The sequence below is a fragment of the Macrobrachium nipponense genome, chromosome 3 (assembly GCF_015104395.2).
Source record: "Macrobrachium nipponense isolate FS-2020 chromosome 3, ASM1510439v2, whole genome shotgun sequence".
Lineage (NCBI taxonomy): Eukaryota > Metazoa > Arthropoda > Malacostraca > Decapoda > Palaemonidae > Macrobrachium > Macrobrachium nipponense.
This window is the reverse complement of record NC_087202.1, coordinates 9,730,479-9,868,873: the sequence shown is the minus strand read 5'-3', so window position 1 is coordinate 9,868,873 and position 138,395 is coordinate 9,730,479. Positions and strand designations below refer to the sequence as shown.

The window sequence follows — 138,395 nt, the reverse complement described above, 5'->3', positions numbered from 1 at the left end:
ACGAAATTATTATCAACTAAAAAATTCCACTTAGGTTCAAATATATGAAAATATATTAAATCCGAGGGTAGAGCGAGTGCAATATTAAAGGACCATTGTAGCTTAATGGCGCGTATATGAATCACGGTGATGTAAAAATTCATATATATATAATATATATATATATATATATATATAAATATATATATTTATATATATAGATGTCGTTGAATTCAATGACTTTTTTGTTACTGATTACGGGGAAAGGAAGAAAGGTAACGGGGCCGGGGTTGGGGGGGCAGTGAGAAAGAGCGTGATTTACAAGACGCTTCCGCCATTGTTAGGGTTATCTCCATTCTGTAACCACGGGCTCCTTTGTTCTTTTTTTGGGGGGGGCCGGTTTGCTTGTTGCCATAGTAACCAGAGACGCCGTTTTATGTTTTTAAATCACGTTTTTATTGTTACATTTTACACCTAGATAGCAGTTAAAATAGTTTTATTGCATTTAATCTTAACGTCATGAACTTTATTCCAGTTATTTTAGAATAAGCTGGCCTTATGCCAGCACGGGCTCTTGCTCATAGAGCAGCCCGTATTATTGTTCTTCTAATATTTGATGATGGACGCTACGTATCCGTCCACAGCATTGCAAGCGATGCTATGCATTACCAGCATAATAATATTTTTCCTTGCATTTTAATACATTTTAATCTACTGAGTAATTTATTCATTTATTTTTTCTTATTTGATAAGTGGTATCTTTCTTTCTGTATTTCCATTTACCTCCTCTTACTACTTCCTAATGAACACCTTCATATCCTCACCATATTCTTTGGAAGCTTAAATTTCAAGTCAGTGGCCCCTTTGGTGGGTTTGTTCCATATGAATAGGGTTCGTCTTCTGAATAATAATAATATAATAAAAGAACAGGACGCCTATGTCCGGTTATTACACCTCGCAAAGGCCACAAAGAATGATGGATCAGCTGTGGTATTGTTTTTCCCAGTTAATGGAATATACAAAGAGTTAATCTTCGTGTCTTTATCCATAACTAAATATGTATATATATATATATATATATATATATATATATATATATATATATATATATATATATGTGTGTGTGTGTGTGTGTGTGTGTGTGTGTGTGTGTATTAATTTCAGCCCTGATGAAAATTTATATTTTGTTATGAAGTGATTGAATTCTATACATAATTTCTTTTTGCGAAACATATTTCAAATCATTAGTGTTCAGAGCCATTTACACTTATCATTCTCTCTCTCTCTCTCTCTCTCTCTCTCTCTCTCTCTCTCTCTCTCTCTCTCTCTCTCTCTCTCTCTCTCAGTCAATTTTGTAGGCAGAGTGAGGGAGAGCTTGTGACTCACAGTATACTGTTGTTGCTATTTCACGGGTTTCGTAAATTCACCCGACCCTGAGATAAACTATTGTTCCCGAATCTCTCTCTGGTTTCTCTAATCCTTCTGATCCTTTAAGCTTTTTATTTCCTCATCTCCCATTCTGGGACGCTCATCGCGTATTCCAGGAATTCGAGGAGACGTTAGGAATGTCTGTTGTTGGGAATGGGAGAAGTTTCCCCAATGCATCTCAGATCAGCCATGAAAACTGACTGGACGTTTTTCTTTTTTTTTCAATTCTGTTTCAAGATGAAACCCAAATCTGAGGTAACGTATTCGAATAAAGAATTAGATTCAGGGCAATTGAAAAAGAAACCCACAAAATTACTGTGTATAACGTGTTTACTTATAAGTATTTACATTTTATTTTACTTAACACTCGAGTACTTTCAGGCCCTATCTGACAACCTACACATCTCTTGAAAAAGGGGCCACAGATAGGGCCTGAAACTACTCGAGTGTTGAGTAAAATAAAATGTAAATACTTATAAATAAAACGTTATACATAGTAATTTTGTGGGTTTCTTTTTCAATCTTCAGAAGAAAACTGAAAGAAATTTTTGTTTGGTTCATTCAGGACAATATTCAAGTCGATCCTATTCGCATTACAAGCTTCATTACTAAAGAGGTTCATCTCTATCAGAAAATCCGCTGGCAAATAGGATTTAGCCATCGCAGGTGTCACATTCACTCTATATACTGTCATTTTTTTCTAAATCGTGCTCAAAACTAAGCAGCCATCTTGCTCTCTCATATCTGTTTAGTTTTGAAGTCAGGGGAGACATTTATTTTGTCACAAAAAATGTTTAGCTAAAAATGCGTGATGTCGTGAAATCACCTCTAGACGCAGTCATGATGGTTAATGGATTTATTGGCTTTTATTGAATATAGTCTCCTCTTTTATGACTTATTCGGTATCTCTGTAAATCCTGATAAGAACAGAGAGATATTTTCTCCTCATAAACAGTCGTCCATTTGTAGATAGAAGAATGATTTGCAAGAAATGGTCATTGATGGTTGCAGTGGATATTCAGTTTTACTTTTCGTTCGTTGAATACGTAAACTTCAGTGAAGATCAGTAAATATCTTGAAGGGAAAAGGACTGCTAAAGAGACGCTTTTAATTCGAGTATGCAGTCAATATAATAAATAATAAATGAAAAAATTGTAATGTTAATAAAGTCCTAACTTGACGTCAGCTATATTTAGCAGTTTTGAACTCTGGAGAGATTGAAAATGATAATGTCTTCTGAGCTGATCAAAAATGAAATTTCTAGTAACTGAATTATAGCGTGAAGAGTCGCAATTCAACTAACGTTTAGGATTTTGTGAAAGTTCGTGCCTCTTTCAGTTAGTACAGAGGCGGAAAAAACGTAAACAAAAAAAATCCCCGAAAAGGAATTCTTTAATTTTTTTTTTTTACTTAATATAAACATTAATTAAAATTTTACTTTTTCCCTCATTCTTTCCCCCATCATAATTGAAGCATTCGTCTTATTTTTCTTTTGTCTTCATAATTTTTTTTTTTTTTTTTTTTTTTTTGGTTTTTTTTTTTTTTTTTTTTTTTTTTTTGCTTATTTCACAAATGCTTTTTGCAACTCATTTACGTTTGTTATTATATTTTCCTCCCGAAAAAAGGAATTCTTTACATAATTATAAACATTAATTAAAATGTGCTTTTTCCTCATTCTTTTCCCCGTCATAATTGAAGCATTCGTCTTATTTTTCTTTTGTCTTCATAACTGGTAGTTTTTTTTCACTTATTTCACAAATGCTTTTTGCAACTCATTTAATGTGATTATTATTCTGTGTGTGTGTGTATGTGTGTGTGTGTGTGTGTGTGTGTTTTCCTTTCCGTTCGTCGCGTGTGTTTGAGAGTTGTAAGGGTTGCTCTTTTAGTCGGCCTCTTGCGAGTAATATCCGGCATTTCGTGTCCCCGTTCTCTGCTGTTTTGAGCTTTTATTAATTCATATTTTAAACTTTCAAGTCTTTGTACCTAAAATTTACTTTTTTATTTAATTCCTCGTCTTGTTACATTTTCAAAAATATCTCAAGAAATGTGCTACTTGGTTTGAATAAGATTATAGAAATGTATACCTCTTGTCTGACCTCTGACTAAAAAGGATTAGATATTTTGAGATTAACACCTCTCCTAGGGCTGGCCCGGAGGATTAGATATCTTGAGATTAACAGCTCTCCTACTAGGGCTGGCCAGAAGAATTAGATATTTTCTACGTGGCTAGGAACCAATAGGTGACTTGGCAACGGGACCTACAGTTTATTGTGGGATCCGAACCACATTATATCGAGAAGTGAATTTCTAACCACCAGAAATAAATTCCTCTGATTCCGCGTTGGCAGAGCGGGAAGTTGAACTATCGGACTACCCAATCGGTAGGCGAGCACGTAACCCACTCACTCGTCCGACGAGAAACTTGAATTCTGACTAAACCTATCCGCTTATTGCATGGTTGGTTGTTATTCGTATTTGAGTGCTTAATTGGCGATACATTTCTATAATTGTTGAAGAGGAGTACAGGGTCTTCTTTTGTTTGTTTGTTTGTTTGTAAGGTGTTTTTCCGTTGCATGGAACCAGTATGGTTATTCAGCAACGGGACCAATGGCTTTTTACGTGACTTCCGAACCACGTCGAGAGCGAACCTCTATCACCAGAAATGCGCATCTCTAACACCTCAATGACATGCCCTAGAATCGAACTCGCGCCCACCGAGGTGGCAGGTCAAGACCATACCGATCACGCCACTGAGGCACTTCACAGGGTCTTCTTGTACCTGACATCTCTACAAATGTTAATCAAAGCCCAGTGAACGCAGTGACGGCAACTCCAAAAAAACATATTTGTTTCTGTTTACATATTTGATGCGTCCTGTACCGGCTTCGATTCAACTTACGTCAAACTCCCCAGGAAGCGATATGGGGCTGCTGGCGTTCTGCTGAATTAATCGTGCAAGTGTTGATGCATAAAGCTATCAACGGACGACGGAATTCCAGAATTCCAGAATTCTTGGCGTTAGAATTTCCCCTGGAAGGAACAAGGGCTGGAAGGTCATTTATACTGGACAAGCGGTGGAGAAAATAAGATTATTTTTGAATGAGAGGTGGGTGTTTTATATATATATATATAATATATATATCTATATATATATATACATATATAATACATATATATATAAAGGCAAAAGCCACGAAGGAAAGTGTAACAATGGAAGAGTGCAGCTGCAAGGCCCTTCGACTTTTTTACCTTTTCTAAGCTTAGTAAAGGACGAGAAGTCGAAAGGCCTTGCAGCAGTACTCCTCCATTGTTTCACTTTCCTTCGTTGTATATGCTATGTATACAATGTATTATATACATGTATATATATATGTTATTGCTTATTAATTAATTCATTTATATATAAATCTCTAAGTTTCACAACTGCAATTCGCTTCACTCCAGTAGCAAGAGGGCCAGGGTTCGATTCCTGGAAAAGGTGAAAGAAACTGGACGCGTCTGGTAAATCCCTTCCAGCCCCTATTAATCTAGGGATTTAATCAAAGTACCTGGTCCTTATTCGACTGTCTAGAATCACAGCCGGGGGCCAAAAACTGTAAATAAACGTCTTCCCAAATTTTTCTAATAAAATTTGTTGATGTTTCACCCAAAAAGAAACATTACTTTTTTTTCCGTTCAAGTTCTGAATTTAATTCCCAAGTATTTTTATCTATTTTTATGTAAAATGCTTCAGATTTTCCTTTTATTTATCAAAAATGTATTTTGGTTGTGAGTCCCAAAATAGCGTCACACTACGATGGGGGCAATATTTAGCGAAACCAATATTGTTGCCACTGACTTCTGTAGGTACCGAGATTTATATTTAATGTTGGGGCAGTTTCATATATTTACGGCATTTGTTTTGTTTTACCTGCTGGGGAGTTGTTTGTGTGGACCTTTACAGTGGATTACACTGGCTCTCTCTCTCTCTCTCTCTCTCTCTCTCTCTCTCTCTCTCTCTCTCTCTCTCTCTCTCTCTTTGAGTTCTCCATTGACAAGTTATAAATAATTCAACGATTCCCAAACTTTATACCTTCAAGGAACTCCTGAGAACAGCTTTTCAAATCCCAGGGATTCCTTGTATCTACAGGCTCTCTCTCTCTCTCTCTCTCTCTCTCTCTCTCTTCTCTCTCTCTCTCTGTATATATATATATGATAAATATATATATAATATATATATTATATATATATATAATATATACAATGTACCTAATATAAATCACGTAATATCTACCACTGCTATTCGAGCTGCGGAAATTCAGATCAGCGTCATTTGCAGCACATATTTATTTCAAGACTTCTTCCGAAACCCCTGATAATTGGAATGAGGAACTCCAAGGGTTCCGCGGAACCCTGATTGAGAATCGCACTGTTATATATACTTTACAAGGCACGGAACCTCTCTCATTTTGTATCGAGAAATGAGAGGGTCTCCTCCTCTCATTTTGTATTGGGTAACGAGAGGGCCTTCTCATCTCTCTCTCTCTCTCTCTCTCTCTCTCTCTCTCTCTCTGCATCTTTTCCCTACTTCTGTGTGAGGTCGATGTTTCTTGACAGCCTCCCTCCTCAGAGCTTTCACTACATCCATCCACCTTTCTCTTATTCGGTCTTCCTCTCTTTCTCTCTCCCACCAGACACAATCGAAATACTGAAAAACACAACAAAAGTAGACAGTAACCTATTTACGTTAAACGAAAACCAGACGAGAAATAATGGATGGGAACTAGAGCTGAAGAGATACAACACATCACATTGTGGGAACTTCTTTGCATATAATGTATGTGACACGTGGAACAAAATCAATGTGGGGTGATCTTTGTTCCATTCTTTTGTGAGCCATCCTTGTTGGGGAAAATAGTTCGATATTAACCAGAAAAAATAAATAAGAGTTGGACAAGGGTTCATTATCAGTACACAGAAATGATGGGATGAGCACTGAATGTACCTGGCAGGAATTCTGCTTTGTCAATGGCCACAGATTATGCCTGCAAGTGAAGGTAAAACCTAACATGAAACATGCACAGACATGTTTGTATATATATATATATATATATATAATATATATATATATATATATATATATAATATATGTGTGTGTGTGTGTGTGTGTCTGTGTGTGTATAACTGAATCACGGAAGTTTGGAACGTGATATATGCATGAATAAAGATATAAGCACGAAGGAAAGTGAAACACTGGAGTAGCCGTGCAAGATCTGTCGACTCAACGTCCTTTACTTAGCAGACGTTGAGTCGAAAGATCTTGGAGCTACTCCAGTGTTTCACTTTCCTTTGTGGCCTATACCTCTATATATATATATATATATATATATATATATATATATATATATATATATATATTATGTGTGTTATGTGTTCAACTGCTCCTTTGCCTTATCCAGCTTCCAAGCAGTCGGACTTAATCTTTTTAAGCTTCTTAAATTATTACTCCTGTTTTGGTGTGTCAATTCATTCTTCAGATCTAATGGATTCCAGGTACACATTTTCCTTTATAATCCCATCTGACATTTATACGAGCTTTCTTTGTAAACTTTCTTTCATATTTATATCAGTCTGCTTTGTAGTAAAGGACGAGAAGTCGAAAGGCCTCGTAGCAGTAGTCCATTGTTTCACTTTCCTTCGTGGATTTTGCCTTTATTCAAATATTCGTCACGTTCCAAATTTTCGTGATTCAGTTATACATTTGCATTTACATATACACACATATATGTATGTATTAACAATACATTGTAACGTATATATGTGTTTGTGTTTCTACACACACGCTCACACACACATTATAATATATATATATATATATATATATATATATATATATATATATATATAATATAATATATATTAAATATATATATATATATATATATATATATGAATATATGAGAGAGAGAGAGAGAGAGAGAGAGAGAGAGAGAGAGAGAGAGAGAGATCAGCACTTTGGTTTCAAAACAAGACTTTTTACCTCGACTCCTTCCTCCAAAGTAGCGCTTGCATATTCCCCCGAGGGTGCAATGAATAATAAGTGTAGGCAGCAGCAGCAAGCATGCACACACACACACACACACAGAGACCGTTTTTTATCAAAACTATTAACCATAACGAGGAAGCTTCTCTGTGTAGCCTGCTTTTTTTTTTTTTGTCACCACCACGGGATGAGATAGTTTTTTTTTCTTTTTTTTACATTGTTTTTCAAGCCGGGCGGCTGCTTCGTATAGAAAAAAAATATGAAAAAAAAAAAATACCCCAGTTTGATAATTCAGTCAAAATTTCTGTTGTTCGTAATAAATTCCATTAAAGCATCAATGTTGAGAGACAGAGAATTGTCGTTAAGGTAAACAATATATTTTTATATAATTTATAGTTTAATTGTATTTATGATGAATATGATAAGATTCCAAGCTAAGCAAATTATGCCTGTTAGTTTTACAAGTATTATGTGGAAATACACGGACGGGAAAACGAATAATTCTGACCGTAATGACAATACATAAAGAACATAAAATAGGAAAGACATACTGTAATGAATATATGCTGTAATTCATATGCATATTTAAAACTTTATCCATAATGAATAAAATTAGTAAACATAAATAAAATAATAATGAATAGGCTTTGCAAGATAAGACGAGAAGCATTAAAATTAACACTACGCAAGATAGAGTGAAATCAAGAAGACAAAGTATTTCTCAAATGTGCGTTAATTGACAATATATTATCGCCAGGAAGGATGTTGAATTGATCCCGAGAAGCGCCTCAGTGGCGTGATCGGTATGGTCTTGGCCTGCCCCCTCGGTGGCCGCGAGTTCGATTCCCGGCCATTCCACTGAGGGGTTAGAGATGTGTATGTCTGGTGATAGAGGTTCACTCTCGACGCGGTTCGGAAGTCACGTAAAAAGCCGTTGGTCCCGTTGCTGAATAACCACTGGATCCTTGCAACGTAAAAACCCTATACAAACAAACAAACAAGCAATTGGTTCAGAAGCTTTATATTGAAAGCCTGTGGTGACTGGTAGTTTATGACTATGTTAACTTATCAGAATCTGGATAATGACACAAGGTGCGCCATCTCACGATTTCGGGAATATTCTAACGTCTCTGATATATTTATAACCTCAAATATTGATTGAGAGGACAAGCTCACATTCTGTAATTTTTATCTATTAGTTTATTCATTGTTTTGCTATTCGTTCGTATTCCAAAATTAAGGTACATTATGAATTCACCGAGTGCTTCCAAAACCAGGTGGTGACAAGTTCGTGTATCCTTCGAAAATACGTTAAAATTTCTTCCCGCCAATCTCTAGTAGGTTCATATTTCCGATCATATGTTGCAAAGCAAAATTCTTTGGTCTCACGATGAAGTATTTCCACTGTAATTAGTCTTCTGGATGTCTATGTTGAAACAATAAAATGCATACACATATATATACCTGAATTATGTTTTCACATATTCTTTTCATATATTCTCAATAAGGAGAGTATTACTCTCTCTCTCGTACCAGACGTCACTTCAGCTCGTAAGCCTTCGCACCTGACCGTTACGGTATGTTGAAAGCCTCTGTTTTACAATCTCTCCTGCCGCGTGTCTTCCTGAGGCCCCTAGCTACAACCACTTTCGTTCCTTTTTACTGTGCCTCCTTTCATATTCTCTTTCTTCATCTTACTTTCCTCAACCCTCTCCTAACACTTGATTCTTAGTGATAGAAGTTCACTGCTTTGAGGTTTTCCTAGCATAATATTATGTGCATAGTTGGACTGCCTACTCGCTGTTTCCTATTTCCCTCAATTATACTAATGTCAGATACTCCAAACCTTGGTGTAACATTCACTGTTCCCCATTTCCCTCAATTACACTAATGTCAGATTCAACTGTAAACAAAAATGAACAGCTAAACGTCACTCACTCTCTCTCTCTCTCTCTCTCTCTCTCTCTGTGGCAGCCTGATCATCAGGGATATTGGTGGAGCTCTCGAAAAGCCATCCCAGTGGGCAATAATATGCTCTTGCATCATCAAACTATCACTCGCTACGACTGCGGCAGCGCTGTGGCACCGACAGAGGAAAAAATGCTCCGCCACTTAATGTAAACGCAGAGGGATTTGGGATAATCGGAGGACGTCTGCGTGATGTGTTATTTCAATTTGGTGCTCTCCAAGCCTCGATGGAGGTGCATTATCGACACGATCATGGGTTTTGCGATATGCAGCAGCAGCCGTTTGTACTTGGATTTAACTACGTATTTCCATGCTATTGTACGATTTTGGTGGTCTTATATTATTATCAATAATTAAAAATCTTTATATATGTAGTTCTAATAAAAGGAGCCCATAAAAACGCCAAAATATAGGAAGCAGATAGTACTATATTTCAGAGAGAGACAGCAGTCTCTGAAATATAGTACTGCTTTCTTTCTATATTTTGGTGTTTTTGTGTATTATTAATAAGTAGAAATGCTATATATATATATATATATTATATATATATATATATATATATATATATATATATATATATATGTGTGTGTGTGTGTGTGTGTGTGTGTGTGTGTGTGTGTGTATGTATGTATGTATGTATGAATTGCTAATAAAAGGATCCCATATTAAAACGCCAAAATATAAAAAAAGTAAGTAGTACTATATTTCAGAGGATAGACAGCAGTCTCAGAAATATAGTACTACTTACTTTCTGTATATTGGCGTTTTTATAGGCTACTTTTATTAGATGGAATTCTGCTGTAACAGAACAATTGTACCCGGTCATTATATATATATATATATATATATATATATATATATATATATATATATATATATATATATACTTACATACATGCATACATACATGTGTGTGTATGTGTCATAGTATAGGCATATTAAGGAGAGAGAGAGAGAGAGAGAGAGAGAGAGAGAGAGAGAGAGAGAGAGAGAGAGAGATTGTTTGAGTATCTATCAAGAAGAAAAAGTCAAGAGTTAACCTGAACCACTGGCTTCTGAGACAGAAGGGCAATTCTTAATCCACTCAGCTACAGAAAACATGAAAATAGAGATCCCGGATATGAAACATCACATGCAAAGGAATCTTGGCTGAACTCCTGCACCCAAAAATAGGGTGTCACCCTCTCCCCAGCCAGGGTTGCCGTTTTGAGGAATTTCGTCGAATAGTGTGACTTTCTGGTGACATCTGGCAAACCTCCGTGGCTTTTCCGACCACAGGCCACGTCGCTGTGGAATAAAATTCCACGGCACTGAAGAAAAAAATTCTTCACCGCCTTTTTATGTTTTATTATGAAAATAAAGCTATAAAACACTATATTTCTGCATGTGACAGGTCTAAAATGAATGAGAAAACTTATAATTTACTGTATATCGATTTACAATATCATTGACCTCCTAAGTATGTGAAAAAACGTTTGTTGAACGTTTGTGAAGCACTCGCCTAAAAACTGCCTTCATGAGCTGAGAGGACAGCGGAATTGACGACTACGATTTCTTTGAAAATCAGAACTGCGTATGGTAACACTGCTAAAAGCCACTGTTGTGAAGAAAAAACGGCAACGCTGCGAGCCCCACTCGGCCAGAATTGAGTGGACACCTTTAATGAAAAGGGGGTTGTAACTGATGACAGTTTTGAAGTAGGAGCGACTTCCTCCATTTTTATGCTATTTGTAGCTGCAGGTCATTGCACAATACTTATTTTTTTAGCCGTTCAGATCCTCTAGGTTAGGTTTATTCTTGCCATATATTTGTGGTCTGGTTTTTTCCTGTTTTTGATGAACATAGACCTATTCAAAATTTGTTGGTGAGGATTGAATGCATCAACTTCACTGAGGTTTGGGCAGAGAAGAGAGAGAGAGGGGGAGGGATCATTATTATGATTGCATTTATAGGCAGTTACATAAACCTTCCATAGCTAAATGGATTAAGCCTTGTTCTATTGTTTCAGTGGTCACCAGGTTAGTTCCTTACAGCTATAATTAACATCTGTTTCCAGGCGAAATAACAGTGGAGGAAAAATCAAAATACCTATCATAATTATGCAATTTAGTTTTCTGAAGAAAAAAAAAAACTATTTTGCGGCTTTGTCTGTCCATCCCCCCTCAGATCTTAAAAATACCGAGGCTAGAGGGCTGCAAATTGGTATGTTGATCATCCACATCCAATCATCAGACATACCAAATTGCAACCCTCTAGCCTCCTCAGTAGTTTTAATTTGATTTTACGTTCAAGATCGTGCTTCTGGCAACGATATGGGATAGGCCACCACCGGGCGTTGGTAAAAATATCAAGGGCCGCGGCTCATACGACATTATACCTACACCACCGAAAGATAGGTCCTTTTTCGGTGGCCTTGATTATACTAAGCTTTAGCAACTGTACAGAAAACTCTATTGCATATTTTTACTTGTTAGTTTAGCACCTTATTTCGTAGGCCCACTGTACGATAAAGCACAGCATTCCGAGAAGCCTCAGTGGCGTGATCGGTATGGTCTTGATCTGCCAACTCGGTGACCGCGAGTTCGATTCTCGGACATTCCATTGAGGTGTGAGAGATGTGTATTTCTGGTGATAGAAGTTCACTCTCGACGTAAAGCCGTTGGTCCCGTTGCTGAATAACCATTGGTTCCATGCAACGTAAAAACACTATACAAACAAACACAGCATTCCGTTTCCTGAAACGAAAGTCTGAAGTTTTGCAAAAGTTTTGCTGTATAAAGAACGAATAATATCCAAACCAATTAAAAAAGATAAACTCTCTGCTGTTTCCCAGAGCCTTTAAGGATTCTTGCTCGGTTCTTTCTAAGCCAATGTTAAGTTACGGTGTAACATGGAACGCGGTAAAGAACCTGATTCTCTAGAAATTTAAAGTGGAATTATATATCCATTCGGGCTCCACTTGATCCCGCGTTTTCGATATATTCTCTTCGACGAGGCGATGGTTGATTGTAGTAGTAGACTGGAGGGAGAGAGAGAGAGAGAGAGAGAGAGAGAGAGAGAGAGAGAGAGTGTCGAGAGAGAGAGAGAGAATTGTATGTTCGCAATTACACATGGATTTTCAAACACACACACACGCACACACACACACACACACACACACACACACACATATATATATATATATATATATATATATATATATATATATTTATAGATAAACAATTATTAAGGACTGCAAAGAGACTCGTTAAAGACACAGACAACAGTCACAGACAACAGACAGGTAGATAAAAAGACATACAGACATACACACGGACAGACCGAGATAGAGATATTTTTCAAAGACTTCCTAACGGATTATCGTGGAAGCCACGTATTGCCAACAGCGACCTATTTAATATATGCCTTTCCTCCTATAATCGTCGGTATAATGGGAAGTGACTACTATGCCGTTTAGTAGCGCTATGGGATATATATAATTAACTTAATGGCGCTTGAGGAAGACTGCTATAACCAACGCCATCTTTGTTTGTGTGTGTGTGTGTTTGTGAGAGTGTCCAATTACGTACTTTATTAACTTGTAAAAAATATATCCACATCTCGTAATAATCACAGACGTGTTTTCCTTTTAAAATTTTCTATTTTAATTTTATAGGTCGGAATATTTTCCGATAATCTTATGGTAGATTGAAAATTGTTGAAATACCTGACGGAATGGTAACACATATGAGATATTTCACGTTTAATGTAAGTGTCTCCTGGAGTAAATGAGTTAAGTTCATGAGAAATGTATTATCAGAGATTTCTCTCTCTCTCTCTCTCTCTCTCTCTCTCTCTTAGCTAAGTGAATCAGTTGTAACGAAAAAATAATTACATAGAAGATACTTTAAAAAAATAATCACGTACAAGTTACTTTTTAAAAATATAGCCTCATATAACTATATATTATAGATATTGTTTTTCCTAGGTTTGGGAAATATTAGCTGAAATCAACACTGCAGATCATTCTTGGGAGAAACCTCCTACGGGCTGCCCTATGAGCAAGAGCCCGTCCTGGCATAAGACCAGCTTAATAAAAAAAAAAAAAAAAACAATAAACACCATCTAGTTGAAAGTAGGTAGAACTAATGGAATTACAAATATTTTCAAAAGATTCCTTCTCTATAACTGCTTTTACACTTAAAGAGTGCGAAGGAAATGCAAGCAAAAAAATATTTTTTAAATCTGAAATTAAACTTTGTAAATACTCCCAGAGTCCCAGTTATTACGGAAAAGGTGTTTTACTACTTGATTTCATTACGTTTAAATTAGACTCAAGTTTAGAATGCAAACGGCTCACTTATTCAGAATTATTTTGCCAGAAGTTTTTTCCGTGCACCATCACTTACTTCAGATCATTCAAATCCAATTACGTGGAACTGCAATTATTTTTTTTTTAACGAAATGAATGTCATTTACAGGCGTGGAAAGAAAACGATGTTGGAAAATGGTGTTGATAAATAATTTTTTTCATGAACAGCAACAGGGAAGCGTTAGAAAAATAGTGTAAGGTTTCCCTTGAATTGTATTTTGACGAACGTAGTTTTAATTCAACTTGGAATTCAGTTTTCCTGGCGTATTCAAAGCCCATTTCATTGTCCGCTGATTCGTAATGAATTAAATCAAATGCATAAGGGATGTTATTTGGTTTGACGGTGAATTATGCGAAGCTAAGAAAAAGAAATTAAACATGGAAGATCTATGGAAAAGATCGAAAAAAATCAGTAGAAAATGAAAATTGGCCACTGTATAAAGCAGCCAGAAACCAGCGCAACGATCTAATTATGAAAGAAAAGAAAGTGTATGACAATAAAATATTTAGTGAAGAGAAAAATCCTTAAAGAAATCCATGATCATTTAGCTGGAATATTACGACTCAAGAAAGAAAAAGTTCTACTTGATGTAAGTGACCACAAGAATCTGGCTGATAACGTTATTAATTCCGAAGTGGTTTCGCTTAATGGCCAAAGACAATACACGAAAGATGGGAAACTGACTATTAATACCATTAAAAAAAACATCATCCAACCCGTCATAATGCGCGCCATCTATTGATCATGCCCTCAACTAAAACTCGGCTGTGGCGTAGCGCGGCTTTTTTAAATGTTAAAATTTATTCTTATGCTGTAAACTTCTCTTTATAAATTATTGAATACTAAATCGATTAATATTGCTTGTTAACATGATTATAGGGCTCTGTCATAGCTTATGACTTATATATTAGGCATTTCTGAATCATTAAATAAAATCCTTCAGTTATTGTAACATTAATTGCTAAGTATCTTTATCTAAAATTGAGAGGGCAGTTAGAATGACACAAACTTATTCTCATAGTATCTTATTATTTCACCAGTATAGTATACAGTAATTATTTTCCTTTTTTTGGTCTTGTGCTTATGATTGTATACTGTACATACCTAAGCGACTGTACACAAATGTTCTTGGAAAGAACATAAACAAAGTAAAATAAATGGTACATGCTTCATTTGCATGCAATAGTCATACAAGACATGCAAACAAAACATGCATATATCAGAATTTAAATAGCAAACAAAGCATGGGATAATCAAAACCAATAATATGAAATCAAAATGAAAAAGCAGACTTAACTTGCATGCTGATTAGGCAAAAGTTAAGCAATATTTGTTAATAAAACTAAGAAAAGTACAAAAACAAAGTAGTAAAAGTAAGGTACCCTTTTATAACAAATGCAATGCTGTATTTTACAGAATACTGTATAGGCAAAAATCTAGGTTTAACTTAATTTTCATAAAAAGCAAATAAAAATTGAAATCACAAATCAAATAGGAAACAAACCTATTTATAACAATTTATTAAAATCTCATAGCCCAATTGTGGGAGTTCTCAAAAATGCATATTCAATTGGCACCCTGTTATGAAGATAATGTAACCAACACTTCTGCCCGGTATTTTCTAGTAAAATGCCATTTCTGCAAGAAGCATGCACATTCCTAAAAAAAATTGAAACAATTATCCTAATTGACTTGAACCATGTTTCTTTTTGCATCATGAACAGTACAAGCAAATATCATAGGTTTTCACAACTTGTTTTACCAATTTATCACTACTGTATTACTGCGTACATTTGCTGCCAAATGGTAAATTTACTTTGGAATACTATGTGGGGTGTTGGTACCAATTACAAGATTTCATTTTAGAAATTGAACAATTATGAGCATATAATGTGGGAGCAGATATGCTGGTTTGCATGTAATTTTTTTTATTTTGAATGCTTTTATCCATACATATAGGAAAATTCAATCATAGATTAAAAGGTTAGTGAACTTGAAATTAAAGTAAAACACTCTAACTTAACTAACCTACTTATGCTCTCCCATATGAATGCTCCCACAAGATCCATCCTTCCTGATGAAAAAACTTTGGTTTGCTAAATAGTTGCTTATTAATGAAAAATTAAGGTAAACATTTATAACTACAACCCAAGGGTAAGCTGCTGAGAATATAACATAAGTACAGTATATATACAGTATATCAAAGTTGCTGTGAGTAGCCTATCTGGAAAAGGCATGGAGACCCAATGTTCACGAATTGTATGACAGTGATAGGAATTGGTATGTTTATTTCATATTTCTAGAGATTTTCAAGATATGCAAATATAACTTTAAAGTATTTATTTGAAATACAATTGACGCCTGTAAATGACAAGAAAATATAGTTTTTCTAGTTGATTTTGATATGTTTTGCAAGATAGCTTCATTTCCCTTGCAAATTACTGTTGACATGGTTAGGTAACTGTTGGCATGGTTATGGTACTGCTGATATGGTTAGGTTTACTGTTGACATGATTAGGCTACTGATGTACACTACCAGGAAGGTTAGGTTGGTTGTTGGGGTTTCAAATGGCAAATATTTTTTTTCTAGTCGAAAATCACATATACATATATTTTCTTTCCGCTTGGAGGCGTCCACCGTATTGTAAATATTTTCCAATATTTATTTCGGAATAACACTGCACCGACATTCAATATTGCTTTGGTCTATTTTATTTCTTCATTTTCTCTAAAAGTCATCATGTACTTTGTAACAGATGTAATGATTTTATTACCTTTCTTTATTCTGACGAAAAGCATGAAAAATCAGATGGGGAAAATCATTTTTCGTCCTATTGCAAACCACACACGGGTGATGATGGCTACGCCCACTCATGATTGAAATTGAATGCCCCGCTTTGTGAAAAAGTAAACAAACAGACGATGTAGGCAGGTGCAATGTTACCGCCATCTTCATTTCATGCCAGGTACTAAATTGTATGCGGCCGATGCAGCTGTGGCTTGAGCTTCCCATCTTTCGTATGTTGTCTTTGCTTAATGGCAACTGTCAAGATACGAAATTCGTTTCCAGTCCTGTGTAAGTCTTTAAAAAAACAAATCTACATTTGCTTAATTTCCTATTTTTATAGAATTACATTTTACTGTTAAAATTTAGCAGTAAACATATTTGCAGATAAAATTTGTGTTGATTTTGATTAACGTTATACGATGGTTTTGACGTAGAAAGTTGAAGAGATCAAATGTCTACTCTTGTTCAACGTCCTTTCTTCCTTCCTTCCTTTCTTTCTATTCTTTCTTTGTTGTCGGGAAAGGAGGCCTCTTGTTTTTTTGGGTGGGGGGAAGCCTTTCTTGAAGGCCTTTTGGCTGTTGGAACTTTCCTAATTGTTGGTGTTGATTGACAGCTAGCCTAGTACTAGAGGGAAGACACGTGGTGAGTTGAATTATTATTATTATTCTTGGTTACTCTTCAATAGATGAAGGCTGGCAAATGGCCGTGTAGGCTTAAAGACAGGGTGAGAGCGATCCTTTAGGAATGCAGAGTGAATCTTATGGGTACTACCTACTACTACCAGAGTGACCTTCAGTAAATTTGGTCATGTGCCAAGGGGGCCGTGTCTCTTGCGTACCTACCTAGGTATAAAACCAATTCAGAATTGCCTGTGAGTATGTTGTCGTTGGCTATACCCTTTAGCCTATTTTCCTTGAGTTGTCATTACAAAACTTGGTGCCTAGATTAATGTAGCCTTGGCCAGCAGCAGTCTTTCTGAAATTCTTAGGTTAGGTAACACATTAGGCACTTGGTACACTTGTATTTCTATAGAATAGGTAGTTCCGCATGGACTGCAAGGAACGTAACCGCAGATACGACATCCACTAGGGATTGGGGTATCCAATGTATTTCGCTGTGTCTAGTACTGGCCCCTGGTAGTTAATTACAGTCGTCCAAATGATATCACGGTAGATCTAGGGTACTTATCCGCGGTGGTCTTGACTATGGCAGTTGCGGTTTTTCTATGCAGTTTTACGTACTGAACAAGAATTTTAAGTAATATTTATTCGGACGACTGTTATTAATCCCCCAGAGGCCAGTACTAAACACAGCGAAATACATTGGACGCCCCAATCCCTAGTGGATGTCGTATCTGCTGTTACGTTCCTTGCAGTCTGTGCGGACTGCTTCTGTAGAAATACAAATATCACTTGAAATTCTTGTTCAGGAGGTAAAACTACATAGAAAAACCGCAACTGCCATAGTCCAGTCCGCCACGGAATAGTATCCTAGATCTACCGGTACGCTTATTTTGGTTCCGGCGCTTGATCCTCAGGACCTAAATTTAATAATCAAGCAATTAATCAACTTACATTTACATTTATTCATTTTGGTGGTTGAATTATAAGTGGTTATACTGTATGGTTGGTATTTTTCTTTTTAATTTTAATACCATCTCATTTAGGTAGTTGGAAATTTTTGCATCATTCGCAAGTTTTTTATATACCCAATACAGGAAGCATGCTAAAATTGATTGTTACCAGCTCTGGCTTTTCTTAGTTTGCCCAATAATGTTTCGGTGATCGTGCTCCCTTTTGGATTTTATTGCCCTTAGTGCATTGTGAGTAAGGATGGCTTAACATATTTTGAACATTGTTACTTAATGAATGTGGGTATGTGGTCAAAGTTAAAGCCTGATGGGTTCTTTTGCTTGATTCTCACCATTCAGTTGGGAATTTGGATTTCTGGCCATCTTGAAAAAACTTGGTTCATTCCTCGTACTGTCGAGGTGTAAGTCTTGTTTCCCATATTTCACCTGCATTACAAAATTTCACTCGAAGTATTTGTGTCGATTGATAATATTAGTACAAAATTAGTAAGTACTTCAGTTTTTGGGACATACAGGGATGTATCTTCTTAACATCCCCATGTTAATTCTGATGAAAGTGAGGTAATGTATTCAGTGTTACACCCTGATGAGGATATAATAGGTTGGGAGGTTCAGGGATGCAAAACGCACTCCCCTGGTCCACCAGGTTTTGACTCTGCATATAAGGTTAGGTTTGGTTGCAACCCTGTTGTTTGTGTAGTATGCTGTGCTAAAATAAGGTTAAATGAGGTGCATGCATCTCTAGTGGTGATGGAATTGAAAAATATATTTTTAAATCAATCTTTGCTCTCTATTATGATACTTGTAATTACATCATTGAGTGGGAGGGTGCTAATGAGTGTAGTTATGATTGTGATCATTAATGATTACATCATATTCTGTTTTGTGTGGTTTGGATTATCTTGGTTATTGTCATTAAGTTGTCATCCAAAAAGGATGAAATAGAGTGGTTTCAAGTCTGTAAGGAGAGAGGATCTGTACTTGGTGTTACTTTTCACTTTATATGGTCATGACGTAATGCTGTGGTAAATGTAGGTACAAGAGTTTTTATAACAACTGTGATCAATATATTGTTTTGTTACATGAAGTAAATGTTTATTTAAAGTGTAAGCAGATGAGAAACATGTAAAAAAATAGGAAAGACAGAAAAGATTCTTCTAATGCTAGTACAAGAAGTGAGGTTATGAGTAAGTCTCTCATCTCTTTAGCTCTCCTGCTCTCCCTGCTTTGCTAGCAATGCTTCATAGATTATTTCATCTCCACTGTAAGTAGTCTTGAGGCTACTTTTGGAAGCATATAGAGGTAATATTCTCACACTTCCTACTTTACCAACCCAGTAGTATAGTCCTTCACTGTCTTTGCTGTGCTGACCTAGGCACAATTGTCCCACTTTCATCAAGGTGTGAGTGATATCTCTTGCAAGGAGCCCCTAGCATCTTTCAGGGGTCTTTGCAGCATAATGAATTAGTCATCTGGCAAAAGTTCCACCAGTTGGATTCTAATCATTGGGTAATAAACATCTTATTCCTGGTGGAATTTTGTTGTTGCCATGTGGGTTATGATTATTTTTTCACACCTTGTACCCACCACCTTTTCAATGTGCAAATCAGCTATCATATGAGATGTAAGATTCTTTAAAAAAAAGAAATAGAAATTTTTATAATTATTTTTTTAATACCTCTCTATTACGTATCCCCTCCAACATTCCCACTCATGTGGACAGGAAATGATTGGCAAACATTTGACACTTGAATCACCTGAAAGAAATTGGTTAATAGAAAGTTAAAACTAAACGATCCTGTTAATTTTAAAGTGTTCACACTATAGTCCTTTTGCCTGTGTTTCATAATAGAGAGGTATTTGAAAAATAAAATTTATAAAAAATTTTATTTTGGTCTTTTACAAAAGATCTACAGTATGAACAATTCTCAAGACCCTGACACTACAATTCCCAGAAAGAACTGCTTTAGCATAGCTGATTTTTCCCACGTTCATATTGGTCACTTGGAACCATGCTGATATTAGCTAATATGTATTAGTCATGTTTCCATCAATTGCTATGAAGTTTTAATCCCAAGATTAATGGAACAGGGAACTCAGGCCCATAACTACGAAATTGACAATACTTTTGTAATAGGATTAATGGTTGAGAACCATCAACCCTATTAATGTTTTTTCCTTATTTTTGGTCATTTCATACTTTGCTGTATTCTTTTGGAATTAGGACATGAGTAGCCTGTTAGATTGCAATGGAGATCTGGTTATGTGAAGAATACCCTTGCATTTTTTTTTATTGTAGTTATTAGGGTAAACATGACATGGCAGTTACTAGGTTGGACTTTGGTTTTGTAATGTGTAAATGAATTGTGAACTATTTGTGCAAGGTTCACTGCTAGTTATTGTATTTGAACTCTTTACAGCTAAATGCAAAATGGTCAAAGACCCAAGTGCAATATCCCTCTAGTGGCCCTAAAGATTTGGCAGCCCATGAAATCCAGTCACCCAACCCATTATCCAGTCTCACTTGAATTTTTGAGTTCCACTTTGGCTCTGCCACAGAGCTTATGCCAACTGTGTCTGCTTCCATTCACAGTGGTTGCCCATTCAGATGCTGACACCTGGCCCAATGTTGCTTGAATGTGCTAGTTGAGAAACCGTCTTTGTAGGGAACATGTTCCATATCATTCACTGGTGGTTCCTCATTCAAGTATTGACAAAACCCAACTTTGTTAATTTAATGGATCAGCATAGCAGTTAGTGAACTTACAACTGCCATCACATGTGGTCTTGTCCCTTTGTTGGTCACACTAAAAATTTTTGTTTTGTGTAGCTTTTATGTTTCATTTTTGTGCTAGGCTTGGTAATGTTTTCTATATTGGTATTTATGTATTTTCAATGGTAGCATTTAGTTTCCTCATGGTTGCCCTTACTCATTTGGCTTTATGCATCAGGTTGCTGAAGTTCTGTAGCAAATGAGTAAATTATAGAATTTACTATTGTTTGGTGTTAATCTAAGGCTGTTATGACATGCTTTCATTCTTCACTCTTTGTATTTGATGATTGTTTGTGTTTTATGTATATAACTGCCGATAATTTAATTTTTTTTATTTACTTTGTATTCTTCTTCTTCCAGACTGATGTTAAACGGATGCCAAGAGAAGAGATGATATCCTAAATAATCAATACAACTAGTAGTAGAGGGACTTCAGCTACATCCTCACTTGCAAAGGAAATGTAGGTAAGCAATGTTTGGTCAGTCACCCACCAAGACCATATATGGATTATAAAGTGAGATTATAGATCTGAATGTATGTAACCTGAAAAAAATTTTGGGTTATGTATAATGGTAATTATATGTAGCAGCTCCTATCTCCCTCACTTCTTGGATTCCTCTTAAATATCCTTTTGTTCATGAAACTTACCTGTCAGATATATATATATAGCTGTATTTTTCCGAATCCGACAGAAATTTAAACACTTACGACACACGCAGTGGGAGTCAGGTGGTTAGTACCCATTCCCGCCGCTGGGAGGCGGGTATCAGGAACCATTCCCATTTTCTATTCATAATTTTTCTGTCGCCGGTGCTGGAAACACCTGTTTTATTGTAGTGTCTTACCGAACAATTATAGAGCCGTGATTTCCACGAGCGGCAGGATACTAAATTCAAATTTAGCGCGTCGGCGTCGCCAACACTGGTGGTGATGACGTCATCTCCCTCCACTCGCGGGAGAACCAGGTACAACTGCCCAGGTGAATCCAATTCTTTTCCTGCCGGCGTCCGGTGAACATCGGTGGTCGGTGCGGTTGGATGACTTTGCTTCGCTTTTTTTTCTTGTGGATTTGATCTTCGGAATTGGTGAAGTACTCTTTTTTGGCGTTGTTGTTATTTTGCTTTTTATTTAGGCGTTGCCATGTCGGATTCTAGTCCGTCGGGAGTTAGGTTTTGCATCTCAGGATGTAAAACTAGATTATCCAAGTTAGAGTATGATTCTCACACTAAATGTGTTAAGTGTAGGGGACAGGTTTGTTCAGCAGATCGAACATGTAACGAGTGTAGTGATTGGACTGATTCTCAATGGAAGTTTTTTAGTTCATACTCGGAGAAATTAGCTAAAGACAGAATTAGAAAAGCAACGCTTAGGGAAAGTAGACTTAGCTCTGCTTCGTCTTGCGATGCATCTGTTCCTTCTGTTTCTCCTCAAATTGTTATGTCTCCTTTAACTACACCTCCTATTCCTCCTACTAATCCCACTTCTCCGGCTTCCCGTGTAGTTTCTTCCGACACCATTGCCAGTCTGGAATCGAGGTTAGATCAGAAATTTTCGGTACTAGCGAATACGGTTTTGCAACTTGGTAATTCAGTTAAGACGTTTTTGGTTAGAAAGCGGCTTTAGGTAAGGGAGTGTAGTTTAGGGTGCGTCTGTCTGTCCTGACACGTCTCCTAGACAAAGGTCACGTCCAGTCCCCCGCCACCGGGGAGAAGACATACCGGAAGTCCAAGGGAGTCGATCGGGATTTGCCCACAGACAGGCGCCTCTCTTGTTGAGCCTGTTGCGCCTCAACAGGGCTCGGTTAAGCGTTGGAAAGGTGTTGCAGTCAGACGCCTTTCGAATGATTCAAGCGATTCGTCTCCGGTCGCGCGGCGCTCTTGGCGAGATTCGCCTGTTTCGCCGTCCCTTAAAGAGGCGTTCAGGCGCCGATTCTTCGCCTCCTCCAGTCAAGCGGTATAAGGAGCCTGAGAGTAGGGTTGCGCCGCGGCCGTTAGCGGCTCGTTCGTCGCCTCAATCTGTGCCTTTTTCGGCTCCATCTACTAGTAAAGATTGTGGTTTTAGTGCTGTAGCTAGCAGTTCTAAGGGTGTTTCTTTAGGCGCTTTTTCTTTTTCGTCTGTTACGCCTGATGCGCCTGTTTCGCCTCGAATTTCGGCGGCTCCGAGCGAGCGCCAAGTAGTTTTTCCGCCTCCTGCTGAACATTTAGCTCTTCCAAGCCTACGTTAACTGTTTTTGATTCGTCTCTGCGCCTTTGCGCAAGCAGTTAGAGATGTTAACCAACTGGATGAATGAGTTCCAAGGGTGGTTCGAAACCTTCAGATCCGGTTGTAGTTCCGTCTACTTCTTCGCGGTATCGGAGAATGAAGAAGAAGTAGAGGAGGAGGATTCACATCACCTCTCGTGTTATTCACGTCTCCTTAGATTTCTTCTGGTATCTTATCCAATTATTTTGAGAAAGCGGCTCCGCGCGTCCCCAACTTCGACTTTTTTGATGAGGAGGAAAACTTCAGGACCTCTCCTCCCAAAAACTTGTTCTATCTAAAGCGGTTAGACATTTGTTGAAAGAGACTGAGAAATGGATGTCTATGAAAAGAGACTTAGGGAAGGCTCTTTTCTGGGCTCAGCTCGTGTCGGCCTATGAAAGTAATCCTTAATATCATCTTTCTAGGTAAAATATCCTAAAATTACCAGAGAAAAAACAAATTAAGAAAAAGGTCAGTAAGACTGACTCGCTCACTCTTAAAAAGAAGTGTCGGTATGAAATAGGGGCGAGTGTGGAACACTACCACGAGACAAACACCAATTAGAACTTCCTATCAGAATCCCCCTAAGAGAGAGCTGATACCAACGGGCGATGCAGCCTCTACTACTACTACTAGAGGACGCCACGGGCAGCAGCGCCCCTAGCGGTCATCCTTAATTTTTAGCGCCAGCATCTTGACGCTGTTTTCCCTTGTGCTTTTACTATTCTGGATTTATCTCGTCTTCTAAGATGGAACGTTCAGCAATTGCCACGGCTAAGTTAAGTAGCTCATAAGTAATATTTTATCATAGTTTTATCTTCCGGGTACCAGTATTTTCCTTTTTATAGGTCATATACGGTTCCCCGGTTTGTCCTCGTGGCGGCCATGCTGCCTCGTAAGATTCCCGGTCCTCCATACTGGGACTTCTTATACTTATGGGTTATTATTTTTTCACGTTCATTGTTTTACATCGAGTTTTAGTTAGTTTAGCCCTCTTACCATTCTCTTAGCTTGGTATTTAGGGCTATCATTATACTATTCTGGCCCAGCATCCCGGCTCTTGCTCTACATCGGCTATCGCTGGCTCCGAGTAGGCTACTGTTTTCTTGGAATAGTTGCCTCCTCCTGGCTTCTTTCTCTTTTCCTAAAAGTGTCTCTTCCACCTTTCGATGTATTTTATTATTATTATTATTATTATTTAGGGTGTTAGGCTTAGCCTAGGTGCTTGTTCCATGTATTGGTACAGCTTGGTTCACGTGGCCCTACCACGGTTTGTGGTGATCGCGGCCTAGGCCACTAGTGGTCACGTGTTTTCCATAGCACCTCACCCTGCCCCACCTTCCCCCCTCCCTCTCTGATGAGGTAGGGAGGAGCTGGGGGACCCCTTGGTTGTCATAACAACCTCATAGCCTTCTCTCACATTCCGGAGGTGCCGGGGGGGTTCCGCCAGCAGGGGGTATAGGGCGACCACTATGAGGTACCGGGTCTCCATACGGGTAGTTGGTGAGGCGGGGAGGAGTAGGCCATCCCTTTTTTTTTTTTTTTTCCCCCTTTCCTCGCTCCCCGCCGTGTTTCACCGGGACCTCCTTCCCCCCCATATACCCATTACTCAGCCACCTCCCTTACGATACGAAAGGAGCCTTCCGTCGCAGCCGGGGCCCCTTTGGTTGGTTTATAGGTTATTGGCTCCACTAGCGGGTTAGGGTGGGTACTATGGATGGTCGTTTGCTTGCCTACTATATCCTTATATCTCTCCCCTGCTACCGGAAGGGAGCTTTAACCCTTACCTACGCACTCTTCTAGTAGACGGGTGGAGAGAAGTTGGTTTGATGTTGTTATGTACTATGTTAAGGATATATACCCTAATTTAAGATGTTTTACAATGAATTGTGTTTTATATTATTATTATGGTTATCAAACCATCCCCGCCATTTTACGTTGTGGTTTCCTTTACCACCACTCCTAGTTGGTTGATTCTTGTGCCTCCGCCACTGGCGGAGCCATAGACTTTCTTCCAACATGGTTACCACACGTATTTTAGCAGGGCTCTGGTTTCATCTAACTTTATCGCTCCGGCACCAGCGGAGCATATGTTAGACTGTAAGTGTTACTCTGTACTCATGTACGTTTTCTACTTACAGGCTACCAACTGTCAGGTCCTCGCTTGCAATGCGACGCTGCATGACCCCTGCGGACACGATGAGTGCAGGTCTCACGCCCCGTGTGCCACCCTGTTCAACGAGTTCATCGTTTGGCATCCCGATGCCTGCACCATTTGCTACGAAAGTTTTCTTTACAGCGCCTGAGTTGGACCACGTTGTAAAGAATCAATTTAAACTTTTGGAAGTCTTTAGCTTCCTTGATTGGACTATTGGCGCTTTAGCGGCCAAGATCGTAAGACTGTCCCCCTTCTCTCTCAGGAGTTAGCGGAGGATTGGATTGGTGTTCTGTCCTGTGCGGACAAATCCATTAGGGATGGATGTGATGAGTTAGCTTCGCTCATCGCCTTTGGTACCCTTAAGAAAAGGCAACTTTGGTGCTCCTTTGCTTCTAAAAGGGTTACTTCCCAACAGAAGTCTGCTCTCTTGTTTTGCTCCTTTTGTGAAAGATAACCTCTTTCCAGACGATGTAGTGTTGTCAATTTCGTCTGTCGCGAGATAAGAAATTCTACTTCGGATTTACTGCACAGTCTACTAAGAGACCTAAAGCTCCTGTGGAGACTGTTCCTTCGGTTTCTCCTCTGGCCCAAGTGCCTTTTCGAGGGAGAAAAACCCAAGCGCTTCTTTCGGCCGAAGTCGAATTTTGCGACCTCAGTCTAAGGCCTCGGCCAAGGTTAACAAACCTTCCAAATGAAAGCTCGGTTCTTCATGCACCAGTGGGAGCCAGGCTGGCTCTGTTTTGGGAGGAATGGGAAAACAGAGGAGCAGAAGCCTGGTAGTGCAAGTACTCAAGTTCGGCTATCGTATTCCTCTCGTTTCACCTCCCTCGCTCTCACCTGCCAATTCCCATTCCAGGCATACTCTCCGGGCTCAGACAAATTTCTGGCGCTAGCCGCAGAAGTGGAAGCGCTTGTTCTCAAAGAAGCGATAGAACAGATAGAAGGGGATTTTCCTCCAGGCTTTTACAATCGCCGTTTGTAGTTCCCAAGTCATCGGGAGGGGGCTGGAGGCCGGTTTTGGATGTGAGCGCCCTGAACTTGCATGTCCAGAAAAAACAAAATTTCATATGGAGACCACTCGGTCGGTTCTGGAGTCCATCAGACAGGGGGATTGGATGGTCTCTCTGGACATGCAAGACGCTTATTTTCACATTCCGATACATCGCGAATCTCGGAAGTACCTGAGTTCATGTTCGAAGGCAAGGTGTTTCAGTTTCGGGCGCTTTTGCTTCGGACTAGCGACCGATCCTCAAGTTTTCACCAGGGTTCTATCCCCGATAGGAAGCCTGGCTGCACAATATTTAGGAGTAAGAATCTCCCTCTATCTGGACGATTGGCTTTCTCCGGTCGGAATCAGAGAGTCGGTGCATGAAGGACCTTGGAACAACTCTGATCTTGCCAGAAAGTTAGGAATTCTGGTCAACAAACAGAAGTCCCAGTTTGGTTCCATCTCAGAGCATCCTTTATTTGGGGATGATTCTGAATGCTCAAGTTTTCGGGCTTTTCTGTCCCCGAAGAGGGTTCAAGGCTGTCTGGAGACAGTTCAGGAGTTCTTGGACAAAAAGGTAAGTTCTGCCAATCAGTGGATGAGGCTCCTGGGCAAATTGACGTCAGTGGAGAAATTTGTGACGTTGGGAAAGACTGCACATGAGACCTCTGCAGTTTTTCCTGAGAGCCTCTTGGTGCAGGAAGACACAACCAGAAACTCGATTACCTTCCTGTCACAGATCAAATAAAAGAGACCTAAGGTGGTGGCTCTCTCGAGCAAGGTTGGAAGAAGGGTTAGATTTACGACCCATCCTCCCGAACCTACAGTTCTTTTCCGACGCATCGGACACAGGTTGGGGAGCCCTACTGGGAAATCAACGGACTTCAGGAGCTTGGTCGGAGAAGGAGAAGAAGTTCCACATAAATGTAAAGGAACTGTTAGCAATTTTCTTGGGGCTCAGACAGTTTCGGAGCTTAGTAGAAGGTCGAGTAGTGGCAGTGCATTCCGACAACTCCACGGCTCTCTCGTACGTGCGAAACAGGGGGGGACTCAGTCTTTCTCTCTGTACGAAGAAGTAGCCAAGGATCTCCTCCTGTGGTCAAACGAAGCGAAGGTTCAGCTAGTCCCGAGATTTGTTCCGGGAAAGATGAACGTCCTGGCGGACGAGTTAAGTCGTCAACAGCAAGTGTTACCTCTGGAGTGGACTTTGGACAACAAGATTGTCAGAAACTTTGGCGCCTTTGGGGACGACCGTCAATAGACCTGTTCGCGACATCAAGGAACAACCGTCTTCCTCTCTTTTGTTCTCCAGTCCCAGATCCTCTAGCTTGGTCGGTGGACGCAATGCTGTTGGATTGGTCGGGTCTGGAAGCTTATGCATTCCCTCCGTTCGGTCTAATAAGAGAGGTGCTGAACAAGTTCATGTCGCACAGCAATGTAACACTAACGTTTAATCGCTCCCTTTGGCCCAGGAAAGAGTGGTTCCCGGACCTTCTCCAGTTTGTTAGTAGACTTCCCCAGACTTCCTCCTCCAGAGAAGTGGCTTCTCAAACAACCTCACTTTAAGAGGTTCCACCAAAACTTCTGTCCGCTCTAGCTCTGACAGGGTTCAGACTGTCCGGAATCTTGTCAGAGCGAAAGGATTTTCAAGAAGAGCTGCAGAAGCTATCGCTCGTTGTAGGAGAGTCTTCTAACAAACTCTATCAAGGGAAGTGGAGAATCTTCCAGAGAGTGGTGTAGAAGTGCTAAAGTCTCTACTTCTGCGACCTCTTTAACAGAAATAGCAGATTTTCTTCTATTTCTTAGGAACTCTAAGAAACTGGCTCCTTCGACGATCAGAGGATATAGAGCCATGCTCTCTTCGGTTTTTCGACATCGAGGTTTGGATATTTCCTCCAATTCAGATCTGTTGGACCTCATTAGGTCCTTTCAAAACCACTAAGCTCCCGCAAGATACAGTGGCTTGGAACTTAGATGTGGTGCTTAAGTTCCTCATGGGGCCACCGTTTGAGCCTTTGAAGTCGGCTTCACTCAGGAACTTGACTAAGAAGGCACTTTTTCTTATTGCACTAGCTTCTGCTAAGCGTGTCAGCGAATTGCACGCTATAGACAAAAGAGTCGGTTTCTCTCAAGGCAATGCTGTATTTTCGGGTATCTTTGACCTTTCTAGCCAAAAATGAGAATCCTTCTAATCCTTGGCCGAGGAGTTTTGTGGTAAGGAACTTATCTGATTTGGTTGACATGAGAGGAAGAAAGGCTCTTATGTCCAGTCAGGGCTAGGGCTATGAAGCAGTATCTGTTTGCCACTAAAGGTATTAGAGGACAATCCTCTAGCTCTGGACCTCGGTTCAAAATCCCTCTCGTCCTCTTTCTAAGAATGCTATCTCGTTCTTTATTAGAGAGCTTATCAGGGAAGCTCACTCGCAGTCCGAGAACGACAATCTTTCCGTTCTGAGAGTTAAAGCTCACGAGGTTAGAGCAGTGGCAACTTCTTTAGCATTCAGAAAGAATTTATCTTTAGCTTCGATTCTTCAGAGCACGTTCTGGAGATCGAATTCGGTTTTTGCGAGTCATTATCTCAAGAGATAGAAAACGGTTTTCGAGAATTGTAAAACGTTAGGTCCGGTGGCGGTTTCTGGCATGGTGTTGGGAGAAACGGCACAGGGGTCGTCACCTCTATGCTAACTTTTCACCTTGATAGGTTGTCGAGTTCAAGGGAAGCTGGGGGGTACTGAGTACCTGGGATACTCACCAGTCTGTTAGGTCAGATTATACAATGGTTGGGTATATATGTTTTTAAATCTGGTGTTGGTGACAAATGTTTTGTATGATTGAATTTCTGGTCTTAGCCCAGGGCAAGGGCAATCTTTGTTGTTACTATCCTCCGTCAGTCAGCCTTGACTCGCTTGAACTACGGAAGGATTCCACTCCTGTAGAGGCTAACTTTGGTCAAATTCCAATTCCTCTACAATAGTAAGAAGAGCACCGACCAGAGGCAGTAACAGTCTGCTGTAGCTCTCTTACAAGGTAAGGTACAACAGACACCTTGAGTGTTTACTGGTATTGCAATAAATGTAACCATTTAAAAATACTAGGGGTGGTTCCACTGAATCCCACCTTACCCATAAATGTGTAATCAGCTCTATAAATTGTTTCGGTAGACACTACAATAAAAATGAAATTTTCATTATTAAAATGAAGTTTTATTGTTATACTTACCGAACAATTATGATTATACCCACCCTCCTCCCCTTAGGTGAACGGACGGGCAGAAAGAATTGGATTCACCTGGGCAGGTTGTACCTGGTTCTCCCGCGGAGTGGCGGGAAGAGATGACGTCATCACCACCAGTGTTGGCGACGCCGACGCGCTAATTTGAATTTAGTATCCTGCCGCTCGTGGAAATCACGGCTCTATAATTGTTCGGTAAGTATACAATAAAACTTCATTTTAATAATGAAAATTTCATTTTGCAGCACCTCCGTCCAGATTTTGGAAACTTACTAGCTACTTGAGTATCCCTTTTGGTTTTTTCTTTGGTATCTGAATTGGATTGGTGGCTTGGCACACGTTGACTTTGGATTGATTTGAATTTGGTATTGATTTTTCTTTGATCAAGATGTCAGGGTCTAGTTCTGCTAGCGCTAGATTTTGTTCTATGTCCGAATGTAGAGGTAGGCTACTGAAAGCTTCAGTAGACCCACATTCTGTTTGTAAGATTTGCAGGGGGAATGAATGTACGTTTGAAAGTCGTTGTAAGGAGTGTGAAAGATTAACAGAGTCTGAGTGGAAGGCGTATGAAAACCTATCTTAAGAAACTTGAGCGAGATAGGTTAAGGAGGTCTTCCTCCAGGAGTGTTTCAGGTAGGCAAGATTTTAATGATTCTCCTGCTAACCCTTCTGTAGATTATGCTCCTACCCCTGTAGTGTTGCCTCCGGCCCCTGAAGCAGTGTCGGTAGAAGGTAATACTTTATCACTAATTCTTCTTAAGAAGTACGGTTAAGGAAGCCCATGAAAAGTGTAGTGAAAGTGACATGGAGCTTCTGAAAGTGAAAGCCCACGAGTTGAGGGCTATTGCTACTTCGGTGGCTTTTCACAAAAATATGGCAATCAAAGATATTTTGGGCGCCACTTATTGGCGAAGCAATTCGGTGTTCGCTTCACACTACCTGTGGGAGGTGAAAGCAACATATGAAAATTGTTACTCGTTCGGACCATACGTCGCTGCAGACACTGTTTTGGGGGCAGGAGGTAGCGCTCATCCTATCCTTTAATGGTTAGGGGAGTTTTTAACTTGTGTTATGGTTGTGGGGTTGACCGCCTGCGGCGGATCTCCCTTCCATTAGCTTAGTCTAAGTGGGATACTTTTGGTAGGCTACGCCAGGTGGTTTGGTTTTACTTCGTTGCCCTCATTTGTATGGGTCATGGTCTAGTCACGTCGTGGTCTCGCCCCTGTTGACAGATCATCTGGAGTGCACCAGCTTTATAGGTCTCTACCTTGCTGGCAACTCTAGTAGCACAAGCAGACTTACGCGGCAGTAACCACGAAGTCAGCTATGCTAACAGGTAAGGAACCAAGATATCAATTATCTGCATATATATGTTTCCTAAAATCTTCTATTCTGTCTACTCCCACCACCAAAGGTGGGATTCAGCTATATATATATCTGACAGGTAAGTTTCATGAACAAAATGATATTGTAATGATACAATTAAGTTTGTTCATACTTACCTGGCAGATATATATAATCAAGTACCCACCCACCTCCCCTCAGGAGACAGTGGAAATATAAATTATGAATAGAAAATGGGAATGGTTCCTGATACCCTCCTCCCAGCGGCGGGGGAGGGAAGGGGAATTGGGTACTAACCACCTGACTCCCACTGCGTGTGTCGTAAGTGTTTAAATTTCTGTCGGATTCGGAAAAATACAGCTATATATATATATATCTGCCAGGTAAGTATGAACAAACTTAATTGTATCATTACAATATCATTTTAGTGGTAATCTTGTATTTACTTCTTCCTGCTTGTCTACTGAGGTCTGTTATTTGCTTGTTTTGTCCTTATGGTTGATGTATTTTTGGTTGGTGTAGGAACTTCTGTGTTTGTATAAAAAAAAAAGTTGTATCCTTTGTAGTAGATCCTGAATTCAGTTGCTTTACTTGATACCTAAGTTTTGAGTAGTACTGAGACACTTAGGAATATAGTTGTTGGTTTTTTTGCCAGTAAAGGATATAAGCCTGATTATCGTGTGTGCATGGGGTGTTTTTGTAACCATCATTCTCATCAACGTTTGTAAGTCAGTTCATGTTTCCCTTTTAGTGAAGCTTGAAGCCCTTGTGCTAAGGAAGACTAGATTCATCTTAAGAGGATTTTTGGGTGTCCCTGAAATCCATTATGATGGATTTTTGGAATGATAAAATGGAGGAATGCAGATGAAACCTGTATTAGTAGGTTTGTGGCATTCATCTGTATAAAAAAAAAATGTGGCAGTGGTGTTAACTGGCCCTTATGACACACCTCTTATCTGTAGACAGTGCTGTATAATTTAGACAAGAATCTGTTAAAAAATCTATGTTTAGCTCTTTCAATTACCTTAAACTAGTTTTCATGTTTTAACTTAATAGTACGTCATTGTTCTAAGGCTGCCTCTTTCCCCATTGTATTAATATCTTTTTAATCCAGGTTTTTTTCTGAGATGATGACTTCTTTTCAGTGGATGACCAATCATTTGCTGATCTCTGGATATTACCTTGGCTTTTGTAGACTCAAAGATTTCATTAAATTACTTGATAATATGTATCTGTAAAAATAGATATGTATCTAAAAATAGATGTGTATCTGTAAAAATAAGTCTAGTGTGGTTGAATTCTTATTCTTTTCATGTCACTTTGTAATATAGGATGTATGTGATGTTTGTTTTAACTTTGCTTGTAACAAAATTGGTTAATTACTGTAGACTGTGTTGTGGAGAGTAGCCACTGAAAGCTGTTTTCATGAGGTTTTTCCTAAATAATGGGCAATTTTCTGTTCCCTTTTGGCACAATTCGTTATCACTCTGCGTAACCTTTTCAATAATTTTTGTGCTGCCTTTCCAAATTCAGATTTTTTTTTTTTATTATATAAGCTGATTATTTTCCCACTTTATATTTTACTCCCCTCTGCTGGAATGGGGAAGGCTTATGCGGTAACATCTGCCCCAAGGACAGGGTGAAGATGTCCTTGTAGAGGTTGGAGAAGAGGATGACATCTGTCATTTGGGAAGAGAAGGCACCAAGTATGGAATTGCTTTTTTAGGACTGATTTCAAGTAATATACTCTGCAGGTCTAGGAAGAATAGACCCTCCTTGTTTAGGACGAACAGAGATGAAGAGTTTAGGGGCATTTCCTTCCTCCGTAGGAGCTATTCAGCTTCAGTAAAGCAAGAAGTGTATAAATTATACTTTAGGTTAAAAGAGAATTTGGATTTTCATATTCCCAAATTCGAGTGTCCCATTTTACTTAGTGTCCTCCTTTCTTAGGGCCTGAAAGTTTCAGTAGGGGCACACTTCTGTTACACAGCAAAGAATGGTTTGAAGTTGATCAATCCAGGAAAGGGTTTGTGTGTATGGATCATGAAAATGATTGTAATATGTTGCTATTATTATTATTATTATTATTATTATTATTTTTTTTTTTTTGATCATCATCATCATCATCACAGTCCTCCAATTTGACTTGGTGGTATTTATAGTGTGGGGTTCCAGGTTGCATCCTGCCTCCTTAGGAGTCCATCACTTTTCTTACTATGTGTGCCGTTTCTAGGATCACACTCTTCTGCATGAGTCCTGGAGCTACTTCAGCCTCTAGTTTTTCTAGATACCTTTTTCAGGGATCTTGGATCGTGGCCTAGTGCTCCTATGATTATGGGTACGGTTTCCACTGGCATATCCCATATCCTTCTTATTTCTATTTTCAGATCTTGATACTTATCCATTTTTTCCCTCTCTTTCTCTTCAACTCTGGTGTCCCATGGTATTGCGACAGCAATGATGATACTTTCTTCTTGACTTTGTCAATCAACGTCACGTCTGGTCTGTTTGCACGTATCACCCTATCCGTTCTGATACCGTAGTCCCAGAGGATCTTTGCCTGATCGTTTTCTATCACTCCTTCAGGTTGGTGTTCGTACCACTTATTACTGCAAGGTAGCTGATGTTTCTTGCACAGGCTCCAGTGGAGGGCTTTTGCCACTGAATCATGCCTCTTTTTGTACTGGTTCTGTGCAAGTGCCGGGCATTCACTTGCTATGTGGTTTATAGTTTCATTTTTCGTATTGCACTTCCTACATATGGGAGAGATGTTATTTCCGTCTATAGTTCTTTGAACATATCTGGTTCTTAGGGCCTGATCTTGTGCCGCTGTTATCATTCCTTCAGTTTCCTTCTTTAGCTCTCCCCTCTGTAGCCATTGCCAATTGTCATCGCTGGCTAGTTCCTTAGTCTGTCTCATGTATTGTCCGTGCATTGGTTTGTTGTGCCAGTACTCTGTTCGGTCTGTCTTTCTCCTGTCTGTATATTTCTGGGTCTTCGTCTACTTTTATTAGTCCTTCTTCCCATGCACTCTTTAGCCACTCGTCTTCACTGGTTTTCAGATATTGCCCCAGTGCTCTGTTTTCGATGTTGACGCAGTCCTCTATACTTAGTAGTCCTCTCCCTCCTTCCTTTCGTGTTATGTATAGTCTGTCCGTATTTGCTCTTGGGTGTAGTGCTTTGTGTATTGTCATGTTTCCTGGTTTTCTGATCTATGCTGCGGAGTTCTGCCTTGGTCCATTCCACTATTCCTGCGCTGTATCTGATTACTGGCACTGCCCATGTGTTTATGGCTTTTATCTATTTCCCGTCCGCATTGGAGTTTGACTTGAGTATCGCCTTGAGTCTCTGCATATATTCTTTCCTGATCGTGTCCTTCATCTCTTGGTGTTTTATATCCCCTCCTTCCTTTATTCCCAGGTATTTGTATCCTGTCTCATCTATGTGTTTGATGTTGCTCCCATCTGGTAGCTTTATCCCTTCAGTTGTCGTTACTTTACCTTTTTGTATGTTGACTAAGGCGCATTTTTCTATTCCAAACTCCATCCTGATGTCCCCAGATACAATCCTTACAGTCTGGATTAGGGTATCTATTTCCTTGATGCTCTTACCATACAACTTGATGTCGTCCATGAAAAAACATCAGATGGTTGATTCTGTTGCCTCTTTTCTTGAGTTGGTACTCGGCATCCATCTTCTGTAGTACTTTTGTCATGGGAATCATGGCTACTACGAAGAGTAGTGGGGACAGTGAGTCTCCCTGGGAAGAATCCCTCTCCTGATATTAAACCTCTGCTAGTCTTATTCCAGACTTGTTAGTATTGTATTCCAGTTGCGCATTGTATTTTTGAGGAAGCTGATGGTGTTTTTCCTCTGCCCCATATATTTTCAGGCATTCTATTAGCCATGTGTGGTATCATGTCGAAGGCTTTCTTATATGTCTATCCATGCCATTGCTTAGGTTGGTTTTCCTTCTCCTACTGTTCTTCATTACATTTTGTCTATGAGGAGCTGGTCTTTTGTGCCCCTACACTTCCTTCTGCAGCCTTTCTGTTGGTGGGGGATGGTGTTTGTCTCCTCTAGGTAGTTGTATAGCCTTTCACTGATGATACCTGTTAGTAACTTCCACATTATTGGTAGGCAGGTGATAGGCCTGTAGTTACTGGCTATATTTCCCTTACTCTTGTCTTTTTTGTACTAATGGATGTTCTGTCCCAACTGTGGTTCATCCATTTGGGTGCTTGGTGATTTGAGATACAATGCTGGAGTTGTTCTCTATTCGTGGGTGTAGGGCCTTGAAGTTTTTGAGCCAGTATCCATGGACTTCATCGGGACCTGGGGCTTTCCAGTTTGGCGGGCCATTTTCTTTAGTTGGTGTCTGACTGTGTCTGTCGTGATCTCTGTGAATCTTTGTTTTATCTCCCTGTTTCTTCTTCCTTGACCTGGAGCCATGTTGCATGTTTGTTGTGTGATACCGGATTGCTCCATATGTTTTCCCAGAGTCTTACTTGGTTCGGCTTCAGGAATTTCTGGGTGGTTGTCTTCCCCTCTTAGTTGGCTGTATAGTCTTTTCTGGTTGGTTCCGAATAGTTTGTTCTGTTGGTATCCCTTATTCCTGTTAATGTACCGTTGGATCTTATGTGCTTTGGCCTTAAGCCTCTGTTTTACATCTTCTATGGGTGTTGGTTAGTCCCCTCTCTTGTACTTTGTATTTCTCGTTGAGTTCCTCCCTGTATTATTATTATTATTATTATTATTATTATTCTTTTTATCAGTCCTCCAATTTGACTTGGTGGTATTTATAGTGTGGGGTTCCAGGTTGCATCCTGCCTCCTTAGAAGTCCATCACTTTTCTTACTATGTGCGCCGTTTCTAGGATGACACACTTTCTGCATGAGTCCTGGAGCTACTTCAGCCTCTAGTTTTTCTAGATTCCTTTTCAGGGATCTTGGGATTGTTGTCTAGTGCTCCTATGATTATGGGTACGATTTCCACTGGCATATCCCATATCCTTCTTATTTCTATTTTCAGATCTTGATACTCATCCATTTTTTCTCTCTTTCTCTTCAACTCTGATGTCCCATGGTATTGCGACATCAATGAGTGATACTTTCTTCTTGATTTTGTCAATCAGCGTCACGTCTGGTCTATTTGCACGTATCACCCTATCTGTTTTGATACCATAGTCCCAGAGGATCTTTGCCTGATCGTTTTCTATCACTCCCTCAGGTTGGTGTTCGTACCGCTTATTACTGCGAGGTAGCTGATGTTTCTTGCACAGGCTCCAGTGGAGGGCTTTTGCCACTGAATCATGCCTCTTTTTGTACTGGTTCTGTGCAAGTGCCGGACATTCGCTTGCTATGTGGTTTATGGTTTCATTTTTCGTATTGCACTTCCTACATATGGGAGAGATGTTATTTCCGTCTATCATTCTTTGAACATATCTGGTTCTTAGGGCCTGATCTTGTGCCGCTGTTATCATTCCTTCAGTTTCCTTCTTTAGCTCTCCCCTCTGTAGCCATTGCCACGTGTCATCGCTGGCTAGTTCTTTAGTCTGTCTCATGTATTGTCCGTGCATTGGTTTGTTGTGCCAGTCCTCTGTTCTGTTTGTCATTCTCCTGTCCCTGTATATTTCTGGGTCTTCGTCTATTTTTATTAGTCCTTCTTCCCATGCACTCTTTAGCCACTCGTCTTCACTGGTTTTCAGATATTGCCCCAGTGCTCTGTTCTCGATGTTGACGCAGTCTCTATGCTTATTAGTCCTCTCCCTCCTTCCTTTCGTGTTATGTATAGTCTGTCCGTATTTGCTCTTGGGTGTAGTGCTTTGTGTATTGTCATATGTTTCCTGGTTTTCTGATCTATGCTGCGGAGTTGTGGCTTCGTCCATTCCACTATTCCTGCGCTGTATCTTATTACTGGCACTGCCCATGTGTTTATGGCTGTTATCATATTTCCGCCGTTGAGTTTTGAGTTGAGTATCGCCTAGAGTCTCTGCATATATTCTTTCCTGATCGTGTCCTTCATCTCTTGGTGTTTTATATCCCCTCCTTCCATTATTCCCAGGTATTTGTATCCAGTCTCATCTGTGTGTTTGATGTTGTTCCCATCTGGTAGCTTTATCCCTTCAGTTCTTGTTTCTTTGCCCTTTTGTATGTTGACTAAGGCGCATTTTTATTGTAGTGTCTTACCGAACAATTATACAGCCATGATTTCCACGAGCGGCAGGATACTAAATTCAAATTTAGCGCGTAGGCGTCGCCAACACTGGTGGTGATGACGTCATCTCCCTCCACTCGCGGGAGAACCAGGTACAACTGCCCAGGTGAATTCATTCTTTTCCTGCCGGCGTCCGCCCTTGAACATCGGTGGGTCCGGGTGCGGTTGGATGACTTTGCTTCGCTTTTTTGCTTGTGGATTTGATTTTCGGAATTGGTGAAGTACTCTTTTTTTGGCGTTGTTGTTATTTTGCTTATTATTTAGGTGTTGCCATGTCGGATTCTAGTCCGTCGGGAGTTAGGTTTTGCATCTCAGGATGTAAAACTAGATTATCCAAGTTAGAGTATGATTCTCACACTAAATGTGTTAAGTGTAGGGGACAGGTTTGTTCAGCAGATCGAACATGTAACGAGTGTAGTGATTGGACTGATTCTCAATGGAAATTTTTTTAGTTAAAACTCGGAGAAATTAGCTAAAAACGAATTAGAAGAGCAGCGCTTAGGGAAAGTAGACTTAGCTCTGCTTCGTCTTGCGATGCATCTGTTCCTTCTGTTTCTCCTCAAATTGTTATGTCTCCTTTAACTACACCTCTTATTCCTCCTACTAATCCCACTTCTCCGGCTTCCCGTGTAGTTTCTTCCGACACCATTGCCAGTCTGGAATCGAGGTTAGATCAGAAATTTTCGGTACTAGTGAATACGGTTTTGCAACTTGGTAATTCAGTTAAGAGGTTTTGGAGAAAGCGGCTTCAGGTAAGAGTGTAGTTGAGGTGCGTCTGTCTGTCCTGACACTTCTCCTAGACAAAGGTCACTGTCCAGCTCCCCCGCACCGGGGAGAAGACATACCGGAAGTCCAAGGGAGTCTATCGGGATTTGCCCACAGACAGGCGCCTCTCTTGTTGAGCCTGTTGCGCCTCAACAGGGCTCGGTTAAGCGTTGGAAAGGTGTTGCGGTCAGACGCCTTTCGAATGATTCAAGCGATTCGTCTCCGGTCGCGCGGGCTCTTGGCGAGATTGCGCCGTTTCGCGTCCCTTAAAGAGGCGTTCAGGCGCTGATTCTTCGCCTCCTCCAGTCAAGCGGTATAAGGAGCCTGAGAGTAGGGTTGCGCCTCGGCCGTTAGCGCTCGTTCGTCGCCTCAATCTGTGCCTTTTTCGGCTCCACATCTTACTAGTAGAGATTGTGGTTTTTAGCGCTGTAGCTAGCAGTTCTAAGGGTTTGTTTCCTTTAGGCGCTTTCTCGTCTGTTACGCCTGATGCGCCTGTTTCGCCTCGAATTGCGGCGGCTCCGAGCGAGGCGCGAGTAGTTTTTCCGCCTCCTGCTGATCATTTAGGCTCTTCCAAGCCTACGTTAACTGTTTTTGATTCGTCTCTGGCGCCTTTGCGCAAGCAGTTAGAGATGTTAACCAACTGGATGAATGAGTCCAAGGGTGGTTCGAAACCTTCAGATCCGGTTGTAGTTCCGTCTACTTCTTCGGCGGTATCGGAGAATGAAGAAGAAGTAGAGGAGGAGATTCACATCACCTCTCGTGTTATTCACGTCTCCTTAGATTTCTTCTGGTATCTTATCCAGATTATTTTGAGAAAGCGGCTCCGCGCTCCCCAACTTCGACTTTTTTGATGAGGAGGAAAACTTCAGACCCTCTCCTCCCAAAACTTGTTCTATCTAAAGCGGTTAGACATTCGTTGAAAGAGACGGAGAAATGGATGTCTATGAAAAGAGACTTAGGGAAGGCTCTTTTTGCTTACCCTCCCTCTAAGTTGCTTCGTAAGAGGTATAGGTTTTATGTAACTGGGGAAGCTCCTTCTCTGGGAGTTTCTGCCTCCTCCCAGGGAGACTTCTCCAGTTTAATCGACTCCTCTAGAAGATCTGCTTTCGCCGCAGCGAAAGTTTTCTTTACAGCGCCTGAGTTGGACCACGTTGTAAAGAATCAATTTAAACTTTTGGAAGTCTTTAGCTTCCTTGATTGGACTATTGGCGCTTTAGCGGCCAAGATCGAAGACTGTCCTTCTCTTTCTCAGGAGTTAGCGGAGGATTGGATTGGTGTTCTGTCCTGTGCGGACAAGTCCATTAGGATGGATGTGATGAGTTAGCTTCGCTCATCGCCTTTGGTACCCTTAAGAAAAGGCAACTTTGGTGTCCTTTGCTTCTAAAAGGGTTTACTTCCCACAGAAGTCTGCTCTCTTTGGTGCTCCTTTGCTTCTAAAAGGGTTACTTCCCAACAGAAGTCTGCTCTCTTGTTTGCTCCTTTTGTGAAAGATAACCTCTTTCCAGACGATGTAGTGTTGTCAATTTCGTCTGCGCTAGATAAGAAATCTACTTCGGATTTACTGGCACAGTCTACTAAGAGACCTAAAGCTCCTTTGGAGACTGTTCCTTCGGTTTCTCCTCTGGCCCAAGCGCCTTTTCGAGGGAGAAAACCCAAGCGCTTCTTTCGGCCGAAGTCGAATTTGCAACCTCAGTCTAAGGCCTCGGCCAAGGTTAACAAACCTTCCAAATGAAAGCTCGGTTCTTCATGCACCAGTGGGAGCCAGGCTGGCTCTGTTTTGGGAGGAATGGGAAAACAGAGGAGCAGAAGCCTGGGTAGTGCAAGTACTCAAGTTCGGCTATCGTATTCCTCTCGTTTCACCTCCCTCGCTCTCACCTGTGCCAATTCCATTCCAGGCATACTCTCCGGGCTCAGACAAATTTTCTGGCGCTAGCCGCAGAAGTGGAAGCGCTTGTTCTCAAAGAAGCGATAGAACAGATAGAAGGGGATTTTCCTCCAGGCTTTTACAATCGCCTTTTTGTAGTTCCCAAGTCATCAGGGGGCTGGAGGCCGGTTTTGGATGTGAGCGCCCTGAACTTGCATGTCCAGAAAAGGGATTTTGACGTAAGGAAAAATCTATTTCTGGGCGATTGGTTCGTGTCGCCAGCGAAATATCCTTTAATCCATTATTTCTAAGGTAAATGCACTAACACATACCAGAGAATAAATAAAATAAAGAAAAGGTCAGTACTACTGACTCGCTCACCCTCCAAGAGGGTGTCGGTATGAACACTATGGCGAGTGAGACCACTACCACGAACCACTTGCCAATAGAAATCTCCTACTACAAAACCCCCACTAGAGGGGAGCCGACCCACAGAGTGGGCAGCAACTACTACTACTCCATCCCATGCTGCCGACTGCTGCGCCTCTGGTGGCCATCCTGAAGTTAGCAGACAATCTTGAGCGCAGGGATGGGTAGGGTGGGATTTCGCTGGCGACACGAACCAATCGCCCAGAAATAGATTTTTCCTTACGTCAAAATCCCTTTTCTGGGCTCAGTTCGTGTCGCTGCGCGAAATCGTACCAGAGAAATAGCACAAGATTGTAAAGAAAATAATTAAATACATAAATAAGGTCTCAATAAAACTTAAAATAAAATAAAGAAATATAATTGCTAAGAAATATACATATACACAATGATACAAATTAGAAAATATTCGTTAAAATTAACTTAAAGTTAACATATATGTACAGGGCTTACATGGAATATATGTTGAACTTAACATTTGTGTATAGTTAATATGTACAAAGTAAATAAAGCAATTATAATAATAAACTGAATTTGAACAGACTTCGACAATAATATGATAAACAAATGTATATGACTTAGTATACAAAACCCGTAACCATTGCAAATGTAGATGTGTCACCCTAGCATAAAAATAAGGGGACCACATCATAGAGATCATTATATACAATCAATTGTGAGTGACCCTAGCAAAAAAATAAGGGGCACCCACTGTACCATCATAAGAGCAGCTAAGACTCAAGGTAAACGTAGATGAACATGGTAGGTATAGACAAACTGTTGAGTGAGATAGGTAGAAAGGAGAACTGGATCTTCTACTTAAGATTAAGCAGAGTCGGGGGAAACTATGTTACCCGCCGCAACTGCTGAAAATTTCAGAGCTTCCAAGGACTTAAGTAATGACGCTTAAATACTAGTCGGCGAATTTCCATACCAGTTAATCCTTTTTAAATCCATCAAAATTCATGTGTTGGAATAGTTAATTGAGGTGGCAACTGCCCTGACATCATGAGCTTTAGGGAAGGAATCAGGGTTGGCTTGCTTAATAAAGTACAGGATCTGTTGCCTGATACCTTTAATAGATAAAGTACCACCTTTTTCTCTCTTAAAGAGAGGACCCGACGAGGATGAGGATGTCCTGGACAGAAAGGCTCGTAAGGTCGATACAGGTAGTGACCGACTTACGACCGCAATTGGTTCTGCAAAACAAGTCGTAACTCGATTTGGACGCATGTCGAGTCTGCTAAATTACCGTAGAGTTTATCGTACATATACATATTGTGTAATGATATTGACATCATCTGAAAGTCATATTTTATCAACATTTTCTTAGATTATTACTTATATTATCATATTTAAGTCATAATTCTGTTTATTTTTAACATTCATTCTCATTAAAACCATTGTATTACCATTCTTAGTGCATATTCTTACTGTCATATATGTATTACGATAGTACTTTACTATACCCTTTCACAAGTTCATATACGTATGTAAAAATTCAACCCCTTCTTTAGCTAGTATATTTTGCTGTCTTTTTCTTTAGAATGTGTATTATATTTCCTAGGTATGATTTCTTTACATTTTTGTAGCATGTGTAACATCTCACACATATGTATAAAAATATAAAAATAATCATAACTAGGAAATACAAAGAAGTCTAAAGAAAACAAAGATAGCAAAATAAATTAACTAAAGAAAAGGTTGAACCTACAAATGTAGCAATATAAACAGTGATGTGTGGAGAACGGGTACGTCTGACGACTTTGACAAACGTTAACAGTAAGGCGTAGTATGACGTGTACATTACTACGCCTTACTGTTAACGTTTGTCAAAGTCGTCAGACGAACCCATTCTCCACACATCACACTGTTTCATATTGCTACGTTTGTAGGTTCAACCTTTTCTTTAGTTTCATTGTACGTATTTCCCTAGTTATGATTATTTTTATACCATTTATATCGTCTCTCTACACGACATTACTACTCCTTGCTGTTACATTCGCCAAACGTTTGTCCCAACTGTTTCTCCTCGCATCATACTGTTTCATAATGCTTCGGTTGTCACGTTCATATAAAAATTCATCCTTTTTTTTATTTAGTTAATTTACTTATTATATTTCCTAGTTATGATTTCTTGGAATTTTTTATACCATTTGTAACGTCTCACTACGTACTGTTACATTCGCCAAACGTTTGTCCAAACTGTTTCTCCACGCATCATACTGTTTTCATAATGAAAATTCGGGCAAATTAGGTGTTGCCCTCCCAAATGAACTTCACGCTCGTACGCCTATGATTACGTGGAAAAAATTCTATCGAATCGAGGCTTTCACTGAAGAGAGAGAGAGAGAGAGAGAGAGAGAAACTACGTTTGTCATGCTCATATAAAAATTCATCCTTTTTTTAGTTATGATTTCTTGGAATTTTTATACCATTTGTAACGTCTGTAACGTCTCTCTACGTACACGAAATTGCGTCTTATGTATTGTTACGTTTGTTAAGTTCATAGCAAACCCGTTTCTCTATGCATCATACTGTTTCCTGTTGTTACTTTTGTCAAGTTTAATTTAAACACTGGATGCTACAGTACAATTTGTTTAATGTTGAAAAAATACAAAATACAGGTGCAAAAAATAGAAAACATTCAAAAATACAATTGAAAACTAGTATGTAGTACAGGAAAATATAATAAAATTAAAGACTTCTGGCATCGCTGGTGCTTGACTGGAGGTCGTTGACTTCATCAGCTGAAGCGACGGTCGGGGTGACGGGAGGAGTTGTTCGTTTCACAAACATGGTGAGTTTCGTCTGGATTGTTTGTTTCTTTTTCTCCTCGTAAATTTCACGATACGGACGAAACAAATCGTGTGCCATCCGTTCAATCTTTGAAAACCTTTCATAATTTGGGTCCATTTCTTCGAAATGTGCAAGGAGTTTATTTAGTTGAGCTAATCCTTCTGATAATCCCTTGGCGGTAAATTTCCTTTCTGGCAACTCTTCATCCTCCGCTTCTCTTCTTTCTTCCTCCGCCACTCTTCGTTCTTCTTCCAATTCAATCAGCTCTTCATTTGTAAGTTCTTCGGAAGCGTGGTCTAGCAAATCCTCAATATCTTCTATTTCACAATCCAAGGAAAGCTCTTTTGACAGTTTCACTATTTTTCCCCGTATCACATCAAGTTCTTGTTCACTGTCAAATCCATCAAATCATTCACATAACGTTTAACGCACTTCTTCATATGCCATTCATACACTTCGCCGTCACAGTCTCCCAGGCAGAAGACACATTCTTGATAGCATGCAGAATATTGTAGCGTTTCCAAAATTCTCGTAGGGATAGTTCTGGGTCGCATCTAGAGCAGCTATGGCTTGCGCAAAGGTGATTCTTAAATAGTTTGCCTTAAATGTTGCAATCGAACCTTGGTCCATAGGTTGAAGAATTGGAGTGGTGTTGGGTGGCAAAAAAAAAACCACTTTTTCACATCAGGATTCAAGATCAGCTAAGTGAGGTGGATGTCCAGGCGCATTATCGAGCAGCAGTAAAATATTGAAAGGAATTCCTTTCTCTAGGCAGTATTCACGCACTTGAGGAATGAAACAGTTGACAAACAGTTCTTTCAAAAAAAGTGTCTGCGTCATCCATGCCTTACGGTTAGAGCGAAAGTAGACAGGCAAAGTGTACTTGCTTACATTCTTGAACGCTCGTGGTTTTGCTGAATGATAAATTAAAAAGGGTTTCAGCTTGAACAACCCCGCGACATTCCCACCAAGCAGTAGAGTCAGCCTATCCTTAAAAGCTTTAAATCCTGGCATGCTACTGGCTTCCTTATGGATGTAAGTGCGTTCTGGCATTCGTTTCCAGAACAAACCTGTTTCATCAACATTAAATATTTGTTCTGGAAGATATTCCTCATCCGTAATCATTTCATCGAGACTGTCGACAAACTTGCTAGCTCCTTCCTCATCCGCACTCGCTGCTTCTCCAGTCACTCGAACACTATGCAGCTGGAATCGTTTTTTGAACCTCCTGAACCAGCCAACGCTTGCCAAAAATTCTTGCTTATACTCTACTCCAGCACGTTCCTTCAAAGTCTGAAACAGACTTCTAGCCTTCATCTGCACAGTAAAAAGGCTTAACGGTGTCCTTTTTTGGATTTGATCTTCCATCCAAACATGCAATAATTTTTTCCATTTCATGGATGGGGCCAGTGCGTTGTTTCGTAATCACTGTCGATCGCATGGGTGCGAGAACCTTTCCCAGCATCATCCGAATCCTTTCCTTATCCTTAAGAATCGTGGACACAGTAGAATGAGATAACTTCATATCACGTGCGATCACATTCACTTTCTTCCCTTCTTCAAACTGCTTAATCACTGTCATTTTTGTGTCCAAGTCAATGGCCTTCCTTTCCTTCTTGGCATGTTGAGGAGTAGATAAACACAGTTTCCTCTTGGCAGACATTTCAAAAATGATCAAAATTAACACAAAGTTATTGAAAAATGAACACAGCAGAGCGAGAGATGCGTTCAGTACGGAGCTACAGGCAACACTGAGTGAGCGCTGGACCCGAGAGATGCACGGATGCCGCAGGAAAAAGTATCGTACGTTCGTATGCACGTTCTGCTGAAAAGGGTGAAAATAATAGTCGTAAAGTCGATCAGACGTAAGTTGCATAGGTCGTAAGTCGGTCATTACCTGTACTGGACAAAGAGAAACATCTTGTGGAAGGGGTATAACCTTCCACGGTTCCCACCTCATCAAAGGATCCTCATTCTTTGCTATAAAGCTACGTTCCGGAGAAAGTAGAACTTCCCCTGTGGGAAGAAATTCTATATGATTCGGATCTCTGGATAACGCCGACAGTTCTGAAATTCTAGCTCCTGAAGCCAAGCTTAATAAAAATAGAGTTTTTCTTAAGAGCATTATAAATGAACATGTCGTATTGTCTGTTTCTGAAGCCAGCTTTAGAACATCATTTAAGAACCACGATACTGACGTAGGCCTCACTGAAGGTCTAAGTCTAGCACAAGCCTTGGGAATAGACGAGAAGTAAGAGTCTGTCAAGTCTATGCTGAACCCGAGTTGAAAAATCTTTTCAAGGCTGACTTGTTTGTCGTAATAGTGCTAGCTTGCTAAGCCTTTTTCAAATAAAGATCTGAAAAAGGATATAGCTGAATTGATTGTCATGATTCTAATATCTGATTCTCTCAGGAAGGTTGCCAACTTTTTGACTGCAGCATCATACTGTCTCAAAGTTGAATCTCTTTTATCAGATTCCAAGAAAAGAATATTTCGAGGATCAATATTCGCATCTCTTTTAGCCGCAAACTTCATGAAGTCCATAAAGTTAGGGTTTTGAGAATTCCTGAGGAAGCGAACACAGTCTTCGTTTGTACTGACTGGGAGAGCCTGGGATTGGGAATTCGAAGAGGACGAAGACCCAGTTCCAGAATCAGAGGGTACCAATTGCTCTTCGGCCAGTCTGGGGCTACTAGAGCTACTTGACCCTTGAACGTCCTGAGTTTGTTCAGTACCTTCAGGAGAAGATTCACTGGAGGAAAGACATAAATCTTCTCCCAATTGTTCCAATCTATGGACAGGGCGTCCGTGGCATAGGCCAGAGGGTCCAGGTTGGGGGCCACATAACATGGGAGTTTGTGGTTCGCTTGAGATGCGAATAGATCCACTTGTAGACCTGGAACCCTCCGGAGAATCCATTGGAACGAACTGTTGTCCAGTGACCATCCGACCTCCAGAGGAACTGAGCGGGATAGAGCATCTGCTATGACGTTTCTCACTCCAGCTATATGGGTGGAGGAGAGGTGCCAACTGAACTTGTCCGCCAGGGAGAAGATGGCTACCATGACATGATTCAGATGTCGTGACTTGAGCCTCCCCTGTTTACGCAATGAACTACCACTGCGCTGTCCAAAACTAGCTTTATGTGCGAGTTCTTTGGCGGACGTAACCTTTTCAGAGTCAAGAACACTGCCATCGCTTCTAGTACATTTATGTGAAGCTGGCGGAACTGGGGTGACCAGGTTCCTTGAACCTCTTTCGTTGAAACTGAGAATATCCTCCCCAGCCGCTTAATGAAGCGTCCGTGTGGATGGTAATCCCCGGAGGAGGAAACTGAAGGGGTACTGATATTGACAGGTTCTTGACTTTTGCCCAAGGGCGTAGACGATTCCGTAGAATCTGTGGGACTGATGACAACTTGTCCCTGGATCTGACATTTGCTCATGAGCGCCAGATTCTGGTTAGGTCTTTCAGTTTGGCTTTCATCAAGATGTTTGTCACTGATGCAAATTGGAGTGAACCCAGGATTCTTTCCTGGCTTCTCCTTGAAGCAAGTTTGTGTCCTAGAAATTGCTTTACTGACTTCGCTATTTCCTTTCTCTTGGCTGATGGAATCGACAGAGTATGGGAGGATAGATTCCATTGAATGCCCAGCCACTGAAAGTTGGACTCCGGAGTGAGTCTTGATTTTGTCCTGTTTATCTTGAACCCTAGATACTCTAGGAACTGGATTACTTTCAGTGTGGCTTTGCGACATTCCTCGACTGTTGGAGCCCAAATCAACCAATCGTCGAGATACGCTACTACCATTATCCCCTGAGACCTCAGTTGTTGGACGACTACTTTTCCGCCAACTTCCAGGTGAACACCCTGGGTGGCCACGTTCAGAACCGAAGGGAACTACCTTGAAGGAGAATGCTTGATCTCCTATCTTGAAGCCCAGATAAGGGCGAAAGTGTCTTGCATAGGGATATGATAGTATGCGTCTGTAAGATCGATAGAGGTGGTGACGGCCCCACGGGGAAGTAAGGTCCGCACCTGCGAGATGGTGAGCATTTTGAACTTGTCGCAGCGAATGGCCAAGTTTAAACGGGATAAGTCTAAGATTACCCTTCTTTTTTGTGAGCCTTTCTTTGGAACGCTGAGTAAGCGCCCTTGAAATTTTAATCTGTTGACTCTCGCTATTGCTCCTTTCTGAAGGAGGTCCTCCGCATACTCCGTCAATTCTTTTGATGGAAGTTGAAGGAAAGGTCTGGGTGGAGGCGGATTCGCAACCCAACTCCAACCCAGGCCTTTCGACACAAGTTCTCATTGCTGCTGGTAACCTCCGCGGCCTCCCCGGAAGTGTTTTCCCCTATTAAGAGACCTTCCTGATCCTTTCTGACGAAAGGATCCCTTACCTCTGCCTCCCCAACCCGAGCGGTCATACTGCTGAAAGGCCTGGCCTTCGAACACTTGGTTGAAGGCTGGGGAGACAGCGTAAGAGGTGGAAGGTTGAGGCTGGGGGGAAATCACGTAGATGGGCTGTGATTGAGCCTTGGAGGTAGAGGGTTGGGCTGCCTGCACCAACGGAACAGTCGAAACAGGCTGGGCGAAGCGTTGTTGTTTCTTCTGGTAAGGCTGGAAACGTCTGGGCTTCCTCTGAGCCTTACCCCTTGTTGCTTGGTCTTGGCGTCTCTTTGCAGTGAGACCCCAACGATCCTTAAGGCTTTGGTTAAGCCTTGTCGCTTCCGCCTGGACCTCCTTTACCATTGCATCAGGGAAGAGCTCTGCTCCCCAGATGTTGGATGAAAGCAACTTATTCGGTTCATGACGAATAGTTGCTTCCTGGAGGACATGTTTCTGACAGTTAGTTCTGGCTGTAGCGAACTCAAACATGTCAGACTGAACCGTTTGCGTCAGTGACTTGGTGAGAAGCTTAAAGAGTGGCTCAGAACCGTAAGAAATGGTTGCCACTTCCGTCATCGCCATGGTGTTAATGGCCCTGGCTAGCCTAGTCTTGGCCTCAAATTCAGCCTGAATGAGGCTGTCCGGAAGTCTAGGCAGCTTCTCACCAAACTGATCCATAGCACAGTCTGGCTTGAGTTTTGCCCTTTGCCCGCCGAAAAAGTGTTGGGTAAATCTTCCCACAATTCTCCGAGTGAGGGGAGCAAAGGAGATGTGGGGTCTGCTTCCCTTAGCTGTGGTAACGACTCCCCCTTCTGGGCCGCTGGGATAGTGACCGTAGCTATTTTGGTAAGGAAGGGAAGCGGAGTTCCCTCTTCCATTGTGAAAATGGTGAAGGGACTCTTAAAAGGTTGAATTTTCGTGTTCGAACAATCCATGTCCTCTAAACACCTGAGCCATTTCTCTTTGAGCCTGGTCACGTGAGTAGAGGACTGTCTCCTTAGGGACCTTGTCATCTCTAGTCATGGCTGCGTCAGTGAGTCTGGCGTAGCCAATGAGAAACGGTGGTTGTAGACCCTCCGGGTAGAAACTCGAAGTCCTCAATCCTTCGAGTACCACACTCCGGAATTGAAATAAGGCCGTCCTGGAAAGGGGCGTATGACGCCACCTCCAGGGGTTAGTATAGAGAACGGAGGCAGAGAGTCATGAGGTGGGAGCTGAGCTATTCCGGTGCCGAAAGGTGGGGAGTAGCTAGAGGAGCCTGGCTAAGTTCGGCGATGATGTTATCCTGGGAGGTGATCCTGTCGGGAACAACCGGGAGAACATCTGCTCCATACTGTTTTTCAGAGAGCCGACCAAATCCCCCATGTGTTGCAACAGACCATCATTGGGATCCAAAGCCGGAGCTGGGTAACTCTGAACAGGTACCAAGGGGAGAGGAGAAACGGTTGACTCCGCCGGAGTATGTGGTCTCTCCTTGGAAGACCTGCTCCTTGAGGATTTGGAGCCAGACCCAGAAGCTCTAGACCTCTCTGCTCCGGGGTTCGTAGCCGAGACTTACGAGATGTTGACGCCGACGAAGTCTTTTTGGACGACGACGACGTCTTGCTTAGGGTTTTTACAACCGTCTGTCCCTGTCCCTTGACCTTAGGTCTTACTGAAGCGTCAGGAGAAGTATAAAGGAGCTCAGCTCCTGTAAAGCCTTGGAAGGAAGCTGGAGAGTTAGCAGGAGTAGAAGACACAGTGGCCCAGTGGCGCCCAAGGGAAGCCCTTGGGCGTCCAACGTACCTACCTCGACCAACAGGTCGTCAACACCTACCATTGGCTCTATATTTAAATCAAGTGTCGCGATGTCCGACGAGATATCTTGGCCTGGTTCCTTTAACGAAGCGGCGAGCTGTTGCTGAATCGCCGCCATAGTCGGGGCTGCCTCTGCCGGGTCGACGTAACCCGTTGACTTGCCGCCGGGGTGGGAAGATTAGGACAGCCAACCTCTTCTCCAGAATGTAGGGCTGTCCCTTGGCGGCGTTCTTACCGAAACCGCCGACCCAAGCCCTCAGGGTTGCCAGGGCGGTATCTCTAACGGCGGGAGCCTGGAAGAGAGGGCATTCATTAGTTTTAAGTTTAAACTTAAGATTAAAACTTAAGTAATAGGCTTAGTCTAAAGACATAGGGGATGCAAGATCCCATATAAAACAAGCTTAAGTTTAAAATAAGAGATTAAAATTAAACTTAAGAACTACAACCTTTGTTGGGATTACCGAACGGAGTCGGGAGTACTTACCCCGCCGTCCAAAGAGCTGGCCTCACCAGCATCGTAGCAAATGGTGCAGGTTTTCGTGGAACCAGACTTGTAGATTCCCGTCGGAGTCGCGCATGGAGCATGGGATCTGCAGACTTCATGCCCACAGGGGGCGGGGTCCTGGAGCATGGCATTGCATCCTGGATGCTCACAGTTGGTGGTCTGTAAATGAAAAGATACATGAGTACCGTAGAAGACATCACTTACAGGCTAGTAGGCTAAAAGAACTCCGCTGCATGCCGGAGCGCGAAAAAAGTTTTTTTGGGCATAACCCCTCCCTTACCGCCTGAATAGGCTAGAACCCCGGAGAGGTCCGGTGTGATAACGTAGGTAACGGAGGGATTCGGCTTAGGCTAGCTTAAATTAAACTTACTATAGTTTTTAAATTAAAAACACTAAACACTTAAGCCTAAAAGCACTAGAACGTACCGGAATAATTCCGCGTGCGCGGCGGTGTTCGTGTCGCGATATCAGCGAGACGGGGTGGTTTAGGAAAGACCAATGTACGCCTGCAGTCCGCCCGCAAGGTGAACTAGCAACCTTCCACGTGAATGCCGGAGCTCCGGTAAATAAAGAGCACCAGTAAGCCGGGAAGGAGCGAGAGGGCGAAACAGACTCGAGCCAACAACGGAGCGACGGAGTAACGACGGGGGGGGAAGGCCAGTCCCCCCCTTAGTCATCCGAGCGCGCCGTGAAGCAAGAGAACAGTCAAGTCCAGTCCTGGGTCTGTCCAGCCCCCCCTACTCCCTCCGCCTAGGGAGAGAGGGAGGCAGGCACGGGTATGTGGAGCGAGCGAGGACAGACCTACCCACCCCCCGGCCCTATGGAAGAGCGGGAGGAGGGTAAGGTGACTGGACGGGCGCCTGGCTGCTTCGCGATCACATGGTGACCACGGAGCGGTAACATGCGAATACAATGAAACAACATAGCCTAGGTTAAAGCAACCAACTAATCAGTGAGATGCTATACAGAAGCAACCGAACTGATGAGAGGAAGCAATAAATTGGTGGGGACCAATGAAATACGGAACCTAGGCTACGTAATATGCCAGACGCCGTAGGCTAACCTAAAATATATAAAATAATCAAAAATTACGTAACGTTAAGTAAGAAAGTAAATCAGTAGGAGAAAAAATCCAGGAGTGTACGACTAACCCGAAAGAAAGTCTACCACTCAAAGCTAGCTGGGGCCGATACTAAGAGCTGTGGCTAGGGTCTGGATGGAAGATGCCTACGCAAGGTAAAGAAGACATGCATGCATGACATAAACCCAGTAGGCTGGACCCCTAACATAATATAGATAACTAACAATAGAGCGTAAAGTAATAAGGGAAGGTTCTAGGTATGGAAGACCAAGAACGAACCCGCCACGAGGCAGAACCATGCCGCCATGCTTCCGACCAAGAGCCAGTATTTATACCTAAAAAACGGCAAATACTGACTCAAGGCCGGAAAAAACCCAATAGCAACAATAACCGATTACTTAACTTAGCTGCTGCGATGGCTGCACGCTCCATAATTAGTAAATCCAAGAAAGGGGCACAAAAAACACAGAGCAAAAAAGGGCACGTGTGTACGCAGTGCGCTAACTGAAAAGGATGACCACCAGAGGCGCAGCAGTCGGCAGCATGGGATGGAGTAGTAGTAGTTGCTGCCCACTCTGTGGGTCGGCTCCCCTCTAGTGGGGGTTTTGTAGTAGGAGATTTCTATTGGCAAGTGGTTCGTGGTAGTGGTCTCACTCGCCATAGTGTTCATACCGACACCCTCTTGGAGGGTGAGCGAGTCAGTAGTACTGACCTTTTCTTTATTTTATTTATTCTCTGGTATGTGTTAGTGCATTTACCTTAGAAATAATGATTAAAGGATATTTCGCGCAGCGACACGAACTGAGCCCAGAAAACAAAATTTCATATGGAGACCACTCGGTCGGTTCTGGAGTCCATCAGACAGGGGGATTGGATGGTCTCTCTGGACATGCAAGACGCTTATTTTCACATTCCGATACATCGCGAATCTCGGAAGTACCTGAGGTTCATGTTCGAAGGCAAGGTGTTTCAGTTTCGGGCGCTTTGCTTTGGACTAGCGACCGCTCCTCAAGTTTTCACCAGGGTTCTATCCCCAATAGGAAGCTGGCTGCACATATTAGGTAGTTAAGAATCTCCCTCTATCTGGACGATTGGCTTCTCCGGTCGGAATCAGAGAGTCGGTGCATGAAGGACCTTGGAACAACTCTGGATCTTGCCAGAAAGTTAGGAATTCTGGTCAACAAACAGAAGTCCCAGTTGGTCCCATCTCAGAGCATCCTTTATTTGGGGATGATTCTGAATGCTCAAGTTTTTCGGGCTTTTCTGTCCCCGAAGAGGGTTCAAGGCTGTCTGGAGACAGTTCGAGTTCTTGGACAAAAAGGTAAGTCTGCCAATCAGTGGATTAGGCTCCTGGGCAAATTGACGTCAGTGGAGAAATTTGTGACGTTTGGGAAGACTGCAACATGAGACCTCTGCAGTTTTTCCTGAGAGCCTCTTGGTGCAGGAAGACCACAACCCAAACTCGATTACCTTTCCTGTCACAGATCAAATAAAAGAGGACCTAAGGTGGTGGCTCTCTCGAGCAAGGTTGGAAGAAGGGTTGATTTACGACCCATCCTCCCGAACCTACAGTTCTTTTCCGACGCATCGGACACAGGTTGGGGAGCCCTGCTGGGAAATCAACGGACTTCAGGAGCTTGGTCGGAGAAGGAGAAGAAGTTCCACATAAATGTAAAGGAACTTTTAGCAATTTTCCTGGGGCTCAGACAGTTTCGGAGCTTAGTAGAAGGTCGGGTAGTGGCAGTGCATTCGACAACTCCACGGCGCTCTCGTACGTGCGGAAACAGGGGGGTGGGGGACTCAGTCTTTCTCTCTATACGAAGTAGCCAAGGATCTCCTCCTGTGGTCAAACGAAGCGAAGGTTCAGCTAGTCCCGAGATTTGTTCCGGGAAAGATGAACGTCCTGGCGGACGAGTTAAGTCGTCAACAGCAAGTGTTACCTCTGGAGTGGACTTTGGACAACAAGATTTGTCAGAAACTTTGGCGCCTTTGGGGACGACCGTCCATAGACCTGTTCGCGACATCAAGGAACAACCGTCTTCCTCTCTTTTGTTCTCCAGTTCCAGATCCTCTAGCTTGGTTGGTGACGCAATGCTGTTGGATTGGTCGGGTCTGGAAGCTTATGCATTCCCTCCGTTCGGTCTAATAAGAGAGGTGCTGAACAAGTTCATGTCGCACAGCATGTAACACTAACGTTAATCGCTCCCTTTTGGCCCAGGAAAGAGTGGTTCCCAGACCTTCTCCAGTTGTTAGTAGACTTCCCCAGACTTCTTCCTCCAGAGAAGTGGCTTCTCAAACAACCTCACTTCAAGAGGTTCCACCAAAACTTGTCCGCTCTAGCTCTGACTGGGTTCAGACTGTCCGAATCTTGTCAGAGCGAAAGGGTTTTCAAGAAGAGCTGCAGAAGCTATCGCTCGTTGTAGGAGAGAGTCTTCTAACAAACTCTATCAAGGGAAGTGGAGAATCTTCAGAGAGTGGTGTAGAAGTGCTAAAGTCTCTACTTCTGCGACCTCTAACAGAAATAGCAGATTTTCTTCTATTTCTTAGGAACTCTTAAGAAACTGGCTCCTTCGACGATCAGAGGATATAGAGCCATGCTCTCTTCGGTTTTTCGACATCGAGGTTTGGATATTTCCTCCAATTCAGATCTGTCAGACCTCATTAGGTCTTTCGAAACCACTAAGCTCCCGCAGGATACAGTGGCCTTGGAAACTTAGAGTGGTGGGCTTAAGTTCCTCATGGGCCGGGGCCACCGTTGAGCCTTTTGAAGTCGGCTTCACTCAGGAACTTGACTAAGAAGGCACTTTTTCTTATTGCACTAGCTTCTGCTAAGCGTGTCAGCGAATTGCACGCTATAGACAAAAGAGTCGGTTTCTCTCAAGGCAATGCTGTATTTTCGGTATCTTTGACCTTTCTAGCCAAAAATGAGAATCCTTCTAATCCTTGGCCGAGGAGTTTTGTGGTAAGGAACTTATCTGATTTGGTTGGACATGAGGAGGAAGGCTCTTATGTCCAGTCAGGGCTATTAAGCAGTATCTGTTTGCCACTAAGGGTATTAGAGGACAATCTTCTAAGCTCTGGACCTCGGTTCAAAATCCCTCTCGTCCTCTTTCTAAGAATGCTATATCGTTCTTTATTAGAGAGCTTATCAGGGAAGCTCACGCGCAGTCCGAGAACGACAATCTTTCCGTTCTGAGAGTTAAAGCTCACGAGGTTAGAGCAGTGGCAACTTCTTTAGCATTCAGAAAGAATTTATCTTTAGCTTCGATTCTTCAGAGCACGTTCTGGAGATCGAATTCGGTTTTTGCGAGTCATTATCTCAAAGAGATAGAAACGGTTTTCGAGAATTGTAAAACGTTAGGTCCGGTGGCGGTTTCTGGCATGGTGTTGGGAGAAACGGCACAGGGGTCGTCACCTCTATGCTAACTTTTCACCTTGAATAGGTTGTCGAGTTCAGGGAAGCTGGGGGTACTGAGTACCTGGGATACTCACCAGTCTGTTAGGTCAGATTTTACAATGGTTGGGTATATATGTTTTTAAATCTGGTGTTGGTGACAAATGTTTTGTATGATTGAATTTCTGGTCTTAGCCCAGGGCAAGGGCAATCTTTGTTGTTACTATCCTCCGTCAGTCAGCCTTGACTCGCTTGAACTACGGAAGGATTCCACTCCTGTAGAGGCTAACTTTGGTCAAATTCTAATTCCTCTACAATAGTAAGAAGAGCACCGACCAGAGGCAGTAACAGTCTGCTGTAGCTCTCTTACAAGGTAAGGTACAACAGACACCTTGAGTGTTTACTGGTATTGTAATAAATGTAACCATTTAGAAATACTAGTGGTCCACGTGAATCCCACTTACATAATTGTGTAATCAGCTGTATAATTGTTCGGTAAGACACTACAATAAAAATGAAATTTTCATTATTAAAATGAAGTTTTATTGTATACTTACCGAACAATTATGATTATACCCACCCTCCTCCCCTTAGGTGGACGGACGGGCAGAAAGAATTGGATTCACCTGGGCAGTTGTACCTGGTTCTCCCGCGAGTGGAGGGAGATGACGTCATCACCACCAGTGTTGGCGACGCCTACACGCTAAATTTGAATTTAGTATCCTGCCGCTCGTGGAAATCACGGCTGTATAATTGTTCGGTAAGTATACAATAAAACTTCATTTTAATAATGAAAATTTCATTTTTCTATTCCAAACTCCATCTTGATGTCCCCAGATACAATCCTTACAGTCTGGATTAGGGTATCTATTTCCTTGATGCTCTTACCATACAGCTTGATGTCGTCCATGAACATCAGATGGTTAATTCTGTTGCCTCTTTTCTTGAGTTGGTACCCGGCATCCATCTTCTGTAGTACTTTTGTCATGGGAATCATGGCTACTACGAAGAGTAGTGGGGACAGTGAGTCTCCCTGGAAGATCCCTCTCCTGATATTAACCTTTGCTAGTCTTATTCCAGAGCTTGTTGTAGTATTGTATTCCAGTTTGCGCAATTGTTTTTTATTTTTGAGGAAGCTGATGGGGTTTTTGTTTTCCCTCTGCCCCATATATTTTCAGGCATTCTATTAGTCATGTGTGTGGTATCATGTCAAAGGCTTTCTTATAGTCTATCCATGCCATGCTTAGGTTGGTTTTCCTTCTCCTACTGTTCTTCATTATCATTTTGTCTATGAGGAGCTGGTCTTTTGTGCCCCTACACTTCCTTCTGCAGCCTTTCTGTTGGTGGGGATGGTGTTTGTTCTCCTCTAGGTAGTTTGATAGCCTTTCACTGATGATACCTGTTAGTAACTTCCACATTATTGGTAGGCAGGTGATAGGCCTGTAGTTACTGGCTATATTTCCCTTACTCTTGTCTTTTTGTACTAAGGATGTCCTTCCTGTGGTCATCCATTTGGGTGCATGGTGATTTGAGATACAATGCTGGAGTTGTTCTGCTATTCGTGGGTGTAGGGCCTTGAAGTTTTTGAGCCAGTATCCATGGACTTCATCGAGACCGGCGTTCCATTTGGCATTTCTTAGTTGTGGCTGACTGTGTCTGTTGTGATCTCTGTGAATCTTTGTTTTATTCTCCCTGTTTCTTCTTCCTTGACTTCCTGGAGCCATGTTGCATGTTTGTTGTGTGATACCGGATTGCTCCATATGTTTTCCCAGTCTCTCTTACTTGGTTCGGCTTCAGGAATTTCTTTGTGGTTGTCTTCCCCTCTTAGTTGGCTGTATGTATAGTCTTTTCTGGTTAGTTCCGAATAGTTTGTTCTGTTGGTATCCCTTATTCCTGTTCATGTACCGTTGGATCTTATGTGCTTTGGCCTTAAGCCTCTGTTTTACATCTTCTATTGTGTTGTTTAGTCCCCTCTCTTGTACTTTGTATTTCTCGTTGAGTTCCTCCCTTGTTTTCTTGCTTCTTAGCCTTTTTTCTGCCATCTCTTTCAGTTTACTCAAGTCAGATCTCATCACCATGATTTGCTTTTCCAGACGCCTTTTCCAAGGAGGTTGCTGTTTTGGTTTCTGTTGGGTTGGTTTTGCTGGTGGTGTTGGTGTTCGTATCCCCATCAGTTCTGCTACTAATCTTGCTCCTGCATATGCCAAGTTATTTGTTTCTGTGATAATGGTGGTGTGTATTATGCCCATTATTTCATTGACCTCGCTTGTTTTCTCCCTTAATTTCTTGGCGTTGTAGGCTTTCATGGAGGGGATCTTTCTCCCCTGTGTATCTGGTTCCATCCATTGTCTAATCTTTTCTACCCATTCCATCCTCTCTGTTACTTCATCGGTGTTTCTTCGTGTGTCGTTGTTTGATACCTCATCATCCCTGTCGTCTTCTGTGGTATCGTCTCTCAGTTCGTCTTCTTGTAATTCGTTGTTGTGTGACATTTCCCTTTCCAGTTCTTCTCTTTCTGTTGAGGAGAGCCAGTTCTTTTTCTTTGTTTCTTACTTGGTCTGCCAGCCTCTGTTCTGTTTGGGGGGTGTTATTCCTCTCATTCCAGATGTTGACCAACCTCCTTCTATATCCTCTCTCCGTCGGGTTGCTTCTGATGTAGCATCTCTTTATTTCCTTATTTTCTTCTCTTGTCCATTTCTTCCTTTGGTTTGCTTCTGTAGCTCCAATCTCAGGCTGTTGGTTACTGTCGTTGTGGTGGTCAGTTGCTGGATGACGACCTCCAAGTACCTGACCGTCTTCCCCCTCAATTGGGTTGAATACCTGGCTGCCGGACGAAGCTCCTCTGTTGCCAGAGGTTTCATTTACGTCGTTGTCATTTATTCCTTCATTTCTTAACATCATTGCTGAGTTTTGCTATTTAACCCATAGCTGGACCCTACCCCATCAGGGATAGGTACTCATTTACAGCTGAGTAGACTGAGGAAATTATGGTAAAGATCCTTTCCCAAGGAATCAACGAAAAGGAGAGTGGTCACCCATCCAACGACTGACCAGCCCCAATGTTGCTTAACCTGTCGATTGACGACCTAACCCACTCTGCCACGGCGCCACATTATTATTATTATTATTTCTGGGCTTAACCTGTGTCGCCCTGTGAAATGGTTCCTTTGATACTATTTCTTAGGTATAAATATTGCTATTCATCCTAGAGAAAAAAGAAACAATATAATGCCAAGATAAATGGCTCGCTCACCTCTAATAGAAGTGTCGGTATAGTAAGGAGCTAGTGGAATCACTACCAGAGGTCCCTTGCCATTTAGCTTCTTCCTTCGACAAAACCCCGAACTATGGAGGAGCCGTGCTACAGCTCCCGGTACTCTCTACTACTACCGTGAGCGCCTCTGACGCCTGTGACGTCATTCCTTTGATTGCCGCCACACGTTGCTTTTTTCTTGTGCTGTGCAATCGCTTTTCTAAGGTTTTTTCAAGATGTCTTCAGCTTCTGCTTCTAAGTTAAGTACTGTTTGGGGTTACTGATCTCATTTTATGATGATCTACGTGTTTTGTATGTTCGGAGCCTTATCGGCCCGGTCTGCCCCTCGACCGCATGGCGGTAAGGGTTCTCTCTTTCGGTCTCCCATACCGTTAGGGATTTCCCTTTTCACAGTACTATTGATATGGTTACTTATACATAGTTTCTATATCTTTTATGCAGTTAGCTTGTTAGTTAGGCCTTCACGGGGCACGCTCCGACCGCACGTTTCGGGCCTTAGCCTAGCTATGCCTTACGTTGTTAGGAGTTTTTATCAGTCATGGTTTAGAGTGTCATATTTATTCTTATGTTCCCTCTTGCCTACTCTAGTTCCTGATTACCGTTCAATCTTACTAGTAGGTACTAGGTTAGGCTAGCATACACCATGCTTCGGACTGGCGATTAGCCTACCCTGTTATCACTGTCCCTACCGTTAGGTTAGGCTAACATACCCCAATCGTCGGATTTGCGATTAGCCTGCCCTCTTTCTCTTGAACTAGAGGTTAGATTAGGCTAACATACCCCTTTCTTCGGATCGGCGATTAGCCTATACCTTTTTTCTGATTGTTTAGTTTATTCGTGTCCCCCGTGTTAGCCTAGCTTTAAGATATCGCATTATATTTATATGTTTTGATTGATTTATTTTATTATAAGTAATCCTAAATATATCAGTTTATTAGATTTGACCTTTGTTGTTCCGATGGCCCTTCCCCACCTCGTGTTTATCACCTGGCTGGGAAGGCCGCTGGTCGATCGCGGTGAGCCACGTGGTTACGGGGTCCTCCACCCGTCCCCTCCATCCCCCCCTCCACACATTGCCACCCACGCCAATGGGTGTAGACTCGTTTCTCACAGCTAGCGTCCGAGTCTGCACGAGAGGGGGCGAGGTGAACTCACGGGGCGGCGCTTGATGGTGGGGAGTTCCCCCTGCTGGTGCTCTCACTCATCGATGATGTCTCGGGGGTGGCTTGGGACCTTCTCCCCCTACCTCCTTCGACCTTAACTGGCCGCAGAGGTTGGAAGGTTCCACTACCCACGTACTTCCCACCCCCCCCCCCCCCCATTTCAGTCCGGCGGTATTACTTCGCCGCTACCGAACAACAAGAGAAGGGGGAGGGGACCACTGGGTGCCTATCCACCTAGATAGTTCACACAAGCACTTACTGATATGATGGTTTTTCTGTTACTCTAAGGACTTTTTGCTTGTTACTCCGGGGGGTTTTTTAGTTCTACCTCTTGTCCTATCCCTTACTTCAACAGAAGTTTGACCTTGCTCACTCAGTATTCTTAACTCCGGGCCACACGGAGTTTATTTTACCCATATAACAAGTGAGCCTAGGCGGAGGCAGAGACTATTCCCCCCCTCGTAACTATTCTACGTATTATTAAGTGCATGCCCCTACTTTAAGTCCTTATTCATATGGAGCGAGCCTTAGAGCTTACTCGCTTACTCCGGCGTTTCTTTTGCATGCCACTTATACGTAGAACACTATCCGTTGGTCCTACTCCGGCACCCACGGACATTTGCATAATTATACCACCGAAGGTTGTCATTGGTACTCATGTATCCTTTGACTTATAGATGTTGTGCTGCCAGGAGATTGGGTGCAATGCGTCCTTCAAGACCCATGCGGCCATATAGTTTGCCGCTCCCAGGCTGGATGCGCAGTGAAGGTGGAGGACTTTCTAGTTTGGCACCATGAAGCCTGCCAAACCTGCTACTTGCTAGTAAGCGATGCCTCACTAGTAGTAAGTTTTCTTAGCACTATCTTCATTCATCACATGGAATACTTGTTATTATTGTATATATTTCACATGTGGGACATATATTCATATAGTCTCAACATAACAGACATTCCTCCCCTACCCTTTCCCTAACTCTAGACCTTTCTTACAGGGTTCCGACGAGGAGAAGAAGGCTTTGACTACCCTCAAAGCATGGGTGGGGGGATTTGGCCGGAACTCGAAAGGCCGCCCCTACATCCTTACCCAGGACATGGCTGACCTGATATTCCCCGGAGCCAAGAAAGGATCAGTGGTGGACCCGGTAGTAGTAGGGGCAGCTTCTGCGGGTTCTCAGGGCCCTTTCCTGACTTCCCTTTCTCCATCACCTTCCACTGATCCTTCTACTTCTACTTCTTTCCGGGGCTTCACTGAAGACCAGCGGTCTGTCTGTCCTAAGGTTGCTTCAGTGATCCCCAAGGCTAAGTCGACTGAGGAGAAACTTAAGAAGTCTCTCCCCAAGAAATCGGTCATCTTGGCAGACGCTGTAACTCTGGCTCACCACCCCTAACATTTAAGTCAAGGGATGCCTCTTCGTCAGCGTCGAGGTCCCCCAAACGTAAATCTCGTAAGGATCGGGCTCAAGTCCCTCCTTTCGATCCCGAATCCTTCTCGGCCAACATCCTGGAGCAGGTGGGAGTTATCGTAGGGTCCTTGGTAGACAACAAGGTCGGCTCGGTACTCTCCCAGCTCTCCAGTTCTGTTGCGTCTTCCGGCCAGTCGATCCAATCGCTGGCTGAACGGCTGGCTGCTCAGGAGAATGCCATCGCCGGGATTCAAACCACGATCGCGGCAGGATCCCCCCTAGCTGTGCCACCTTCTCCTCTCCCAATGCCAGATTCCAGCCAACTGCCGGAATTCAAGGCGGCCAATCCTTGGAGGATTGCCTCGTATGCCCCGTTTGTCAACGGAATGTTGACCATCGAAGGCATCGGAACTCGAAGGTGGGAGGACTTCGAGTTCCACCTCAGGGACCTTCAACCCCCATTCATTGGCTACGTCCGACTAACGGAAGCAGCCATGATGAGAGAGGACAAAGTTCCTAAGGAAACAGTTATCCTTCCAAGGGAACAGGCGCAGCAGACTCTAATGAGAAGCCTAGAGGAATGGGGATGTGAGAACACCCGCATCACAGCCTTTAGAAGTCCCTTCACCATTTTCACTACCCTGCGTCAATATGATTCATCTGTCAAGAAACTAGCAGAGTTCCTTAACCCTTAAACGCCGAAGCGGTAAAAAAAAAATGTCTCCCGTGTGCCGGAGGTGTTTCAGAGTGAGCGCGGAAGCGGAAAAAATATTTTTTTTGAAAAAATCACAGCGCGCTTAGTTTTCAAGATTAAGAGTTCATTTTTGGCTCCTTTTTTTGTCATTGTCTGAAGTTTAGTATGCAACCATCAGAAATGAAAAATATTATCATTATCATATATAAATAATGCGATATATGATAGCGCAAAAACGAAATTTCATATATAATTGTATTCAAATCGCGCTGTGCGCAAAACGGTTAAAGGTAACAAGTTACTTTTTTTTCGTTGTAATGTACACTAAATTGCGATCATTTTGGTATATAACACATTGTAAAACGATTAAAGCAACACAGAGAAAATATTATCACAAAATAATGCATGAATTCGTAAGGCGCGGACGTAAACAAATATTTTTTTCAAAAATTCACCATAAATCTAAATATTGTCCTAGAGACTTCCAATTTCTTTCAGAATGAAGACAAATGATTGAATATTACTATTCTTTAAGAATATTAGCTTACAAATGCAGTTTTCGACCATATCTGACGAGTTAAAGTTGACCGAATGTCTAATTTTTTATATATATATTTTTTTATATGCCATTATTTCAGAAATAAGAAAAGCTACAACTTTCAGATATTTTTCGTTTTATTCTACATGAAATTGCGCACCTTTTCATATATAAAAATCTATGAAATGCCTAATATGAAACGGAGCAAATATTCCGAGAATGGGACGTACACATTTCGGAGATTTGTGGCGGAGAATCCGCGCGCGGAGGGAAGGAAAGTTTTTTTTTTTTGTTTTTTTTTTTTAAATTCACCATAAATTTAAATATTGTGCTAGAGACTTCGAATTTGTTTCAAAATGAAGATAAATGACTGAATATTACTAGACTGTAAGATTTTTAGCTTACAATTGCGTTTTTCGACCATTTCGGTAGAGTCAAAGTTGACCAAACGAGGTTTTTTTTCTATTTATCGTGATTTATATGCAAATATTTCGAAAATGAGAAAAGCTACAACCTTCAATTATTTTTTTTTTTGTATTCTACATGAAATTGCGCACATTTTCATATATAAACTTTATGTAACGGCTAATTTAAAATGGTGCCAACATTACCACAATCGCACGTATGATTTTTTCGGAAGAGTTACCGCGCGGACATAAAGAAAATGTTATTTTTTTTCATAAATTCACCATAAATCGAAATATTGTGCTAGAGACTTCCAATTTGTTGCAAAATGAAGGTAAATGCTTGAATATTACTAGAATACAAGCGTTTTATAGCTTACAATTGCGTTTTTCGACCATTTCGGTAGAGTCAAAGTTGACCGAAGGTTGAAAATTTGTCACTTATCATTTTTTATATGAACATATTTCAAAATTGATAAAAGCTACAACCATGGGTTGTTTTTAGTTGTATTGTGCATAAAATTGCGCACATTTTCATATATAAAACTTTATGTAACGGCTAATTTAAAATGGTGCAAACATTACCACAATCGCATGTATGATTTTTTTCGGAAGAGTTACCGCGTGGACGTAAGGAAAAAGTTTTTTTATAAATTCACCATAAATCAAAATATTGTGCTAGAGACTACCAAAATTAAGGTAAATGATTGAATATTACTAAAATATAAGAGTTTTAGCTTACAATTGTGTTTTTCGACCATTTCGGTAGAGTCAAAGTTGACCGAAGGTTGAAATTTTGGCACTTATCGTTATTTATATGAAAATATCTCAAAATTGATAAAAGCTACAATCATGAGTATTTTTTCGTTGTGTTCTACATAAAAATGCGCACATTTTCATATATAATACTTCATGTAACGGCTGATTTAAAATGGTAAAAAAATTGTCAAAGTGACTAAATAATTTCCGAGATGTGTCACAGATACTTTTTAGTGCTGCAAGAAAGAAATTCGCGCTTGCGCGCCTGCGTAACGATTGTAAACAAAACAACACCTTGATCTGTGAACTCCCAGCATCCCCCAAGGCGCGTGATTCAAGAGTTTTCGGCTGGTAGGCCTAAAAGTATTTTTCCGCGAATTTTTAAAAAAACTTTTGTATGTCGACGTAAAATACGTCCAGTCGGCACCCGAGAGACAAAAAATGTAGACGTAAAATACGTCCAGTCGGCACCCGAGAGACAAAAAATGTAGACGTAAAATACGTCCAGTTGGCGTTTAAGGGTTAAGGTGTCAAACTCTCAAGTCATGACAACGAACCTAGCCATAACTTTCTTCAGATCATTGTTTGAGAAAGGTTTAGCAGCAAGCACTATCACTATGACCAAATCAGCTCTTAAAAAGATCTTCCAATTTGGTTTTAGCATAGATCTTACGGATTCGTACTTTACATCCATACCAAAAGCTTGTGCTAGATTAAGACCATCAACGAGACCTAAAACAGTCTCTTAGTTCTTAAATGATGTCCTCAAACTGGCCTCGGACATTAACAATGAGTCTTGCAATTATATATCCCTCCTGAGGAAAACCCTATTTTTATTAAGTTTAGCCTCAGGAGCTAGAATATCAGAACTGTCAGCCTTATCAAGGGAACCGGGTCACATTGAGTTCCTCCCCTCAGGGGAAGTCCTCTTATCCCCAGATTGCCACTTTCTAGCCAAAAATGAAGATCCACAGGACAGATGGTCCTCGTGGAAAATCCTACCACTACCTCAAGACATTTCCCTTTGTCCTGTCAACTCATTAAGACCCTACCTAGGTAGAACAACTCTGAAGTCTTCAGGCCCGTTGTTCATTAGAAAGGAAGGTGGTACATTATCCCTAAAAGGGATCAGGCAACAAATTTTATACTTCATTAAACAGGCCAACCCAGAGTCCTTTCCTCGGGCCCACGATGTTAGGGCAGTGGCCACATCTATTAATTATTTCCAACACATGAATTTTGACGATCTTAAGAAATACACAGGCTGGAAATCTCCGACAGTTTTCAAACGGCACTACCTAAAACCCTTAGAAGCCCTCAAATTTCCAGCAGTGGCAGCTGGAAACACAGTTTCTCCTGACTCTTAATAATTCTTATAACTCTTGTAGCCTTCCCTTCTGCCTGCCCCATTGCACCCTTACTTAGTTTAGTCGCCTCTATGTATTGTTACCTTGAGTATTGCTGTTGTTCATCATTCTAGTTGGATTCAGTTCCATTGTTTATGTATAAGTCAACTTATGATCCTGTCTTTTGCCTAACCTGTATATAATTTGCTTGTTGTTAGGCTAATTAATTTTAAGTTCTAACCCATGTTTAAGGGTTCATACTTTAACCATAATTGTAGACTGTAATTTAAGTTGATCATTATACTATTAACCTTACAGGTGCTTTAAATTTTGTTAGCCTTCTTAATTGATCTGGTACTGTCCCTCAAGCTTGGTTCAGTTTTTTAGCATTCTCTGGTACTATTTCACAGGGCGACACAGGTTAAGCCCAGAAAAGGGATTTTGACGAAGGAAAAATCTATTTCTGGGCAACGACCTGTGTCGCCCTGTGAAACCCCACCCTGTAGTTAGATTGTCCTCACCCAGCTTACCCCAAGCTTGGAGGCTATCTTCAGGAATGACGTCGCCTCTATGTATTGTTACCTTGAGTATTGCTGTTGTTCATCATTCTAGTTGGATTCAGTTCCATTGTTTATGTATAAGTCAACTTATGATCCTGTCTTTTGCCTAACCTGTATATAATTTGCTTGTTGTTAGGCTAATTAATTTTAAGTTCTAACCCATGTTTAAGGGTTCATACTTTAACCATAATTGTAGACTGTAATTTAAGTTGATCATTATACTATTAACCTTACAGGTGTTTAATTTTACCTTCTTAATTATCTGTACTGTCCCTCAAGCTTGGTGTTTTAGCATTCTCTGGTACTATTTCACAGGGCGACACAGGTTAAGCCCAGAAAAGGGATTTTGACGAAGGAAAAAATCTATTTCTGGGCAACGACCTGTGTCGCCCTGGGAAACACCCCTGTAGTTAGATTGTCCTCACCCAGCTTACCCCAAGCTTGGAGGCTATCTTCAGGAATGACGTCACAGGCGTCGGAGGCGCTCACGGTAGTAGTAGAGAGTACCGGGAGCTGTAGCACGGCTCCTCCGTAGTTCGGGGTTTTGTCGAAGGAAGAAGCTAAATGGAAAGGGACCTCTGGTAGTGATTCCACTCGCTCCTTACTATACCGACACTTCTATTAGAGGTGAGCGAGCCATTTATCTTGGCATTATATTGTTTCTTTTTTCTCTAGGATGAATAGCAATATTTATACCTAAGAAATAGTATCAAAGGAACCATCTCACAGGGCGACACAGGTCGTTGCCCAGAAATAGATTTTTCCTTCGTCAAAATCCCTTTTTTATTATTATTATTATTATTATTATTATTATTATTATTATTATTATTATTATTATTATATGATACTTATTGTTATTATTGTTATTATAATTTTTTTTTTTTTTTTTTTTTTGGCTCTATCACAGGCCTTCAATTCGACTGGGTGGTGTTTATAGTGTGGGGTTCCGGGTTGCATCCTGCCTCCTTAGGAGTCCATCACTTTTCTCACTGTGCGCCGTTTCTAGGATATCACACTTCTGCATGAGTCCTGGAGCTATTCAGCCTCTAGTTTTCCTAGATTCCTTTTCAGGGATCTTGGGATCGTGCCTAGTGCTCCTATGATTATGGGTACGATTTCCACTGGCATATCCCATATCCTTCTTATTTCTATTTTCAGATCTTGATACTTATCCATTTTTTCCTTCTCTTTCTCTTCAACTCTGGTGTCCCATGGTATTGCGACATCAATGAGTGATACTTTCTTCTTGACTTTGTCAATCAACGTCACGTCTGGTCTATTTGCACGTATCATCCTATCCGTTCTAATACCATAGTCCCAGAGGATCTTTGCCCGATCGTTTTCTATCACTCCCTCAGGTTGGTGCTCGTACCACTTATTACTGCAAGGTAGCTGATGTTTCTTGCACAGGCTCCAGTGGAGGGCTTTTGCCACTGAATCATGCCTCTTTTTGTACTGGTTTTGTGCAAGTGCTGGGCATTCGCTTGCTATGTGGTTTATGGTTTCATTTTTCGTATTGCACTTCCCACATATGGGAGAGATGTTATTTCCGTCTATCATTCTTTGAACATATCTGGTTCTTAGGGCCTGATCTTGTGTTGCTGTTATCATTCCTTCAGTTTCCTTCTTTAGCTCTCCCCTCTGTAGCCATTGCCATGTGTCATCCATCGCTGGCTAGTTCTTTAGTCTGTCTCATGTATTCTCCGTGCATTGGTTTGTTGTGCCAGTCCTCTGTTCTGTCTGTCATTCTCCTGTCTGTATATTTCTGGGTCTTCGTCTACTTTTATTAGTCCTTCTTCCCATGCACTCTTTAGCCACTCGTCTTCACTGGTTTTCAGATATTGCGCAAGTGCTCTGTTCTCGATGTTGACGCAGTCCTCTATAGTACTTAGTAGTCCTCTCCCTCCTTCCTTTCGTGTTATGTATAGTCTGTCCGTATTTGCTCTTGGGTGTAGTGCTTTGTGTATTGTCATGTGTTTCCTGGTTTTCTGATCTATGCTGCGGAGTTCTGCCTTTGGTCCATTCCACACTTATTTGTCCTTCTGCGCTGTATCTGATTACTGGCACTGCCCATGTGTTCATGGCTTTTATCATATTTTCGGCGTTGAGTTTTGACTTGAGTATCGCCTTGAGTCTCTGCATATATTATTTCCTGATCGTGTCCTTCATCTCTTGGTGTTTTATATCCCCTCCTTCCATTATTCCCAGGTATTTGTATCCTGTCTCATCTATGTGTTTGTTGTTCCCATCTGGTAGCTTTATCCCTTCAGTTCTCGTTACTTTGCCTTTTTGTATGTTGACTAAGGCGCATTTTTCTATTCCAAACTCTTATCCTGATGTCCCCAGATACAATCCTTGCATTCTGGATTAGGGTATCTATTTCCTTAATGCTCTTACTATACAGCTTGATGTCGTCCATGAACATCAGATGGTTGATTCTGTTGCCTCTTTTCTGTAGTACTTTTGTCATGGGAATCATGGCTACTACGAAGAGTAGTGGGGACAGTGAGTCTCCCTGGAAGATCCCTCTCCTGATATTAACCTCTGCTAGTCTTATTCCAGATCTTGTAAGTATTGTATTCCAGTTGCGTATTGTATTTTTGAAGAAGCTGATGGTGTTTTCCTCTGCCCCATATATTTTCAGGCATTCTATTAGTCATGTGTGTGGTATCATGTCGAAGGCTTTCTTATAGTCTATCCATGCCATGCTTAGGCTGGTTTTCCTTCTCCTACTGTTCTTCATTACCATATTGTCTATCAGGATCTGGTCTTTTGTGCCCCTACACTTTCTTCTGCAGCCTTTCTGTTGGTGGGGGATGGTGTCTGTCTCCTCTAGGTAATTGTATAGCCTTTCACTGATGATACCTGTTAGTAACCTCCACATTATTGGTAGGCAGGTGATAGGCCTGTAGTTACTGGCTATATTTCCCTTACTCTTGTCCTTTTGTACTAAGGATGTTCTTCCTGTGGTCATCCATTTTGGTGCATGGTGATTTGAGGTACAATGCTGGAGTTGTTCTGCTATTCGTGGGTGTAGGGCCTTGAAGTTTTTGAGCCAGTATCCATGGACTTCATCGGGACCTGGGGCTTTCCAGTTTGGCATTTTCTTTAGTTGGTGTCTGACTGTGTCTGTCGTGATCTCTGTGAATCTTTGTTTTCATACAATCAACTTACCTGTCAGATATATACATAGCTAAGACTCCGTCGTCCCCGACAGAAATTCAAATTTCGCGCCACTCGCTACAGGTAGGTCAGGTGATCTACCGGCCTGCCCTGGGTGGCAGGACTAGGAACCATCCCCGTTTTCTATCATATTTTCTCTGTCGCCGGTGGTATCAACATTGTTGTTATTACCTCCTGACTTCGATTCAATTTTTCAACATGTTGATCCAACAGTTTTTTCGGTCTTTTTGGTGACGTATTTGGATCGTGTTTTGGCATTCGCTACTGTGGACTGTGTTTGGAATAACTCTTTTGGATTTTTCTCAGTATGTCTGATTCTAATGTGAGTGTGAGAATGTGTGTGAATGTAGGCTGCAAGTGAGGATACCGAAAGCTTCGGTTGATCCTCACATTGTATGCCGTAAATGTAGGGGGGTTCAGTGTTCTGCTATTAACACTTGTAAGGAATGCGAGGGTTTGAATGCAGAAGAGTGAAGACTTGGACTTCTTATTTGAAGAAGTTAGAGAGGGATAGAGTTAGACGACTGAAAGGTATGAGTTCAAGGCCTATTGAGCCTTTCACGGATAATTCTAACCCTACTACTGTAGATTCTCCCTATAGATCTCATTCTCAGAGTGTCTTTTCGGATTCGGCATCGGAATCGCCAATCTGAAAGCGACTATTAGAGACGTCAGCAAAGACTTGAAGTCCAAGATGGCTGACTCGAAAGGTAAGGCTAGTGATAGTGAACATTTTAGTGAAGTGAGTCCTATCAGTGTTGTGGAGGGGGCGTTTGATCGTCCCTGCGGCGCTCCCAGGCCTAGACCTCTTCCAAGCCTCCACATGCCCAGAGGAGAAGGAAAGTCGAAAGCCTAAGGAGGTCGTGGGGAATCCCCAACGGTCCAGACGTCCCTTCAGCTAGCTCTGCTTCATGGCAGCTAGCTCAAGGGCGCTATAGGAAAAGCGTCCTTCGCGAGTGTTTTCTCTCCTCATCCCTCTCCCTCACCTAAACGAGGGTGGAAGGAGTCGAACTTTTCGAGACCGCTGAAGCGTCAGATGAAGCAAGACATTGATTCGAGCCAAAGCGCTTCTCGGATGACGCCCCGTCTGCTATTAAGAAGGCGAAGGTGGCGTCAGCGTTACCTGACGCTTATGGGGAAGTACCCCATCATGCTTCTTCCCCGAGTGATGACGAGAGGCGTCATGCACTAGACGTGGGAGAAGCGTCAAGAAAGAGAATTATGGCGTTCAGGAACACTGTCATCTCCTTGTGGGAGTTTTTAGCGCCCCGTCGGGAAGACGTGACGCTTCCAATTAAGAAGTCTCGTCCTCTCGCACCTGCTCGAAGAACGGGGGGCTGACGAGAGTGTTGTAAGACAAGAGAAACGAAAGACGTCTTTTAGAAGTGAAGCGTCATTTCAAGCGGATCTTAGACGTGACGCTCCGTCCAAGATTGTGACGCAAAGTAGGAAACCCTTAGAGAGCGAAGCGTCTTCCAGACGCGAAGCGTCATCAAGACGTCAACAAGAGACGTCATTAATGACGCTCGAAGAGCGGGAAGCGTCATACAAGACGTCTTCTAAAGCGCAAGAGAAGCCGCAGGTTGTGACGCCTTCCAAGTCGATCAAAACGGGGAAAAGGAAAGACTTTCATTCCCTTAGCCCCTCTCCTATCAGGAGTTTGTCTCCTCTAGAAGAGGAAAGTTCTGAAAGGAGAACGGAAACTCAGAAGTATCACGAGTTTGAGGAAAACAACTCGGATGATGATGATCATGGAAGAGAGGGCTTGTCCAACTATAAAGTGTTGACTACCCTGCTTCTGGAGGAATACGGAGACGAGTTGACTCCGGCTGCTCCTCCTTCTCCGCGCTCGCTCTTTTCGAGTGCGAAGGCGAAGAAGCCTTCGTCTTTTCTGAAGATGAAAGCCCACCATCTCGATGAAGGGGGTGGCTTTACACGTCCTTAGACTCCTGGATTAAGTTCGAAGGAGACTTAGTCAGGACAGTATTTTGCATGCCTCCAGCAAGGTTAGCTGGGAAAAGAGGCAGATGGTACAAGACGGGGTTTGAGGATATGGGTATTCGCTCTCCCTTCTACAACAGAGGCAGATTTTTCGACGTTAGTTGACGCTTCAAGGCGTCCAAGTCTTTATTCCGCTCGTATTACATGGAGTATTTCAGAACTGGATTCATCTCCTCAAGGACTTTTCCATGTATTGGAAGTCTTCAACTTCTTAGATTGGTCCCTTGGATTGATGTCCAAGAAAGCTCTCGATTCACAGGGAATCGAACCTGAAGCCCTGTATGCATTTTGTCGGTGCATCGACAAAGCGGTACAGGATGTATCTTTTTTAAGTCTCTTCATTATTTGGAGCAGGTCTTTTGAAGAAAAGGACGGTGTATGGCGCCTTCTTAACAAAGGCAGTCTCACATGCGCAGAGGGCAGCTCTACTGGATGCACCTCTGTCTGACTATTTGTTCCCTTCTCAGTTAGTGAAGGACGTGGCTCACTCTTTAACTGAGAAGGCGACTCAAGATCTTCTGACGCAGTCAGCTAAAGAAGAAACCTCTTTTTGTTTCTGACAAGAAAGAACCTAGCACTTCTATGCAGCCCTTTCGAGGTGGTCCGATCTCCAGACCTCCCGCAAGAAGGAAGGCTCCAGAGAAGAGAGGTAGGTCCGCCTTTCGTCCCTTTAAAAACAGGGTAAAATTGGAAAAAAAAAAAAAAAACATTTCCCTCCTCCAAGCACCAGTAGGTGCCAGGCTCCTGCGACGCTCCCAGCCTAGACCTCTTCCAAGCTCACAAGCCCAGAGGAGAAGGAAAGTCGAAAGCCTTAAGGAGGTTGTGGGGAATCCCAACAGTCAGACGTCCCTTCAGCTAGCTCTGCTTCGTTGCAGGCGGCTCAAGGGCACTATAGAAAAGCGTCCTTCGCGAGTGTTTCTCGTCCTCTCCCTCCTCCCCCCCTCCCTCAACCTAAACGAGGGTTGGAGGGAATCGAACTTGGTCGAAACCGCTGAATGCTCATAGGACGCCTGACAGGGATTACTTAGTCCGGAGCGTTTTCTCAGATGACTCTCCGTCTTCTAGCAAGAAAGCGAAGGGGGCGTCAGCGTCACCTGAAGTGTACGCAGAAGTACCCTTTCTTTTTTTTTCCCCAACGAGTGATGACGAAAGACGTCATGCACTGGACGTGGGAGAAGCGTCAAGAAAAATCATTATAGCAGTTCAAGAGCAAATGTCATCTTGAACGCAACGTCGGAAGGACGTGACGCTTCCAATTAAGAAGTCTCGTCCTCTCTTACCTGTTCAACGACAAGCGTCATACAGAAGGGAAACGGCTAAACGTCTTACAGAAGCGTTTAGTGCGAGAGCGAGAACAGGTGCTTACGAGAGTTTCGTAACGCCAGAGAGAGGTAAGACGTCTTTTAGACACGAAGCGTCATTGGAAACGGAGCATAGACATGACGCTCCGTCCAATATTATGACGCCAAGGCGACGGACGCCTTTGGAGAGCGGAGCGTCTTCCAAGCGAGAACGTCATCGAGACGTCAGCAAAAGACGTCATCCATGACGCTTGGCAAACGGGAAGCGTCATGTAAGCATGAAGAGTCTTCTAAAATTCTAGAGAAGCCGAAGCTTATGACGCCTTCCAAGACTATGAGAGCGGGAAAGAGGAAGGATTATCATTCTCTTAGCCCCTCTCCTGTTAGGAGTTTGTTTCCGCAAGAAGAAGAATGTTCGGAAAGGAGAGCGGAGACGCTTTTAGATCCCGAGTTAGAGGAAAACTCGGATGACGAATATAGTGGAAGAGAAGGTCTGTCTAACTAGAAGGTGTTGACTACCCTTCTTCTTGAAGAGTACGGGGACGAGTTGACGCCCAACACCACCCCACTTGCCTACATTCGGAAACAGGGAGGGACGCACTCCTCGTTCCTTCATACAGAAGGGACTCTACACAGAGTGTGTCTCGATCTCTGGTCTCTGTGGGGAACTCCTCATGTGGAGTTCTTAGCACATTCATTTCAATTAGGCTCCCAGTGTTTTGCTCGTCGTGGAAGATCCCAGAGCTCTTATGGTAGATGCCTTCCTGCTAAAATGGGTCTCGAGAGACGTTTATGCTTTTCCCCCATTCAAAATCCTGGGGTTAGTAATGAAAAGTTTGTGGCGTCAAATGAGACGAGGATGACGTTAATAGCCCCCTTTTGGCAGGCCCAGGAATGGTTCACGGAGGTGGTAGAGTGAATCGTAGACTTTCCAAGATCCCTACCCGGAAGGACGGATCTTCTCATACAAACATCAAACCTCTCCGCTCTCGCTCTGACTGCCTTTCGACTATCGAAAGACTTGTCAGAGCGAGAGGCTTTTCTCGCGAAGTAGCAAGCGCGATCGCGAGAGAACGCAGAACCTCCACTACGAAAGTATACCAGTCGAAGTGGAAGGTATTTAGGAGGAGGTGTAGATCCAAGAAGTTGTCCTCCTCCACTACCTCTATAGCGGAAATTTGCGGATTTCCTGCTATTCCTGAGAGAAAAATCTCATCTAGCCGTATCCACAATAGAGGAATATAGAAGTATGCTCCCGGCTGTATTCAGGAACAGAGGATTAGATCGGGCAGATAATGAAGATCTCCTCGATCTCATAAGGTCTTTTGAGACTTCAAAGTCTAAGGAACCAGTACCTCCGAACTGGAACCTAGACGTAGTTCTGAAGTATCTGTCATCGGAAAGATTCGAACCTCCTCATCGGGCATCGTTTAGAGACATTACCCGAAAATGCCTATTCCTATTATCTTTAGCTACGGCAAAGAGAATTAGTGAATGGCATGCTCTGCAGGATGAAGTAGCATTCAAGGGAGACTCAGCGAGTTGCTCGTTTAAGACCCTGTTTTTAGCGGAAAACGAGAATCCTACGAATCCCTGGCCTAAGTCATTCGAAGTCAAAGGCATGTCGAGTCTCGTAGGCAGAGAAACAGAGAGGTCTCTCTCCCTGTTAGAGCTCTGAGTTCTACCTTCAGAGAAAAGCATCAAATGGGAGGCTCTAGACAAGGTCTTTGGTGCGCGGTAAAGACCCCACAAGACTGATGTCCAAGAATGCGCTGGCATTCGTTGTAAGAAACGTCATTACAGACACTCATAAGGCCTGTCCTGACGAACAGTTACAAACTGTTGAGAATAAAAGCTCATGAAGTTAGAGCTATAGCGACGTCTCTCTCGTTTCATAAGAATATGTCGTTAAAAACATAATAGATACGACATTTTGGAGATGCAACTCAGTATTTGCATCTCATTACTTGAAAGACGTGCGTGTGACATATGAGAAGTGTTTTTCTCTAGGTCCTTTCGTATCGGCGGATACGATTCTGGGTACGGGAGCAGACACCAATCCTTAAATGTTTATACTTTTCTTCTTTTGGATATGGTCGAGTCTCTTCTAACAATAGAGGACTTAGGCTAGCCCGGCCGGGTGGCCGTCTATGTTGTTCAGTAAGAGAATTCTTTGTCATATCAATTAGTTGAGTATAATTTTTGAAAATTATGTATGTGTGCGTAGTGATTTTGAGTTACGATTGTTGTGACGAGTTCGGGGATAACTCTTAACAATCTGTAGTTCTAACATATGGTTAGGATCAGGTGGTCGGGATTGGTTGTGTGCTCCTTCATAAGGTGTATTGTCATATAAGTGGATCAGCACCCATTGACAAAGTCCTTTTAGGCTCTGCCGAGTAAGTGGGTAAGACCCCATCGGCAGACCCACAAGAACTCTTGGCCATAGATCATATATCTCGCTAAAGTTTCTTGAGGTGATGCAGACTACTGGGCAAACACCCACGAAGTCTACCACCTATCAGGTAGGAACCAAGGTTTTATTTATACCTACAACATATGTTGTTTACCTGTCTATTCCATATAGAAGCTGTCTCTTACCCTCCACCGAAGGGTGCCAATCAGCTATGTATATATCTGACAGGTAAGTTGATTGTATGAAAATGATATTGTTATGTTACAATAAAGTTTCATACATACTTACCTGGCAGATATATACAATTAAAGGCCCACCCAGCCTCCCCGTAGGAGACAGGTGGAAGAGAGAAAATATGATAGAAAACGGGGATGGTTCCTAGTCCTGCCACCCAGGGCAGGCCGGTAGATCACCTGACCTACCTGTAGCGAGTGGCGCGAAATTTGAATTTCTGTCGGGGACGACGGAGTCTTAGCTATGTATATATCTGCCAGGTAAGTATGTATGAAACTTTATTGTAACATAACAATATCATTTTATTCTCCCTGTTTCTTCTTCCTTGACTTCCTGGAGCCTTACTCCATGTGTTTTCCCAGAGTCTCTTACTTGGTTCGGCTTTAGGAATTTCTTTGTGGTTGTCTTCCCCTCTTAGTTGGCTGTACGTATAGTCTTTTCTGGTTAGTTCCGAATAGTTTGTTCTGTTGGTATCCCTTATTCCTGTTCATGTACCGTTGGATCTTATGTGCTTTGGCCTTAAGCCTCTGTTTTACATCTTCTATTGTGTTGTTAAGTCCCCTCTCTTGTACTTTGTATTTCTCGTTGAGTTCCTCCCTTGTTTTCTTGCTTCTTAGCCTTTTTTCTGTCATCTCTTTCAGTTTACTCAAGTCAGATCTTATCACCATGATTTGCTTTTCCAGACGCCTTTTCCAAGGAGGTTGCTGTTTTGGTTTCTGTTGGGTTGGTTGTGCTGGTGGTGTTGGTGTTCGAATCCCCATCAGTTCCTGCATATGCCAAGTTATTTGTTTCTGTGATACTGGTGGTTTGTATTATGTCCATTATTTCATTGACCTCACTTGTTTACTCCTTTAATTTCTTGGTGATGTAGGCTTTCATGGAAGGGATCTTTCTCTCTGTATCTGGCTCCATCCATTGTCTAATCTTTTCTACCCATTCCGTCCTCTCTTTTACTTCGTCGGTGTTTCTTCGTGTGTCGTCATTTGATACCTCATCATCCCTGTCGTCTTCTGTGGCATCGTCTCTCAGTTCGTCTTCGTGTAATTTGTTGTCGTGTGACATTTCCCTTTCCAGTTCTTCTCTTTCTGTTGAGGAGAGCCAGTTCTTTTCCTTTGTTTCTTACTTGGTCTGCCAGCCTCTGCTCTGTTTGGGGGTGTTATTCCTCTCATTCCAGATGGTTGACCAACCTTCTTCTATATCCTCTCTCTGTCGGGTTGCTTCTGATGTAGCATCTCCATATTTGCCTTAATTTTCTTCCTCTTGTCCCAGTTTCCTTCCTTTGGTTTGCTTCTGTAGCTCCAATCGCAGCCTGTTGGTTACTGTCGTTGTGGTGGTCAGTTGCTGGATGACGACCTCCAGACAGTCTTCCCCTTCAATTGGGTTGAATACCTGGTTGCCGGACAAAGCTCCTCTGTTGCCAGAGAGAGGCTCCATTTACGTCGTTGTCGTTTATTCCTTCATTTCTTAACATCATTGCTGAGTTTTGCTATTTAACCCATAGCTGGACCCTACCCCATCAGGGATAGGTACTCATTTACAGCTGAGTAGACTGAGGAAATTATGGTAAAGATCCTTTCCCAAAGAATCAACGCCAAGGAGAGCGTTCACCCATCCAACGACTGACCAGCCCCAATGTTGCTTAACCAGTCCATTGACGACCTAACCCACTCTGCCACGGCGCCACATTATTATTGTTGTTATTATTATTATTATTATTATATTATTATTATTATTATTATTATTATTATTATTATTATTATTTAGGTTCGGTTTACTTTCTTAACTCATGATCATCTTTCATAAAGAGTTGGAAACTCAATTCCCTGTATCAGGGAATCATATTAATAGAATCCTCTTTAAGTGAATAAACTGACAAAGAATGTGAATTTGTGGTTACTGTATGAAAGCCATACAATAATGGTTATAAACTACAACATTACTTAGAAATTTAACTCATTATTAGTTTTTACTATTTTGCAAAATAAAAAATAAATTTTCAGTTTTTAGAATGAATTCTTTACTGCCAGTGTTACGGTAAACAGGGAATTATGGTAATTGACAGCTTAGTTCTTGCTTTTTTACCACTGGATGTGCCTTTTTTATAGAATATTCTTTAATAATTCCTTACAACAGTAATTTGGAAGGACAGTGGTACCTCATTTGTCGAACATTTCCTATGTCGAATGTTCTGTTTTTTGAACAAAATTTTCAAGATAACTGTGTATCGTTTGTCGAACAAATATTGGTACTTTGAACTGACTGATTGTCTTGTTTATACTTTTATTAGACAGCCTACTGCACCCTACAAGAAAAACTGTATTTACATGTTTATTTCCATTACAACACGTTTACGTTTAGTTTAACGATAACCATATTCAACAAAATTAATAAAAGACTAAAGCATTCAATATAAAATTTAGCATAAAAGGTGTACAAAATTATACGTCGCATACAGCTGACTAAGAGACTGAATGAGGGAGCATTGATATTGTAGAGGAGAGAAGGAGAAGAGAGGCAAAATATCACTATGTATGTGAAAGCAATAATTCACATAAAGAGAATTACACAGTACATTCAATGTAGAATATAGAAAAAAATAAATACAATTCAGAAACAATAAAAAAAATCTTGAGCTAGTATTCAGTACACTGATTGAGATGGTATAGTGTAATGATAACCACATTCAACAAAACAGTAAATGAAAGAATAAAGCTTTTCACAATGAAATTTAGCATAAATGACGAACAAAATCATACATCAGTGTGGTGGTGCACAGCTAATTTGAGATGGAGGGAGTGTTTATAATTTTTGAGGAGAGAAGAGACATTACAACCTTTACATACGATTCTCAGCCATTCCATTGAGGAGTGAGAGATGGGTATTTCTGGTGATAGAAGTTTACTCTCGACGTGGTTCGGAAGTCACGTAAAGCCGTTGGTCCCGTTGTTGAGTAACCACTGGTTCCATGCAACGTAAAAACACCATACAAACAAACGTATGTATGTAAAAGTGGTACCAATTGGCATAAAATAAAATTTTATTTCGCAATAAATTTTACCATAAGAATAAAACATGAAAGTAATCAAAAACACAATACATTAAAAAAAAAAAAAAAAAAGTCTAGTTGAGCCAGCGTTCGGTGCATTGAGTGAGATGATAGAAAGAGGAGAGGGAAGGGATGGAAGGTCTGTTTCCTACTAACTTAACCAGCTGGACTCGGATGATTATTCGCCCGTTTCTTTCACTTGCACTCGATTTGTCCAAATCACTTTTTTGTTACAGTAAAATGCCTATTGAGTGACAATTGCTTTTTACGATTTTTTAGCACTAAAAGTAACTACAGTCCAAAATACACACTGCGTGCTTATGATTGTTTGTTCAAATGACTTCCTTGTGAAAAGTTATTCAATCTCTTTCCTTTTCCTATGTGCATTCTTTACTTATTACTTCCATTTTACTTGCACTCTTTACATATTACATATTTGTTTGCAAAATCCTCATGTTTATACTAAATTTTACCGTTTGCCAACAGTAAGTTGATGTATTGTGGCATAACTAATCTCTTTCTTGCACTTAAAATCCAAGTGTAAATAAGCCAACAATCATTCTCTCTCTCTCTCTCTCTCTCTCTCTCTCTCTCTCTCTCCTCTCTCTCTCTTCTCTCTCTCTCACTCTGTAGTAGCCATCTTGCTTGGTGAGACGTACCCGCGTGAAGTTTTGATTAATCAACAGATATCACAAGTTTAACATACGACTAGAATTTGAGAAATATCTAGAAGTGTTCGTGAACTATCGGTGATAAGATTAGTGTGAAAATAGTAGGATAAAGCGTCTTCTAAGTTAGTTTATCAAGTGTAATACTATAAATCAGAACAAGATGGCAGTAAGTTCCAACTGCGGGAAGAGGTGGCGTAATTTGGCGTGTTTAGCAGATTCGCAATACGATGAGGTAGCAGGAAGGGAACTGGCATTTCTCATCTATGAAATCAGCAACAGTCCTAACCAAAAAGATACAAAAGCATTCATAGATATATTAGAAGGATATAATCCTTCAAACTGGAACAAATCTAATGAAAACATCTTGAAAATAATTGAAGAAGTTCCAAATAAAATCCAAGTGGTCAAGAGACTCATAAAGAAAATATACATAAACCAACATATTCCCGACAAGAAAATGAATAAGGTGAATCTTGTGAATATCCTAATTGATGCATTAGGAAAAAGAATGCCAAAAGCATGCAAACTGTGTAAGGTTTGGTATAGCATAGTCAATCCACAAAACCTAATCAGAAAATGTGCTGCATGCAACATTCCGACCCATCCACAGTGTGCTGAGGTAATACAAGATTTGAGAAAAGATACAAGAATTTTTTGTTCAACATGTCTATCATGGATAGACAATGTTATTAAATCAAGATTGAATGTACAAATAGTTGAGGATGAAGAAGAAGAGGAAGAGAAGAAGAAGAAGAAAAAGAAGAAGAGGAAAACGGAAGAGAAGTAAACAAAAATGAAAGATACAGAAAAAAATAAGGAAAACAAAGAACAAGATAAAAGTATGGATGCAGAGATACTCATTGATACTACATATGAGGCAATAAAGCAGCATACCTACGAAGAAATAAATTACGATATGACAACAGAAAAGCAAATCTCGAAGAGGCTCTACCCAGATCTATACAATGACGGGAAAGAGGAAAAAATAGACAAGAAAGACAAAAACTGCAACCTTTTGAAAAGAGGGAATTGCAGATTTGGAGAAAGATGTTACTACAAACATCCTAAGATATGTCAAAACTATGAAATATATGGTAAATGTGCATACTTAGATGGATATGGGGATGATTGCAGAGATCTGCATCCAAAAAATATGTAAAAACCTAAAAGAAGGAAAAGGATGTAAGTTCGACAAAAAATGCAAATATATGCACCCTGTAGCCATGAATCATAATCAAATAAATAACCAACCAAGTAATAAAATCCAAAATAAGAAAGAAACAAATAAAGAGAGAAATCAAGAATATCAGGTAAAAGAGAAAAGCAAACCACCAATGAGATATGCAGAGGTGTCAGCAAAAAATTTCAAAGCATCAGCTCCGAAATTCTACTCAAGAGATAATAACTGTATTTATTATGCAAGAGGATATTGCAGAAACGGAGAAAATGCAGATTCAGACACAAAATGAATAATTATGATGAAGGAAGATCAAATATTATGGAAAAGTTGGATTTTTTAATGTCAGAATTTCTGGAAATGAAAAAAAGAACAACATACCAGAACAGGAAAGAGACATGGGAAAATCCTTATTACTACCAGTATTAAATGAAGGAGAAAACACGCAAACCATCATAGTGATGAATGCGCAGGGTTTAGTTACGAGTAACTCAAAAAGAAAAATAGAGTACTTAGAAGAACTAACCCAAAATGAAAAGAAAATAGATATAATGAATATAAGTGAAACCTGGTATTCCCAAGAGACTGGGAATGATGATCAAATAAAAGGGTTCCAAACTTATAGATCAGATAGAAAAAATAGGAATCAAGGGGGAACCGCAATATATGGGAAAGACAAAAAACAAGGAAAAATATATGAGAAATATAGTAACTCAGAATGTGAACTAATAGCGGTAGAATTTGAATCTGAAAAATTGATGAACATAGTAATATATAGACCTCCTAATACTAAAGAGTTTGACTTAATAATTGAAAAATTGGATGATATATGTAGAAATCACAAGGACTGGACTATTCTCCTATCTGGTGACTTCAACTTTCCTTTCGTAGAATGGAAAGAATGAATAGGAGATTGTGGTTGTACTTATACATATAAAAAAGAGAGTAATAGTAGTGCAGAAGATAAGAGGCAATTTGAAAAGCTATTAGATATGCTACTAGAATACAACATTCAACAAATAAATCACCTGCCAACAAGAAAGGAAAATACTTTAGACCTAGTATTTGTGAACGAGATGAATTATGTTAAAGAAATAATAGTTTATAATGCGAGTATTTCAGACCATAATGTCATAGAATTAACAGTTCATTCCAAAGCAAGTGAAAATAGAGATAAGCAAGAAATGAAAAAGTGGGAAGGATATGGAAAATACAACTTCTACAGTAAAAATATAAAATGGTCAGAAATTAATGAAGAATTAAACAAAGATTGGGATAACATTTTCGTAAGTGATGACATAATAAGGGTAAATACGGAGATATTATATAAAATATTGGAGAAAATAGTGGAAAAATATATACCGAAGAAGAAAAGTAAACATCATTCATGCATACCAAGAGACAGAAGGATCTTGTTCCAGAAAATCAGAAAGTGGAAAAAAGGTCTTGCAAAAGAAAAAAATGCATGGAATGTTATAGAAATAAAAAGTAAGATAGAAAATGCAGAACAAAAGATTATACAATCAAAAGAAAATGAAAAACGGGACTTGGAAGAAAAAACCCTATTAAATATCAAGCAAAACCCCAAACCCCAAACTATTATACTCATATGCGAAGAAGATGAATAAAAGAAGAATAGAAATAGGCCCTCTGAGAATTGAAGGGAGATTAACGAATGAAAAAAAGGAAATTTGCAACATACTGGCAGAACGATATAAGAGAGAATTCACCCCTAGAATAGATAATGAAGATAATGATATAGAAGTAAGGGATGAAAATAGTGAATATTTAGCTGACATAGATATTAATGAAGCTGATATTGTGCAGGCTATTAATAAAATTAAAAATGGAGCTGCTGCAGGGCCTGATGGAATTCCTGCTATTTTGTTAAAGAAAGTAGTTCATTCTATCGCAAAGCCACTTGCAATATTATTAAGACAAAGTGTAGATACAGGCAAGATTTATGATGAGCACAAATTAGCATATATTACCCCTACTTTCAAAAGTGGATCAAGACTAGAGGCAAGTAATTATAGGCCTGTGAGTCTAACATCACATATTATGAAAGTGTATGAAAGGGTAATGAAGAAAAATATTATGAAACATTTAATAAAAAATAATTTGTTTAATAAAGGACAACATGGTTTCGTACCCGGAAAAAGTACACAAACCCAACTGTTAGTCCACCGTGAGAACATATTCAAAAATATGAAAAGCGGAAATGAAACAGATGTGGTTTATTTAGACTTTGCAAAAGCTTTTGATAAAGTAGACCATAATATATTAGCGAAGAAAATTAGAAAACACAATATCGTGGATAAAGTAGGAAGATGGTTAAAAGAATTTTTACACAACAGAAAACAGATAGTTATTGCAAACGACGAGAAATCGGATGAAGCCAAGGTAATATCCGGTGTGCCGCAAGGTACGGTGTTAGCTGCAATACTGTTTGTTATTATGATTGAAGACATAGACAATAATGTTAAGGATTCGGTAGTGAGTAGTTTCGCAGATGACACAAGAATAAGTAGAGAAATTACTTGTGATGAAGATAGGAACGCTCTACAAAGAGACCTTAACAAAGTATATGATTGGGCAGAGGTAAATAGGATGGTATTTAACTCTGATAAATTTGAATCAATAAATTATGGAGACAGAGAAAGAAAGCTATATGCATATAAGGGACCTAATAATGAGACCATCACAAATAAGGAAGCAGTTAAAGACCTTGGTGTGATGATGAATAGGAACATGTTATGCAATGATCAAATAGCAACTCTGTTGGCAAAATGTAAAGCAAAAATGGGAATGTTGTTACGGCACTTCAAAACAAGAAAAGCTGAACACATGATTATGCTTTATAAAACATATGTTCGTAGTCCACTTGAATATTGCAATATGATATGGTACCCACACTATCAAAAGGATATTGCACAAATAGAGAGTGTACAAAGGTCCTTTACAGCTAGAATAGAAGAAGTTAAGGACCTAGACTACTGGGAAAGACTACAATTCTTAAAATTATATAGTCTAGAAAGGAGAAGAGAACGCTACATGATAATTCAGGCATGGAAACAGATAGAAGGCAGAGCAGAAAATATCATGGAACTAAAAATATCAGAAAGAGCAAGCAGAGGTAGATTAATAGTGCCCAAAACTATACCAGGAAAAATAAGGAAAGCACACAGGACATTAATCCACTACGCACCAGCATCGATAATGCAGCGTCTATTCAATGCGTTGCCAGCTCATCTGAGGAATATATCAGGAGTGAGCGTAGATGTGTTTAAGAATAAGCTCGACAAATATCTAAACTGCATCCCAGACCATCCAAGATTGGAAGATGCAAAATATACCGGAAGATGTACTAGCAACTCTCTGGTAGACATTAGAGGTGCCTCACACTGAGGGACCTGGGGCAACCCGAACAAGATGTAAGGTCTGTAAGGTAAGGTCACTTCCTTTGATTATCCTTGTAAAATGTGAATTAAATTGATATTTTCAACCTATGCTTACTGCAACCATTTTAGTTTCCTCAAAGGGTTCCCATCTCTTCCCCCCTACATCCTAGCCGGCCTGAACCTTGTAAAGGGGTAGTGCTATTAGTGCTCCTAATCCTGTGTATTGCAGCCATTACTTAAGGTTCTTTGCAGCATCACTTTGGCCCCCCACCTGCAACCCCTTTATTCCTTTCGCAGTACTACCTTCATTCACATCCTATTTCTTCCATCGTACTTTCCACACACTCCTGACAATTGTTTCAGAGTATAAGTGCAAGGTTTTCCTCCTGTTACACCTTTCAAACATTTTTACTGTCAGATTCCATTTTGGTGCTGAATGACCTCATAGGTCCTTGTGCTTGGCCTTTGGCCTATGTTCTATATTCTATTCTGTTCGAAACTGTACTCAAGTTCTTTGAGAAGTAAACAAGTAGCATGATATCTATTTTGAGTAAGAATAGGGACGGTTAATGTGGAATCAGAGGGATCAGATTGTTAATGCTATGGTGGAATAGTAGTACTTGGACTAGTTAGCATAAACTGTCATTAGGAAATACTGTAGTGTTGAGGAATGATTTTTACCTGGTTATAATTTTTTTTTCAGTTACAAAGTAGAGAAATCAAGTAAGAGTCCTTTTGACAGTTCCCTGATCTAGAAAAATTATTTTCAGGTACTTTGGCTTAAATGGACACGTATCAGATCTTTGCGGAACACGTTGGATATTGTAGTGAAGGAAAGCAAGGACACTGCATGCAAGAACATTCCTGTGTCATCAGTGAAGTCGGGACCATGTGACCATTCATCCCCCCTCCTGCCAAATCCATAAAATCTTGAAGTCTGAGGAACTTATAAAGCTTCTACCTGAGTGTTGAGGAACTTATAAAGCTTGTGCCTAAGTGTTGGTTTACTTGTTACTAAGTGAATTAAATTGTCATAGTTGAAACCAAAAAAGTTGCTGAAATTTGGAGTACATGCCATGCCACCATTTGTGCTTTGAGAAAATTTGGTTTATTGAAACTTACTTTCTCTTATTGTCTGGCTTTGCATTTCTCATCCTATTACCATATATTTCTGCATATAAGACAACCTTTAAATCTCAAAATTCACCCCTAAAAATTGGGAGAAGTCTTAACTCTACCACTATAAAAATCCGATCTTGAATTCTAAGTGATGTTTATTGGTTGGCTAGCCTCAGCCTAGCTTTAGCCTTGGTGCAATAACCACTGACATACATGAAAAGATTCACATTATGAAATAGACTGATGACAAAGGTAATAAAACCATTATTACTTTATGTATTATTGGCATATTCAAGGACTAATTCCATATCAATGAAATCCGCTTTTTATCTATGCAACCCCAGCTAAGAAAATGTAAACATTTAAGTTATGGTTGTGCTCACACCAACCTTCAGAAATATTATTGGTAGTGTAGTTATGGTAGGAACATTTAGGAGAACATATTGGTTTTAATTTTCCATTGAAAATTCATCATTTGGTGGTAAATAACCCAATTTTTTATTACATACAGCTGTTTGGAATAATTCAATTACACAACACAGTAATTATGCCAATAATTGTTGTACATTATCGTATTGTTATAAGGGGTTTGTGATTGGCAATGAACTTAAAATAGTGGATTCCGTTTTAGGCAATGTGTTTAGGAAACGCATGATTTAAAATCGCCCTTGTTATTTTGTTCATTTTTAATTTCTAAAGATACAATAAGTAAAACAGGATTTGGTATAACTTCATCTTTACATAACCAAAAGGAGCCTATACACAGATGGTTTTGTAATCTAGCAGTCATCTAACACTACAGATATGAGATCAATTCATGAAAATTTGCCATGATTTTTTTTTACCTTGTCTTGTCTTAAAGGTCGTCTTATACATGGAAATATATGTTATGAGGTTTTCCCTTGTTGATGTAGTATGTCCATAAAAAAAAAACTATAACCCTTATAAAACAGTACTTGAGACTATGTGCTGCAGCCCTTTGGTCCTTAGCTGTGTTGCTTTCTGCATTTTACTCTACTTTTCCCATAGCAGCAACAGCCATCTGGTTTTCCTTTTTCCTTTGGTGTTCTGTTCTATTATTTGTTTTCTTGTTTCCTTTCAGTCTTGCTAGATCAGACCATAGGTGTCCTGTTTCAGTGCCCTTGTGATAATGACTAAAAATTAAGTCTATGGTACATTGAACTTTGGTAGAAAGTTGCCAAAAAACTTTTCCATATTTATTCAATCTCTAGAACTGATGCTTGTTACTCATGATTTATAAAACCTCAAAAAGTTCAAAACATGCACAAATACTCTTACATGTTCTGTAAATGTTGAGGATAAATTTCTCTCCCTCTTCATCAACAGGAATATTGACATCTTAGAGCTTAATGTATTTGGAAATATTGGCTGAAAATGCCATATTGCAAACTGTTAAGCTAAGCCAATGTGTGCTAAAAATAGCTGTACTTAAAAGGGTTATTTACCAGATGATCTCATTAAGCAGTACAGGCAGTCCCCGGGTTACGATGGGGGTTCCGTTCTTGAGACGCGTCGTAAGCCGGAACGACACTTGGAAATATGCCTTAAACTAATAAAAAGTTAAAGAGACCTTACCTGTGCAACATGCAAGTATTGCATGATGTGTAGTGTGGTTATTTCAGTGCCAAAAGATGGTTCTTGAAGGTATATAATTTTTATTATACACTCGTGACACTATAAAGCACAATCTTGAAGTATTACCAAGTCCTTAGTTGACTTTAATATACACTAATAATACACTACTAATCCTTAGGTTAGATTATACACTATACACTATGAATATCTTGAAGGATGGAAGTATGTACTATATCCTTAGGTACACTATGGAAGGTCTTGAAGTACTCTATAATCCTTTGGTAGTACATCCTGGAGTACACTAAAATCCCAGTCTGGTAGCTCTGGAAGGTAAAAGTATAACACAATTAGTACAAAATACTACACAAAGTCTTGAATGCAATATGTAAATTATAGATATCAAGAGTAAAAGAGTTAATGTATGTTAATTAATTCCTTACTTTTAGTTTATAATTCCTTACTTTGAGTTATATCAAGAGTAAAAGAGTTAACGTATGTGAATTAATTCCTTACTTTTAGTTTAAAGTTGTCGTGCTATGTAACCCTGGATGGACAGAGTCTTATGTGGCCCCATAGCCTACATCATTCAGGGGGTTCTGGAATGTACAAAAAATAATTGTCATTAAGTACTCTATGCATAGTAAGTTACATACAGTAATATGCACCATACAGTGGTTTAATATCAACTGGTATGCATGTTGTAAATGATTGGTCTACACCCTCTGTTCAGCAGGGAGTGGAGATTTTACCAACCTTGCAATGTTACCAGTTACGTATGTACTATAATTCCATGAGGGACCTTGATCACTTATCCCATGTGAGAGATCTTGGTCACTTTTTTTTAGTATAAAACTTACTTAATGTATGTTAATTACTATGTATAATTCCTTACCTTTAGTACTGTAGTAGTTTACAGTTGTCGTGCTATGTATGTAACCCTGGACAAAGTTTTATGTGGCCCCATAGCCTGCATCATGGAGGGGGTCCTGGGATTCTGGAATGTACCAAAAAAGTATCAAAGTTAAGTCATGTATGTATGTTTAGTAAGTTACATACAGTAACCATACGTACAGTGGTTTATAACATGTATGTAATCAAACTTGGTTGGAAATTCCTGTAAAAAAAAGTTATGTACGTATGTAATACTGTATGTAAAAACCTTACTGTTCATACTTTGTTACACTACATGTTACATTTGATACGTATACTTTCCTGAAGGGTTTTTTCCATCCAAAAATGGTGCTTCTACTTGTAGTTATCCCTTGATGACACTTGTAATGTGTAGTAACAACCTGGAGTTGTGTGAAAAATGTTGGCTCTGGAAGGAAAAAGTAACAATTAGTGTACAAAATGTACACTACAGAAAGTCGTGAATGCAATATGTTAATTACTGTAGATATATCAAGAGTACTAAAAGAGTTAATGTATGTTAATTAATTCCTTACTTTTAGTTTAAAGTTGTCGTGCTATGTAACCCTGGATGGACAAAGTCTTATGTGGCCCCATAGCCTACATCATTCAGGGGGTTCTGGAATGTACAAAAAATAATTTTGTCAGTAAGTCCTCTATGCAGAGTAAGTTACATACAGTAATATGCACCATACAGTGGTTTAATATCACATATAACATGTAGTATAAAACTTAATTTAGAAATTCCTTACATAACTTACCAACTTTTAGTGAGTCTCAAAGCTGTTACCTAGGTTGTGGGAGATGGAGGTGGAGGTGTAGAGCATTATGATAAGGATGCATTCCAAACCTAACTTCAGTGTGCTTTATCACAGATAACAGGCTAGGATGATGGGCAGTTTGGAATGAAGAATTAATATTAAAGGACAGTTTGTAACCACTTAGGTGTACAAAATTTATTGTACGTATGCACACATTAAAAACAACTGAGAATTCCTTACCTTCAGCAAAATGAAGACCTGTAGGCTATGTAGAGGTCTGGTTTATGTAAGTCACAGGTGCATGCCAGTCTGGAATGATAATGTACATATGATTATAGTATGTATGTTACATACATAACATGGTTATTACATATGTAATAATAAAACATTAATAAATAAAAAAAATGTCCTTACCAAATTCTAGTGGTTGGCTTGCTTACTGGGATGGGCATATGGTAGATGAGTGGGTGGCTGGGCTATGGAGTGGGATGGGCAGGTGCTTGGGAGTCTGGAATGATAAAAAATATATAAAATGATAGTTACTACTGTAACTACTGCACATGTTATTACTGTTTGACATATGTAGTGTGTAATATGTACAATATAAAAAATTAAGAATTCGTTTACCTGAAGGAGTTGGAAAGGTGATACTACTCGTATCAACTGATTTGGGCTCTGATAAGGGAACATCTAGATCTGGAAAGAATGATAGGGTACATAAATATAAGGTGGATGTAACTGTAGCATATGTACACTTTTAATAAAATTTCTATTAGCAATTTATAAAACATTTTATACAAATTTGTTAAGGATTCCTAACCTGATGAATAGGGCGAGGCATCAAAACCATGGAAAGGCTCAGGGTCATCTGGGTCGCTGTCACTATCAAAGGTGTCTGAAATGAAAAAAAAAAAAAGGTTATGCAACATCAAACACATTATACCACTATGTAAGTTAGTGTACGTATGTATGCCATAATGTACTAGTAGGGTGTAAACAATTTCCAACATGAAAATGAGAAAAATGAAATTGCTTACCTGATTGTAGTAGTACACGTACAGGTGGACGGGCTGCTACAGAGGGTCCAGGTACAGGGGGATCTGGAAATGTCACAGGTAGTACAGGGAGATCTGGAACTGTCGCAGGTAGTACAGGGGGATCTGGAACTGTCACCACTTCTGCAATAAAATTACAAATGATGAAAATTAATGAAGTTACAATTTACTCTTACATTTAGTTGTTACATTAAAAAATTAACACATTTTATATGTACACTATGTAAACACATAAATTAGTAAAACAGTTCAGAATTCCTTACCAGGACTAGAAGTGGGAGGTGGTGGTACTGGAGACTTGTGAAAGAAAGTGTCAAGCCTGGACTGCACACTTCTCTAAAGGCCTGTCCACACGACTGGGCCTGATCGGCGTGCTCCAGGGTTGACGGGCAAATTCTGGCGGACTTATCCGTGAATGTTGTCCACACGGGTGAGGCGATGGAGAGGTGGGCGTGCCCGACGATGCCAGTAGCGTGTTCAGTGCGGTACGATAAACATGGTGCCTACCGCAAAGAAGAAGATAGTGTAGCATGATAATTGCTTTGTGTGATGAAAAAGAAGAGAATATGGTGCAAAGAATGGCTCGGTAAAAGAAATGTATATGGTTAACGTACGTCTGCCAGGGTCGAAGCTCAAGCCATCGGGCACCACCATGGTGATTTTGCTACAAGACCCATCGGGCAATTTGACGGTTTGCTAGTCAAGTGTGCCCGTTTGTGGGGAAGTCCGCCGATCAGGTCCGATTGTGTGGACAGGCCTTTAGTCTGCTTCTCCTTCAGGGTCTCCTTGTAGAAAGTTACTAAGTCTAACATTCCACGTTTTATTTTGTCAAACCTGGCAACGTTAGGGTCTTCTGCCTCAAAAGAAGCCAAGGCTCTCTCCAGATGAGTAAAACCCTCTGACAAGCCTTTCACAGTTAATGACCTGGCTTTTGGCTCTGGTGCCGCCTCCTCTTCCTCAATCATTTGCTGTTCAAGTTCAAGCAAGTCCTCTGCTGACAATTCCTCTCCATGGGATGCCAGCAGCTCTGTTACATCATCAGGTTCAAGATCTAGTTTCAGCCTCTTGCTTAGCTCTACGACCTTCCTCGTCACAGTCTCGACGTCTTCTGCCTGGTCAAAGCCTTCAAAACTGTGCACAAACTGTGGACACAGTTTCTTCCAGGCCCCATTAAAAGTGGTCGTCTTCACCTCGTCCCAAGCACTTGCAATGTTCTTCACTGCATCAGCAATGTTGTAGCCCTTCCGGAATTGCTTCAGTGTCAACTCCTTGTTAGCTTGTATGGCCCTCAAAGCAAAACGTATGGTCCTTCTAAGGTAGTAAGCCTTGAAATTAGCTATTACTCCCTGGTCCATTGGCTGTATCAGCGATGTGGTATTGGGTGGGAGGTACACCACCTTCACAATAGGGTGCATGTCGCTCAAATTTGAAGGGTGACCAGGGGCATTGTCCAGGACTAAGAGGGCCTTAAAAGGCAGACCCTTCGAAGTCAAATACCGTTCCACTGCTGGCACGAAATGGTCATTGAACCAATCTTCGAAGACCATCAAGGTAACCCAAGCCTTCTTATTTGATTTCCAAATCACAGGGAGTTGACTCTTGAAAATGGCCTTGAAAGCCCTGGGATTCTCGGCCAAATACACCAGCAAGGGCTGCAGTTTCAAATCGCCACTTGCATTGGCCCCAAACAGCAAAGTCAGTCGCTCCTTTCCAGCTTTATGGCCAGGTGCTGACTTCTCCTCCTGGGACAGGTACGTTCGATTTGGCATTCTTTTCCAAAATAAACCAGTCTCATCCACATTAAAGACTTGGTCAGCCGTGTAGCCACCATCCTTAATTATCTCGGCCAAACCACCTGGAAAACTACCTGCTGCTTCGCTATCAGCACTAGCAGCTTCACCTTGCAGCTTCACATTATGCAAATTTGCACGAGCCTTAAAAACGGTTAAACCAACCTCTACTCGCGGAAAATTCACCACCAGCACTGCCTTCGCCAAACTTTTTCACTCCTGCCTCATGCAGTGCTCTAGCCTTCTCCTGGATCACACTTAAGCTCACCGGAACACATCACTGGTTCTGGTCCTCCAGCCAGATCGTCAGGAGCTTCTCCATTTCAACAATGCTCTGGCTACGTTGCTTCTCGTTTATCACCGTTGACTTCATCGGTGCAGCATCCTTAACGTGCTTCAGAATACGTTCCTTGTCTTTCACAATGGTTACCACCGTCGTCCTGCTCAAGCCTAAAGCACGACCTATTTCGGTGTTAGTTTCTCCCTTTTCCGAATGCTTCACCAAGTCATATTTTACCTCCATCGGGATGACCTTCCTCTTCTTGGATGAACTATCATCGGAGGAAGTACTTTGGCGTTTAGGAGCCATTGTAAATTCGCGAAAATGGCAAGGAAAATCAGCAACGTCTTAGCACACAACCGACTGAACTTCAGGCAGGCATTCGATTGAAGTGGCGTCCTTTGGTATTGTTATGCTTAGCGTCCTCGACCGTTCGAGGTCGTCGTTCGGTCAATTTACCATACAGTTTAATAGCGTAAATTAATTTATGTGCCTCCACTCAAAAACTAGTTATGCGTATGAGGTATCGTTAAAAAGCATAACAAAACGTCGTAACCTTAGAATTTGTGTTGTAATCTAACCAGAAACTTAGTTTTTTTAATTATGTACTGGAAACAAGCAATGATTTTTTCATTATTTGCGCTTTTGGACTGTTTTAAACTGCGCATCCCAAGCTAGTGTATTCATTCGCTCGGAAACTAGTTCCGCATATGCGGCGTCACTAAAAAAATTAAAAAAAAAAAAAAAAAAAAAAGTTGAAAATCATCATAACCTCAAAACTTTTGTTGTAATGTAACCAAAAACATATTTTTATTATATACTGTGCTAAACTATAAAGGATTTTTATCATAGCATGCGTTTTTTAAAAGCGTCGTTAACTCAAGAGCGTCAGCGTCGTAACCTCGGAACAAGCGTCGTAACCCAGGACGGATTTTTCCATTGAATATTTAAGAAAAAGCGTCATAACCTCGGAACGTCGTAAGCCGGGGACCGCCTGTACTCTAAATTTGTTCATTATCATAGTTAATAGAAAATTGTATGCAAATGGTGTAGTTATACCAATGTCAATTTTAAAACCTTAAAATTACAGTATTTGAATTTTAACTAATTCCAGTGCATTACTTGATCTGTCTCATATTGAAAACAAGTTCATGTGTAAAATCAACATTTATATTTGTAATAATTTGCTTCCAGTTACCTGCAAACTTAACATCCACTTTTTATACAGTAATTTGTGCCAGTTTAGAATCAATTTTCGGTGCTTGTTTCGTACTTCAGTTTTTCTACTCTGAAAACCGTTTCAAGTGAAAAATCATTGTGTTTCTCAAATTCTTTCATCTTGAACTTGGTGGCAAATTCAATCTACAGTACAAGGAAATCCTTGGCAAATTCAATCTACAGTATAAGGAAATCCTTTTTAAAAGTTACCGAACCAACATTGTCAAATAGGTATTTGTGATTGGTGATGAGATGTAATTTCAGATCTCCCATTTTCCCATCAAAAGTAACTTCATTCAAGGATAGAAAGTCATATAAGCTTAAGTGTCCACTTTTAATATTTACAGTAAAAGTGTTGCTCATTTACGTTCGCAGATAATTTTATTTCACTTAATTGGTCAAGATCTTAACACCACAAAGTTTATTTGTCAAGTTAGTTATTCGGATGTGAAAATTTAGGATTTAAACTGATGCATGGTGATAGTGTAAAGTGCCCAGATCATTACTGTAGCACAGCCATAAAAGAAAACTGTGGAAAAGTGCTGTTTAAGTAGATGTAAACATGAGACTTCAGACATAGGACCATTTCCATGTCAGTCATTTTTAAACCTCTTCAAAAAGGCACCATTTTTGGCAAAACATTTTTTTCTCCAAACATTGACAATTTCAGTAAAGCTAAAGCTGGTAAAGAACATCCATAAAAGAGACCGTACAAGTTTATGTTTTGACAAACCTAGACTAGTAGTGTTGTTTAGACAAGTAATTTTGCTAAAGTATTCCAAATGACTGTGAAGATAGTTTTAAATTTGGTATGATTTTCAAAGTGGTTAGTTGTTCTCTTAATAAGAAAAAAAAAAGTAATTTTGACAGATTTGCACAGCGTAATTTTACATGGTCTTTGTTGAATGTAAAATTTTTCAGTTTAATGTAATTTTGTTACTTTTATCAATAGGTAAATGCACATGACTTAATGAGTTAACACAGATATTTTTAATGTACTACTAAGTGCATGTGTTCAGGTTAGAAAGGCACTACCTTGGTTTGTGTACTTGAACAATTTTGGTGTTTTCATAAGAATGTGCTTTGTTGATACTGGTATAAATCCCTTCCTTTGTGTACATAAGATGAGTGATATCTCGGAACTGTAAGTTACTATAATCCTCAGATGTAATTTAAGTTGCCCTCGGTACAACTTTATACATTACAGCAATGTGCTTTGTAATGGGGGAAATTTTTTTTTTTATGTACACTTAGTGTACAAACATTATATAGACTGTATTTACTATGCCATAATTATATTTGACTTACTGTAATCATGCAGAACTGCAGCACCAAAACAAACCTCAACTTGATTCTCTTCTTCCTTTATTTAGTCTCTATGTACGTAGTAACATTTTGGACAATCTGTGTATCTTCAGGCTCTGTGAAAGTTAAAAACCAATACATTTATACCAAATGTGTAACTTTAAATTATATTTAATGAGCATAAAAAAATTTATTAAACTAAATTAAAATAGTACTTAATTGCCGAGGGCAGAGTTATTTAAAGCTTGGTTTCAGTTTTTTTCTCTAAAAAGTCTTGCCAGTTTGAGTCGGAGCTTTTCATAAAATACTAAAATCAGAAAGCTTAAAGTTATGTTAAGTCGTGACTGAAATGGCTTGCCTATGGGTAAAGACACTAATTTTAATTTCTAGTATTATTTTATGTAATTGGTTTGACACTGAGATTTAGACTGTAACCTTATTCTATAGAGAAACTGAAACCAAGCTTAAATATGGATAACCCTCCCTTCAGCAGGCTAGTATTTTTGTTTAGTTTAAATTTTTATCATTTTCAGCATGTTACATATCACTACATGTTTGCTTGGTGTAAATGTATTGGTTAATTTATACAATAAGCTTAAGATGGACTGTTGTACAATAAGCTTAAGATGGACTGTTGTAATTGTCCAAAACATTGTCTCACACACTGAATAAAGGAGAGGAGAGAACGTTGAAGCTTGTTTTGCATTGTAGTTCCTCACGTGATTAAGGTCTCTCTCATCTAAGTACATTATTACTACATTACAATTCTTTGTATCAAAAAATCTTTTAATGTTACTCTGTTCAGGTAAATGTGATTCAACAAAGGTCAATAAAATCAAAATTATCAACATGGCTTTTTATTTGCAATAAAACAGAACATTACAAGTCATTTAAAGAAAAAAATTTTACCAGTAATTCGGGGTCCCCCACAACAGGGGCTGACCTCATAAAACTGATTTTGCTGGCACTAAGAGCCTTTTCTATGGTCCTACAGACCAGAGAACCTAGGAAGAAGTCAAACATTACCAGAGCAACTCATTTGACAAGTTTGGGCCTCTGTGTCTTTCTCTAAATGGAAGTAATATTTGTTTACTGGAAGCATTCTGTCACCAAGAAACTACCTAGGTGGTCAATATTCCACTGGAATAAGTCTAAGCTTCTTAAACAAAACTTGAGACTGTTGCCGACATTGTTTTCCTTAGTGATAAAAAGGTACTGCTTGGTTGAAATTCATAAAGGTATTCAAGTTACGGAAGCAGAAAAATAATTTTGGATACAGTAGGACTTTGAGAAAATTCTTTAGTCATATTTGAAACTAGACCAAGTCAATCTTTCCCACGTTCTAATCTGAGAGCAAATTTGCCTTCTTGAAAGTTTGAGTGACAAATGGCAATAAAAACTAACTCATTTAGTAATCTAGCCTAATTTTGGCAGTGCCATTTCACAATTCTTTGAAGACCATAATGTGAAAATTTGAATATCATTACTCATTATTAATGCAAACTATAAGAGAGCACTTTTCTTACCTCAGCTGAGAAATGTGTTACTAGAGTTGAAACCGACATTGAAAGCCGAAACTTGTGAATGTCTTCTTTTATTCAGTAAAATTTAACAAAAACCACTTAAATTAACATGACTGTAATATCAATAATGCTCAGATATTTTTAATTTACTTATATGTCTCAGGTCACCACTGAAGGTAGAGTCCTTATTTCAAGGGCATTTTATTATATCGGGATAACAAAAGTCCCCTAGAAAGCAGTAGGACTAAACACAAATCCAAGAGTTAGATTCACACAGTGCTTCTCGTATGAGCAAGAGATTTCGGAAGAGGGGATGACATCAATGCAGGGTACTACCCGGACACCATAAAGCTTCACCCCAGCCAATAAGGCGTCCGATTGGACTACTGTCACATTCCCCTACATTGACGAGTTAGCACAGGCAGTACACCCACCAAGGTAAGACTCTGAACGACATACCACTGGTATCAAGGTAACCTTTGATACCAAACCATAGCATCCAAATACTTTCCTTAGAGGCCAATTACTTGACCTTTACATTAAATTAAACCACCTATACATAATACAGTTATTTCCTGCATACTCTATAAATCAAAAGACATATAAATATAGGAAATATGTCCTTTTTATTGCTTGTCTTAGTGCTGGTCATCTTCAATTTCTGACTGTCCTTAATATTCAACTTTAAACATAATGACTGTTGCTTGCATTTGAATTTCATTCAAATGCATACATTTTTGCCTTCACTGACTCTGACACACCAACAGACTTTAAGTAGATATGGCCCAAATAATTTATGGCCATACTCATTAACATTTATGGATTCTGCAGTAAACTCCTAGAAACGAAACTAACCAGCTGCCTATTTTCATACTCATCTAGCACCAACATATAAAAAAATTACCACCTACACAAGGGCAATAACTGATTTGCTGTGCGATTCAAAGAGTAACTGACTGGGAGTAGGCCAAACATTCAATAGCATTTGCCCACTGATATTGCCTTCACATTGAAATACTATTCCTTGCACCTGTCATATCAGTATAACCAGGGAACTCTTAGCCATCCTCATCATAACAGTAGGAAGAAGACATTTGTACAAAGCAGACCGTGTACCAGTTGTATGTATTAGAACATGGAAACTGGAAATTAAAATGAAATAATGCCTGCCTCTAATCTAGTCAAAGTTAATTTAAAGTCAAGACATGCAATAACAATACAAGTCAAGACATGCAATAACAACACAACATCCAACCTAATATGACTTTCAAATGACATTGCTGGCAGCAACACCTACACGAAGTGTGAAAAAGCCCAAACCTAACAAAATAAATCTTTAAAAAAATTGTAAAACATACTACACTGTAACACAACCTATTTTCAGAGTCCAAAGTAACAAGCATGGAAGCAGCCTCACTAGAAAACTAGGCTATGAAGACAACTGTAAGTAATTAACTGAGAATAAGAAAAGAACTTATAACCTTAACCTTAGGTCTCTATCGACCAATTTGAAGAATAAAACTCCAACAACTCTGAAAGGCAGTCCAGCGAGTCAGAAAAGCAATCTACTATACAACACTGGAGAAAGATTGGATTATAAAATATTGCGGCTGGTCTCCTAAAATCTCGTCCACTATAAAGACTGTGACTGATGGAACAGCTACTTCCCATAGTAAGCAATGATACTGTCCTCCTAGAAATAAGACAAGATATCTTTCAAGCAGATGTAAAGAGAAGCAGAAGACGTCAACAGCACATAAAACCAATACTTAGTAACTAGAAGGTCAGAACATTACAAAAAGAAGTCTCAATTCTCGAATTCTTTTCCTTTTACAAGAAACTGAATGCTTTTGGAGAGCTCCTCTGACCAAACTCAATAAACTAAATGCTTTCAGAGCTCCTCTGACCAAAATCAAGCTAACCATCAATCAACAAGTAGTTTAGGAACCAGGAAGGCATGAGTGTTACAGAAACCAATAGCATATTCAGGGCACAGGCAGTGAACACCAAAACTGAATTAACCATCAACACAAAATGGATTCTCATGCATGCAAGAATCCAGAGGAAGGAAGAACCTGACCTCAGTTGTAGCATCCACATCGATCCTTTTTATTGCATACTGAATAAAGAACTTTGCTTCATCAATTATGTGGACGCCTGGAGCACAAGATGGTAAGGGCTACTAAAATCTTTAAGGTCTGCCAACCTGTATAATGGGTATTCTTTTAACCTTCATCTAGACCCTTTTGATAAAAACATTCTCTGTGAGCTTCCAGATTTTTGAATGAGCTTCACAAAACTTTGAAACTACAAAACCATCAAGAAATCTAAATGTGCAAGGACCAAATCTTAGAATCATACCATCCTATTTCAGTTACTACCATAATGGCAACCCAAGACTTAAATCAAAAGCTTGCAGAAAACTTTTCTCTATCAAAAACTCTTCATTCCTTATGGTTCATCATTAGAAGCTAGGATTAACCATACCATCTATTTCTACGGTTTGTGTCACTTCCTGGCTACAAAATCTAATTCCTGGTATTCTAAACTTTAAGTTGGAATTCACTTCCATGACACTTCCTCCCTGACTAATGGGACACCAGAATGGACAACTCCCCTTTCTCTAATACATCAGCAAGCTGAACACCAAATAGAATGAAAAAGTCAGAAAATATGGGCTGCTCTAAGAGCAGGTTCAGTGCTCAGTCTGATGCCACCTATAAATACTAACCAAACTAGACTTTCATAACCCAAATATACTTTTGAAATCAAGGATCAATCACAAATGAAGCACAATATAATAACAACAACAAAAGACATCTATTGACAAATGACAACTTTTGCATCTACATGTAACCTGGGGGTCAAATTTGACAATGGCAAGGACAAACAATGAAATTAGACTGTGGTCCTGTGCTTTGATTTAACGAAAGGTGAAAAAAAACTTATGATGCATATAGCAAATTACATACAGAACAGCCGGATGAGATATCAACTGTGGAAATTATAGGATATGAGGAGGGAAAAAGGATATGCAGGGAAAATTATAGACAGACCCTGTTGCACATATTACAATTTAATAACAGCATATTAAAAGCAAGACCTTCATCCTCCTCTAATATCTTTACACTACTGTTGTAAAAGTGATTGGACCAGAAGTTGGTTGACATACAGGGGACAATACAACACTTAACACCCAATATGCTAACCTGATACCAAACAGAGAGAGAGAGAGAGAGAGAGAGAGAGAGAGAGAGAGAGAGAGAGAGAGAGAGAGAGAGAGACATGGCCCACTACCTAGTATTTGAAGATACGAGTCTCAATCTTTAGCAAAGCAGATGAGGACTTCTTTCAGGAACTGAATAAACAAATGCCAGGCAAATGAGGGCTATGTGTGTATTGTTTACCCAAGAATAGTTACACTTCTTAATTGCATTACAGGAAATTACTACTTAACGAATGGAATGATCTTATCGACTGATGCTTGTATCACAACTTTCAATCAGCATCAAGAGCTGTAATGTTTGACATGTGCCTTGCTATCAAGCGAACGGCCTAGCATTCATGTGAACAGCTAATGGCAGCGACAACCAAAGAAATACTTCGGAAAATAAGAGTGCTAAAATCTGTAAGGGTAAATGGAATTACTGACAAGGAGACATTACACAGAGATGGCACACAGAAAAATTAAACATGATAAAGAGAAGAATATGCTTATTTAAGAGGCTTTGACCACTTTTAAATTAGACTAAACAATGCAATAACTTCTAGATTGTTTACACAAAACAGGATGAAATCCATAAAGGATTTACAAAGAGCAAGCATGAAAGGAATCCTTTAGAACAGAGAAAAGGTATCTAGATGACAAAGTAAATCTCTCATGCTAAGAAAAGGAAACTCAAGACAAGATTCAAGATCATAAACATAAACGAAACAGAGAGAAAGAAATTTAAACAGACCTACAAACCAAAGCCGAAATAAACCCCCCAGAGTTTAATAAATTCAGGAAAGATTTGTGCACAATATACTGAATACATTTTCCAAACTGCAGGCCAAACAATTCCGAATGGATTTAAGTATGCGAGCACACAACACCTCCTTCTGACCAGAATGATATGGAGTATAAAGTTCATTAATCTTATAAAATCTAAATCATTTTTATCCCAACTGAAAAATCTCGTGGAAATTCAGGAATGGAGAACACACTAAACCTTCAAAATGGATTTAAAATTCATCTTGAGAAAATAAGAAATCTTTACATCCTTGGCTGGTGGAAGTGTGAACTCTGTAATGATAGTGTTGTAAGCTGTGACATTAAGATTCCTAGAGACAGGAACACGGTAAAGTGCTCAAGAAGTGAGATGACAGGGGTGAACAGCAAAACTGTTAAACAATAACTCCTGGAAAAAAAACTAGTAAAACGTTTATCCTAACCTCTACTCTGATTTTTGAGATTAACCAAAACTGATAATACAGCAAACACAAGGACTCCTCATTTGAGAAATAAGTTGAGTATCACCATACCAAACGTTCCATCAGGTACATAATTATTACTTTTGTGTGTCAGTAATCCTGTATGTTCTCAATATGTCAGTAACTGGACCAAAACAATTACTTTACAATGCTTTGGAAGGGTGAATAGGTTTATTTTGTAGATGTTAACAAGAAAGTAAACCTTATATGTGGACAAAAAAGCATGACTGGTTTAGTGAAAAATTTTGTCGAGAGATAAGGGAGTATTATATCTGTTGATTCATTTCATCTAGCTGCTTATATTTTTAAGTGCATGTTGGAAAGATTTTAAGATTTTATCTTTTTTTATGTTTACAAGTAATGGATGAAGCTGTGATCTTTCATCTCACTTCATACCGAGAATTATCTCAAGCTCCTAAAGAGTCTTAAAAGGTAGAGCCAATATCATAACTATCATAATTGATTTTTGGTGTAATTTTTTTTTCATCTAGGATTAACCATGGATTTAATATACAATGCCTTCTATCACGACAACAAATTTACAGGCTTCCATAGCCCATCTTACCTTTTGAGAAGACCAGGCAACAAGTCACTGTCTGTCATTGTTAAACTTGGAATAGCAAAGTCCAAAACCCAAAGAGAGCGGCATTAACGCAAATATGTACTACTGTAATTCTCTAAAGCTAACCAACAATGCGATGAGGCAATGGAATACTGAAGACAAATGATGAAGACAGACTCTGAACCACAATATTTGTCTACAATCCAAACTTTGTGCAGACATACACTCCTGTGAACATTTCTGTAATGATGAACAACTCTGCTTTTTAAGTCTATCCATATACATCACTGCAGTCTAAAATGTATTCCCTAGCATAGGAAATAGCTCATTACACACACGCACACACACAACAACGATATTTAAAACGTGTTTTTGACAGTTATGAATTTATAACAACAATTGCTGAATAAAATTTAATTACTCCATTATCCACATGAATCTACTCTCGGAATTATTGTGGCCATTTGCTCCATCCTTTCATACAAATCAGCAGGAAGTAACAATACATGTACAGGCAATTTAAGGAAATGAAAGGCTCATGCTGCACCAGTTCTGGGTAAAATGATGCAACCATTTGCTTGTTGCACTCTTCTTCAGTCAACTGCACAATAAGAAACAATGCATGCTATGAAACTTGGACTTGTATAGAGTGCTACTGATCCCCCTTCTAGAAAGTTTTTGATATCCTGAATATAAAGGTGTCCTTAAAACTCTTCTCTGCCCTTCATGGGACAGGGTACAATCATAAACTAAAAAAGGCCCAAGAATTAATGATGTTTACATTCACATTATTTGTGCTTTTCTATGTTTTCCCAGACAGAATGCTAAAAACTGGCTTCAAGTCCAAACTAATACAGATACATCACACAAAAATATAAAAAAATTTCCTGTGAATTACTTCATTTAGTTATAAATAGTACGGGGATTACTGTTAGCTAAGCAGAACTTGAAAACTGACATCAAGGCAAATTACAACTATGACTCAAAATTTTTTTCAGTTTCTCCTGTATCCACAATTATCTTTGGTTTTGTGACAGTTAAAACACACTTTGCAAATTCCAAATCATTGAAGTAAAAAGCTATACCAGTACGATAAAAATGTCAACATCACGATCTTAAGATCTATATTTTATGAAGTTGATTCGAGACACCTATTCCAGTAAATATTAACCAACTGGTAGATGTCTGGGGGACGAAATGCTTCCAGTACCCAAACAGTTGTCACATTTCCACTTAGAAAAGAGTGAGCAGACCAAACCACAATTGTTACTCTGGGGTGTTTGACTCCCATAAGGCTTCCAGTAGCAGGGCAGCAGTTGGGAGGCTCAAGTAGCACCAGCTCAGTCTTACAAGACCAGCCCCTTGGGGTGTGGGCTGTGGGCACAAGCCTTTATTCTTTCCAGTTCATCTAAACTACGTACATCTGGAAGAGAACTTCAACTTTAAACTGAACTTAAGAGCAATGTCAACAGTACAAAGTGGACTTTCTTTTGGCATGAACATGGGAGGCCACATGTAACTCAGCAGCAAAATTTTATGGAATTCTTTGTTAAAAGTCTGGCTAAAAATTTACAAAATAAAAGTCTGGCTAAAAAATGATTCCTTATGTAGTCATCTTTCTGACCGTGATGCATGTCATCAAATGATAAATTGTTCCCTTTACCCTAAATTCCTTAACAGAAACAAAAATCTCAATGCTTTTGATTAAACTGCTTTATGCTCCTTACACAACTCTTTCAACACAATGCTATCACTTTTTGTTAAACTCCTAGATTGGACATTAGCATAAATCATTCAGTTTTCTACCTATCTTATGTCCTAAACTTTCCTTGTAATTCCTCTCTGCCCCACTACTCATTATTAATCATAACTAGTACTATATTTACTAGTATTCATCATCAAAGGACAGAAATTTCAACCTCATCTCCTACCTGATATAGGCTTTGATCTATCATCTTTTTCTACATTATCCTGGGCCTTTTTTACAAGCCTTCTTAGTCTCGCTACTTCTATATTTACTACCTTTCTGACATACTCTTCCTTATCCCTTCTCATCACATGTCCAGACCATCTTGGTCTTTGAGATCCGAGTCTGTTCAGAGCTACTTAACCCGACGTATCTCCAATATTTCCTCATGCACATCCAACCTACTCTGGCTTTAAATCTTACCATCCCATAATCAACCCTTCTCAAAATCTCCTTTGTCTTCTTACTATTATTATTGTGAAGAACTTTGACAAAATTATAAATTACATTTATAAACTCTCTTCAGACACAGCCTCAGGGCTTGTTACTGGGTGGTCTGATAAAGCTATAATATCACAACGCACCCCTCATAGTACATACCTAAAGTGACAACAATTCAGAATCCTAGGTCCACCTTGTCCAATTAATCTAAAATAACTCATTTACTTCCAATAACTGTACCTACGGCACCCTGAATATTGTCTTCATTACAAATATTTATGTGACCTTGGAATATATAAATAGTATAATGTCATGCTAGCTTCATTCGTATCTTTACCTCACAATCCATAATTAAAAGCAAATAAAATACCTACCCATTATACCTTAACTTACTGTGTTACTACACAAAGCAACATGGTAAGCCTTCTTTGCTAATTTGTAAATGCCAAACAATTATTTTTCTCCAGAGTTAAATATGGAAGTCCATTCTTACGTCAAAAGAAATTTTTGATGACAGAGTAAAGCTAACCAACTCAAGAATGATAAAAGTTCTCTTTACATATAACCAAATTACAGCCAGGAAACCATTTAAAATGTACAATAATATATATAAACTGACTGGGAGGTATACCAATATATAAACTGACTGGGAAGTATACCAGAGTGCAGCATTGGCCAAATTCTTTTACTTTATCATTTCATTAAACAAGTGCGCTAATCATAAACTACTGTTCTCTTAAACAATAAAAAAAAATGGAATTGAAAGAATTACTGAAAAGAAATTTTGCAAGTCAAATTCATACACTAAAATTACTGCATTAATGACTATAAATTTTTAACTGTCATTAAAAATTAAGGCATTATATTCCACTGTAAGAAACAGACTGTTTAGTCTACAAATAAACTCATAAAAAGGACTAGACATCAACAGATCATACTAATCTCTATGCAAAGAGACCTAAACATCAACGGATCATACTAATCTCAATGCAAAGAGACCTAAACATCAACAGATCTCACTAATCTCAATGCAAAGAGACCTAACCATCAATTGATCATACTAACCTCAATGCAAAGAGACTGAAGTTACATATAACCTAACATGAACAATCCTTCATACAAATTATTATGTCTTAAAGGCATAAACGTCTAAGCCCAAAGAAAACCAAGAGCTGAGTTATTGCTTTGAAACCTATCAAATCTGTTGTTGCCAATGGGTGAAAACTCCATTGACTGGGGAAAGCCCAGTGTCTCACTTCTTCACCTCTGCATTCCAAATTATTTTTCCTTCTCAGAGTGACTGGGATGAGTCCATTTCAAGTTGAAAATGCAAGAATATGGAATATGTAAAATTTTTTAGTAATATCTATGTATTTATCGGTAAAATAAATTGAATATCTAAGATTTCTCTAGTAGACAGTTCAAGGAGTCTGGTGCAGTATTTATGTCCTGCAACCAGAAAATTACCAACCTCAGCTTACTCTCTTGATGACTGGGTGTTGCAGATTGAGTCTTACACCAGTTTTCCAAAAAAGTTAGTCTGATCAAGGATAGTATACAGACTTGTGACCCTACCTTGGACATTTGTCTTTTCTAATATATGAAGCGGGAGAAGATAACTACTAATGCCCATCCAATTGATGGTCTTTGATTTTCACTCACTCCCTTGAATAAAGTTAATAGCAGAAGCAACAGTTATTGGTAATAAATCATCCAGTGATGTCCTTTTCAAAGGTTAGTATGATCCTTCGGGTAAACTTCAAGAGAAAAGAGAAAAGTACCATTCTGCAAATATTGCAGAACTGAAAGCTTTTTCTTGAATTTCTAAGCTCAACTGAAGTTTTGAGATTCTTGCAACTGATAGCAGGCAGGGGGCTCTCTCAGACAAAGGAGTTTTTACCAATCAGCTAAATGCCTTTGTAATATGTTTTTACCTAGCACTCAGTTACCTTCACCTAAACCTGCAATAAGTCTAAGTGAACAGAAAACTCCATTTTTGACTCATATTAAACTAACTATTTCAAATGAATTGTAACAGCCAATTCATGTCCACCTACAAATGAAAACAGCCATTAAAAATGAACTTTTTTCTGATTTGGCCACTGCTGCAATGAGGTACTACCATACTAAACTTAAAGTCTAGGAGTATTAATAGGCAGAACACACACTGATACCCTTCAAAAAGGAAAAATATTTCCTTTTAATTTCAAAAGGATAGGATAGGACAAAAGATTAGTTTGACCAGAACTTTGAGCTTTACAAAGGTTCTTCTTGGGCTAGTTTTAATACCAAAAATGGAAAACATTTGAAAAAAGTCTTTTTTTTCTATTTTCTAAAGGCTCAGATAGTGAGCTGATAAGTTATAAACAATATTAACTGACGAGTGAGCTGATAAGTTATAAACAATATTAACTGACAACTGATTTACAACTCTTCCTTACTCAAATTCACTCTTATTTCAGAATCCATCTACGTATTTGAGAAATATACCGCTATAAAAAACCTATATCATTTCTGTCTGGTGTCTGGTTAAGATACTCTTACAATAGCACTGACCCACAAAATGTCAAACATTGAAATTTCAAACTGACGTCCATCAACAGATACGTCTTTCTAGCTTACAGGAATCTTCCCTTTAGATTCAAATATGATATTGTTAAACTACAATAAAGTTTTGTACATACTTACCTGACAGATATATACTTAGCTATAGTCTCCGACGTTCCGACAGAATTTCAAATCTCGCGGCACACGCGACAGGTAGGTCAGGTGGTCTACCTTACCCGCCGCTGGGTGGCGGGCGTATGAACCAATCTATCTCTCCAGCCAGATTTTTTTCTTTCACCTGTCTCCTGAGAGGAGGCTGGGTGGGCCATTAGACGTATATATCTGCCAGGTAAGTATGTACAAAACTTTATTGTAGTTTAACAATATCATTTTTGTACATGAACTTCCCTGCCAGATATATACTTAGCTGATTAGCACCCTTGGTGGAGGGTAAGAGACAGCTAAAGTAATAAGGAGAGATAAGAAACAACTGATGTTGCAGGATATAAATAACCTTGGTTCTTACCTTACAGACCTTACCTTACAGACCTTACATCTTGTTCGGGTTGCCCCAGGTCCCTCAGTGTGAGGCACCTCTAATGTCTACCAGAGAGTTGCTAGTACATCTTCCGGTATATTTTTGACATCCTTTCAATCTTTGGATGGTCTGGGATGCAGTTTAGATATTTGTCGAGCTTATTCTTAAACACATCTACGCTCACTCCTGATATCTTCCTCAGTGCAGCTGGCAACGCATTGAATAGACGCTGAAATTATCGATGCTTGGTGCGTAGTGGATTAATGTCCTGTGTGCTTTCCTTATTTTTATTTTTCCTGGTATATTTTTGGGCACTATTAATCTACCTCTGCTTGCTCTTTCTGATATTTTTAGTTCCATGATATTTTCTGCTATTCCTTCTATCTGTTTCCATGCCTGAATTATCATGTAGCGTTCTCTTCTCCTTTCCAGACTATATAATTTTAAGAATTGTAGTCTTTCCCAGTAGTCTAGGTCCTTAACTTCTTCTATTCTAGCTGTAAAGGACTTTGTACACTCTCATTTGTGCAATATCCTTTTGATAGTGTGGGTACCATATCATATTGCAATATTCAAGTGGACTACGAACATATGTTTTATAAAGCATAATCATGTGTTCAGCTTTTTCTTGTTTTGAAGTGCCGTAACAACATTCCCATTTTTGCTTTACATTTGCCAACAGAGTTGCTATTTGATCATTGCATAACATGTTCCTATTCATCATCACACCAAGGTCTTTCACTGCTTCCTTATTTGTGATGGTCTCATTATTAGGTCCTTATATGTGTCGAGGAATGCTGTGCTGCCATCTCTTGTTTATATTTTCACTCCATGGACTAAAGAAGTTATTTCTTTATTTGGCTGTCCTTGTTTTTGTCGAGGAATGCTGTGCTGCCATCTCTTGTGTATTTTTTTCACTCCATGGACTAAAGAAGTTATTTGTTTATTTGGTTGTCCTTGTTTGATTTTGTATTCTTAACATGGAGAGTCCCCGGCATTTCTCTGATCACTACCTGACACTAGCCACCCGTAACAGTAAGTACTGAAAAGATCCTTTATATAAATTGTTCTATGTATTAGTGTCTATATAATGTCGTGTGTTAAAGTGATTCAGTGTTATAAGTGTATACTGTATAACTAATGAAGATTGTTTGTGTATTGGAAATGTCATATGTTAACCTGTGAGTGTTTAAAGTTATAGAGTATAACAAGGTTTTACTTCATTCAGGCATTTTCTGCATTCAAGAACATAATTATATTAGTGTTATATAGCTGTAAATGTTTGTATTTTGCAGAACTCCTTAGACCTTGGTCAGTCTTCTCCATTCTTGATCCTAGACCCTAGACTCTTGGTCCTTGGATCTTATTTCATCTTAAGACGCTCCTGATTCTTCGTCAGATTGTAATCACGTGCAGTACTTTTCCTGATCCTGATTATACTCGCAAGATCTTCATTAGACATTTATATTATTTTATAAGTTCCTGGTGTTAGACATGAAGTTTGTTAATTTTGTATGTTTCAGTTTGTAAATATATTTTAAGTTAATAGAATTTCATGTTATACCTTATATTAAAATTAAACAAGGAGACTTAAAATTGAACAATCATATATATTTTTAAAAGAACCAGAGTTCATGGATTATAAAATCTAAAAACCATAACTCGACAATTGGCGCAGTGAGTAGGATGATTTGTTCATGAATTTAATGTTTTCTGTTTTCTATTTGATTTTGTACCAGGAATTGATGAGAGAAGTGTCGGACTTGGACCCCAGGTGTGTTGGTTTCAAATTGAGTCTTGTTTATCTTCCCCTTTTTGATTTGTTTTTTTTTTTATTTGGGGGTTTTTGGATTTTTTTTTCTATGGAAGTAAGGTAAGACCTTGAAATTGTTAAAAAGGAGTTTGTTATGGAAATTTATGGCTGGTGGTATGTCGCTGTCCTGTTGTTGACTTAAAATTTTTGTAAGTTTTGCAATGCGTTTTTGTATAGAGCGTTAATTAGATGTTAAGTATCTTGATTATATGCTTACAATAACTTTTGCATTCTTATTAGTATACGGGCATTAATTAGAGGTTGAGTATCTGATTAAATGCTTAATCTTTGTGTGCATTCTTAAACTTATATATAAAGTTTGCGCGAGTTGTTAACAGCAATACATTATGAATTAGTTTTGTGATTCAGTGTTTGCTAACAATGTAACTGCGTTATTGTTATAATGGGCTTGCTTTAAGTGACTTGTTCTTAGCAGTCTGTTGAATAATTTATGCGTGGGTCAAAGTTTAACTTCGCATTCATTAAGTAGTGTTTACATTTTACGATGATTGATTATTCACGTAGAGTGTAATTTTCTAGTTGTCGTTCACTTGTTTTCAAGGGAATGTTACTTGGATGTATTTTGTACGTTTAGTTAAAGTGTACTGAATTTTAATTTTCATTATGGATGTTAAACCGTTAATTGACAGTGCAATTAAACAAGGCCTTACTGGTACTCAAATTGATGAATTTGTACAGAAACAGTTAAAGCTTCAGATAGAATATGACGAGGTCCGAAAGAAAGCAGACGAAGAAAGAGAAGAAAGAATCGCAAAGCGTGAGTTAGATAAACTAGAGAGAGAGCGAGAGAGAGTAGACGAGGAGAGAGAGAGAGAAAGAAAACATGAATTAGAAGTACTTAAATTGAAATCTAGTCCGGATTACACTCCAGATCATAATCCCATTGTTGATCCCTTAAGGTCTTCTTTGCCTAAAATTCCACCATTTGACGAGACCGTAGACGAAATAGACTTGTACATAGATCGCTTTGAGAGATTAGCGAAATTTTACAAATGGAAAGAAGAAAATTATTCAATGTTATTGGGAACTCTATTGCGTGGTAGAGCTTTGAAAGTTTATTGTAGCTTGTCCAGCGATATTGTCAATAATTTTGTTGCACTTAAGAAAGCTCTGCTTAAAGCTTTTCACATTAATTCTAATGTATATCGAAGGAAGTTTAGAGATTCTATTATTGATACTGACGAAAGTTTTGTACAGTTCAATTGTAAATTGGGACAATATTTTGATAAGTGGTTGGAACTAGCAAATGTAGAGAAAAATTATGAATCTGTTAGAGATTTTATGATTTTTGATCAAATGTTATCTAGTTGTTCTAATGATCTTCGTTCATTTTTGCTAGAACAGTCATTTCAGAATTCGTGTCAACTTGCTGAGAGTGCAGATAGATATCTAGTTGCTCATGGTATGAAGAAATGCCGTAAGAGTAATGATAAAATTCACTCTAAACCTCATGCTAAACCTCTTGCTGATAAAAATTCAATTTCTCCTAAAGTTTCGAATTCGGTAACTACATCTGATTCTAATATTAAATGTCATCATTGTGGTGAAGTTGGTCATATTCGTCCTAATTGCTCTGTGTACAAATTAAATAAGAAATCTGATAAAGTAGTGCCTAAAATAGGTGTAGTACTTGGCCGTGAAGAAAAATTGCATAATTGTGTAACTGATACCGATGGAAAGATTTTTGATCAGTCAGTTGAGATAGTTTTTGATACTGGGTGCAATACCGTGGTTGTTAGAGATACATTAGTACCTTTAAATTACCCTCGTGGCAGGAAAGTGAAAGTTTATGACTATCTTGGTAGACCTTTGTACCTAAATACAGTGCATACAATTGTTGAGTCTAAATTCTTTTCTGGTGAAGTTAAAGCTATTGTTGCCCCCATACGTTGCGCAGATGTCATTATTGGTCTTATACCTGGACTTAAACATAATGTTGATGCAGGTTTAAGTTTAATTCATGGTGATGAGTTTGCTTCTGATCGTAACGTTAACGTTAATGTTGTAACGAGAGCAAAAGCTAAGAGTAAAGTAAATGAACGTCCTATGTCTAGTAATCTTGAATCTTTGGATAAGGAATATGGTCTTAATTCTGATGAATTTAGGAAGTATCAAAATGAATGTCCTTCACTTGCTAGTATTCGTAAGTTGCTTGATAACGAAGAAAGTGTAACCTTAAAATGTCGGACAATAAAGTACGTAAATATTGGAGGTTTAATATATCGTAAGTGCATTGAAAGTAGTAAACCTGAAGATGTGGGAAAATTACAGTTAGTTGTGCAGTTCAGTACCGTAATATAATCATGAATGTTAGCACATGAATCTTATTGGCGGGACACTTTTCATCTCGTAAGACTATAGATAAGATCATGCAGAAATTCTATTGGCCGAGGGCAAGCTTAGATATACATAGATTCTGTAAATCTTGTCATTCGTGTCAAAAGTTCAGCAGTAAACCAAAGAAAGTACCTTTAGTGCCAATGCCCATTGTGAATGAACCTTTTTCACGTATTGCTATTGATCTAATTGGTCCTATCACTCCTTCTACTAAGAAAGGTCATAAGTATATTCTTACGGTGATAGATATGGCTACTCGATATCCCGAAGCAGTGCTTTACGCAATATTGATACAGTTTCTGTAGCTGAGACATTAATGGAGATATTTTGTAGAGTTGGTATACCCAAAGAAATCCTTAGTGATCGTGGCACTCAATTCAAGTCTGATCTTATGTCTGAAATTAATAAACTATTATGTATCAAAGCCATTACACAAGTCCTTATCATGCATCTTGTAACGGAATGGTTGAACGTATGAATGGAACTTTGAAAAATATGCTAAAGAAAATTTGTATTGATAACCCGAATGAATGGGATAAATATATTAATGTTGCCTTATTTGCATATCGTGAAATTCCAAATGATAGTTTAAAGTTCAGTCCTTTTGAATTGCTGTATGGTCGAAATGTAAGAGGTCCATTATCTATTTTGCATGAATTGGTATCTAATAACAGTATTGATGGAGAATTAACTACTAGTTATCAGTACATAATTAACCTTAGAGATAAATTGCAGAGCATGGCTGAAGTTGCAGTAAATAATGCCAAGGTTAGTGCCAAGAAATATAAAGAGTATTTTGATAAGAGAACCTCCTCTCGGAAATTCAAGGTTAATGATGAAGTTTTGGTTATGCTTCCAAATAGTTTCAAATAAATTCCTTATGCAATGGAAAGGTCCATATGTAATCACTGATGTTCATTCTAATGGTGTTGATTACTGATGTCAAAGTAGGAAATAGATTAAAGTTATATCATGCAAATATGCTTAAAACTTATCATAGAAGAACTAAGATTAGTGTAATTCAACAAGAAGTAAATGATCTTGTAAATTCATCAAATTTGTTTTCAGCTCTTCAAGCTGAAGTACAGCCTGTTATTGCCGTTACTGACGATAATTGTTGTGAATTGCCATCAAGAGATGAAAACTCTGGTAATTATAATTTTTGTGAATCTTTGTCATCTGATAAAATTAATGATCTTGAATGTTTATTGAAGTCATTTACAGACGTCATGAGTGATACTCCTGGTCGTACTAAGACTATTTCTCATAATGTAAAATTACAAAGTGATGAACCAATCAGAGCTAAGAACTACCCAATTCCTTTAAGTTTGCTCGATGAATTTAATAAGGAGGTAGATAGAATGATTGATATGGATATTATTCAACCTTCAACTTCTGATTATTGTTCACCTGTTATTGTACGAAAACCTAATGGAAGTATACGTTTATGTGTTGATTTTAGAACTCTTAATAAATATTCAGAATTTGATGCAGAACCGATGCCTAGTATAAATGACGATTTACATAAAATGAATGGCGCTAAATATTTTACTGAATTAGACCTGTGTAAGGGGTACTGGCAGGTTCCATTAGATCCTAGAGCTATGAAATATACAGCTTTTTCTACTAAGTATGGGTTAATGGAATTTAAAGTGATGCCATTTGGTCTTAAAACCGCGTGTGCAACATTCGTAAGATTGATGAGACAAGTATTGTCAGGGTTATCAAATGTATCTTGTTATTTTGATAACATTGTTATTTTCAGTAAATCCTGGAGAGATCATCTTAATCATATTAAGTTAGTTCTTTCAAGACTTCGTGACCATGGCCTAACAGCTGGTCCTGATAAATGTTTCTTCGCATTCAGTGAAATAAAGTATCTTGGGTATAAACTAGGAAACAACTGTTTATCGCCTATTAAATCCAGAGTAGATGATATTGTAATATGCCTGTTCCAACAACAAAGAAGGACTTACGTTCATTTATGGGAACATTAGGGTATTACAATAGATTTATTCCAAACTTTTCTATTTGGCTGCCCCGATTAATGATTATTGAAGAAAAAACTGTAGTAATAAATTAAATTGGTCTGATAATAAACTTAAATGTTTCAATGATCTTAAAGCTTATCTTTTAAAATCTCCTATCTTGATGTTGCCTGAGTAGAAAAGAAGTTTTATTTGCGAACCAGATGCGTCGTATATGGTTTGGGTGCTGTATTTTGCAGGATCATGATGGTATGTTTAAACCAGTTTGCTATGCAGGTAGGAAATTAAATAAATCTGAATTGAATTACTCTACTATTGAGAAAGAACTTTTTGCAATTGTTTGGGGAATAGAAAGATTTAAAGATTTTTGTATGGTAAAGAATTTGTTCTTCAAACAGATCATGCACCTCTTAAGTATCTTAGCAGTATGAAAAATAAGAATGACCGCCTTATGCGTTGGGCATTAAGTTTGCAACCATATTCTTTCTTTATTGAGTACATAAGAGGGTCTGATAATGTGTGTTCAGATATGATCAGTAGATGCATATAGTTTTTTTTTAAGCATGTCGTTCAAACTTAGTAGGGGGGTTTGTCGAGGAATGCTGTGCTGCCATCTCTTGTTTATATTTTCACTCCATGGACTAAAGAAGTTATTTCTTTATTTGGCTGTCCTTGTTTTTGTCGAGGAATGCTGTGGCTGCCATCTCTTAGTGTATTTTTTCACTCCATGGACTAAAGAAGTTATTTGTTTATTTGGTTGTCCTTGTTTGATTTTGTATTCTTAACATGGAGAGTCCCCGGCATTTCTCTGATCACTACCTGACACCTAGCCACCCGTAACAGTAAGTACTGAAAAGACTCCTTTATATAAATTGTTCTATGTATTAGTGTCTTATATAATGTCGTGTGTTAAAGTGATTCAGTGTTTATAAGTGTATACTGTATAACTAATGAAGATTGTTTGTGTATTGGAAATGTCATACTTTAACCTGTGAGTGTTTAAAGTTTATAGAGTATAACAAGGTTTACTTCATTGTGCATTTTCTGCATTCAAGAACATAATTATATTAGTGTTATATAGCTGTAAATGTTTGTATTTTGCAGAACTCCTTAGACCTTGGTCAGTCTTCTCCATTCTTGATCCTAGACCCTAGACTCTTGGTCCTTGGATCTTATTTCATCTTAAGACGCTCCTGATTCTTCGTCAGATTGTAATCACGTGCAGTACTTTTCCTGATCCTGATTATACTCGCAAGATCTTCATTAGACATTTATATTATTTTATAAGTCCTGGTGTTAGACATGAAGTTGTTAATTTTGTATGTTTCAGTTTGTAAATATATTTTAAGTTAATAGAATTTTTTCATGTATACCTTTATTATTAAAAAATTAAACAAGGAGACTTAAAATTGAACAATCATATATATTTTTAAAAGAACCAGAGTTCATGGATTATAAAATCTAAAAACCATAACTCGACAATATGCATATAGCTTTCTTCTCTGTCTCCATAATTTATTGATTCAAATTTATCAGAGTTAAATACCATCCTATTTACCTCTGCCCAATCATATACTTTGTAAGGTCTCTTTGTAGAGCGTTCCTATCTTCATCACAAGTAATTTCTCTACTATTGTGTCATCTGCGAAACTACTCACTACCGAATCCTTAACATTATTGTCTAATGTCTCATCATAATAACAAACAGTATTGCAGCTAACACCGTACCTTGCGGCACACCGGATATTACCTTGGCTTCATCCGATTTCTCGTAGTTTGCAATAACTATCTGTTTTCGTTGTGTAAAAATTCTTTTAACCATCTTCCTACTTTATCCACGATATTGTGTTTTCTAATTTTCTTCGCTAATATATTATGGTCTACTTTATCAAAAGCTTTTGCCAAAGTCTAAACTAAAACCACATCTGTTTCTTTCATTTCCGCTTTTCATATTTTTGAATATGTTTTCACGGGTGGACTAACAGTTGGGTTTGTGTACTTTTTCCGGGTACGAAACCATGTTGTCCTTTATTAAACAAATTATTTTTTATTAAATGTTTCATAATATTTTTCTTCATTACCCTTTCATACACTTTCATTATATGTGATGTTAGACTCACAGGCTATAATTACTTGCCTCTAGTCTTGATCCACTTTTGAAAGTAGGGGTAATATACGCTAATTTGTGCTCATCATATATCTTGCCTGTATCTACACTTTGTCTTAATAATATTGCAAGTGGCTTTGCGATAGAATGAACTACTTTCTTTAACAAAATAGCAGGAATTCCATCAGGCCCTGCAGCAGCTCCATTTTTAATTTCATTAATAGCCTGCACAATATCAGCTTCATTAATATCTATGTCAGCTAAATATTCACTATTTTCATCCCTTACTTCTATATCATTATCTTCATTATCTATTCTAGGGGTGAATTCTCTCTTATATCGTTCTGCCAGTATGTTGCAAATTTCCTTTTTTTCATTCGTTAATCTCCCTTCAATTCTCAGAGGGCCTATTTCTATTCTTCTTTTATTCATTTTCTTCGCATATGAGTATAATAGTTGGGGTTTTGCTTGATATTTAATAGGGTTTTTCTTCCAAGTCCCGTTTTTCATTTTCTTTTGATTGTATAATCTTTTTTTCTGCATTTCTATCTTACTTTTTAGTTCTATAACTTTCATGCATTTTTTCTTTTGCAAGACCTTTTTTCCACTTTCTGATTTTCTGGAACAAGATTCTTCTGTCTCTTGGTATGCATGAATGATGTTTACTTTTCTTCTTCGGTATATATTTTTCCACTATTATCTCCAATATTTTAAATAATATCTCCGTATTTACCCTTATGTCAATCACTTACGAAAATGTTATCACTCTTTGTTTAATTCTTCATTAATTTCTGACCATTTTATATTTTTACTGTAGAAGTTGTATTTTCCATATCCTTCCACTTTTTCATTTCTTGCTTATCTCTATTTTCACTTGCTTTGGAATGAACTGTTAATTCTATGACATTATGGTCTGAAATACTCGCATTATAAACTATTATTCTTTAACATAATTCATCTCGTTCACAAATACTAGGTCTAAAGTATTTCCTTTCTTGTTGGCAGGTGATTTATTTGTTGAATGTTGTATTCTAGTAGCATATCTAATAGCTTTTCAAATTGCCTCTTATCTTCTGCACTACTATTACTCTCTTTTTATATGTATAAGTACAACCACAATCTCCTATTCGTTCTTTCCATTCTACGAAAGGAAAGTTGAAGTCTCCAGATAGGAGAATAGTCCAGTCCTTGTGATTTCTACATATATCATCCAATTTTTGCAATTATTAAGTCAAACTCTTTAGTATTAGGAGGTCTATATATTACTATGTTCATCAATTTTTCAGATTCAAATTCTACCGCTATTAGTTCACATTCTGAGTTACTATATTTCTCATATATTTTTCCTTGTTTTTTGTCTTTCCCATATATTGCGGTTCCCCCTTGATTCCTATTTTTTCTATCTGATCTATAAGTTTGGAACCCTTTTATTTGATCATCATTCCCAGTCTCTTGGGAATACCAGGTTTCACTTATATTCATTATATCTATTTTCTTTTCATTTTGGGTTTAGTTCTTCTAAGTACTCTATTTTTCTTTTTGAGTTACTCGTAACTAAACCCTGCGCATTCATCACTATGATGGTTTGCGTGTTTTCTCCTTCATTTAATAATACTGATAGTAATAAGGATTTTGTTTTCCCAATGTCTACTTGGGTTCTGGTCTGGATTGTTCTTTTTTTCATTTCCAGAAATTCTGACATTAAAAAATCCAACTTTTCCATAATATTTGATCTTCCTTCATCATAATTATTCATTTTGTGTCTGAATCTGCAAGTTTCTCCGTTTCTGCAATATCCTCTTGCATAATAATACAGTTTATTATCTCTTGAGTAGAATTTCGGAGCTGATGCTTTGAAATTCTTTGCTGACACCTCTGCATATCTCATTGGTGGTTTGCTTTTCTCTTTTACCTGATATTCTTGATTTCTCTCTTTATTGTTTCTTTCTTATTTTGGATTTTATTACTTGGTTGGTTATTTATTTGATTATGATTCATGGCTACAGTGCATATATTTGCATTTTTGTCGAACTACATCCTTTTCCTTCTTTTAGGTTTTTACATATTTTTGTTTTGGATGCAGATCTCTGCAATCATCCCCATATCCATCTAAGTATGCACATTTACCATATATTTCAGGCAGAAGACTTCATTGATACTGTCTCTGAGTCTGCGTTGCCTGGAGAGCTACAGCTAGGACGTGACTGATGCTGAAAGACTCTCGGATCTACCACTGGGATATATGATCCCTTTGTGTGGTAGAATCCAAGTCGGATCCTGTTAAAGGGAGTTCGTCCCTATCTTAACAGGTCCTAACCACTACTACTGCAAGGAGCCACACTCATCAGACCACCTAACCAAACTACTAAAAGATTAGTATTACGACCTAAAGATATGCCTTCATGCATCCTCTTTAAGGCAACCAACAACAACAAATACAAGGGGAAAAATTTATACTACTACACAGGATGAGTTCCAGCTCCCTGCCCCAGCACTGAATCCGCAGATACGTACGGGCCCAACCGGCGAAGCATTTTTTTCTTTTTCGTAAGTGATTCTCACATCACTTAAGTAGTTGGTTCGCGAACACTGACTGACATCCCGATGTTGTCCCCATCAGATTTCGCACGGACATATTCTTGTTGAAAGCAAGAGAAGTTGCCATGGCTCTTACTTCGTGTGCTTTCACTTTAAGAAGCCTAAGATGTTCTTCTCTGCAGGATCCGTCTGCTTCTGTGATGAGGCTTCTCAAGAAGAAGGACAATGCGTTCTTCGACAATGGGACGAGTAGGGTCTTTTACTGAACACCACAGGACCTCTCGGTTGGCTTTCAGTTGCTCTTTTCTTTTAAGGTAGTATTTCACCATTCTCACTGGGCAAAGAGTTCTCTCGGGTTCTTCTCCTACCAAAGAAGATAACCCACGAATCTCGAAGTTCTTGGGCCATGGACTTGATGGGTTCTCATTCTTTGCAAGAAAACCAGGAAGGAAAGAGCAAATGAGAGAGTCCTCCTTAAAACCCACATTACCATCAATCGCCTGAAGCTCACTCACTCTTCTGGCGGAAGCTAGAGCCATCAAAAACAGAGCCTTCCTGGTAAGGTCTCTGAATGAGGCTGAATTAGGGGGTTCAAACCTAGAGGACCCAAGGAATTGAAGGACTACATCCAAATTTCCAGCTAGGTGTCTTAGGAGACTGCATTTTCGTGTATCAAAAAGATTAATAAGGTCCTGTAGGTCCTTATCTTCCGATAAGTTGAGGCCCTGTGCCTGAAGACATTCGCCAAACATACTACGATAGCCTTTAATCGTCGAAACGACTAAGCCACATTCTTGTCTTAAGAATAAAAAGAAGTCTGCAATTTGATTCACAGAGGTACTGGAAGAGGAAACTTTATTCCTCTTACACCATCTTCTGAAGACATCCCACTTCGACTGGTTACACTCGTAAGGTGGAGACCTCCTCGCTCTAGCGATTGCCTTAGCAGCTTGCTGACTAAAAGCCTTTCGCTCTGACCAGTTTCTGGACAGTCTGAAGCCAGTCAGACTGAGAGCGGGGAGGTTTTTGTGGTACCTGTCGAAGTGGGGCTGTCTGAGTAGATCGCTCCTTAGAGGAAGCGATCTTGGAAAATCCACTAGCCATTCCAGCACTCTGTGAACCAATCTTGTGCTGGCCAAAAGGGAGCTATCAAAGTCATCCTCGCGGAATCTGACTCTGCGAACTTTTTTAAAGTCAACCCAGAATCTTGAAGGGGGGGGAAACGCGTATACATTGAGTCCTTTCCAATCGAGTAGGAGAGCGTCTATCCCTATTGCTCCTGGATCCGAGATGGGCGCGCAATACAGATCCAGTCTTTTGTTCTTTGAAGTTGCAAACAGGTCTAAGAGAGGCCTGCCCCACAACTTCCAAAGGCTCTGGCAAACATCTTGGTGCAGAGTCCACTCTGTGGGAAGGACCTGATCTTTCCTCTGCTGAGATCTGCCCTTACATTTTCCTTTCTCCCTGTACGAATCTGGTGAGAAGTTTTATCCCCCTTTCTTCTGTCCACAGAAGAAGATCTCTTGCTGTTTCGTACAGAGAGAAGGAATGCGCCCCCCCCCCTGTTTCCTGATGTATGCCAGAGCCGTGGTGTTGTCAGAGTTTATTTGCACAACTGCTCCTGTCACATCTGACTCGAACTCCTTCAGAGCAAGCCACACGGCTATTAGTTCTTTCCTGTTGATGTGCCAGGAAGACTGGTCCCCCACCCAGGTTCCTGACACCTCCTTGGTTCCCAGAGTCGCCCCAACCTCCGTTTCCGTTTACGCATCGGAGAACAACACCAGGCTGGGGTTCTGGGATTGAAGAGGCAGTCCCTGCGAGAACTTGTTGGGATCCGCCCACCATGCTAACTCCTCCTTGATTTGATGAGAATTGACAGGGAGAACTTCAAATCCTGAGAAGGACGACTCCAATTCTGATGAAGAAAGAATTGGAGCGGTCTCAGGTGCAACCTTCCTAGGGAAACAAATTGCTCCAGTGAGGAGAGCGTCCCCATCAGACTCATCCACTCCCTCACTGTGCATACTTCTTTCCCTAACGAACGGTTGTTACTTTTTTCGAGTCCCCAGGGCTATCCTCTCCTGTGACGGAAAAGCCCGAAAACTCAGAGTTCATCTGGATCCCCATAAGATATAAACACTCTTGAGCGGGAATCAGACTTGACTTCTGCAGATTGACCAGAAGTCCTAAGGAATAAGTCAAATCCAGGGTTTTCTTCAAGTCCTTCAGACAACGATCTCTGGAATTGGCCCTTATAAGCCAATCGTCGATAGAGCGAAATCCTCACCCCTTCTAGGTGAAGCCATTGTGCCACATTCCTCATGATGGCCGTAAAGACTTGGGGGCCGTGGAGAGGCCAAAACACAGGGCCCTGAATTGGAAGATTCTTCCCCCCATCATGAATCTTAGAAAATTCCTCGAAGGATGGATTGGTACGTGGAAGTAAGCGTCCTGTAAGTCCAAGGACACCATCCAGTCCCCTGGACGGAGTGCTGCTAACACCGAGGCAGTGGTCTCCATCGTGAACTTCTTCTTTTCGACGAAGAAGTTCAGGGCGCTTACGTCCAACACCGGTCTCCATCCCCCTGAGGATTTCGGAACTAGGAACAGGCGGTTGCTTTAAAAGCCTGCCGAAAGATGATCTGCCACTAGTTCGATCGCCTCCTTTTCCAGCATCTGATCTACCGCTAGTCGGAGGGCTTGATTCATGATGGGGTCCCTGTATCTGGCCGTCAACTTCCTCGAGGTAATTTGGTCAGGGAGGGATGCCTCGAAGAGAACGGAACGGGATGAAGAATAGCCCTTCCTCAAAATTGACAGGGGTCCAGGCATCTTCTGCGTCTTTCCTGGGCCCAGACTTCTGCAAACTGTAAAAGCCTGGCGCCTACAGTTGTCTGAAGACTTGAGTCTTACTTGGGAGGTTTGATTGACTTCGTAAAAGTCCCCCCTCTTCTATTTGGTTTCCGACCTCTGAACGAAGCGGATCTAGAGGTAGAAGCTCCTCGAAAGGGTTCCTGAGAGGTCGGCTTAGCTTTCTTCGTCTTAGTCTGGCAAAGGGTAGGGCGCGGCTTCCTTGCAGACTGCGCTAGAAGGTCCTGCGTAGCTTTGGCAGAGAGAGCCTTCGAAATGTCTTGAACCAGATGTTTAGGAAACAGCTGCGTAGAGAGAGGGGCAAAAAGCAAAGACGATCTCTGAGTATGTGAGACAGACTTTGCTAAAAATGAGCAAAATACTGATCTTTTCTTCAAGACCCCTGCTCCAAACAGTGAAGCTATTTCGCTGGCCCCATCCCTCACCGATTTATCCATACAGGATAAGACACAATTCAAATCCTCCGGAGAAAACGTGTCCGGTCCTTGAGTTTTCTTGGCTAGGACTCCGAGTGACCAATCGAGAAAGTTGAAAACTTCCAAGACTCTAAAATTGCCTTTTAGAATGTGATCTATTTCATTCATTGCCCACGTAGTTTTGGCCGAATTCAAAGCTGATCTTCTAGTGGCGTCTACTAGTGCCGAAAAATCTGCGTCAGCTGAAGACGGAAGGCCCAGTCCCAAGGGTTCTCCTGTCTCATACCAAAATCCTGTCCGTCCTGAAAGCTTCAACGGAGGGAAGGCAAACATAGTTTTCCCCGCTTCTTCTTTAGTACGCATCCATGACCCGAAACTCTTGAGCGCTTTCTTCATAGAAGAGTCGGTTTCATTCTCACACACGAAGATCCTTTCGTTGCTTTCGCTGTGGAGAACAACGAGTGTGGAGAAGGAGGAGCAGTAGGGCTCAAAGACTCTCCGAACTCCTGAAGGAGAAGCTCTGTGAGCTTTTTGTACGAAGAAACTGCTGCCGATGTATTAGTTTCTTCCCAGAGGCTTCCTGGTCTTCTTGAAGAGGAGAACGAGGATGAGGATCCTTATGAGAATCCTTAGATGATTTCCTAGCTGGGGTACAGTGCGATGAAGGAGACAAACGTCTTGAATGAGGAGAAGATTCCAAAGTAGAGTGGCGTACAGGAGAACGACGAGTCGTAATAGAAGGACGCTTATCCGAAAATTCTTGTCTTATCTCGCATTCCTTCCTAAACGAAGACAAACTCTTAACAGCAAAAGAGGAAGGACTCCCTTCCCTAGAAAGACCACGTCTATCCCTAGGGAAACTATGAGAGGAAGAGCGCCTACTAAAATCCTGGCGCCGATCGTGAGGAGATCGGCTACTAGGCGCCGAGCGCCTATCTGTCACAGGGCGCTTAGGGGAATCCTGGCGCCTACCAAGCGGCGAAACGTTGCTAAAAATAGGGCACCTATCAGGAGCAGGGCGTTTGAGAGGCTCTTGATGCCTACGAAGCGGAGAGCGGCTGCTATGCTCCGAGCGCTTAAACGGAACAGGGGCCGTCGACAAGATCTTGGTCCTTACCAAGGGGCGGGGAACGTCTGTAAGGCTCCGAGCGCCTAACAGAAGCAGGGCGCTTGAGGCGTTCTTGACTTCTAGCAAGAGGAGACCGATCAGGAGTAGGAGTCTCGAGAACGAAGAGCGCCTACTAGGAGAATGAAGCAAACGAGGATCAAGGCGTCTTTCTCCAGGAGAACAGCTACTAAAAGAAGGACGCTTACCAGGAGCAGGGCTCCTACTAGACTCTTGATGTCTTACAGGGGAGGAGCGAACTCCATGCGATGAGCGCCTACCAGTCACGTATCCGACGCCCGACGACAGTAGTCGAAGGAGAAGCGCGCCTACTTTCAGAAGGGCATTCCTAGGTTCTCTGAGAAGGCGAGGAGAAGAAAGACGAGACGGAGATGACGAAATAAGTCTTCTATGACCTGAGCGACTCTCTCTTCTTGCACGAACTCTAGAAGAAGGAGAAACAGAAGGGGCTGAGCGTCTACCCAAGGCAGGAATCCGATCTGGGGAAATATCTTCAAAGTCCAAAGGAGCGCCTATCCGACGAATGGCGTTCTCGACACCTCCGAGCGGGAGTGGTGTTCCTCTCGTGAAAAGTTACGATGTGTAGAAGTATCCTCAAAACGAAGGAGATCGCCGATTACAAGGAGAGCGCTCTTCCGACGAAACGCGCCTCGATTTCTTGATAGGGAGAGACAAATCCTTCCTTCTACGCGATCTCGATGCCAAGGAGTCCGCCAAGGCTGTGATCTGAGCTTGTAGGCCACCCGCTAGCACTCGAGAAGGAGAGTCCCCAGGATCTTCTTCCGAAGCAAGCTCAGCGCGAGGAGCGGGAGAAGGAGGGCGATCACTGGATCTCCTAGGCTTCTTTGCTTGCAAGGAAGCTACATCAGAAAAGTCTTCTGGGCTGGACGCTAACGTACTGAAGGGAGCCTCCGCAGCCCTCTTCAACGGGCGTGACGCCTCCTTAGAGCTCCAACCATGCTTCGGCGAAGGAGAAGAGGAGGATGACGAAAAAACATGGACGAAGAATATTCTTCTTCTTTCGATCCAAGGCAGCCTGGGAGCGAACTTCAGGATCTGCCGAGGGACGCCCTGACCGGTGGGGGCTCTCCCTAGCCCTCCTGCAGCTTTCGACTTTTCCTCCCCTCCACTGGAACTGGGAGTCTGGAAGAGGTCTAGGCCTGGAGGCACTAAGGAGCCGGTGAGAAGCACCCTCCACATCACTGGGTACACTGCACTTATCATCACTGACACTCTTACCTTGATCAGTACGAAGATTCTTGTCTTCCTTAGAACACAAGGAAGCTTTTGAGGCCGCCGCCTCCGAAGACGAATCTACGGCTTCGGTGCGGGGAGCAGGAGCTGAGACCTGGGAGGAAGGTTCTAAAACTACATTAATGTTAGTTTCATTCTCACTCATTCTCAACCTGCTCGAACTCCTTGAAGAAGCTTTACGTACCCTATCCCTTTCAAGTTTCCTAATATAAGAAGAAAGAGCCTTATATTCATCTTCGTTCAAAACCTCACACTCTTGACACGGGTTACTAAACGAACATTCATTCCCCCTACATTTAACACAGATAGTGTGAGGGTCAACCGCAGCTTTCGGTAACCTCACCTTACATCCATCAGTCAAACATACTCTAAACAAAACCGGAGTTTTGAAAACAGAATCAAAATCAGGCATTCTACAGGAAAATCCAGCGCAAAGTCAATATCGGTCCACAATCAGCGTATGCCAAGCCAAAATAGAGCGAATACGTCACCAAAATGTCCAAATCAATCTCCAGGCAAGCGAGAAATGAAGAATATATCGGAATGAAACGACAACAGTTGTTATCGCTTCAGCGACAGAAAAAAATCTGGCTGGAGAGATAGATTGGTTCATACGCCCGCCACCCAGCGGCGGGTAAGGTAGACCACCTGACCAACCTGTCGCGTGTGCCGCGAGATTTGAAATTCTGTCGGAACGTCGGAGACTATAGCTAAGTATATATCTGGCAGGGAAGTTCATGTACAAAACAGAGCATTTCATATGAAAGATAAAAAAAAAGGGATCTCTGCTTCACTTTACAAAACCTTTCAAAAAGGAAAACGTGTTCTGCCTTTTAAAACTAATAAAACCTGAACAAAAATAAAACACGAACAACAAATGTGCAGAATGCCAGTGAGCTTCCATCTACAGCAGAACTTTGTATTCAATGTACCAGATAAAAAAATTCACCCCTTTAACCAATTTTTAGTTATGCACCATTGAACTGGAAAATGAATGAGAGACTGCCATTTAAAAATTGCTATACATATTGCTATACACCTAAGGAAGCCTGAAATTCCCTGCATGAAGTATGACCGATACATTCTGAATATTTTTAGAGAACTGCTATATCAGGACATGTACTACCATGTGAAATATGAAATAAATCAACTAGTTCTGATGGAATATAAATAGTGGCTACAAAACTAATTGCTGAAATCAATTTAATTCCAAAAAACCATAAATACTTGAAATGAGAAATATATGCAGAAACGGTCCTCGTCTGACAATCAACAAACGATACCTATTTAGGTGTCTTTTACAATCAGAATGTAAAAAGACAAGTAAACTCGTTGAGTAAGAGAGGAATTATGGTTTTACAATGCCTTAATTTCATACATCATGAGGTACTTTAATGCATTATGTGACTGCTTTCCTTCTCTTTGTGTGATTGCTAAAATGCTGCAACTTGTTTAAATTCTTTGATCCATGTGATACTACTATCTCCTTTTTCCTTTCCTGCCTCCCTCTCTAATAATTATGTTAAAACACTAAGATTAAATTCAAAACATTCAAAATGAATGCTTAACAAAAATTACTCACTTCTTTCCTCAAGGCTAACTTGGGAATCATACAAAATAACCTCTCTTTGAAAACTTTAAATATAAAGTCTAAGAGCATAAAATCTTGCAAGAGTGACTGATTGATTTATGCACACCCATTCCTCCCGGCTGATCTACTTACATAAGCAAAAGTTCTTATAGTCATGATTACATGTTGGTAAAGGTTTGTTAATGCAGAACAAAAAATCTTGGGTGAACTAAGGTGAACTATACAGTATTAATATAAAATACTTCTGCACATGACGATATTCATCCAATACAAGTGTACATTATCCTGCTCATGGAAAATTACTGTAGTTGAAGACACAAATTATGCAAAAATGAACACGCCCATTGTAGCCCATTACAGAATTTAGCTCACTGGCATCTGCACAAGTGAAAATTATTACAACTGCTTAACAAGTAAATTCGTCATAAAGAGCAACAGGTATAAAATGCTTAAAAATTACATTTGTTTTGCAAAGCTCATATTTTACAATGATTCTTCCATTCAAATCCATCCGACGGTTTATCATACAAGTATGTAACGTATCATGAACTTTCTTCATTGCACCATCATCATACAATGACTTTTAGACATATTCTAATTCTATTAAATGACTTGATAATACCAATTAACAAATTCATTCTAAAATATATGTACAGTACTTATATTCATTACAGTACTTATATTCATTATTCTTATTCTTGCAAAGTCCCAAAACATTAACTATTTTAAACAAAAGATGTCACTATAATGCCATTAATCTAATTTCTTACAAGATCAAATACAAATAAAAGAATGCTCAACACAAAGTAGCATTTACAGGTTAAACTTACAGAAGACGACATAACCAAAAGAAGTATTGTACAGGTTTAGGAACTTAAAGAAACAGACTAAACGCATTAGGAAAACTGTTCTCAAAATCTTCAACTAACAAAGGCTTCATTGTCCAAGGGACTAAGCCTTGAATACGGGCAGTCCCCGGGTTACGACGGGTTTGGCTTACGACGTTCCGAAGTTAAGGCGCTTTTCAATTATATTCATCAGAAATTATTTCCAGGGTTACGACGCATGTTCCAGGGTTACGACGCCTACAACGCTCATCTGGCAGAAGAAATATGACACCAAATATGGAAAATAATCAATATTTCAAGGTTTTTTTGATGAAAAATGCAATAAGAATGCAGTTTACATAGTTTTCAATGCACCCAAAGCATTTAAAGTAAGATTTTCCTAGTATTTTTTATGATGTTCCGGCTTACAACGATTTTCGGGTTACAACGCGTCTCAAGAACGGAACCCCCGTCGTAACCCGGGGACTGCCTGTACATGATTGTACATGACTTAGACAGAAATTGAGGTTACAAGGCTTGGAAAGTGACAAAAGAAGAAAAACTAATAATGAATTTTAGCAGTATACCCCTGCAGTCATTGCACAGCACATAGAAAAAAATTATTATTTCCCAAGAACCTTTCCACTGAATGCCATCTAATAGATACAAAGGTATCTTTCAAAAATATTATCTAAAAACTGAGGAATGTTCAGACCTGATACATATCATCTGTACATACAAATATAACCCCCAGAATAGGCTGCATAGGTGCAGAAGTCATAATAAAATTCCTCTCAAAACAAAAGGAAAGTCAGCGACTGATCAGACAAAGCTTGATGTCGTCTGTTAGACAAAGCTGGCCTGACAATACCAGCAGGTATAAGGGATGTTATGAATTCTGGCAGACAATTCTTCTATGGGTAGATTTTCAACTTTATACAGATGCTATTAACCTGAAAAGAGAAAAAATCAAGGTTTATGCAATTACATTAACAATATTTGATAATAATTCACACAAGGAAAAGATTGAAACATTTAGTAAACATTCTCTCAAATTCTACACAAAAGTTGTTCAGATTCAAACAGGCACAAGCAATATATGTACTGAAATTTTATATTTTTCAAAATATCTAAATCACAATTATACTATATAACAGCATATCTTTTAACTTTAGCTTACAGGAATTTTCACAAATGTCTCCCACCTACCCATCTAACTTCTTAGACATTACCTTGCTCCAAATTTCACTTCTTGTTCAAGAAGGGAATCTTCAGCTGAGCCCTATGAGAGAGATAGAGAATGACTTCAGGTGTTTAATGCCACCTGCTCATTGCTAAGTCTTATACAGCCTATACTGCAATACTGTGGATCAGGCTTTCTGGCTATTAGATGGATGCTGATATTCATATGTTAGTTGCGGTCTTGACTTCAAGGGGGCATGTTGTGTTTCTCTTCCTCCCATGACATCTTGTTTATTTATTTGGTCATAAATAAACTCAAGGGTTGCTGTTGGGTTTATTTATCTTTTATGATAGTACTATATCACTTATAGCAGTACTTTTGCAAAGAAAAGTGCAAAGAAATATTTTTAAAAAAATGTATAATCCAAAAATGTTACAGCATGTTTAATCTCAGTAAATTTGTGTAAATATTTACTAAGAATATACTCAGAATTTGTTACTGATTTTAGTTATCTGTTTTGAAGTTGTGTGAGCTGTAATTCTAATTTTAGAAAATAAAATAAATATTTCATTAGAAAAAACATGTATAATTTTGTAAAATTTATGATTGTCTTGTAGAAAAAAAAAAGCCCCACAAGGGGTTGTAAATAGTCTTTTTCAACTTATTGTGGGAGGCAGCTAATGGAGAAATTCAGAGAAAAACAACGAGACCTGCATCTGGTATTCATAGACCTTGAAAAGGCCTATGACACAGTGCCAAGGCAAGAAATATGGAGATGTTTGAGGGAGAAGATGGTGCCGGAAAAGTATGTCAGAATTATTCAGGAGATGTACAGGAATGTGTATACTAGAGTGAGGTGTAGTGTTGGAGAGACGGATGGATTTGAGATAGGAGTTGGATTACACCAGGGGTCAGCACTTAGCCCATTCATCTTCAACATCGTGATGGATGTAATGACCAGGGATGTTAGAGAAGCAGTGCCATGGTGCATATTATACGCGGATGACATTGTGTTATGCTCAGAGGGGAAGGAGGAGTTGGAGGGGAGGTTGGAGAGGTGGAGAGCAGCACTTGAGGAGAGAGGAATGAGAATAAGCAGATCAAAAACCGAATATATGTGTTCTAGTATTACTGAGGACGGTGGAAGTAGCATAAGATTGGGTGGGGAAGAAATAAAGAAAGTACAGAAGTTCAAGTACTTAGGGTCCGTATTAGAGGATAGTGGAAGCATGGACCAAGAGGTGAGACACCGAATTCAGGCAGGATGGAATAACTGGAGGTCTGCATCAGGGGTACTCTGTGACAAGAAGGTCCCTCTGAAATTGAAAGGAAAGTTCCACAGGACTGTGGTCAGACCAGCAATGTTATATAGAACAGAAACAGGAAGTATGAGGAAAACAGAGAAGACGATGGATGTAGCAGAAATGAGAATGTTGAGATGGATGTCGGGAGTAACAAGGGAAGATAGGATTAGAAATGAGTATATAAGAGGATCGATAAAGGTAGCTGAAATATCGAAGAAAATACAGGAAGGAAGGCTTCGATGGTATGGACACCTATTACGAAGGGAGGAACATCATGTTGGAAGACATACGATGGAAATGGAAGTGCGGGGTAGAAGGAAGAAGGGAAGACCAAGAAAGAGATGGCGTGATTGTGTAGGGGAAGATATGGAATTGAAAGGTATAAATGAGAACGAGGCACAAGACAGAAATCGATGGAGACAACTCATTCGCAATGGCGACCCCATATAAAAATGGGTTTAAGCTAGGAAGAAGAAGAGGAAGAAGTGGGAGGTAGGGAGAATTTTTTTTAGAATTTTTTTTCTTACCCCATGTGCATTTGCATATCTTCCTTTTTCCATTAATGAGTTTTTTATGTGTTTTTTCTTGAACTGGCTGACCTCAAAATTTCCCCAGCCTGGGGTGCTGCAAATGTTTTTTTTTTTTATCTGGCTCTTACGGGTTAATGGAGATGAGACAGGTTTGTTAATGGAGATGAGACAAGTTTGTTAAGGAAATGGATGCCTACCCACACATACAATGCCAAAGAAAAGACAGCACCAGGCCATGAAGTCAGCTAGGAGAGATTGACTTTGCTTCTTGGGGCTTATACTGCTGGTGATTTCAAGCTGAAGCCTACACTGGTGTATCTGCAGAACTAGGCTCATCTGCCCCAGTATCTCCAGCACCTTCTGCAGGTTCCACAGAACTAGACGACCCTACCCCAGTATCTCCAGCACCTTCTTAAAGTTCTGCCCAAAGACAATACACGAAAGATGGGAAGCTCAAGCCACAGCCGCATCGGCCGCATACAATTTAGTACCTGGCATGAAATGAAGAGGCGGTAGCATTCCCTGCCTACATAGTATGTTTGTTTACTTTTTCACAAAGCGGGCATTCAATTTCAATCATGAGTGGGCGTAGCCATCATCACCCGTGTGTGGTTTGCAATAGGACGAAAATGATTTTCCCCATCTGATTTTTCATGCTTTTCCTCAGAATAAAGAAAGGTAATAAAATCATTACATCTGTTACAAAGTACATGATGACTTTTAGAGAAAATGAAGAAATAAAATAGACCAAAGCAAAATTGAATGTCGGTGCAGTGTTATTCCGAAATAAATATTGGAAAATATTTACAATACAGTGGACGCCTCTAAGCGGAAAGAAAATATATTTATATGTGATTTTCGACTAGAAAAAAATATTTGCCATTTGAAACCCCAACAACCAACCTAACCTTCCTGGTAGTGTACATCAGTAGCCTAATCATGTCAACAGTAAACCTAACCATATCAGCAGTACCATAACCATGCCAACAGTTACCTAACGATGTCAACAGTAATTTGCAATGGAAATGAAGCTATCTTGCAAAAACATATCAAAATTCAACTAGAAAAACAATATATTTTCTTGTCATTTACAGGCGTCAATTGTATTTCAAATAAATACCTTAAAGTTATATTTGCATATCTTGAAAATCTCTAGAATATGAAATAAACATACCAATTCCTATCAGTGTCATACAATTCGTGAATATTGGGTCTCCATGCCTTTTCCAGATAGGCTACTCACAGCAAATTTGATATACTGTATATGTTATATACTGTAGTTATGTTATATTCTCAGCAGCTTACCATTGGGTTGTAGTTATAAATGTTTACCTTAATTTTTCATTAATAAGCAACTATTTAGCGAACCAAAGTTGTTTCATCAGGAAGGATGGATCTTGTGGGAGCATTCATATGGGAGAGCATAAGTAGGTTAGTTAAGTTAGAGTGTCTTACTTTAATTTCAAGTTCACTAACCTTTTAATCTATGATTGAATTTTCCTATATGTATGGATAAAAGCATTCAAAATAAAAGAAAATTACATGCAAACCATCATATCTGTTCCCACAAGATCCATTCTCACCGTTTCATCTATGTTTCTGCATTATATGCTCATAATTGTTCAATTTTTTAAATGAAATCTTGTAATTGATACCAACACCCCACATAGTATTCCAAAGTAAAATTACCATTTGGCAGCAAATGTACGCAGTAATACAGTAGTAATAAATTGGCAAAACAAGGTGTGAAAAACCTATGATATTTGCTTGTACTGTACATGATGCAAAAAGAAACATGGTTCAAGTCAATTAGAATAATTGTTTCAAATTTTTTTTAGGAATGTGCATGCTTCTTGCAGAAATGGCATTTTACTAGAAAATACCAGGCAGAAGTGTTGGTTACATTACCTTCATAAAAGGGTGCCAATTCAATATGCATTTTTAAGAACTCCCGCAATTAATAAATTGTTATAAATAGGTTTGTTTCCTATTTGATTTGTGATTTCAATTTTTATTTGCTTTTATGAAAATTAAGTTAAACCTAGATTTTGCTTATACAGTATTCTGTAAAACATACAGCATTGCATTTGTAATAAAAGGGTACCTTACTTTTACTACTTGTTGTTGTACTTTTCTTAGTTTTATTAACAAATATTGCTTAACTTTTGCCTAATCAGCATGCAAGTTAAGTCTGCTTTTTCATTTTGATTTCATATTATTGGTTTTGATTATCCCATGCTTTGTTTGCTATTTAAATTCTGATATATGCATGTTTTGTTTGCATGACTTGTATGACTATTGCATGCAAATGAAGCATGTGCCATTTCTCTTACTTTGTTTATGTTCTTTGCAAGAACATTTGTGTACAGGTCGCTTAGGTATGTACAGTGTACAATCATAAGCACAAAGCCCAAAAAAAGGAAAATAATTACTGTATACTATATGTATATTTGTGAAATAATAAGATAATATAAGAATAAGTTTGTTTCATTCTAACTGCCCTCTCAATTTTAGATAAAGATACTTAGCAATTAATGTTACATTAACTGAAGGATTTTATTTAATGATTCAGAAATGCCTAATATATAAGTCATAAGCTATGATAGAGCCCTATAATCATGTTAACAAGTAATATTGATCGATTTAGTATTCAATAATTTATAAAGAGAAGTTTATTGGAGCATAAGATAAATTTAACATTTTTAAAAAAAAGCCGCGCTAGCGCCACAGCCGAGTTTTAGTTGAGGGCAAGATCAATAGATGGCGCGCATCCTGATGGGTTGGATGATGTTTTTTTTAATGGTATAAATAGTCAGTTTCCCATCTTTCGTGTATTGTCTTTGGTTCTGCCTCTCTAGACTCACCTGCCCCAGTATTTCCAGCACTTTCCTCCACCCAATAGCCTAGTCAAGCCTGTCTCAACCCCCTTTGCAATGCCGAATATGCAAGCCAACCACAGGAGTACAGGTAAGGAATTGTTTCTTTTTACTATTTATTGTACAGTAAATGCATGGATAATATTTACCCTTGAACTATATGTTCATACTATGTGCTCAGGAATTGTTTCAAGTATTTTATTTTTTTAATTTTCACTGATTCCTGTCAAAACGCTTGATTAAATTCTGACTTACAGACAAAACCGGGTTACGTACTTGCTGTAGACGTAAACTGAGACATTACTCAATAATCTTCTATTCATCTTTTTTATTTAAATATCTCTTTAAACCTTTGTCTGTATTACTCTGTATGGTGGGTGCGTCAATAACTGGTGTCTGTTCTTTTCTTATAATGAAAATTCATTCGGTCTATCACAACCAAACTGAAATAAAATACAGGACAAATCCACTGTTGCCTACACAACTAAAACCTACTGAGTCAAATTAACCAGGGGCTTTTGTTTATTTCAGGACTAAGTCAAGACTGCACTGCTCACCAAAAGTTATTCATTTTTTGACGGATTGTAGATTGTTGGGTAGGTGTCTGGTAATACGTCTAAGGGTGTAGTACATAAATTCGGCTGCTCCTGGAAGAAAACTCTTTTTCTTCTTCTTTCCCACTGTTATCCCTACATTATGGGTCGGTTGCCTGATGCTCCTTCTCCACTGTCTTCTATCAAAGGCATCATCCTCCACTAAACATCTTCTCTCCATATCTTCCTTCACTTTATCTTGCCATCTAATTTTCTGTCTCCCTCTTGATCTTCTTCCTCTAGGAGAACTGCTGACCTGCAAATGAGCACACGAATGACTGAATGCAATCTCTGGTAGAAATGAAAATGCATACCCACAAAAATTAAAAATACATACTGAAAAAATAAACGATACAGTAAACAAGCTGAAAATACTAAGGAACACTTTACAAGTGTAAATTAGCTTTTTGAAACACAGTATCACCAGATATTTTCATTGACATTAAAAAAAGGACATGACCAAGTGAACTGCACTCTTCACCTTCAGGTGTTCTTTTTATTGAACTATAAATGGCTTCACACCTCTTAATTTAGGTCAAGGTAACTCGGCTATTCTCGTGGTGTTTGCGGGGACAGTTTCTCTTTCAGATATGCATCTGCATATACTTGCTGTTCACAGGAGATGAGTTCATATTGCACATAAAGGATTATTTCTTAATATATTTTTGCATCATCTATTCCTTTAAAATATAATTCACTGAATATTTCATACCAATTATTTGGTATTTGTTGTATCAGCCCTCATAATAGAACCATGATTGTTGGTTTTGTACAGGAAATGGTACAGTGTGCTCCCACTGTACTTTTCTGATGATTACTTGCTCTATCTTATGTAAAATGAAGTGGTAAAGCCTCAGTAGATCCAAAAGCAGCACAAGTGGTGGTGTACACAAATGAATGCTGGAAAAAGCAACATATTTTGGTCAATCTTAAACCCTTTTACTATCACAAACTTCACTGGTTATATAAAATGCTGTTTTATGCATATGAACAATACTGAACATTTGGCAAAGCTGATAGCCAAGCTTATTATTTCAGACACTTAAGAGATACATCATCAAATGCAGTCAGGAAGGTACATATCATTTGAAAAGTTGATTACACCAAGATAGGGGATGGTATTAATGTTGTATGCTTTTGATACATGTCCTGCCAAGGGTAAACTGTTATCAGGATGTTATCTGCATCTTAGAATTATCACCTTCTACAGATTACTCGAAAGTAACTAGTATTTCCTTTCTCTTAAAAATGTCCTGTTTTCCATCTTCCATGAGTTTAATTTCACTGGCAACTTCCACTGTAATGAGCTACTATCAGCAAACTTAATTGGTTGAGGTGTCACGCTGTCATACTGACTCAAACAAACTGCCAATACCTTAGATTCTGGTGCTTGTCATTTCAAGAGAGCATACGAGCTGCTTCTTTTTTAAATATTTCTTTCTTCCAAAATATCTCTGCACATATAGGCTTATTTATTTATCCTGACTTCTTTTCCATTTCAGCTTTAACATATTCCTCTTCCACGGTGACAGATTTGATCTCCTTTTCTTGCTGTTCTAGTCTGTGGTAACATTCTTAGCAAGGTAAATTAAAGCTCTTTCATTTTTTTCCTAATGAATGATTCTTTATTATGTTTTATCTTGAAAACATCTTAACTGCTGTAAATTTTTCCTTATTCTATTAGCAAAAGTTAAAACAGTAAGATATACTAGCAGTGTCTACCTAGCAAAATGCATAGAGAAATACTGTGTTCATTTCCTGGAGAACTGTAGACTCCACTAAGAGTTCTTTCCTGTTTACTGTAAGGTCTGAAACAAAATACGTAATAAAATGCTAACATGCAAAGCTCCAAGAATTGTTTTGTGCTTCTAAAAATGGAGTGAGACTTATTACTGAAATAAACTAATGGTCATGTTGAAAAATAGTCAGAGAGCAGGTAATTCTTAACTTTCTTAGTGAATAATAAACTATACTCTCTACAAGACAGAACAATGAGTTTCTGCTCTCAAAACCAGATATTACTCTTGTTGGTAAAAGCATTGCTCATGCAATTCAAATATACTCATTGACAATCACACATCAGATACTTAAACATAAGCAAATGACTTAGGATCTAATATTTTTTAACAATATCAAGCTGAGAAATCACAAATAAACTGCTCAAATAAAATTGCATATAAAATGCCTAGTGTTGTAAGATAGTTTTCATTCAATAAAACGAATTTAAAAGTACACTTACTCTGAAAAGCCTTTTCTTTGACAACATAACATAGTTTGGACCAGTATGTAATGAGCCTGTTTGTCACCTCCACTCTTGCTTGGTAAATAATGTCTTTGGTGCCCATCTCAAGTACCTCAAGAGAAAGTCACAGTTTGTGTAACTGATAAACAGACCAACCTGAAATACTAGAAGTAAAGATTTATGATGGCACACTGCAATTACATATAATTCTAAAGACATACACTACCATGAACACTAGGTATTGTACTGTAGCACAAGCAGTTGCAAAACCAAGTAGGGCATATATATAGGTAAAAAAATCACTAAACTATTTCCTAAAACAGTCTTTATGATGTTGATATAATGGAAGGTATACAGCAAACAGAACTAAGAACATTACTTTAATTATATTTAAATATCATAGCTATATAGGGTAAACAATCATGGATGATCCATCGTCAACATGCTGGCCGGGTCTTATTCACTCGATATTTAATTGGTGAAACAAGAATACAATTACAACTTTAAGCATACCATTCAAAAGATTGAAGTTTCATCAACATAATGTGATATATGAAAGCCCCATATGAACTAAAATAAGCATGTGACGCTCTTCGTAAAATATATCTTCAAGGCAGTTTTGAAATCCAATATGGCGGCTATCGTCAGACTGGCCGGTCTAACCACGGACAATCCACCAGATTGCAGTTGTAATCTGCACAATAAAACAACATATATTAGTGAAATATATTAGTGAAAGATGAAACTTGTTATTCCCGGGGGCATGGTTTAAACTGAATTCATTTTTACATTGTAATCGGTGATTTTATCCTTACTGCCATCACAACTGGAACTCCACAGTGCTTATTTGATTGTAATTATACACATTATTGGTCTTAATCCACTCCAAATTGCACTTGAACCACGTTGCTGTTCCTGGTTCCTAAGCGCTCACTCCACAAACACAGTTACGAGCAGCAGACGACAACGCTGTTTATGAGGTGCAAAGCTTTATTCCCTTAATTGTTTACTTTACTCATTATTTAGTTTAACTTTACTTTGTTACTTCAAAATGTTTATTTAATTCATGTCTATTATCCTTTTTTTGCAACCAAATTATCCCGAAAAATTACAGATATTTCTAGAGTAATACAATCCAATGGTTCTAAACTTGTCGTACATCTGGCTGCCGAAAACCATCGCAGAGCAGACGACAGATTAGTGGATTATAATTTTTTTTTTCTAGCACTTTTCATTAATTTAAGTCTATATTAGTATGTATGCCAGAAATAAATGTAACCTTTAATGTTTGCATGCTAAGAATAGCAAAATCATCGTTGCCACATTAGTGGAGCTTCACTCATACACCGATGCATTATTTTAAACTATTTCCATGAATTCTAGTTGTCATAGTAATGCAATAATGATAAAATTGTGTTAATATTTATGTACTATATATACTTCCAATACGTAGGCTAATTTCACCAATTCCACGTTTTGTGTAAGTCTTATACCTAGTTTGGAGGGTGTACACATACCAATTGGCAAAAGAGAGAGAGAGAAAGGAAGGTGAAGGAAGGAAGAAGGGGAGGGGTGGCAGTGGAGGTGGGGGGAGAGGGTAGGTGGAGCCTTTTACTGCTGTGTTGGTTATCCATTTCTGGATAATGGAGTTTTTGTCTCTTGGTACAAGGACAAGTATCGTTATTCTTTATGATTAGTGATTCACGATACCCTTATAAATTACGGCACAGGGTGTAATACACTATAGCAAAATCTCGTTCTGATACGAGTGTTCGTTACAGAAAATATTGCCAAAAAACGTCCTTGCACTGTCTCTGAAACCCATAGTAGGTATGCTGTTTAGTTGTCAATCAAGTTTTTTGTAATCAAGTATTTTTTACAAGCTAGCTATTGTATAAATTTGTATTTTTCTCAATCAAAACATATGCTCCTCAATGCTAACTTTCCTCTTTTAACGACTTTCTGGTCATTGCAAATTTGGCCCCATTAATTTCTTATGGTGCGAAAACAGACAAGAGGCCCAGGGAGCGAAAGCGATTGCATCACACTACGGCGGTAATCCGGCAGTAAAACATCTTCATATATCCAAAAAGTAAATAATAAAGATATATATGCGCATTACGATTATAACAACATGAATAGCTGATAACAATCTGCATGAATAACTGGTAAACTGTTCTGCAAGATAGTTGAGTATAGCAATTCATTTATATACTATTGGTACAAAAGTCCAGATGTCATGACGTCATAATACAGGACTTAAAAAAACATTCTAATTCCGAAAAATAATTACTTAAATTTGAGTCAGGAATCGAGTTACTTTTTCAATAACGAATATTTTCAAATTAATCATCATAAATATGTAAAATATGACAATTTGTCCAAAATTGCATTTTTCCTAACTATACAAACCTGAGGTCCTTTTACAATAGGAAGGTACTAGCGGCAGCTGGATAGGTCGTAACTTTCGAAACAAGGTTCGGTAGTTAACTGCTTGTCCGACAGGCGCGCGCGCTCGACTGGAGGTAAACAAATCACTTTTTGCTTTTGGCCCAAGAAAACTGCAGAAGTGAGGGTGGCATGAGGTGGGACTATGTGTAAAAGGACCCTCAGGGTTGTATAGTTAGGAAAAATGCAATTTTGGACAAATTGTCATTTGTTCCGACACGGCATACAAAACCTTCGGTCTCCTTTTACAATAGGAAGACTCAACTTCTTGGTGGGAGGCAATGCTGAGTTCTTTTGTGGAAACAGAACTGGTGTTTCGCCCAAACCTTGGAATGCCTCCCTGGTCGTAAGAGCAAGGGAGGGATCCAAGCCATCTGTACGATTGATCGGGGTGTGCACCGCAGGATCAATGGTTCAAGTACCTCTGGAAACCGAGTACTAAGAGAGCGGCAACAGCCGTTATCTCTTCGTACCAGCAAGAATGTAAGGAAACTTGTTCCTGTACAGGAGCAAATATAAAGTCATGGGTTTGTCTCTTGTTGGCATCCACTTCCCCCCCTTGTAGGAGGAAGTGGTGGATATTCTGCTCCTATCCCTAGTGAAAGGGATAGGATGGGGCTCTGTCATATAGCCCACCTGCATCTCGTCCTCATCCAGCGTAGTGACGACCGTGGCCCTCTGCCCACAGGTAGAGGAGGAAAAGGAGATGGGAAGAGAAAGCCAGTCACTCACTCATTCACACTCCATCCGCACAGTCACCACCAGGACTCGATGCTGTTTCAGCCTGCGAGGGTTCCGTGGGTTGCTACACAACTTGTTTGATCATCCACCACGGGTCCCAAGGAAAAGGTACTCCAGGCACCTGTAGGGCCAATATCCCGAAGGTAAGAAGAGGTGAAGGTAGTCTGGTTAGACCAGACACCTGCCTTCAGGACCTGCGCCACGGAGAAGTTCTTACGGAAAAAACGCCAACGATGGGCCAATACTTCTGACTTCGTGAGCCTCTCAGACGGGAACGTAACGGATTGTCCCGTCAACTACCATCCAGCCTCAATACGCCCTCCTGATGACCTCACCGCAGCCAGAACGAAAGAGTGTTCTTGGATACTTCTTTCTTGGTTACCCTCCCCGGTGCTAACGAAGAGGCGTTGACACTCAGGCCTGAGGTGTCGAGTTTTCTTCAGATAGCGCCGTAGCGCCCCTCACAGGACAAAGCAGCATCTCATCCGCATCATTATCGGTGAAGTCCATTAGGGAGGGAATCGTGAAAGACTCGAACCTGTTGTCAGGGACCGAAGGTTTCTGAGTCTTCGCAACGAAGTTCGGGACGAAATCGAGCGTCACAGATCCCCATCCCCTGGAGTGTCGTACATCGAAGGATGACCATGAAGTTCCCCTACTCTCTTCGCCGATGCCAGGGCCAGCAAGAAGAGGGTCTTGAGGGTCAGATCCTGTCTGACGACTCTCGGAGTGGCTCGAAATGGTCTTCGAGTCAAACTCCTAAGGACGAGAGTCACATCCCACGCAGGGGGCCTGAGTTCCCTGGGTGGCAAGACCTTTCGAAGCTCCTCATGAGCAAGGAGATCTCGAACGAGTTCGAGATATCCAATCCCCTCAGTTTCAGACAAGTGCCAGGGCGCTCTATATCCTTTGACTGTGGGGACTGAGAGGGGCTTCTCTTGGCGAAGAAAAACGAGGAAATCCGCTACCTGCTGAAGAGTGGCTCTGAGAGGAGATATACCCCGTCTACGCACCAACCACAGAAGACGGCCCACTTCCCCTGGTACACACCTGCAGAGGACTGACGGACGTTTCCAGCCATCTCTGTTGCTGCGCTACGAGAAAAGCCTCTCGTTCGCAAGAGATGGTGGATAAACAGCCAGCCGTGAAGTCGTAGGGACTGGACTTGCTTGGTGGTACCGCTCGACTGTGGCTGGGCGAGAAGGTTGTGGCAAGGGGGAATCTCTCTCGTTCTTCTGCGAGAAGAGCCAGCAGGTCCGGATACCAAATGGCCTGTGGCCATTTGGGAGCCACCAGGATCTCCTGAGATTCGGGGTGACCAGTGCTCGACTGATCACCTTGCGAATCAGGCTGAACGGGGGAAAGCGTAGACGAAGAGGTTGTCCCACTGTGTTGAAGAGCGTCCTCTGCAGCTGCCCATGGTCCGGCACGGCTGAAAAGAAAACTGAAGTTTTCTGTTGGACCGGGTGGCGCAACAGATCCCACGACTGGTCGCCCCCACAGGTCGAAGAGCCTTTCCGCCACGTCCTGGTGTAGAGACCACTCGGTCCCTATCACCTGATCCCGACGGCTTGAGCTTGTCTGCTACTACATTCCTCTTCCCTGGAATGTAGCGTGCCGACAGGTCTCTATTGAGTGTGCCTCGGCCCTTCCCACTTGTGCACCTGCCGTGTCAAACTGGTCAACGGGAGAGACACTAGGCCCCCCCATGTTTGTTGACGTAGGCCACTACCGTGGTGTTGTCGCACATCAACACCACTGAGTGTCCCATCAAGCGGTCCTGAACTCTTGGAGCGCGAGAACGCTGCCTTGAGTTCCAGTACATTGATGTGAAGGTGCTTGTCGTTCTCGTCCCACACTCCTGAAGTCAGCAACTCCTCCAGGTGTGCGCCCCACCCCTCGGTCGATGGGTCTAAGAACAGCTGCATCTCTGGGGGGGGAGTGCGCAGAGGCACTCCCTTTAAGAGGTTCCTGTCGTCCAGCCACCAGGGTAGGTCCTGCCTCACCTCCGGTGTCAGCGACACTGGAAAGCTTGGGGGATCCGTTGCCTGTGACCAACTCTCCTTTAGCCTCCACTGAAGAGACCGCAGGTGAGAACGCCCGTGAGGGACTAACTTCTCGAGTGACGACAGGTGTCCGATCATGACTTGCCATCGCTGAGCTACCTGTTCCTGCCGGAGCAGGAACTGGTTGGCTGCCTCCCTGAATCTGCTGATACCGCGAGTCTGCGGGAAGACTCTCCCTGCTACCGTGTCGATCAGCATACCCAGGTACTTCATCTCTGCTTGGGCTCGAGATCGGACTTCTCGACGTTTCACAACGATCCCCAGATCGCGACAGAACTCGAGTAGCCGATCCCTGTCCTGTAGCAACTGCGAGCGGGAGCTCGCCAGGACTAGCCAGTCGTCGAGATACCTCATCAGACGTATCCCGTGCGAATGGGCCCAAGCAGACACCAGAGTGAACACTCGCGTGAACACCTGTGGGGCGGTTGAGAGACCGAAGCAAAGTGCCCTGAATTGGTACACCGTCCCGTCGAGGATGACGCGGAAGTACTTTCTGGAGGACTGATGAATGAGTATTTGGAAATACGCATCCTTCAAGTCCACTGAAAGCATGAAAATCGTTCTCCCTGATGGAGTCGAGCACGGAACCGGTTCAGGGGAGAGAGATCTATCACCGGGCGCCAGCCCCCCGTAGACTTTTCCACCAGGAAAAGTCGACTGTAGAAGCCCGGTGACTGATCCGTGACGATCTCTACAGCTCGTTTGCTCAGCATGGTCTTGATCTCCTGTCTCAATGCTACGTCCTTCGAAGATCCTGGAACGTACGACTGCTGTTGGACCGGGTTGGAGGTGAGGTGGCCGAGATTCGAAGGGTAATAGATATCCCTCCCGAAGACATCTACTATCCAGGTCTCGGCGCCGTAGCGCTGCCAAGTTGCCCAATGGCTGGCCAGGCACCCCCCCACTTCCGGCAGCAGGTGGGGAGGGGGAACGCTGTCCCTAGCGTTTCCCCCCTTTCTTCGACTTCTTCCCAGAGCCTCCTCGCGAGAAGGAGGGCTGGGAGGAGGGCTGGTTACGGCCCCCCTTTGCAGAAGTTGAAGAAGACAGAGTCTTTCCACGGGGCTTCGACGCGACTACCGTCTTAGCCACCGTGGAAGCGCTAGCCGAGCTCTTTGGCTTGGCCGCAGTTCGAGGCTGCCCAGAAAGCCTTCGAAACTGCCTGGTGTACCAGACGGTCACTGTCATCAGTGCGCCTCTCTCCACCGCAGCGTCCCCCCACCATCTCTCCTGGGAAGAGTAGACGGGGAACTCTGTAACGGTCCATTGCGAAGTCCCAATGCCAGCTTCACGCCCAGCCGCCCTGGAAACTCCCGAGTAAGGACAGATCGTCCCTACGTCGGAGAACCCAGGTTGGCCCACGAGGTTTACCGTCTGGTGGGCAAGGAAGGAGATGGCTCTTCCCCCAGACTGGCAAAGTCTCCTGAAGGCCAAGTCATCTTCGGGAGAAATTCCCCCTGGAGTTGGGTGCGACCTTAGACACCGTGAGGGACCACAGTTCTATCCAGGAGACGGCCTGGAAAGCTGCCATGGCATTGGATTCCAGCCGAGTGCCCTCTTGCTGCGAGAACCATAGGTTCTCTGACAGGAGCTGCTGCAGAGACACACCCGGCGTTAGCCTGGCTAACTCCGGGTTCACCTGTTTGGGCGGCATCGGGTCTTCAGACGGCACGTAGAAACGCCGCTGTCGCAGTAGAGGAGGCGGAAGCAGCTTGCTCGACCTGCCAGACTTGAGAGAACCGTCTTGTCCGGAGACAAGAGACTCTACCTGGTCCAGCACTGAGTCGGCAAGCTGCCGATCGCGGCAGTCCCACTGTCGGTCTGGGTTCCCTCTTCGGGCCCCGCCCCAGAACGACTCGAGCCTGGGACGTGGGCTCGGAAGGTGGGAGCGGCGATCCTTCCCCGAGGTCGTGTGCTGACGAATTTTTCATAGCGCAATTACCTCGGCAAAGTTCCTCTGGATCTCAGGAGTGACTGCATCCTGAGG

At 40.2% G+C, this 138,395-nt stretch overlaps 2 long non-coding RNA genes across 2 annotated transcripts in view; one reads left to right on the top strand and one right to left on the bottom strand.

Annotated features, from left to right (window-relative positions):
• The first annotated feature begins 17,028 nt into the window (after window positions 1–17,028).
• On the top strand, window positions 17,029–92,553 carry LOC135221619 (uncharacterized). The gene is made up of 3 exons (XR_010316053.1): window positions 17,029–17,179; window positions 21,262–21,366; window positions 82,443–92,553. It is a non-coding gene; the product is annotated as an uncharacterized LOC135221619 (long non-coding RNA).
• Window positions 92,554–119,938: 27,385 nt separating this feature from the next.
• The window catches only part of LOC135221618 (uncharacterized), a 23,801-nt gene continuing 5,344 nt past the window's right edge, over window positions 119,939–138,395 (bottom strand). Inside the window, exons 2-4 of the long non-coding RNA XR_010316052.1 lie at window positions 131,154–131,320; window positions 128,879–129,170; window positions 119,939–123,381 (exon numbers count right to left, since the gene is read on the bottom strand). This is a non-coding gene — a long non-coding RNA (uncharacterized LOC135221618). The remainder of the gene's footprint in view (window positions 123,382–128,878; window positions 129,171–131,153; window positions 131,321–138,395) is intronic.